At 37.3% G+C, this 144,179-nt stretch overlaps 2 protein-coding genes across 4 annotated transcripts; both read left to right on the top strand.

The window, feature by feature from the left end:
* Window positions 1-29,577: 29,577 nt before the first annotated feature.
* On the top strand, window positions 29,578-31,114 carry LOC149267139 (uncharacterized). 2 transcript variants are annotated; one of them, XM_089431574.1, is made up of 3 exons: window positions 29,578-30,094; window positions 30,183-30,256; window positions 30,910-31,114. In XM_089431574.1, the coding sequence occupies exons 1-3, from the start codon at window positions 29,960-29,962 to the stop codon at window positions 31,004-31,006; spliced, it is 306 nt and encodes a 101-aa protein (XP_089287700.1). In that variant the 5' UTR covers window positions 29,578-29,959; the 3' UTR covers window positions 31,007-31,114. The 2 variants fall into 2 exon arrangements, with proteins under 2 accessions (XP_089287700.1, XP_089287703.1); XM_089431577.1 differs by having other exon boundaries at window positions 29,579-30,094; window positions 30,978-31,114.
* Window positions 31,115-33,457: 2,343 nt separating this feature from the next.
* LOC149267140 (hematological/neurological-like protein) lies at window positions 33,458-114,334 on the top strand. 2 transcript variants are annotated; one of them, XM_089431565.1, is made up of 5 exons: window positions 33,458-33,812; window positions 33,901-33,974; window positions 112,965-113,097; window positions 113,281-113,592; window positions 113,735-114,334. In XM_089431565.1, exons 1-5 carry the CDS (start codon window positions 33,678-33,680, stop codon window positions 114,005-114,007), a joined length of 927 nt encoding a protein of 308 aa, XP_089287691.1. In that variant the 5' UTR covers window positions 33,458-33,677; the 3' UTR covers window positions 114,008-114,334. The 2 variants fall into 2 exon arrangements, with proteins under 2 accessions (XP_089287691.1, XP_089287685.1); XM_089431559.1 differs by lacking the exons at window positions 33,458-33,812; window positions 33,901-33,974 and adding exons at window positions 37,719-38,169; window positions 38,258-38,331.
* Window positions 114,335-144,179: the final 29,845 nt, after the last annotated feature.

Below are 144,179 nucleotides of genomic sequence, written 5' to 3' on the forward strand. Positions count from 1 at the left end.
TTTATTTCATAATTCTTGTATAGCCATGTCCATTTTGAAATAGGGCTTCTAAAAGTTTAAATTAATTATGCCTATAAGCATGCTTATTGTGCAATAGGGCGTTTTGAATTTTAATTTAATTATCAATAATTATTAGGTGAATGGTAGAGATTTAACCTTCACTAAAATATTTTTAGTATTATATACAAATCAAAGGCTAAAATTTATTTTCAAAATAGTTGTCTATTTATTAAATTCATTAATTAAAAAAAATTGTCACATGAACAAGTATCATAAGAGATGACTTATGGTTTTTTGGGCATCCGGTATTGATGAGACGTGGTATTGTAAAAACACCTATTTATAGATTAAGAATTTCCATGGTTAATAATCTTGTTACATTTTTTTATTTTTATTTATTTTTTATTATTTTATTATTTTATTTTACTTTTTATTTTATTTTTTATTTTTTTATTTATATATGTTTAACTTATATATTAATTATTTTTATCATTAATAATTATTATTATTATTTTAAATAAAGTTGTAATTTAGTTGATTTTTATGATTCTTTTAATTTTAGCAAATATGTATGATGAAGTAAGTGTTTTGATGCTTATTAGTCCCTACCAAGGTAGTGCTTTAACAATATATATATATATATATATATATATATATATATATATGAACATTATTAAATTAATTAATTTGTAATCATCCCATTGGTTCATATTTTGAAGGTCTCATTTCCACCTTCACCACATGCACATTTGAGCATAATGAAATAATTGTTCTTTCATCCGGATTCTATGCCACTTTTGAGGTTTGCGCAACTTCCATTTTGAGTATTTTGTTCCTTTACTTCACCGTTTTTTGGTTAGGTTATTTTGTTAGATGTGACAAACAGTTAGGTTTCAATGGCCTCTGGTGCCCAATGTTTATGTGATTGTAATTGCATTTTGCTTTGTTATTGTTCTTGTGCAAGAAGGCGATGTTTGGTTTGGAATACACTCACATTAATAGGGATGACATGGAATTGCGGCATGCTACAACCACTTGGTACTTATGCCACTCCACATACTTCATTTGTGTTCATTAAGTTTTATTGAATTCTAATAACTCTCGTCGCAATGCAGGTGGAAATTTGTGCAGCCGCATACAATGGCTTTCTTGCTTATGACAATTTTCGAAAACAATTGCCTTATTATACAATTCCATTTTTTAAATTGTAGTTTATAGCATAAATCTTAGGGAAGTTCATTCTCATATTTGTTGGGACCTCTACAATAATTGTAAACGAAAATACTGGAGGCAAAGTAACCCTCATAGGTCTAGAAACATCGTCTGGATTGGGTATTATGATCGTCATATTGTCAATTGGCCACATATCTGGAGGACATGTTAATCCATCCCTTATTATTGCCTTTGCTACCTTCCACCATTTTCCATGGGGCCAAATTTGTACCTTTGGTGCCTGCATATTAAAATTAACCCTTGATTCATTTTATCAATAGAATGGAATTATAATTTATTGAAAATTACTTTACATAAAAAGATGAAGACACTTACTAGATTTAGGTGGCCATTTTTATTTTTAATGAGATGACATATTTTGGAATTTAATAGGATAAACAATTCACTTCACTTCTAAATATCAAATTTTAAAGTATTCCCAAAATATTTAATCAACTTAAATTCAGCGATGTAAATGGAAGAAAACATTCCATTGTAGACATAAATCTACATTTTAACTGAATTTATCATATACTATTAGAGCTCTCCAATAAGATGATATAATATTGTTTGCATTTTGTCATACACAAATAAACTTTGCAAATATTTTCATACAAAAGTAAGATAGTGTTCCTTCGAATACACCTTACAAAAATTGTTGCGGACAATTTATTTTTCATGATAAGGTCGAGTAGAATTGGGGATAAATATTCAACCCATGAAATTTATCATTATTTCTTCTCCTTTTATGTAGATTCCTTTCTACATAGCGGCATAGGTATTGGGGTCTATCAGCGCAACATTTTCCCTAAAGGGAATATTTCATCCATTTATGGGCGGTGGAGTGAGAGTTTCATCTCGCTCCTATGACCAAGCTTTTTCACTATAGTTCATCATCACATTCAATCTCACATTGGTTGTCATAGTAGTTGACAAAAACACTCTTGCAGTTAAATTTTTAAATATAATGCAAATTTACTTGACATCATAGATACTAGTGCTTGTTATTTAATACCATATGACTTTATTTATAGTGATTTGTCACTGAATTTCACTCTATATGTTAGGTTGGTATAGGCTCAACCTACCTATTTTAAGTTTGGGTTTTCTAAATGTGGAATTATGTCATATAATTCCATATAACTTGATTTATAATGATTTATTATCTGAATTCATTGTATATTCATTGTATATGTTAGGTGGGTATGTGCATAGTTTAATCACTTTAAAGATTGTAATTTTTTTTTTCTTGTTTAATTTTAGTTTTAAATACCACTAAGTGTCATGCAACCATATCCCACTTTAGACACCTTCTCCCATATCAAACATTAATTCAATGATCATATTAATTTGAAATCATTCATTCTCAGTCAAATTGAAATGTAGACGACGATCTCACAAAAACATACCTCCAATCCTTGGCTACCCAACTTGATTCACATTTTGATTGTAAAATATTTTGAAAAAAAATGAGATGAATAGAAATTTTTTATTTTTTTTTCAAATTTCCAATATTTCAGATTTTACAACTCAAATAATTAAGAAGTAGATTTATATTCAAAAGTCAACACTTATGATCTTATTACTTTTAAAATTTTCTATTTGGATGCAGAGCATCTAACCTCCAAGTCAAATACCTTTGACTAAGACCTAGGGTATTTCATTTTCAACGGGAGTTTGTTCCCTAATTGACAGTTATTTGTAATTTTCTATGTTTTTAAGAAGATTGTAATATTGATGTAATTACTATGGAATGCGACTTCTTCTAAGAAAAAGTCATTGGTAGTTAAAATAAGTTAGAGAGATCTTGGGATAAGATAGATATCTTGAGAGGATTTTGTGGTTCTCAAGGATTCTAAGGAGCTTATTATGGATCTCAATTAATTATAGTTTAAGATCATTTTGTATATTTTTGTAATCAAAAAGGCATTAAGAGTGAAATCATAGAGAGGATATAGTCAAGATGATTTGGAGGCCGATTATCGCCACAAGGCTCATAAGGGCCAATAAAATGTAAATTTGGCTAGAGGAGGAGGCCTTTTGTAAATTATGTGCATACATATTCATTAATAGAGGAGCTCTTTGTTTGAGCATTTGGATCTGTATATCAAATATGTGTTACACAGTATTCTGTCACACTTCCTTTTCCACATCCCGAAGTATCAAAATGTTGACAACTGTGAACTGTAATCATCATCATACACATACAAAAACATCCCTGAAGAATAGAAGAAAAATTGCCCTCAGTCAATTCTGGAGAAGTTTCCCTAAAACCCTAGTTTTCAGGACGAGTGCTCTTTGCTCCACTGTTAGCCTGTGTTGATGGCAAGTTGCAGTTCTTTGACCTAGCACTGCTAGAATGGGTTTTGATATGAAATCCCACGTTGAACCTCTTCTAGCAGGTTTTCCCAAAACAGAGGAGAAGCTTCGCATGCTAGAAACTTCGAGAACAATTAGTTGGATGTTGTTGGGTAGAAATATGGTCAAGCTCTCCCATTTGGAGCTCTTGATCCTACCTTTAAGGGCCTTCCCCTTGATATGTGGACCTTCCTCCCTCTTTTTTGGATCCATAACTCCCTCTCCCTTCCTATAAATCAAATCCCCTACATCCCCAAATGGTTGGTCATTGATTGCATGCATTCCTATGCTGAGATTATGCCCAAATGTTGCTCATTTAACTTGGAGAAGGAGTGCTTGAAGAGTCTTGGCTTGGACCTGGAATTCCACCCAAAAGGAGGTTCCCAACATCAAGGCAATGGTTGTATGCTTCCCTTTTTTATTCATTATTATATACATTTGATGTTCACATTCCATAAATGTCTAAATGTTATGCATTTAGATTGATACTCCTTGATATATCAAGTAGTTTATGTTTGATATATACTACGTATTCTCTTGTATCTCTTGTTGTCTTTTGATCTCTCTTACAGGTATTCGGACGCAAGGAATAGTGAGTAGCAAGCCTGGAAGCTGAGGGATCGAGGTCATCATTAAAGGATTGAGCGCTTAGCATTAGAGTGAGGTAGGTTTCTCTCTCTCTGTATTTTTCAACATAATATAGGAAAGTTTGCATTAGTTTGTTTAGCTTGTTGCTAGACCCACTCATTGGGCTAGAGAGATTGCTTATGTCCGTAGAAGGGATTTATCTTCACAACAAAACAATGACTCCGCTAGGGAAGCTATAGCCTATTCAATCTCTTTTTTTTTATATGGTCTTTTGTTTAGTTTGACTGACCATTGAATTATCAGTTATTGTGAGCCTATATAGGTCTTCACATTGAATGATCACTGCTTTAGAGTGTCATGTTTGGGTTGTTTGTTGAAATTCTTTTTATTTTTCCCAACTTTCTCACCCAACACGTTTTTCCCTAAATAGTCGTGCTACCAGCACGCTTTTCCTTAAAACAATCGCGTTGAAACCACTTCAGCACGGGTTTGGCTTTGACAGCTACCCTCCTAGGCCCTTGTGTATTCTCTCTCCAAAAAACCCAAATCGAAGGTGCATGCAAAATTTGTGAAGAAGGTGGAGACTAATCCCTCAGTGGCCCTTCCCACAAGATTTTGAAGAACTTCCTTGGCATATTCAGAATGAGATTTAGTGGGGAAGTTCATAGGAATGTGGTCGTGCCAAAGATCCATGAAGATATGGTTGGAAAAAACTTGGAAGCCATTAATGAAAGGTAATATTGGAATATATGCATGTGGAAATGGGTTCTTTGCCTTCTTATTTGAATTTAAAGAAGATACAAATGAAAATTTTCAAAATTGACCTTATTTTTTGGAACTAGGGGTATGTATTTGAACAAATGGTCCCTAGACTTTCATCCAGATGAAGATATCCCAAATGAAATTCCTGTATGGGTCAAGCTCCCTCGGCTCCCACTTTCATGGTGGAGTGACAATTGTCTACAAGCAATGAAAAATGGGTTAGGGAAATATTTGGATATGGATGAACTCAGAATATTTCAGTTTGCATGTGTAAAAAATTGCGTTGAAGTAGATCTAGGAAAAGGGTTGCCCCCATAAATGAATCTGAAACAGGGAGAATGGTCCCATTTTCAGACTCTTGATTATGAGCAATTACCTTTCAAATGCATGTTGTGCCATGAATATGGCCATTTTGTAAGTGATTGCAAGTAGGTTCAAACCAATAAAGGGGTGGATATGACATCAGGTCAAGAACTTGCATCGTTAATAGAGTTTTTTCAACCCATAAAATTTTTTACCATCGAAAGTTTTCAACTTTTTTTAATCCATCAAAAGTTTTCAACTTTTTTTTTTCATGATGGGGCCCCCAAGCCTTGATCCTCGAGCCTTGAACTTCGATCTTGGATGGTAAAAGCAATCGTAGAGGTAATCTATAATAATGATACCTCAATGTTATAAGGAAAAATCGTCGGTAATTTTGGATGACAAATTACCCAAAAAAGTACACACACATTTTTGTTACACTTTAGATAAAATTGGAAGAAAAAAAGTACCCCCACCCCCCCCCCCCCCCCACCCCCCCAAAAAAAAAAAGGGGATGGGATGGGATGGGAAAAAAGGATGGTTGTTCGTATGCTGAACTCCATCAAGTAGGGATAGTAGAGTTGGTTGAATAGTCATAACAATGAGGAGATCATAATCTTAGCCAATATGTTGTTCAGGGGTCCTGTAAGATTCCTATGGAAAATCTATGAAGCATGACAAGAGATGTCTTAGCCAGAATGTCGTTCAGGGGTCCTGTAAGACTCCCTCTTTTACTTTATGAAAACCTCACCTCTTCCTGAGGTCACCTCACATTAGGGTGGTGAATTGGCCGTGGGTTCAACAAAAGCCCAGACTCCTAGGAAATCCCAATAGCCGGGGCCTCTCCACGGTGAGTAATGACTCATTGGTGTGATGGATGTCATGAGAGGGGATGGTTGCTCCCCAGAAATAGGGTGTACCAATAGCCGGGCATCTCTACATTGAGTGAGACAAGACTTCACTTAGTTGTTAGAGATGGATGGGTTTCAACCCAGGGTTTGGTATATCAAATCGATGGTAAGGCAACGGGACTTCCATCCAGGGTAAGGCAAGGGGATGAGGCCAACCACTTGAACTGAGCTCGCCTTCAGTAACTCGATAGGGTTGGTATCTAGAGCTAGCTTGGTAGCTATTACGGGTTGGTAGCCATGAACCAACAAGTACTGAACTCACCTTCGTATCCTCTTTGCTACGGGCAGTAGCTAGATACAGGATGGTTGCTCAAGACCCCAACTGGAGGGTTGCAATTGATCATCTACAACATGGTACTTTTTTCCCTGGAACCATCTTTTTCCTGCTGCCATTTTTTCTCTTTGCATCATTAATAAAGATTCATGAATAAAGAATCAAGGAGTTGCCCCATTACTTTGGGCCATTTTCGATCATGTTTGTGTGCTAAATTCTTGAGCCTCAAGGCTCAAGGCTTGGGGGCCCCATCAAGGCTCAAGGAGGGGCCCCATCAAGGCTTCAACCCGTCATGCAAATTCTTTATCCATTGAAGATAAGAGCCTGTGTTATAAAACCTTTGCTCCATAGTCATGATTTGTGTATATTTATATAGGCCATGCGCTTGTTAGAAGAGATTCAACTACATTGGTTCTTTGAAGATGGATTGGGTTGGAAACCCAAACCCATATAAGGTTTGATATGAGTTTAATCACCCATGAACGAGTCGACAATTGTGTTTTTTAAAAGGGTTTGAATCATACCCTTATGACTTCTCCCTCTTGGTTTTAAACGAGTATTTAGAAGGGATTTATCTCCCTTAAGTTGGGTTTGAAGGAATCACCTTTTTGACCCGAAGTTGGGCATTCTAAAACCGACATATTGACACAATAAGTATTAACCAAGTATCATATTTCTAATCTGTATCATGGTAACACATTTTCTAGATTGTAAACTCAGTGCACCTTGATAGGCGAGCGTGAGGTTAATGTGGAATAAATGGAATTCATTTCACTTAGCTTTTTAATGTGCATTTTGTGTTGAATTTGGTCTCAACTATTTCTAAAGTTAAAGTTATCAAAATTTATCTCTAGGATTAGAATATTTTTACAATATTCTAAATTTTAAGAATTTTTTCTTGTTAAAGGTAACAAAACACACAGAACTTTAATAAAATGGGGCTATCCCGAAATGACCCTAATAGATGTTACTCGTGGGCAACATACATTCAACAAAAGCAACAGGAAACTATTGAGTAATTTCTTAATTGGAAAATATTTATTTTGCACCATTATTAGTAATTATAAAAAGTAGGACTATAGTCATGAATTTGTTCTTTATTATTATTCATTTGCATTTCCATCATTTTTCAATGGGAGGGACTACACTGCCCTACAGTACTTATTATGGATTGATGTCTATCGACATTTACCAACCATTTAATTATTATGGCTTCCCTAATTATCAATAATTATTAGGTGGATTGTATGGATTTAAACTTCACTCAATATTCTAGAATTTCTTAATAGTACTCATAAATCAAAGGTTGAAATTTATTTCCAATTAATTAAATTGTTTAATTATAAAAGAATGTCATATGAACAAGTGCCATATGAAACGAGTTATAGTTATTTGGACATGATATTAATAAGACATGGTATTTACCCATGATATTGTAATAAAGCCTATATAAAGTAGGGGCGAACCTCCAAGGTCAAGAATATCATTACATGTTTTTTTAAATGTATATATGGTTAGCTTATATATTATTTTTTTTTATAATCAATATGAATATGAAAATATTTTATACTTTAATTATTTTTTTTTATGATTTTTTCAAATTTTAGCAACATAAGATGTATCATGAAATAAGTGTTTTGATGCTTATTGTGGATTGACGTTTATTGGCTTTTACCAACCATTTTATTTTTATAGCTAGGCAAATAATAATTATGCCTATTTTGGAATAGGGCTTTCACAATTTTAATTTAGGATGATAGGGATTTAACCTCCACAAAATATTCTAGAATATTCTTAGTAGTATGCACAAATCAAAGGTTAAATTTATCTACAAAGTAGTTTTGCTCTTTTAATTAAAATTGAATAATTTTAAAAATATCATATGGGCAAGTGTTACATAAAATGAATTATGGTTTTTGGGGCATGTGGTATTGATAAGCCATAGTATTGGCTCAAGCCATTGTAACAAATCCTATTTACATATTAAAAATCTCCATGGTAAAGTGGAGATGAATCTTAATAGCTAATAATCTTGTTATATATATATATATAATTTGAGTGTATATTTGTTTAACTTATATATTAATTTTTTTAATAATTAATAATAATAATTTATAATAAAGTTATAATTTAGTTAAGTTTTATAATTTTTTAAATTTTAACAATGTAAAATGTATCTTAAAATAAGTATTTTGATGTTTATATTTATTTATTTCTATATGAGGTATAATAATACATATATTGTCAATATTGCCAACATCGGTCATGTCACTTGTGGGAATTGAATTTAGGTGGGGAGGATTCCATTCCTTTCTCCCAATGATGAGGATAACCCCAATTGATAACCACACTAAGTATCATGAGTCCTTTCCAAATCTGAATTTGTTTGTGAGAAATAAGAAGAGAATGAGGCAGAGCTCTGCAACGTATGGCCTTTGGCGGCTAGGGTTTCCTGATCTGACGTGTTTTTTTTTTTGTCAGATCTAGGGCTATTATGCTCGTTTCGAAGGTTGGATCTTTGTTTGATATGGTTACTCTAGAAGAGATCATTCCCTCATCAACGGTTGAAGTTGCGGCCTTCCAGGCCCTTGTATATTCTCTCTCCAAAAAACCCAAATTGAAGGTGCATGCAAAATTTGTGAAGAAGGTGGAGACTAATCCCTCAGTGGCCCTTCCCGCAAGATTTTGAAGAACTTCCTTGGCATATTCAGAACGAGATTTAGTGGGGAAGTTCATAGGAATGTGGTTGTGCCAAAGATCCACGAAGATATGGTTGGAAAAAACTTGGAAGCCATTAATGAAAGGTAATATTGGAATATATGCATGTGGAAATGGGTTCTTTGCCTTCTTATTCGAATTTAAAGAAGATAAAGATGAAAATTTTCAAAATTGACCTAATTTTTTGGAACTAGGGGTATGTATTTGAACAAATGGTCCCTGGACTTCCATCTAGATGAAGATATCCCAAATGAAATTCCTGTATGGGTCATGCTCCCTCGGCTCCCACTTTCATGCTGGAGTGACAACCAAGAAACAAGAAGCTCCAAGAAACGAGAAGCTGCAAAAAAAAAGAAGTAACCAAGAAACAAGAAGCTCCAAAAAAGGACCGGGGAGACACTTTAAGAAAGAAGTTAGAGAGGAAGAAGAAGAATTAGATAAAAAAATTGGAAGTCAACCTAAAATCTATGAGGATTTCAAATTAGCGCAAGGTAATCCTTTCATGTTATAAATCATATAGTGATGAAATGTAAATGCATTTTGATCTTGGGAGTGTTATGAAAAATTATGCTTGGAATGGGACTGGAATTTTTGTATAATGGGCTAAATGATTGAGAGATTAGATTAAGTCTCTGTGCTCAATATCAATCCAGCAAGGAATATTGGAAATTTTGAAATAATGTAATGGTTCTCAACTAGATCCCAACTTCCTTTTTTAATAAAATCTCATAACTGTTTCTTAAAGAAAAATATTATTGGTTCTTCCACATGCAAAACTCTAGCAATTTATTTTCCTATTGACCACTATTAGTTGAGGGTTGACTAATGCAACTTAAAATGTTTAACTTTGAAAAATAAATATTTAGTTTTCAATATTATTTAAAAAACTATTTTTCAAACATTTGCTTGGACCGTAACTTGAAGGTCTCATTGTAACATATGCACAATATAATGGCGTCTCATTGTAACATATGCACAATATAATGGCACGTAGATGGGTACCTCACATACTTTATGCCATAATTTATGGATATAGTTGCAACATTCATGCATGAATTGTAGATATTATTTACCATCACTTACTTTCCACCATAATTTAAGCAAGTCCTCACATAGTTTATGCTATAATTTATGGATATAGTTGCAACATTCATGCATGAATTGTAGATATTATTTACCATCATTTACTTTCCACCATAATTTAAGCAAATCTTTGCATATAATAGATAATAATAGAATGTAATAAATATACTTACTAGGAGTTTTTTTTAACAGATATGAGTAGGCTTTTCATTTAATTTGAACTGAGGACATAGCAAGAAAACCTAAAACTTTTACCAGCAATGTAGAGATGTTGTCACTTCAAAATGCATATTTGATGGAGATTCAAACACTAATTCTACTTTCCTACCTTGTTCATACATAAGACAAAATTTTCAACAACTGTAAATTCTACAAGATTGTCCACAAGCCACGTAGTCATGGATTGATTTTCCAGTCGGTTGGCATTTTATCTGAGGGTCCATTTGGTGCACTGTTGGTTGTGTTGCGATCCACATCCACATTTATTTGAGCATGTAGATAAGCATAATGGCGTCGAAACTAGTCCATTTCATCTTCTAAGTGGCTTATTATTGCTTTCTGCCGCTGAAATTCTTCATGGAGGAATAGAATATGATCAGACTGTTGCCTCACTTGATTTCCAAGCTCTTTAATTTCCTCATTACCTCCAATTAGGAAGTGAGGGCATAATGGGCATTGAAGCGAGACCTCAGAGCTAAAGGTGGGTGTGTTCTGGTTCACTATAGCGATCAAACAATCGAAGGGTTGACCACACCACACAACGCTTAGTGATAAGTGGAGTAGTGCTCAGAGGGTGGTCATTTTTGTTTTTAATGAGATGGCATATTTTGGAATTTAATAGGATAAACAATTCACTTCACTTTTCTATATTAAATTTTAAAATATTCCCAAAATATATAATCAACTTAAATTCAGCGATGTAAATGGAAGAAAACATTTTAACTAAATTGAATTTATCATAAACTATTACAACTCTCCAATCATCATCTCCATTGTAGACATAAATCTACATTTTAATTGAATTTATCATATACTATTATAAGCTCTCCAATAAGATGATATAATATTGTTTGCATTTTGTCGTACATAATTAAACTTTGCATATTTTGATACAAAAGTAAGATAGTGTTCCTTCGAATACACCTTATAAAAATTGTTGCTGACAATTTATTTTTCATGATAAGGTCGAGTAGAATTGAGGATAAATATTCAACCCATGAAATTTATAATTATTTCTTCTCCTAATGATAAATTGCAACATTAGGAGTGGGGGTCTATCAGTGCAACATTTTCCCTAAAGGGAATATTTCATCCATTTATGGGCGGTGGAGTGACAGTTTCATCTGGCTCTATGACCAAGCTTTTTCACTATAGTTCATCATCACATTCAATCTCACATTGGTTGTCATAGCAGTTGACACAAACACTCTTGCAGTTAAATTTTTAAATATAATGCCAATTTACTTGACATCATAGATACTAGTGTTTGTTATTTAATACCATACGACTTTATTTATAGCGATTTGTCACTGAATTTCACTCTATATGTTAGGTTGGTATAGGCTCAACCTACCTATTTTAAGTTTGGATTTTCTAAATGTGGAATTATGTCATATAATTCCATATAACTTGATTTATAATGATTTATTATTTGAATTCATTGTATATGTGAGGTGGGTATGTGCATAGTTTAATCACTTTAAAGATTGTAATTTTTTTTTTTTTTCTGGTTTAATTTTAGTTTTAAATACCACTAAGTGTCATGCAACCATATCCCACTTTAGACATCTTCTCCCATATCAAACATTAATTCAATGGTCATATTAATTTGAAATCATTCATTCTCAATCAAATTGAAATGTAGACGACGATCTCACAAAAACATACCTCCAATCCTTGGCTACCCAAATTGATTCACATTTTGATTGTAAAATATTTTGAAAACAAATGAGATGAATAGAAAGGTTTTTTTTTTCAAATTTCCAATATTTCAGATTTTACAACTCAAATAATTAAGAAGTAGATTTATATTCAAAAGTCAACACTTATGATCTTATTACTTTTAAAATTTTCTATTTGGATGCAGAGCATCTAACCTCCAAGTCAAATTCCTTTGACTAAGACCTAGGGGAATTTCATTTTCAATGGGAGTTTGTTCCCTAATTGACAGTTATTTGTAATTTTCTATGTTTTTAAGAAGAATGTAATATTGATGTAATTACTATGGAATGAGACTTCTTCTAAGAAAAAGTCATTGGTAGTTAAAATAAGTTAGAGAGATCTTGGGATAAGATAGGTATCTTGAGAGGATTTTTTGGTTCTCGGGGATTCTAAGGAGCTTATTATGGATCTCAATTAATTATAGTTTGAGATCATTTTGTATATTTTTGTAATCAAAAAGGCGTTAAGAGTGAAATCATAGAGAGGAGATAGTCAAGATGATTTGGAGGCCAATTATCGCCACAAGGCTAATAAGGGCCAATAAAATGTAAATTTGGCTAGAGGAGGATGCCTTTTGTAAATTATGTGCATACATATTCATTAATAGAGGAGCTCTTTGTTTGAGCATTTGGATATGTATATCAAATATGTGTTACACAGTATTCTATCACACTTCCTTTTCCACATCCCGAAGCATCAAAATGTTGACAACTGTGAACTGTACTCATCATCATACACATACAAAAACATCCCTGAAGAATAGAAGAAAAATTGCCCCGAGTCAATTCTGGAGAAGTTTCCCTAAAACCCTAGTTTTCAGGACGAGTGCTCTTTGCTCCACTGTTAGCCCGTGTTGATGGCAGGTTGCAGTTCTTTGACCTAGCACTACTAGCGTGGGTTTTGATATGAAATCCCACGTTGAACCTCTTCTAGCAGGTTTTCCGAAAACAGAGGAGAAGCTTCGCATGCTAGAAACTTCGAGAACAATTAGTTGGATGTTGTTGGGTAGAAATATGGTCAAGCTCTCCCATTTGGAGCTCTTGATCCTACCTTTAAGGGCCTTCCCCTTGATATGTGGACCTTCCTCCCTCTTTTTTGGATCCCTAACTCCCTTTCCCTTCCTATAAATCAAATCCCCTACATCCCCAAATGGTTGGTCATTGATTGCATGCCTATGCTGAGATTATACCCAAATGTTGCTCATCTAACTTGGAGAAGGAATGCTTGAAGAGTCTTGGCTTGGACCTAGAATTCCACCCAAAAGGAGGTTCCCAACATCAAGGCAACGGTTGTATGCTTCCCTTTTTTATTCATTATTATATACATCTGATGTTCACATTCTATAAATGTCTAAATGTTATGCATTTAGATTGATACTCCTTGATATATCAAGTAGTTTATGTTTGATATATACTACGTATTCTCTTGTATCTCTTGTTGTCTTTTGATCTCTCTTACAGGTATTCGAACGCAAGTAATAGCGAGTAGCAAGCCTGGAAGCTGAGGGATCGAGGTCATCATTAAAGGATTGAGCGCTTAGCATCAGAGTGAGGTAGGTTTCTCTCTCTCAGTATTTTTCAACATAATCTAGGAAAGTTTGCATTAGTTTGTTTAGCTTGTTGCTAGACCCACTCATTGGGCTAGAGATATTGCTTATGTCTGTAGAAGGGATTTATCTTCACAACAAAACAACGACTCCGCTAGGGAAGCTATAGCCTATTCAATCTCTTTTTTTTTTTTTATATGGTCTTTTGCTTAGTTTTACCGACCATTGAATTATCAGTTATTGTGAGCCTATATAGGTCTGCACATTGAATGATCACTGCTTTAGAGTGTCAGGTTTGGGCTGTTTGTTGAAATTCTTTTTATTTTTCCCAACTTTCTCGCCCAACACGTTTTTCCCTAAACAGTCGTGCTACCAGCAAGCTTTTCCTTAAAACAATCACGTTGAAACCACTTCAGCACGGGTTTTGGCTTTGACAGCTACCTTTCCAGGCCCTTGTATATTCTCTCTCCAAAAAACCCAAATCGAAGATGCATGCAAAATTTGTGAAGAAGGTGGAGACTAATCCCTCAGAGGCCCTTCCCACAAGATTTTGAAGAACTTCCTTGGCATATTCAGAATGAGATTTAGTGGGGGAGTTCATAGGAATGTGGTCGTGCCAAAGATCCATGAAGATATGGTTGGCAAAAACTTGGAAGCCATTAATGAAAGGTAATATTGGAATATATGCATGTGGAAATGGGTTCTTTGCCTTCTTATTTGAATTTAGAGAAGATAAAGATGAAAATTTTCAAAATTGACCTTATTTTTTGGAACTAGGGGTATGTATTTGAACAAATGGTCCCTGGACTTTCATCCAGATGAAGATATCCCAAATGAAATTCCTGTATGGGTAAGGCTCCCTCAGCTCCCACTTTCATGCTAGAGTGACAATTGTCTACAAGCAATGAAAAATGGGTTAGGGAAATATTTGGATATGGATGAACTCAAAAGGTTTCAGTTTGCATGTGTAAAAAATTGCGTTGAAGTAGATCTAGAAAAAGGGTTGCCCCCATAAATGAATCTGAAACAGGGAGAATGGTCCCATTTTCAGACTCTTGATTATGAGCAATTACCTTTCAAATGCATGTTGTGCCATGAATATGGCCATTTTGTAAGTGATTGCAAGTAGGTTCAAACCAATAAAGGGGTGGATATGACATGAGGTCAAGAACTTGCATCGTTAATAAAGTTTTTTCAACCCATAAAATTTTTTACCATCAAAAGTTTTCAACTTTTTTTAATCCATCAAAAGTTTTCAACTTTTTTTCATGATGGGGCCCCCAAGCCTTGATCTTCGATCCTGGATGGTAAAAGCAATCGTAAAGGTAATCTATAATAATGATACCTCAATGTTATAAGGAAAAATCGTCGGTAATTTTGGATGACAAATTACCCAAAAAAGTACACACACATTTTTGTTACACTTTAGATAAAATTGAAAAAAAAAAGTACCCTCCCCCCCCCCAAAAAAAAAGGGGATGGGATGGGATGGGAAAAAAGGATGGCTGTTCGTATGCTGAACTCCATCAAGTAGGGATAGTAGAGTTGGCTAAATAGTCATAACAATGAGGATAATCTTAGCCAGTATGTTGTTCAGGTGTCCTGTAAGACCTATGGAAAATCTATGATGCATGACAAGAGATGTCTTAGCCAGAATGTCGTTTAGGGGTCCTGTAAGACTCCCTCTTATACTTTACGAAAACCTCACCTCCTCGTGAGGTCACCTCACATTAGGGTGGTGAATTGGTCGTGGGCTCAACAAAAGCCCAGACTCCTAGGAAATCCCAATAGTCGGGGCCTCTACACGGTGAGTAATGACTCATTGGTGTGATGGATGTCGTGAGAGGGGATGGTCGCTCCCCAGAAATGTGTACCAATAGCCGGGCATCTCTACATTGAGTGAGACAAGACTTCACTTAGTTGTTAGAGATGGATGGGTTTCAACCCAAGGTTTGGTATTTCAAATCGATGGTAAGGCAACGGGACTTCCATCCAGGGTAAGGCAAGGGGATGAGGCCAACCACTTGAACTGAGCTCGCCTTCAGTAAATCGATAGGGTTGGTATCTAGAGCTAGCTTGGTACTGGTACGGGTTGGTAGCCATGAACCAACAAGTACTGAACTCACCTCCGTATCCTCTTTGCTATGGGCAATAGCTAGATATGGGACGGTTACTCAAGACCCCAACTGGAGGGTTGCAACTGATCATCTACAACATGGTACTTTTTTCCCTGGAACCATCTTTTTCCTGCTACCATTTTTTCTCTTTGCATCATTAATAAAGATTCATGAATAAAGAATCAAGGAGTTGCCCCATTACTTTGGGCCATTTTCGATCCTGTTTATGTGCTAAATTCTTGAGCCTCAAGGCTCAAGGCTTGGGGGCCCCATCAAGGCTTCAACCCACCAGGAAAATTCTTTATTCATTGAAGATAAGAGCCTGTGTTATAAAACCTTTGCTCCATAGTCATGATTTGTGTATATTTATATAGGCCATGCGCTTGTTAGAAGAGATTCAACTGCATTGGTTCTTTGAAGATGGATTGGGTTGGAAACCCAAACCCATATAAGGTTTGATATGAGTTTAATCACCCATGAACGAGTCGACAATTGTGTTTTTTAAAAGGGTTTGAATCATACCCTTATGACTCCTTCCACTTGGTTTTAAACGAGTATTTAGAAGGGATTTATCTCCCTTAAGTTGGGTTTGAAGGAATCACCTTTTTGACCCGAAGTTGGGCATTCTAAAACCGACATATTGACACAATAAGTATTAACCAAGTATCATATTTCTAATCTGTATCATGGTAACATATTTTCTAGATTGCAAACTTAGTGCACCTTGATAGGCGAGGGTGAGGTTAATGTGGAATAGCTGGAATTCATTTCACTTAGCTTTTTAATGTGCATTTTGTGTTGAATTTAGTCTCAACTATTTCTAAAGTTAAAGTTATCAAAATTTATCTCCAGGATTAGAATATTTTTACAATATTCTAAAATTTAAGAATTTTTTCTTGTTAAAGTTAACAAAACACACAGAACTTTAATAAAATGGGACTATCCCGAAATGACCCTAATAGACGTTATTCGTGGGCAACATACATTCAACAAAAGCAACAGGAAACTATTGAGTAATTTCTTAATTGGAAAATATTTATTTTGCACCATTATTAGTAATTATAAAAAGTAGGACTATACTCATGAATTTGTTCTTTATTATTATTCATTTGCATTTCCATCATTTTTCAATGGCAGGGACTACACTGCCCTATAGTACTTATTATGGATTGATGTCTACCGACATTTACCAACCATTTAATTTATATGGCTTCCCTAGTTATCAATAATTATTAGGTGGATCGTATGGATTTAACCTTCACTCAATATTCTAGAATTTCTTAATAGTACTCATAAATCAAAGGTTGAAATTTATTTCCCTTTTAATTAAATTGTTTAATTATAAAAGAATATCATATGAACAAGTGCCATATGAAACGAGTTATAGTTATTTGGACATGATATTAATAAGACATGGTATTTACCCATGATATTGTAATAATGCCTATATAAAGTAGGGGCGAACCTCCAAGGTCAAGAATATCATTACATGTTTTTTTAAATCTATATATGGTTAGCTTATATATTAATTTTTTTATAATGAATATGAATATGAAAATATTTTATACTTTAATTGTTTTTTTATTTATGATTTTTTCAAATTTTAGCAACATGAGATGTATCGTGAAATAAGTGTTTTGATGCTTATTGTGGATTGACGTTTATTGGTTTTTACCAACCATTTTATTTTTATAGCTAGGCAAATAATAATTATGCCTATGTTGGAATAGGGCTTTCACAATTTTAATTTAGGATAATAGGGATTTAACCTCCACAAAATATTCTAGAATATTCTTAGTAGTATGCACAAATCAAAGGTTAAATTTATCTACAAAGTAGTTTTGCTCTTTTAATTAAAATTGAATAATTTTAAAAATATCATATAGACAAGTGTTACATAAAATGAATTATGGTTTTTGGGACATGTGGTATTGATAAGCCATAGTATTGGCTCAAGCCATTGTAACAAATCCTATTTAGATATTAAAAATCTCCATGGTAAAGTGGAGATGAATCTTCATAGCTAATAATCTTGTTATATATATATATATAAAATTTGAGTGTATATTTGTTTAACTTATATATTAATTTTTTAATAAATAATTTATAATAATGTTATAATTTAGTTAAGTTTTATAATTTTTTTAAATTTTAACAATGTAAAATGTATCTTAAAATAAGTATTTTGATGTTTATATTCATTTATTTCTATATGAGGTATAATAATACATATATTGTCAATATTGTCAACATCGGTCACGTCACTTGTGTGAATTGAATTTAGGTGGGGAGGATTCCATTCCTTTCTCCCAATGATGAGGATAACCCCAGTTGATAACCACAGTAAGTATCATGAGTCCTTTCCAAATCTAAATTTGGTTGTGAGAAATAAGAAGAGAATGAAGCAGAGCTTTGCAACGTATGGCCTTTGACGGCTAGGGTTTCCTGATCTGACGTGGTTTTTTTTTTTTTTTGTCAGATCTAGGACTATTATGCTCGTTTCGAAGGTTGGATCTTTGTTTGATATGGTTACTCTAGAAGAGATCGTTCCCTCATCGACAGTTGAAGTTGCGGCCTTCCAGGCCCTTGTATATTCTCCATCCAAAAAACCCAATTCAAAGGTGCATGCAAAATTTGTGGAGAAGGTGGAGACTATTTCCTCAGTGGTCCTTCCCACAAGATTTCGAAGAACTTCCTTGGCATATTCAGAACGAGATTTAGTGGGGAAGTTCATAGGAATGTGGTCGACCCAAAGATCCATGTAGATATGGTTGGCGAAAACTTGGAAGCCATTAATGAAAGGTAATATTGGAATATATGCATGTGGAAATGGGTTCTTTGCCTTTTTATTTGAATTTAAAGATGATAAAGATGAAATTTCTCAAAATTGACCTTATTTTTTGGAACCAGGGGTATGTATTTGAACAAATGGTCCCTGGACTTTCATCCAGATGAAGATATCCCAAATGAAATTCCTGTATGGGTCAAGCTCCCTAACCTCCCACTTTCATGCTGGAGTGACAACCAAGAAACAAGAAACAAGAAGCTCCAAGAAACAAGAAGCTCCAAGAAAACAAGAAGTAACCAAGAAACAAGAAGCTCCAAAAAAGGATCGGGGAGACACTTTAAGAAGGAAGTTAGAGAGGAAGAAGAAGAATTAAATAAAAAATTTGGAAGTTAACCTAAAATCTATGAGGATTTCAAATTAGCGCAAGGTAATCCTTTCATGTTATAAATCATATAGTGATGAAATGTAAATGCATTTGGATCTTGGGAGTGTTATGAAAAATTATGCTTGGAATGGGACTGGAATTTCTGTACAATGGGCTAAATGCTTGAGAGATTAGATTAAGTCTCTGTGCTCAATATCAATCCAGCAAGGAATATTGGAAATTTTGAAGTAATGTAATGGTTCTCAACTAGATCCCAACTTCAATTTTTAATAAAATCTCATAACTGTTTCTTAAAAAAATATATTATTAGTTCTTCCGCATGCAAAACTCTAGCAATTGATTTTCCTATTGACCACTATTAGTTGAGAGTTGAGTAATGCAACTTAAAATGTTTAACTTTGAAAAATAAATATTTAGTTTTCAATATTATTTAAAAAAACCATTTTTCAAACATTTGCTTGGACCATAACTTGAAGGTCTCATTGTAACATATGCACAATATAATGGCACGTGGATGAGTACCTCACATAGTTTATGCTATAATTTATGGATATAGTTGCAACATTCATGCATGAATTGTAGATATTATTTACCATCACTTACTCTCCACCATAATTTAAGCAAGTCTTTGCATATAATAAATAATAATAAAATGTAATAAATATACTTACTAAGAGTTTTTTTTTTTACAGATATGAGTAGGCTTTTTATTTAATTTGCGCTTAGCAAGAAAACCTAGAATTTTTACCAACAATGTAGAGATGTTGTCACCTTCAAAATGCATATTTGATGGAGATTCAATCACTAATTCTATTTTCCTACCTTGTTCATACATAAGACAAAATTTTCAACAACGGGAAATTCTACAAGATTGTCCACAAGCCACGTCACATTTGCATTGCGTAGTCATGGATTGATTTTCCAGTCGGTTGGCATTTTATCTGAGGGTCCATTTGGTGCACTGTTGGTTGTGTTGCGATCCACATCCACATTTATTTGAGCATGTAGATAAGCATAATGGCGTCGAAACTAGTCCATTTCATCTTCTAAATGGCTTATTGTTGCTTTCTGCCGCTGAAATTCTCCATGGAGGAATAGAATATGATCAGACTGTTGCCTCACTTGATTTCCAAGCTCTTTAATGGGCATTGAAGCGAGACCTCAGAGCTAAAGGTGGGTGTGTTCTGGTTCACTATGGCGATCAAACAATCGAAGGGTTGACCACACCACACAATGCTTAGTGATAAGTGTAGTGCTCAGAGGGTGAGCTAAGGTGATGGGTGACTATCATGTTGATGGAGAGTAATTCTTTATTTCCTAGGAGAGTAATTATTTTTTTGAAGAGAGCCCTCAAAGCCAAAGGAGGGCAGGGCATGTTTTGGTTCGCCATGGTGATCAAACAATCGAAGAGTCGACACCACTACACAGTTCTTAGTGATAAGTGGATTAGTGCTCATAGGGTGAGCTTAGGTGATGGTTGACTATCACGCAGATGGAGAGTAATTATGTCTTTCTTGGGATGGCTACGAGCACGACTAGGAAGGTCCATGGATGCACAACAAACCCTGTGGGTTGAAAGGAAGACTAGAGCACCAACCAAAAGGAGAACTCTTCAACAGGCCTTTCACTGTGCCAAGGAGAGAAGGATGTATACATAATTTGGAGTGGTGCCCACAGGTGTTGGCGACTTCCACTGCTACTGGTAAGAGCGAGCCAACCACCAGTTCGAGATTTGGTTTGTACAACGCCATAGAGGTGCAGAGAAATTCGATCTCGGAAACAAAGCTACCTGTCCTGGAGGGACCGAGGACAACCGCCCTAGGAAAGCAACCCATCCTTGAAACTTGAGGATATCAACTCCCAAACTCCCTTGAGGCTATGTTTGATGCTCTCTGGATCAGCTAATTTATCTCTGTTGGTCTCCTCCTCGAGAGTTCGGTTGGACGTAGGCCAATTCCAACCATCTTTTTCGGCCATGAATGTCTGCCAGATCAATAAGCTTCCCACGCTTATGGATTTTTGTCATTCCTATTTTTCTTTGTCTGAACATCAAGAAAATGAAAGCCATATCAGGGGAGTATAACCTCAGTTGGCGTGAGCGCATGATATATCCTGTCTTCCATCTCCTGGCGCATGTTGACAAAACGACGTTGATCTCTGAGCATTCTATTGGTTTTGAAAGGGATGCAGAGAGCCATATGGAGAATATGAGAAAATTATGGTGTCTACCTAGTTGTACCTTATTCATTTTGTTCATCAATCTTTTAGGGAGGGAGACGCTAATGTTTTTAACAACTTGCATCATGAGATAGTTCTTCACTCTGATATGCCATCCAATTCTGATTGCCCTACCTCTAGATGACATGCCTTGTTTGCTTGAATGTCCACCTTCTTGTCTAGTCCTTTGAGAATGTAAATAATCTTTAGAAGGGAAGGTCTCTAACATGGCTCTTATTCTATGAAGGAGAAGAGAGGATTCTGATTGCCCTACCTCAAGATGACATGCCTTTTGCTTGAATGTCCACCTTCTTGTCTAGTCCTTTGAGAATGTAAATAATCTTTACAAGGGAAGGTCTCTAACATGACTCTTATTCTATGAAGGAGAAGAGAGGATTGATTATGAATGGTTATAAGTGAATCTCTAGTAATTACAGTTGAGAAGACATTCATGTTTTTGGTTATTTGGAGTTCTCCATACAACTCATACATTTCTACCAAGTTGTTTGATTTATGCCCAAGCCCCCAAGCATACTTGATTTCCAGAATCTCTCCCCCTCCTACCACCAGTGATAAATATATTTACTAGGAGCTACTATACACCATTATTTATGTTTTATTCAACAATTATGTAGGAGCAAAACTATAAATGTGTAGATTTACTAATAGTTACTACCCATCAAAATTTATGCAGGTCTTTGTACCCGAGCAAGCAATTAATTTATCCACTTCATATCTCAATTTATTAGTTCATACCAAAGAAAAACTATAAAATTTGATTTGCCTATTAACCACTATTAATTTAATATTGACCAATATAAATTATAATTTTTCTTAAAACACAATTTTAAACTCAAATAACTTAGAGTTAACTACTCCTCACCATAATCATACAAATTAGTTACCACCCATTCCTTACCACATATATTGTTTTTTCCCAAACTAGTAATATGACTATGGATCATATTTTCTTCAATTAGTCGTTGAGTGGTGTGGCGTAAGAAGAATCTAGAAAGAGATTAACCTTCACTATACGTGCAACACTCACTCTGAACTATAATAAAGCGCTTGCATTCTTTGTGAAGGATTTATAATTTTTTATTTTTATTTTTTGGATATGTTTTTTTTTTTGTGGTTCGTGGGATAAAATTATTTTATAATCATTAATTTAAATAGTTATATAGATAGATGTAATAATATATTCGTTAATTAGGAAATTTAGGTTTATTTTGGTTGGGGTTATGATTAAATTGAGTCGCTAAAATTTTATTAGGGAATTAGACTATTTAAAAAATTGAAAATGTGTTTCTTAGACTTAGACAAAAGGTTATAAAAGCCAGTTTTATTACAGTGAAAACCAAGATCATATATACTTCTTAATCTAGTGGACTTACAAAAATTATAATAAAAAGGAATAAAAGCACTCCATGACAATCATAAAAACTTGGATTAAACCTGTGGAGGAACAAAGCTAGCAGGTACTTTGATGATGATGTAAATAGGGTTGTTTCGAGTGCTAGCACCAAACTTCAAAGCCAAAACTTTGCCCTGCTTTTTCATGAGCCATTTGCAAAGGGCAAGAAGACCCTGACCTTGTCATTCAACCCTGTCCAAGCACATGCATATGTCCGTTCGCTTTGCCTCCTATTGAATGACATAATGCGCCACCAACAATTATGTATGCCAATAAATCTCTAGAGTTATGAAATATTTTGGGTTGCAAGTGTAATTGATGCCACAATCAAGAAGAAACTTAGTAATTACAACCTTCGTCTCCTTGACAAAGATCATGTCACACTCAACTTTAACCTTAATCTTTAATAGCTTCACCTTTTTTATAGGTTGCAAGGGAGACAACTTGATGGAAGGTTGAGAAACATCCTTGCCTATAGATTCAACCTGAGTTCAACAAATAAAAGGGCAACCTCAATGAGCAAGACAACGGGCCGTGAAAACCAACGAAAATTCATTTGCCACATAACTCAACATGTAGAGTGACAAGGATGCCAGAGCAAAGGCATGGTGGAATAGACATGTCAACAGGCAATTAGGTCTAAATAAAATCCATCGCCCCAACCCAACGCCAAAGGGGTTGGATAGGCCACATGCTTCTACCTCACCTTCGTATTAGTAACAAAGGTACGCAGTTAATAATCGAATGAACTAGTGGCTAAACCAACATGTGGGGCATTATTGCCATAATGGAGTGAGCAAAAGGTTGCATGCAAATGTTTCAATAGAGGGTAGCATGTGTTCTCACAATCTCCAGAGTTATCATTGTCCCTCACATGATGACATGTTGTGCTTAAAGACACTCAATATCGCGATTTAATTTTTAGATATTGAGTAAATATAAAGCTCTTGTTTTGAAATTGTTGCTGTAAAATCTAGGTGAATGTAGATTGAGAGGGTCAAAAGGTTGAATGTAGAGTCAGAGTTATTGCAAAGTTAAAGCTAAAAACACCAAATGTACAGTAAGGGGTTCAAACATCACATATACTGTAGGAATTGTTGCAATGTTGAATGTAGAGCGAGGGAGTCAAAATGTCAAATGTCGAGTGAGAGTTGTTGTAGAGTTGAATGTAGAATGAGGAAATATGAAGCAGGAGAGTCGAAATACGTAATGGAGAGTCAGAGCATTAACAATTAACGATTGAGAAATACTTGCGCAATGAAAAAAGAGAGCTAATTGTGTTTCAAATGGAGGCCTTGATGCCATTAAGATTATACATGGGCAAGATATGATACAATTTTTATGAGATCAATCCACTTAAGTGAAGCAATCTAATTTTGTAGCAAAAAACTATCTAGTTACTATAGTATGACGATACAAAGAGGTAGAGTTTCCATTGATTCTAAATTCATTTTTCATTATTCATGATCTAGATAAATTATAATTTGGCAAAATCACTAGAAACATTATTTCACCATGCACATATCTTAAATCATAGTAGAATTTTCTATTAGATTATTATCAATTCTACAACTAGAAAAATAATTAATTTTGTTACTTGATCTTTTTGGACATACACCATGTATAAAATATTGAAACATCCAATGTGTGGAGACTCCACTCATTATCAAGGACAAATAATAAAAAAGAGTGCTAGGGTGAATATTTATAGAGTCTAAATCAAGATTGATCGTGAGATACAACGTTGGGAAAACAAATTAAAATTTTCAAGAGGCCATTGTAAATAAAATTTATTTAATGCTAAAACCAAAATTAAAAGGAAAGGTTAAGGAAAACAAACCTAGAAGGAAGGAGGGGTAAATGAGCAAAATAACAATAACGATAGTAATAGTAATAATAACAATAATAGAACAACACTAGTGTAGTGACCCACAAATGCCGATAGACATGAATCCATGATAAACATCAAAACACTTACATCATGAAACATCTCACACTACCTGAATTAAAAGAATTCATAAAAATTAACTAAGTTATTACTTTATTTTAAAGTATTATTATTAATTATAAAAAGAATTAATTGCCAAAGGCTTCTTATTTCAACTTAAGGTGGACGAATCTGTTGACTTTTTTTTTTTTTTTTTTTTAATTGAGGGTCTAAATTAATTCTAAGGGAATATGCTCAACATATGCTTAGTCTTAATGCTTATCAACTATTGTAGTGTATTAACGAGTTTTTTTTTACGTTGCATTGACTTTTAATAAATTTAAAAAATTAGATTCGTGCTCGACCCACTAATTTCCTAGGGATTTGAGATTATTCCAATTCTAATAAGTTCCTCATTATTATTGATAACATTCATTTATATATAAGCAAATTTTATTTAGCAAAATGGTCCATTACTTTTAATAAATTTAAAAAATTAGATTTGTGTCAAGTGGCTTCCCACCCACCAATTTCCTAGGGATTTGAGATTATTCCAATTCTAATAAGTTCCTCCATGATAAGTTCCTCATTATTATTCATAACATTCGTTTATAATTCTTTTTTTGCTCTTAATTTAAAGTTGACCCATAACCTTTTTATACATGGTTAATTAGTTAAATGTGTGCATTAGTAAGACATTCTTTGTGTTGCAATAGTTTTTTTCATTATATTTATGAAGCCTTCCACTATATCAACCACATTAATATTTTTAATGTGGTTGTACTAGTATATAAGTTAAACATATATTCATTTAAAAAAACATGTGACAAGATTCTTAACCATGGAAATTTTTAACTTGTAAATAGCTCTTGTTATAATCATATGGGACAATACCATGGCTTATTAATACCATATGCCTAATATGACATCTGTTTATATAACATTTTCTATAATTAATTAATTTGAAGCTATGAATATTTTGGCAGATTCCATAGAGATTAAATCTCTACCTTCCACCTAATAGTTACTTATAATTAAATTAAAATTGTGAAAGAACTATTCTAAAATAGACACGCCTATTGACAACATTATTGGATTAAATCACATGTTACTCTCCCTTGATCGTATGCAACATGAACTCACTTCCATGGAGAGAAGGTTGGCCTACATTGAAAGATAATTGGACATTCTTCCATACCTAGGTTGCTCTTTTGACAACACTAAAAAAAATCCTACAAACAGAAGATTTTCTATTAAATTCTCTCAAGTTTTATGTCTTACTTAATCCTACAAACATAAGATTTTCTATTAAATTCTCCCAAGTTCTATGTCTTACTTAATCCTACAAACAGAAGATTTTCTATTAAATTCTCTCAAGTTTTATGTCTTACTTTTCTATGCCTTTGTTTTCTGAAGACCCATGAGGTCTAGCTACTACTTCTAGTTTCTTAGATTAGCCAACATGAGTTAATTTTAGACCAAGCCAATTTTGAAAAGTTTATATTTCTGTAGTCCATTAGAGTGTACCACCCCCATCCTAAATTGTAACCCTTGTTTGCAAGTAATACAAAATTATAAGTTTACCAACAAAAACATTACCAGTAGTCCATTAGAGTGTACCACCCCCATCCTAAATTGTAACCCTTGTTTGCAAGTAATACAAAATTATAAGTTTACCAACAAAAACATTACCAGATTAAATTAGTAAATTAAAGAAATCAAAATTAAATATTAAATGAAGAGATTAATAGGAAAAAGAAAGGGTTGACAGTCAACGAGATGAATAATGGGTTTTCAAGATGGACTAAATTTGTAACTGTATTCTCTATTGAAACTAGAATTTTAGTTTAGTTAAAGCAAATGAGATTTTTAGATTTGTGAAAATGATGAAAGAGTTTACAAAATTCTAAATCCCTTGGCTAATCATACCTAAACCAAAATGATAAATATTTTAAAATTAGTGTCCACGAATATATAATTGAGGATAAATTTTTTTAAGCAACTATTCTTTAACACTTTCACAAATTTATTCGTTTGTTTTGACCAAACTAAAATTCTAACTTCAATTCCTTTTAACTCCTCCAATAAAAATTGGAAATAGAAAAACATTTTAATAATTTTAATTGACAATATGGTTATAAACTCTATCCATCTTAAAAACCCACATTCATCATATTGACCATGAATCCACTCTCTTTTTTATTTTTATTTTTTAATTTTATAATGTTATTATGGTTTTATTTTATTATTTTATTTTATTTTCTATGTGGTTAATGACCCTGAGATGCTATGTCCATGGAATATTTGTACTAGACAGATCCACCGAAAGGGATCACCTCCTGACTCTATGTCCATGGAATATTTGTACTAGAGAGATCCACCGAAAGGGATCACTTCCTCACTCTGTGTCCATGGAATATTTGTACCAGGGAGATCCACCCAAAGGGATCCCTTCATGCTCAATCACAAAGTCTTAACCCCAAGAGTGTGGAGAGTATTGAATTCGTGACCTTTCAATTTCAAACAACCCCAAGAGTGTGGAGAGAATTGAATTCATGGTCTTTTAATAGCAACCGTGCTTTAATGATGGGAACTAGACCAATTGAACTAACCCTCAATGCTTTTATTTTATTATTTTACTTAGTATGTTGAGAAGTGCTTTACTAGGACTATGTGCCTATATGTTATTATGAGGGTTTAGATTTGTGAAAATGATGAAGGAGTTTACAAAATTCTCAATCCCTTGGCTAATCATACCTAAACCAAAATGATAAATATTTTAAAATTAGTGTCCATGAATATATAATTGAGGATAAATTTTTTAAGGTAACTATTCTGGAACACTTTCACAAATTTATTCATTTGTTTTGACCAAATTAAAATTCTAACTTCAATTTTTTTTAACTCCTCCAATAAAAATTGGAAATAGAAAAACATTTTAAAATATTTTTAAATTTTATAATGTTATTATGGTTTTATTTTATTATTTTATTTTATTTTTCTATGTGGTTAATGACCCTGAGATGCTATGTCCATGGAATATTTGTACTAGAGAGATCCACCAAAAGGGATCACTTCTTGACTCTATGTCCATGGAATATTTGTACTAGAGAGATCCACCGAAAGGGATCACTTCGTGACTCTATGTCCATGGAATATTTGTACCAAGGAGATCCACCCAAAGGGATCCCTTCGTGCTCAACCACAGAGCCTTAACCCCAAAAGCTTGGAGAGAATTGAATTCATGACCTTTCAATTTCAAACAACCCCAAGAGTGTGGAGAGAATTGAATTCATGGTCTTTCAATAGCAACCGTGCTTTAATGATGGGAACTAGACCAATTGAACTAACCCTCAGTGCTTTTATTTTATTATTTTACTTATTATGTTGAGAAGTGCTTCACTAGGACTGTGTGCCTATATGTTATTACAAGGGTTATATATATATATATAAAATGAGGGTTATAATAAAATTAAACCTAAGAATATTTCTATATATAAAAGATGTGAAATTTATATTGATATAAATAATAATATTATTATTAATAACTAGCATAGATTGATTTATTCATTGTCCAGAGAAATCAAATTTTTTGAGGTGTAAACTTTTTTTCAAGTTTTGCACTAAAAAAGTGGTTTACATCTTGAGACATTTGACCCCTCTCCTTGATTTTTTGGACTTTGTCTTGTTTAGATTTTTGAACAATTTTTTTTTTTTTTTTTTGTTTTTTCAAAATATCAAATCAACAATTTTTATTTTTTAAACTTTAGTTTTTGGAGTTGTCTTTGGTGCTACTTTTTGGACTTCCGGCCAAAAAATTTGAGGTGAAATCTTGATTTGTGTTATTTAAATTAGTTTTAGGGCACTTTCGATTGTACAGGGGTTACCCATCAAGCTTGTGATTTCAATAAATTCCTTTTAGAGGAATTAGATTGGAAAAACCACAAGAAAAACTTCCGAAGGTCTCACTCAAGACAACTCTTTAGTTTTTAACCTTTTCTTTTAATTAAATAACTTTTATTTGTAACAACTCTAGATCTATTTATTGTCACGGGAAATCAAATTTTTTGAGGTGCAAACTTTTTGTCAAATTTTACACTAAAAAAGAGGTTTACATCTTGAAACATTCAACCCTTCTTGACACTTAGAGATCCCAAATTAAAAATAAATGTATACTATTTTTCTTTAACTTTAAATTAACAGTTTGTATTTTTTAAACTTTCCTTTTAGTAAATAACTTTTATTTCTAATAACTATTTTAACCTTCTTAAATATTGTATTTTCTCAAATTTATCTTTTGACTTTTTTGCTTTTCAATTAAATAACTTTTATTTCAAACCATTTTTTTCGCTGTTAACAACTTGCCATTATTATTTTAATCTTGTTAAGAACTTAAAATTTTAATTTTTTAATTTATAAATATCCATTTTAACATTTATTATTATTATTTTCAATTTAATGTGTTTTTAATATTTCAAATTTCATCTCAATTTTATATTTTTATTTTTAAATTCCATTATAAATCTTCATATTCAGATGACTTCTACTTTTTGATATCAACTTTACTACAATTATGAAAAACAAACTTCTATCACCATACCTTCCCACTTTACTACAAGTATGAAAAACAAACTTCTGTCACCATACCTTCCTATGGTCATATGAAAATTAAGATTCGAAAATCATTTATTTTATTTTTAGTAATAATTTTTAAATTCTAGACAAAAATATTCGAAAAAATTTTGGTAACCTAAAGTCTTTGTTTTTTGTTGGTTTTTTTTTTCTAATACCATCCAATTATGAAAAACAAACTTTTATCATCATACCTTCCTATGGTCATATAAGAATTGACATTTGAAAATTATTTCTTTTATTTTTAGTAATAATGTTTGAATTCTACACAAACATATTCCATATAAGAATTGACATTTGAAAATTATTTATTTTATTTTTAGTAATAATGTTTGAATTCTACACAAACATATTCCAAAATTTTTTGGTAAGATAAAGATTTGTTGTTTGTTTGTTTTTTTTTTTTGGTCCAAAAACCATGGATGGTATTTGAGGCTTTCACTATCCAATCCAGGGCAGGCCAGCCCACACCCTTACTGGAACCAGGGTGCTCTGTGACACGCGGATTTGGAGGCGGGGATAAACGCCATTGATCAGTGGGGTTATTTTATTTATGAATCCATAAGACAAAGTTAGCTGGTCCACCAACTCTTTATGAAAATTTGAATCACCTGGGTGATCTACAGATGACGTGGGCACCAACCAGGCAGTCCATTTCAGCCGTTGGAACCGGGGAAAAGTGGTAGGTAATTCTGCAGGTATAAGGAAAAGGAGAGGGACAGCGTCGGCATTTGTTTGGGAGTAAGGAAGAAGAAGAAGCAGGAGAGAGTGCGAGCAGCGAAAATGCAGGAAGAAGTAAACAACCCAGCAAAACCAAGGCTCGGAGGCCGTTCGACTCGCGATCTCCTCACCTGGTCGTCGGAAAGCTCTCCGCAAACTCCAGCTCAAACTCCTCAGAGCAATGGAACTCCGCGTCTGGTATTCTCAGTTTCATCTCAACGAAACCCCCTTTACATACGATTACAGTTTAAAGTTTACTTAATGTGCCCAGCTGCTGTACACACAGCCTGCAGGTGGAATCAGCTCGATTTCCTTAACTGACGAACTCACTCCTGAACAGGCGGATTCCTTATTAAAGAGGTACGCCACGGTTTTGCATTTCCCCCCTTCCCTGTCCTCTGAACCGCGGTGATTTTCAAGTTATTTGATGGGTATGTTACAGAGAAATCTGTTTTGAAATGATCATTTTCTTTTGTTGAGTTTAGGTTTTTAATTTCATGGCGGGGGCGGGGCATCTGTTTTTAAATTAGATTCCCATTATTATTTTTGACCCATTGTCTTATGGGGTTTCGCTTACTTATTTTGGTTCAAAAACAAAATTCCTGTAGGTTAGACAGACAGGGTATCACATTGTTTTGTTTTTAATATTTAATTTCATTTTATATCTTAATCTATAAATGGCCAAGGTGGGAAAAGGGATATACATTCTGTCAATAGTTTGTTTTTGTTGAAAACGATAAGGCGGGAAAAGGGATATACATTCTGTCAATAGTTTGTTTTTGTTGAAAACGATAAGGTGGGAAAAGGGATATACATTCTGTCAATAGTTTGTTTTTGTTGAAAACGAGTGGGAAAAGGGATATACATTCTGTCAATAGTTGTTTTTGTTGAAAACAATAATTCTGTAGCATCCACAGAGCATTTTAGTTTGAGAAAAGATGTAAATGGCTTTGTTAGTAAAGTGGCTTCAGGATTTCTATTCCTCCAGTTCGCATAGGACTTGCTGCATCCAGGTACTGTCAAGGTCGCCAGGATTACTTAACTCTGCCTGATCTCATCTGTTCAGTTACGCTGCATCCAGGTACTGCCAAGGTCGCCAGGATTACTTAACTCTGCCTGATCTCATATGTTGAGATACGCTACATCCAGGTACTGCCAAGGTCGCCAGGATTACTTAACTCTGCCTGATCTCATCTGTTGAGATACGCTGCATCCAGGTATTGCCAAAGCTGCAAGAACCAAGTACTCTGTTGGCTGCACCAATGGCAGGACTAGTTAACTCTCTTACCAAGGTTGCCAGGATAAGATACCTCTGTCTGACCTCGTTGGTTGAGACACGCTGTGTTTTTGTCTAATGTTCTGCATTGTGATTTTCATCACATTGACGGAGATTTACAGCTGGTATCTCTGAGCATTGGACTAGTTAGAGTACTATGTTATAGTAATCCAAGTTAAGTTTGGTTTTTTTTTAGTATTTTGGTCCATTTGTGAAGGGTTGCTATGATTTATAGACATCAAGTCTTAATGTCAATTTAGGATGGGATATACTAAAGTTTTGAGTGGGAGGGAAAGAAATCAAGTTATCAAGTTTTTAAAAATTTTAAATTTAGTAAATGGAAAGTTAGTGTATCATCTAAGTAATAGATAAAGACAATAATTGGTTTGGTTATTCATTATTCAGTGATATGGTAAAATCAGATAATACATCAGACATTTGTAACCATAGATGCTGCTCTTGAATATTAGTCATCATTGCAATTAAAAGAAATCCTGGATCACTTTGAAGGTTATAAAGATATGTTCTAACTTTCAAAAATCCAATTGCACCGAGCACATTACTCATCCTCCTTAGATTCCCTGAATATCAACGAAAGCTTGCTGCGTTTTGGCTGCAGGGGATCCGTTGCACTTCTGTGCAAACCAAGGGTTTTCTCACCTTCACGACCACCTCCAGGTTTCAGCATTCTTTTTTCTAAAATGATTTATGTTGTTTGAAGTCTAATTCATCTCTAACAACCGAAGAGATCACCCGGATGATCTTTCAACCCCACAAAACCTTTAACTCGTTGCACTTTCCTCGCTGAGCACGCGTTTGCATTAAAATCGGGTAGAAGATCAGAGTTTTAACATTCTTTTTTGTGTATGGAGAGGTTCAAAGAAGGTATTTAAGATTGTCAACAACATCCATCGACCATTTCGCTGGGTCAGAGGCTTCAAAGCCTGGTCCAACCCATGCGCTTCAAAACCTGGTCAAATTTATGGGGTTTTTTTAAGGTACTAAATGATTTTCAAGAATGGAGGTTTGCAGTTCAAATGTCAAGTTTTGCACTTAAAAATATGTTTACATTTTATGACATTCAACCCTGTGGACACAAAGATCCAAGTCTATACTAATTTTTTTTTTTTTTAATCTTTTCTTTTTTAGATTTTTAAAAAAGAGGTAATGATTCTCCAGAATGGAGGTTTGCAGGTTTGCAGTTCAAATAAATGTTAAATTTTGCACTAAAAAAGAGGTTTACATCTTAAGACATTCAACCAGTATAGATGCTTAAAAGATCCCAAATTAAATATAAATCTATACTAATATTATTTTTTTATTTTTATTTTTTTTCCTTAGATTTCTAAACATTTTTTGTTTTGTTTTTAAAAATATCAAATCAACCCTATGTATTTTTTAAACTTTAGTTTTTAACCTTTTCTTTTAATTAAATACTTTTATTTCTAACAACTATTTTAACCTTTTTAAAGATTATATTTTCTCAAATTTATCTTTTGACCCTTTTTTTTCAATTAAATAATTTTTATTTCAAACTATTTTTTAACTATTTTAATCTTGTTCACGACTTGCATTTTTATTTTTTAATTTATAAATATCTATTTTAACAATTATTATTATTTTTAATTTTATATATTTTTTATATTTCAAATTTCATATATCTGTATTTCAATTAAATAAAAAATATTCTCAGAATTTATGTTTCTGTGATTCATGATATAATGCTCAAATTTTCTGGAAAAATCATATAAAGAACAAAAAATCAGTTTGAAACAATGAAAAACAAAATTAACTCATCCAATAATATATAAATCTCAGAAATACAATAATAAATTTCCAACTGTCAAAAAAATAATTATATATATATATTTATTTTTTTTAATAAAAAGGAACTTTAAAGATAAAAAATATTATAACTTTTTGGGAAAAGAATCCCCTTGTAAATCTTCATCTACACATAACTTCTACTTTTAGATATCAACTTCATTGCGATTATGAAAAAACAAACTTCTATCATCATGGCGCACCTTCCGGATTGGCCACATGAGAATTGACATTTGAAAATCATTTATTCTAATAATAATGTTTAAATTCTAGACAAACATATTCGAAAGAATTTTGGTAACGTAATCTTTTTCCCAAAAACCATTGAAGGTATTTGAGGCTTTCACAATCCAGGGCAGGCCAGCCCACACCCTTCGTGGAACCAGTGTGCTCTGTGACACGCGGATTTGGAGGCCGGGATAAACGACATTTATCAGTGGGGTTTTTTTTATTTATGAACCCATAAGACAAAGTTAGTTGGTCCACCAACTCTTTGTGAAAATTTGAATCATCTGGGTGATCTACAGATAACGTGGGCACCAACCCGGCAGTCTATGTCAGCCGTTGGAACCGGGGAAAAGTGGTAGGTAATTCTGCAGGTATAACGAAGAGGAGAGGGAAAGCGTCGGCATTTGCTTGGGAGTAAGGAAGAAGTAGAGGAAGAGTGTGTGAGCAGCGAAAATGCAGGAAGAAGTAAACAGCCCGGCAAAAACAAGGCCCGGAGGCCGTTCGACTCGCGATCTCCTCACCTGGTCGTCAGAAAGCTCTCCGCACACTCCAACTCAAGCTCATCAGAGCAATGGAACTCCGCGTCTGGTATTCTCAGTTTCTTCTCAACAAAACCCCCCTTATATACTATTACAGTTTAAAGTTTACTTAATGTGCCCAGCTGCTGTACACACAGCCTGCAGGTGGAATCAGCTCGATTTCCTTAACTGACGAACTCACTCCTGAACAGGCGGATTCCTTATTAAAGAGGTACGCCACGCTTTTGCATTTTCCCCCTTCCCTGGCCTCTGAACCGCGGTGATTTTCAAGTTATTTGATGGGTATGTTACAGAGAAATCTGTTTCAGAAAGATCATTTCTGTTAGAGTTTAAGTTTTTAATTTCATGGCGGGGGTGGGGCATCCGTTTTTGAATCAGATTCCCATTATATTTTTTGAGCTATTGTCTTATGGGGTTTTGTTTAGGTATTTTGGTTAAAAACAATATTCCTGTAGCTTAGATAGGGTATCACATTGTTTTGTTTTTAATATTTCATTTCATTTTATATCTTAATCTATAGATGGCCAAGATGGGAAAAGGAATATACATTTTCTCAATAGTTGTTTTTTTGTTGAAAACAATAATTATGTAGGCATCCACGGAGCATTTTAGTTTGAGAAAAGATGTAAATGGCTTTGTTAGGAAAGTGGCTTCAGGATATCTATTCCTCCAATTCGCATAGGACTTGCTGCATCCTGGTACTGTCAAGGTCGCCAGGATTACTTAACTCTGCCTGATCCCATCTGTTCAGTTACGCTGCATCCATTTACTGCCAAGGTCGCCATGATTAGTTAACTCTGCCTGATCTCATCTGTTGAGGTACGTTGCATCCAGGTACTACCAAAGCTGCAAGAACCAAGTACTCTGTTGGCTGCACGAATGGCAGGACTAGTTAACTCTCCTGCAAAGGTTGCCAGGATAAGTTACCTCGGTCTGACCCGTTGGTTGAGACATGCTGTGTTTTTGTATAATGTTCTACATTGTGATTTTCATCACATTGGCGGAGAGTTGCAGCTGGTATTCTTGAGCATTGGACTTGTTAAGTCCTATGTTACAGTGATCAAGTCAAGTATCAAGTCAAGATCCGTCTTTTTATTATTTTGGTCAATTTGTAAAGCGTTGCTATGATTTCATAGAGATGGAGTCTTAGTCTTAATTTAAGATAAGATATAAATTAAGATATATTAAAGTTTTGCTATGATCTCATAGACATCAAGTCTTAGTGTTAATTTAAGATAATATAAGATGAGATAATTATATTTATGTCTAACTAGTGACCACAAAGTAGGTCAAAGGGACTGTTGAGTACAATGATGTCCATAAAATGCAGGAGAACCAATCGGCCTCCTATAAAAATACAATGCATGAATATAAATGGTACAATGCAGGAACATAAAAGATACAATGTATGAAATGCCCTGACGAAGAGGATCATACCCATCTCTCCTAACATCCGAGACTGTTTGAAGAGCATTGAAAAAATTTCCACAAAGTTCTCTGGCGTGATGAAGGGTCAATGGGAGGTACAAATTGTCCACTAATTCATTGCCTGTGGGAGTTTGTGCACTGCTGAGGTCCGGAGGACCTAGCCCGTCTCCCAGGGACGGATCTGAAACGGTTTAGCTGCTGAGGTCTCGTGTGGCGGGGTGAGGTCCCACAGATCCTCACTGGTCTAGAGTCTGGATATGAAATGGTATCAATCGTTCTCTTTGTGCCCTTGTTTGAAGGTAGTACCTTGAAAAATGTCGTGATCCTCTGTGTGGGGTCTGGTCTAATGGGAGGCTAAAGAATATGCGCTCGGAACCTAAGAGCCTCCTGCATATATAGGGCCAAACATCTCTGATCGGGATACTTGAAAAAGTCTATGAGGGTCTGAGAGTCTTTGAACAAGCAATGGAACCTTCCTCTGATCTTGTAGTAGATAGGGCATCCAAAAATGAAGTGCACCTCGGTCTCTACTTCCTATAAATGACATACCTGACAGATTCTGTCTGGCCTATCAATCTGGTGGTCCGTCTCTACCCGAAGTCTATGAGAACTTACTCTGAACTGGCCTAGAGGAATGCAAAGAGCGTGCATCTAGTGGTGACACGTATATTGGGGTCGAATAATGAGCCTGTGTCTCAACTCCAAGAAGTGCTTAGCGTAGAAGGCCAGCTTTGGGCGCAACCCTCCTAGAGAATTGACCCAGGTGACCTGGACAAGCTACCTGTAGATGTCCTCCCTAATGATCTTGTTCAACTCTTATTTAGTAGTTAGAAGGTGACCAATTCGACTCAAGTAAAGATAAGACATACTAAAGTTTTGAGTGGTGAAAGAAATCAAGTTATCAAGTTCTTAAAAGGTCTAGATTTAGTAAGTCTAGGGTTAATGTGTCATTCAAGTCATGGATAAAGGCAATAATTGGTTTGGTCATTCATTATTGGGACAAGTTAGTGATGTCTTTTCACTCAGTGGCATGGTCAAATCAGATAGTACATCAGATTTTTGTCACCGTAAGTCATTGCGACGCTTCTCTTTTGTGCTATGTTTGAACATTAGTCACCATTGCAATTAAAGGAAGTCCTAGACGCGTGGAGGGTTATAAAGATATGTTCTAACTTTCAAAAATCCATTGATCACATTACTCATCCTCCTTAGATTCCCTGAATATCAACGAGAGCTTGCTGTGTTTTCGCTGCAGGGGATTTGTTGCACTTCTGCAAACCAAGGGTTTTTTCACAACCACAACCACATCCAGGTTTCAACTTTCCATTTTCTGAAATGATTTATGTTGTATGAAGTCTAATTTATCTTTAACAACCAAGGAGATCACCCAGATGATCTTTCAACCCACATAACCTTTTCCTCGCCGTGCCTGTGTTTTGGTAAATTTGCTGCACTATTGTCAAAGGCATTAAAATTTGGTAGAAGATCACAGTTTTGGCATTCCTTTTTGTGTATGGAGGTTCAAAGAAGGTATTTAAGATTGTCAACAACATCCATCAACCATTTTGTTGGATCAGAGAATTCAAAACCTGGTTAAACCCATGTGCTTTTTCTCTAGGTAATGATTCTCAAGAATGGAGGTTTGCACTTCAAACAAATGTCAAGTTTTGCATTAAAAAAGAGGTTAGGTTTACATCTTAAGACATTCAACCCCTCTAGACACTTAAAATATACCAAGTTAAATATAAATCTATACCAATGTACTTTTTTTTCTTTAACCTTCTCTTGTTCAGATTTCTAAACATTTTTTATTTTGTTTTTATATTTTTAAACTTTTAACCCTTTTTTTAATTAAATAACTTTTATTTTCAACAACTATTTTAACTTTTTTGTAAACTTCGTAGGATTATATCTTCATCATGTCCGACTTCTCACTCCAACCGGGGATAGCACAAGATTTGGTTTGGTAAGACTTCCACAACCATTACCAATTTTAATTTTCTTAAAAATTAAATCTTCTCAAATTTATCTTTTGACTTTTTTTTTCTCAATTAAATAATTTTTATTTCAAACCATTTTTTAAATATTTTAATCCAGTTAACAACTTGCAATTTTAATTTTTTAGTTTATAAAAACCCATTTTAACATTTATTATCATTATGTTTTTAATATTTCAAATTTCATATACCATTTATCTCAATAAATAAAAAATATTATAACTTTTTGGGAACAGAATTCCATTATAAATCTTCATCTTCACATGACTTCTACTTTAAGATATCAACTTTATTACGATTATAAAAAAACGAACTTCTAGCATCATGGCGCGCCTTCCGAAAATCACGACTGGCCACATGATAATTGAGATTTGAAAATCATTTATTCTGTTATAATGTTTAAATTCTAAACAAACATAATCGAAAGAATTTTGGTAACGTAAAGTTTTATTTTTTTTCCCCAAAAAACCATTGATGGCATTTGAGGCTTTCACTATCCAATCCAGGGCAGGGCAGGGCAGGGCAGGCCAGCCCACACCCTTACTGGAACCAGGGTGCTTTGTGACACGCGGATTTGGAGGCGGGGATAAATGACATTTATCAGTGGGGTTATTTTATTTATGAACCCATAAGACAAAGTTGGTCCACCAACTCTTTATGAAAATTTGAATCACCTGGGTGATCTACAGATGACGTGGGCACCAACCAGGCAGTCGATGTCAGCCGTTGGAACCAGGGAAAAGTGGTAGGTAATTCTGCAGGTATAACGAAAAGGAGAGGGAAAGCGTCGGCATTTGCTTGGGAGTAAGGAAGAAGAAGAAGCAGGAGAGAGTGCGAGCAGCGAAAATGCAGGAAGAAGTAAACGGCCCGGCAAAACCAAGGCTCGGAGGCCGTTCGACTCGCGATCTCCTGACCTGGTCATCGGAAAGCTCTCCGCACACTCCAGCTCAAACTCATCAGAGCAATGGAACTCCGCGTCTGGTATTCTCAGTTTCATCTCAACGAAACCCCCTTTACATACGATTACAGTTTAAAGTTTACTTAATGTGCCCAGCTGCTGTACACACAGCCTGCAGGTGGAATCAGCTCGATTTCCTTAACTGACGAACTCACTCCTGAACAGGCGGATTCCTTATTAAAGAGGTACGCCACTGTTTTGCATTTCCCCCCTTCCCTGGCCTCTGAACCGCGGTGCTTTTCAAGTTATTTGATGGGTATGTTACAGAGAAATCTGTTTTAAAATGATCATTTTTTTTTTTAAGTTTAAGTTTTTAATTTCATGGCGGGGACCAGGCATCCGTTTTTTAATTAGATTCCCATTATTATTTTTTGTTTAGTTATTTTGGTTCAAAAACAAGACTCCTGTAGCTTAGACAGGGTATCACATTGTTTTGTTTTTAATATTTAATTTCATTTTATATCTTAATCTATAAATGGCCAAGGTGGGAAAAGGGATATACATTCTGTCAATAGTTGTTTTTGTTGAAACGATCATTCTGTAGCATCCACGGAGCATTTTAGTTTGAGAAAATATGTAAATGGCTTTGTTAGGAAAGTGGCTTCAGGATATCTATTCCTCCAATTCGCATAGGACTTGCTGCATCCAGGTACGGTCAAGGTCGCCAGGATTACTTAACTCTGCCTGATCTCATCTGTTCAGTTACGTTGCATCCAGGTACTGCCAAGTCTACCAGGATTACTTAACTCTGCCTGATCTCATCTGTTGAGATACGCTGCGGCCATGTACTGCCAACGTCGCCATGATTAGTTAACTCTGCCTGATCTCATCTGTTGAGGTACTTACATCCAGGTACTGCCAAAGCTGCAAGAGCCAAGTACTCTGTTGAATGCACCAATGCCAGGACTAGTTAACTCTCTTGCCAAGGTTGCCAGAGTAAGTTACCTCTGTCTGACCTTGTTGGTTCACGCTGTGTTTTTGTATAAGGTTCTACATTGTGATTTTCATCACATTGATGGAGATTTACAGCTGGTATCCTTGAGCATTGGACTGACTTGGAGGGATGCATCTTCATGGAGCCCCTTCTCTTCATGTCATTGGATGGGATAAATCTTTATTAGGAGGTTGGACCATGATTTTATTAGAGCATTAACCTTTATGCATGCATGTTGAATTTGATTTAACCATTTAACGGTTAATTGAATCCATTTTATCTAGATTGAGGTTAATATCTTGATCGACCTACTTTACTTTACTTGGCAACTGTTCACACTTGGAGGGGGTTTATTTGGTGGAGACTTAGGGTTTTGATGGAGTGCTCCTTTCTTGGGCACAATAGTCAAGATTAGCATGCATTACTTTATCCTTATCGGGAAGGTTGGTGCACGTCTCTAGCACAAACTTCATATGGAGGTTATTTTTTTGAGTTTGGGTGTTAAAGGTAGCGACATGACATAGTTTTTGAGGACACACTTCTCCTAGGTTCTCCCTCATCATTGTTGCATGGCTATTACGAATACATTTGGAATCTTTTGAATTCTATTGGAGAGCGCCCTCACTTGTTTGACTTGGCACATATATTATTTTATTGGAGGTGTTAATAGAGGAGTTTCATTGAGGAGCATGTGGAATAGTATGGTGACCACATGCATCACTTTGCATGTTCTTGCTTGGTCTTCTTTCTATTATTGGAACATTATTGTGGAGGGTGCACATGTGGAGATATTCCACTTGCTATTTTGGGGTTTGACTAAACCTTTTCTCGTGGAGTGCTCCATATACACTTTTTGCATTCATCCATGGAGTTGGTTGCCTTGGGATTCACACATTTCAATTGGTTGCATGCATCTTGTGGACCACTTGCTATTTTTGGATGGAACATTCTTATTGGAAGATTATTATATTATTTTATGACTCATGTATCTTGGAGGGTGCACTTAGTGAGCTATTTTAGGTGGACCTTGGAGCAGATCCTCATATGTTGAAGTATTTTATTATGTTTTGCATGCTTGCATCTTGGAGAGCGCATTCTATGTGGACCTATAGCATGTTGACTTGGTTATCATGTATAATTTTAGCTATATGCCCTCTTTGGGAGACTTTTAATGTAGTTTCCCTTCTATTTTTGGACGAGAGTGATTATGTTGGAGAGGTTAGTGTCTACATATCATGATGTGGTCAAACATGCATTGAGGACAGATCACATTGCTCCATTTTTATGTTACTTCTTTGATTCGTTGTGAATTAGTTGGCAAATAATATTTGTTTATTATAAGAGAAAAGAGACTCCCTTTAGAAAGAGGAGCTTTCTCTCCATTGTAATGGTTGTTGAGATTTGGTAATTGAGGAACTCTCCCCTTGGACTACATTTGTACATCATATGCTCAGAGCTTAATGGAAGATTGGAGGTATAACATATTGTTTATTTGAGGCTTTATGTTCACATTTTTCAATATGTTGTTTATTGTTGTAGAAAACCCTTGTAATTTTTGTTGTGAAGGCTTCGTAATGAACCATGTGGCATTTATATACTGTAATGTGAGCATATAATTCCTCTTATTTATTTTGTTGCCATGTTAAGCTTACATCTAGTAACCTAGTTGTTGCTAGCATAATATGACATCACCTTCATAACAATATTTTAGAATGGTACCCATAACTTCCCAAGGATAATTTTCTACGATAGATTTTTAGCAAGTTAAAGTTGATTTGTGGCATGCATGACAAGCTTTATTGCCTTACATTTTCATGCATTCACACTCCTTGAACCATACTACCTTGACTCCATTTTGTCCAAGGTTTGAGTAGGCACTTGGTCTCAGGCTTTTCTACCTTCATCTTTTGTTCACACACCATTTACTAATCCATCCATACTACTGTTGATGTTTGTAGCTCAAGTAGGTACTTTTGTGCATGCCTAAGTGTCTAGGTGTGGATGAGTCACCCAAGATCTTCTTAGACACTTGCTCTAGTGTGAACAGGTTGCTTTTGTAACTTAGCTTAAGTTTTGACTTAGGAAAGTGCATAATTATTATGTTGGCTAATTGAGCTAAAGTAAACTTAGGAAAAGTGAAATATTTACTTTAATGATTATGTTTTAATCTCAACCCTTGATCTTAAGTGAGGTGAGATCTAATCTTGATCGTCAATCACTTTGGAGATTAGGGTTAGGGATTTAGTTCAATGTAAAGTTATAAAAGCAAGGCTAAGGAGAGGGAGAAGACACACCATACAACAACACAAGATTGAGAGAGGCATCTTAGTGAGGAGTGTGATACTCTAGTGTGCCGGGTTTGAGGAAGTGTAGAAGGGGAGCTTGGAGATCCAGATCAGCCAAGGGGGTTGAGTGGCTTGATCTGTTGGATTAGATCCAAGATACATCGTAATCTGTAATTTCTTTGTTGGGCCATTATCCCGAAATGGGAGCCCAAGTAAGTTCTAAAGTTAATGAAGAGCCGTTGATTGGATAGAATCTGTTTGTGTCATTGTGATTGAGATTGGCTAATGTTATTTTTGCTTTCACTAAAATTGTGTTAAGAATCTAGCTGTGCTTTCATTTTGTAGATCTTTAATTTGCTAGGTCAATGAATTGCCAGGTGCTAGGTTCGTAGGAAAATTAACGACAACAACTGTTTCCCTTTTTTAGGTTTACTCTTCAATATACCACTTTGTGTCTCCACTCCATAGCCTTAGTAATGCTTAGCGAAGCCCCGCTTGACTTGGAGAAGAGCCAACCAAAAGTGATAAGAGTTATTTTGGTGACAATGGGCAGCCTTCTTGTGTTGAACAATACTAGTTCCTTGATGCTTGGGACTTTACATAATATGTGGGTGGTAAATTTTGTTGTAACATTCTACATACATGTATTGTGAAGGTCACTAGGGTTAGTTAACTCTGTTGGTTGCATTAACGCCAAATCTAGTTAACTTTGCTGGTTGCATTAACATGATGACATGTTTCTTGGGGATTAGAACCTATGTTTGGTCCTTGAAAGTGCATTCATTCAACTACTTGATTGCAACTCACTTGGCATTTCCGGTAAAATCCTTTTGACTAGGGGTTCATATTTCTTTACAATATCAACGTTACAACCAAAACACTCGAGGCTATAAAGGCATAACTTAGGGGCATCTATACCAATAAAATTGCCTAGGACTTGCACTAGGTCTCATCTTTTTTTTTTCTAGAGAAAAAAGCGTAATTTTGATTATATGAATAACAAAATTACATGTTGTATTGGCTAGAAGCAGCATCATTAAGTCAGAGACCAATGATAAGCAGAGACATGCAGAAAATAACAAAACAAGATAATGTACATGGTGGGGGAAGCTAAGCTTTCCGCCCCTTCTTTTTCTCTACCCTGCGCCATTCCCCTTGGGATGGCGTCGAGGAGACAAGAGCAAGATGGTTTCCTGCCTCCAATTTGGTGTTGTCCTTGTCAGAGTCTGAGTTATCTGATGTATGGAAGTGCTTATTCCCACTGATGTCCCCTTCGTCAGGGATCAAGTCGGCCTGCACCCTGTGATTCTTGGCATCTGATTGGTCTTGTGGAGATCCCCCTTGTGTGTCAGGTTCCATAGGATCCTGACTTTCCTCTTGTGGGGATGGTTCATCCAGAGCTTCTTCCTCCTCTTCAGGTTCAGGTGGGGGGTATTGCCAGCCTTTGGGTTTTTTCCCTATGTTCTTTTTCCTTCTGGTATCCTTTTTGGCTTCTGGGCACACATTGTGCAGGTGCCCTGTTTGTCTACAATTTCGGCATCTGAAAGCTGTGTTCTCGTAATCCAAGCTCTGTGTCCAAATTCGCTGGTTGTGAATTAATCGGATGCTGTCCGGAAGTCCTTTGCTGAGGTCTACCTCTACACATATGCGTGCGAAGGTGAAAATCCTTTCCTCTATTCTTTGGGAATCCTTTTTAATGAATTGTCCAAGGCTGTTGCCAATACCAGCCAGAACTCTGTCCTCCCAGAAATGAAGGGGGAGGTTGTGCAATCGAACCCAGACTGGCATTCTGGAGACGACCATGGTGTTTGTGTCGAAATCGGGGAACCAGGGGGTGGTAAACAGACTGGTTGAACCCCAGAACCATGGTCCTTCCTGTAAAATTTTGTCTCTAGCTTCAGGGGATGGGAATTTTACAACAAAAAATCCTTTGGAGCAGAGGTGGATGTCACAATCTAATGACTAGTTTGTTAAAATCTAATGGAAGAGCTCTACTGGTTTAGGCCAGAAATAGTTAAATTGACAAATAATTGCTAGAGATTGCACTAGGTCTCATCTATAAAGAGAACAACAACATTAGCACAAGGAACACCATCATTAACACTCCACATTATCATAGAAAATGCAAAGGGATTGTTGTTAACAACATCTAATTTATCAAATAAAGTTCACATGGACCGCCATTAATGGCATTCCACTTTGTCACTGAATGTGCATATAGACAACCATTAACAATGTTCCACTTTGTTAGAGAAAGTGCATAGGGACTACCATTAACAACACTCCACACTATAACATAAAAAGTCATTTTGCATTCACACAAGATCTCCTAGTTGTGCTATCTTCAAGAGGTTCAGACCACTAGATTGACCATTTTGATAGGATTTGCTAGTTGTGCTATCTTAAAGAGGTTGAGATAGATGTGCACTTGCTATTTCATTGCCCCATTTACTATGAGATTCAAGGGTGATTAAATTGTCTATTTAGAGAGCCATAGACTTTCTCCAGTTTCTTTAGATACCTTGATCAGAGATGCATAACCTTATACATGAAGGGGTCTCTTAGACTTTTTTCTCATTCCATCTAGCCACATCCTAGAACTCCCATTTAGAGAATCACTTACTTTTTGTGTTGCTCCCATTTGTTAGGAGCGCACTAAGAGATAGGTTGACGATGGCTTAGATTTTCACTTCAGATCAGTGGCAACTTGGAGGACCATCTTTACTTCCCAGGTATCTTAGTGGCATTTCCAATTCATATTCCATACCAATAGTACGAGAATATTATCTAGAATCTAACAACAAGCTACTTCTTATAGGAAGCAACACAATACACTATCTAATTCTTCCAACTCTTCCTCCACACAACTCTCTATCTTGATCTTTCTCCATTTGACCTTAGATGTCAGTGTAGTTAGATCCAATGGTTCATGATATGTTCATCTTATTATTTGTATTTAATATTGGATCCATTTATTTTGTACATCTTTCTCCTAGTTGGATCCTTGTTTTTTAGTGCTAGGTCTCTTGGGGTTTAGATTAGATCCATACTTTATTTTTTGCATCTTGCCATTTTATATCTCATTTTAGTGCTCCCACTTTGTATTGACATCAACAGTCCCTTTGACCTACTTTAGTGGTCATTTGTTGGAAGTTATCTTATCGTATTTTATCTAAGAAGTTGCCAAAGTTGCTTCGGACTTGCACCTAACTCCAATCACTTGAAATGACTTGTTTGCAGAGGTGAGATGAGGGTCAAAACAAATTTCTTAGGGATTTGAATTTTGGTGGAGGGAATATTGCTACCTCGCTAAACTATTAAACCAAGACCTTATTGGCTATTCCCTAGTTGTTGACACATATAATGGTTAGTCCGCTTTCTTCCCTATGAGAAGAACATAAACAATTTGACTCTTGTGCCTTTGGAACTCTTTTCCTCCCTTATTAGAGCAAAGAAATGATGTCAAAGACTTGATGGGTTTATTCTATGTTACCTTAGATGGAACACAGTAAGAAGTTTATTAACCATGATGGGTTGTATGCACTTTCTTAATATCTTGCTATGAGTAACATGGGTTTGGTCATATAACCCTGCCAATGTCATACAACCAATGCTTGGTGAGGAGATTTGAAAGCCAAAGTAGATATCCAAAAGTTTGAAAACATGTCTAGATTCTATAATCCAAAATGGGAATAATGGTTAAGAACATGTGTTTCTTCCTTGGATGTCAGAGGTATGCAAGTTGAGGGGAGTAAGGTATGTACCCTTTTGTAGACTAAGTAGTGAAATTGCTGTGTGGAGGGGGACACTTGTACCACAAACAAAGGGGTCTCAGACATCAATTTGGCACCTAGCTATGTCGTGACCTTGATGTTAGGATATTCTGACACATAGGAAATAGTTAAGTATAACTTGTTCTAGTGTAGAGTTAGGTAAAGTGTGTTTCTTTACTATGTACTTTTGTAACTTACAATCCGACAGTCACGATATGTTCTAGACATGAAGTGATCTGACGGTTCATTCTCTCCTCGATATTACTGACACTTGATTCGTGGCTTGACTCCCGATTGGTCCATGATCTCTATTTAAAGAGCATGGAGGGTCATTTGTAAGGTGACTGTTCATGAGAGAAGCTTATGTAAATTTTCTTTCTTTTATTAATAAATTGTCTGAAGTGGCCGCGTTGGCTCACGCTGTGGATTGTTTCCCTCTTTGAGGGTTTTAACCACGTCAAGAATACTGGTGTATTGATTTGTGATCTGTTTGTGAGCGGTGTGCTTTGGTGTTCTATCTAAGGAACTTACCCTGTAAATTCCCACACTTGAAATTATATTTTTCTTCTTATTATTTATTGATGGCATTGCTTTATCTAGGAGAAGGGGAGAAGGCATTGGGTTATCACTTTGCTCACAAATTTTGGTTTTTTTCTACCTAGGTTGCATGATTGTGAGAGTCAAGAGAGAAGTTAGTTATAAGGTGTGTGTGCATTACATTTGTAATTCACTCATAGACATGAAGACAAAGTAATGTTGACAAGGATAGTCAACATAATGTTCATTTGTACTACGTGTTGATGGTGATGATATAAGTAATTTTTTTGGGGTTTCTTATACCCATGAGATGACACACTTTGTGACATTTCTTTTAGTTTAGAAATTAATCTAGCTCCATCCAGCTCTTGTCCAGTTCATGTTAGGTCCCATCCATCTCCATCCAACTTCCATCCAACACTTGTCTAGTTCCTATTGGGTCTCATCCATTTCCATCCAACTCATGTCAATGCTAGCCAATGACCCAACATCTGTGGTTTCCATTGTCCCTAACTAACACCTTCCTATTTGTCATTTAAGTTTCTGTTGGCCTTTTTTTCGACATTCATCATGTAGACCTATTATGAAATTTGTGCATACATCAGTGTGTTATGATACCTTGAAAGTTGGCCCTAACACCTCATTGACTTGTAGGCTCAACAAGATGATTGATTCAACTACTTGTTTTTGGAGTGTTCTATACCCACATGCCCATGTTTTAAATTGCCTTAGCTTCCACTTGCTCCTCTCCCTTCTTATCGTTGCCAACATTGACCTTGTTACCCACCAAAATGGGTAATCCCATAGGAGAACTTTTCTCTTGCATTTGACAGCCAATCAGATAGACAACCAACCAATTGCCCTTGATAACCACTATTTAATAATGATATACCATGTGCCTCCATCATTTACATAAGCCACATGCCTCTCCCCGTCCGGCATTACCATTTGGATGATGGTGGGTTGCTATTTAAAGGGTACTTTGATCATTTTGCAATCGGGTGCTTATACTTGTATGTTTTGGGCATCTAGTATGGATAAAGGGGTGATTTGGAAGATTGTCCGATCTTAACTGTAAATCTGTTCTCTCACCTTGACAAGGGGGTTAATATTTAGCCCCAGTCCAGTGGGACCTCCCTTGAGGCATTAGGGTTATAGGAGGGGCACTACTTGGAAAATCCAAATTGATATAGCGTGTTCATTTTACCCTACACCATACTTGACACTTTCCATCACACATTACAAGCCCCGTGTACCACCTGCTTTCTTCGAGGTCTAACTTGTCATTGATTCTTTGGGATTTGGCACCCTCATGTCCACACTCCTTGAGTAGGGCCAAAAAACATTGCCCTAGAGGTTGATGCAGCTAAAAGAATGGAAAAGCATATCATGGCCACAATAAAACAAAAAGAAGAAAATCAAAATGCAAAACATGGTTGGGACATAAGTTAGCATGTGGGCAAAATCCTAGCATGAGTTCTACCCTTCTCATTAGCCATCACCTCGTTCTTCAGCACATGATGTTCCTTCACATTAAAAGGAACCCTTACATGTCTCAACTCTGATGAGTGATGAATTAACTCATCTTAAGGGGTAATATAAAATGTTACATCATAAAGAGTAAGCTCTGACCCTTGAGCTACGTGCTGTAATACAAAGCATTATCAAGAAGTAAAAGGCGCACTAGAGGGGTGGAAAGAGTAGGCCGAGTAGGGTAACTGACGACTTTATGATTGCTCCCTCCTTTCCATTACACTCAGGTTGTGGACTCCCCATCAGTTGGTCCATTTAACCATGGCACTTGGCCATGAAGTGTTTATCCCCTTCATTGTCATCCATTTATGCTAAGACCTATTGATTCAGGGGTTGACCTTGGAATTGTCACTTCCCCTTAAGGGTTGGAAGCACCTAATAGGGTTGACCATTAGCCACCTCTATCAAGGTAGGGAACACCTTTACGAGACTTGGTCTAGTTAGATATCAGAAGGTGATCCTTTTTTGAAGTATTAATATGCCCTTAACATTCAAGTTTGGTCCACTTAGATGCATATATGATCTTAGTCTTTGATGGATGGTTGCTTTCACTTGAGTTCATGTTGTTTTTGTCAGGTTGTCCACAATAATCCAGGCCTTGAAGGCACCCACTCCATAGGTACACAGGCCCCTTCAGAGAGATAGATGGCTTAGTAGATGCAATGTTGAGAGAGTTGAGCCTCCTGATAGCTTGAGAAAATGTTGCATGTCCCAAAGCACCATCAGGACCCAGGATGTTGGTCTACTTTGACCTAGCATAAAGGGTTCTTCATGATGACACCATTGGACCCAACATGCCCCCAAAATGGCCTTGACACAACCTAATGGGCAAGACTTGATTTAGAGCCTAGATGAGGATGGTCTCCCATTGAGAGACTTGGGAGGGTTTGTTGCACTTGGAGAAGCCCTAATGTTGGAGAGAGGAGGCCTTGTTTTGATAATTGGAGACCCATGGAGATGACATGATGGCACCCCAGTTGGACTTGGGACCCCATAAGAGGATTTGAGGGATACTCCTCAAATTTTGGATGAACCTGGCACTATGACACCCTTTCACAACTCATCACACCATGATATGGCATTTCTAGCTCTAAAAGGGCATGACTTCAACATTTCTAGAGGCTATGGCTCACATTTTGGGCAATTATGGTTTATTTTGTCACTTAGCTAGTAGGTTGGCTTGCAACCTAAGGTCATATTATGTCAATCTTGTTTTAGGGGCTTCATTAGTTAGAAATTTGTTGAGGTAGACCTCATAAATAGAGGTCACCTCATTGTCATTTTATCATCACTTGTGGATTAATTCGAACTCTTTGAAGGATTTCAGCCTAGCTGAAATAAACTCGTATCTTTATGGAGCTGTGATCTTTTGTGAGGTATTTGCTTTTGGAGATATTCTCTTGATTTGGAGACAAAATTTTGGGATAATAAAGGTTTGGTTCATGCATTTCTTGTAAGTATTTTATATTGTTGAATATCTTTAATGGCTATTGCATGGAATGGTTCTTGTTAGGGTTTCTATGTGCTAGTTTTTATTGAATATTTTTCTATGAAATCTTGGCAAAGTATTGTATGCATTACCCTTAAGAGTGTGTGACAATCCCTTGAGTGAACCATCATGTTAAGCTTTCCTCATTGATTTTATCCCCTCATAAAATGGTAGCTACAGTTTTGAAAACTAGGGTATTTCATTATTCCTTACTTCTTTCTAGGGTTTGATTCTTCCATGAGTAAATCTCCCTCTAGACTCCATCACCCAAGATCAAGCATTGGCCTTTCCACATAGGTGATCACACCATAGAAACTCTCTTAAACCTAAATTTTTTCCCTCGTCTTAAATTTTCAGCCCTTTAAGGCAAACTGCTAGGTAGGGGCTAAGGACGAATTCAACTAGGGCAAGTGCTTTGGGTTTCTACATGTGGTTTGTAACTCATTGCCTCAAAATCTGTTTTTCTCATGGTTAATTCTTACACTTAGGGTTGATGTCATATGCCCTAGGCAATTTTGCCCTACGGTAAACCCTAATCTAGCCCTAGGCTTCAACTTAGGGCTCTTTGAAGGCTTGTTGTCTCAAATATTGATCATATTTATCTTGTCAAGCCTTTTCTTGGCCTTGTGTACCTTGGTAAGTGTACTATCATTGCTTATTCACTAAAGCCTAGGTCACTTGTGCCCTAGATAGGTCTTTGGAGGGCACGCTCTTCCTTGTCCTTACTAGTTTGAGCCTTGTTCTTAAGCTGGGTGTCTTTCCTTAGCCTATCCTTGTTAACTCTGAGCAATAGACTTGAATATCTAGTGGGTGACCTACATAGGGAAGGCTCCCTTGTGGCTATCGTGACAGTGGGCCTCCACCTCACATTTTTATGCTTCGATCTAGCTTTCACCTTGTGAGGCATCTCACAAGACCTGCTAGATTTTGAGGCAACAAACTCTATTTCTACTCCCTTATTTGCAAACTCTTTGTATTACGGACCATACCTATGACTTCCCTTTTCCTCTTTCTCATTGTCTCAACCCCTTGTCCTCTTAAACTTCCTCTCTTCACGACACCCCTTCTTCCCCTAATCCCCTTCCTACCTGCACTTGTATTACAATATTGGACCCCCCCCACCCCCCTTACAATGGAGACTCTCGTCAACCCTTTTATGGTCGCTCTAAATAAAGCACTTGTGCCCTTCTTACTCTAGCAGAGAGGCACAAACTAGGTTGAGGACTAGTGGCAGTGTAATCTCACTCAAGAAAGAAAAATCGTGGCAATGTAATCTCACTCATGGACCAAGGACTCCATAATCCTCTCCATAGATTTGATTCTAATGGTAGCTCAACTCCATTTTTTCACAAAGTTAATAGACAAATACAAACAAAGGTACCATCCCTTTCCAACAGAGTGGCACATGTGGAGATTGAGAGCTTAATTCTCAAAGAATTGTTGGTAAAAAATGAGGTAAATGAATCTCTTCATCCCCCAAGAGATGCTATATGTGCTGAAATTTTGGACTTTAAAGAACAAACAAAAGGAGATCCAATCTAAGCAAGTAACCTTCAAATAGGAAACTAAATCTCATATAACTCATGGGCACACGTTTTAAACTAAATCTCATATTAACTCATGAGCACAAGTTGCTTGAGGAAAGGGCGAACCTACCATGTCCATTAAGGTGGAGAAAGTAGGACATGCTAAGCTCATCAAGAAGCATACTAGATGGTCAAAAGTCGAAATTAAAGATGAGGGGGCTTGTTCTATGTTCCTCCATCTTGGACCCCTTATAGTTTGAAGCCACATTCCTCCAAGATACGTTAGACCCCTTGGACATTGGCCATGGGAGGGATTGGTATGGGTTTAGTCCACTCTTTTCCTCCAATTTAGAGCGTCAAGAGATCAACTCCAGGTACTTTTTAGCCAAGTGGAAACTCTTCTCCCTCCTTCATAGGATCTACTTAAATGAGAACCTCACTAGATCACAGGTTGTAGAGCTCAAACCCTAAAGAGAGCAGGGTTTTGCAGCACATCAGACAAGGAAATGGGTAGTCATCATGGATTTATTGCCCCCTTTGGAAGTGCATGATTCATTTCACATTTTCATGGGCCTCTTCTCTCACCAACACAATAGAAAATTCTTGGAGTTTAGTAGTAGTTACAACTTGATGAAGGTTTTTTGGGATTACATTTATGGATTTCCGATTATCTGAGTAGGAAGAAAGCCATAGAGCGAAAACACGCTACCTTATTTGAGCTTTAGGACATGATGTATGGCAAATTAAGCGGCCAAATACAACCAAAAGTAGCAACGCATCACCATGGGAGGTCCAAGGTAAAAACAACATATGTTGGAGGAGGCTTGGAGAATGATAGGTAGTAAAGAATAGAATCAATCGAGCAATGCCCTATCTTGGAGCATTATTTTGGTTAAAGAAGATCACTTGATGATAGACATTCCACTTCAAGGGTGCATTATGGTGGCTTGATCATGATTCTACTCGTTGCGAGAGCGAAATTTAGTATGAAAAGGCTTTAAAAGCAGTGTAAAGTGACTTTATGGGGCAAGGGCACTTAGTTTGAGGCATTCTCTACATATTTGGAGTAAAGTCCTTTGCATGAGGAAGCACCATGTGGCATTGTTGACATGGTATAGTCCCTAAACAAAAATTTAAAGCATACTTTAGGAAAGTAGAATGATAACATGTGGCAAGTAGGCCTAGCTAGAGAGGTCCCAAGTTAATATTTGACCTATAAGTTTGACAAACAACAAATAAAACATCACTATCACTCAAAAAAGAGCGCTAGGGTTTGGAGAGGTTTTTAATGGGGGGTTCTAGGGCATGAGAGGTCCTAAATCATCGTAAAGAAGGCCTATGGAGGTGCATCCAAGGTTGGAAAACCTTTCCAATAGTTAGAAAAAATATTTTCACCTTCTAAAAAGTTAAGTGGATGATGCCATAATTTATTATCTATAGTTATGGTTGTAGTAGTGGGAGATCCCCTCCTAGATTAGTTGAAGATTCATTAGGTAGAAGAAGTCAAGGGGCATTTAATGTGAGTACAAATATGCTGGAAAAATCTTTGTAGAAAGGCATTTTTAATCCAATAAGAGTATGTTAGGGTTGAGGTTAAACCCTCCCTTCATCTTCTTGTAATTATTAGGTTTATATGAAGCCTATTTGCTGATGTATTGTCTTGGCAAGGGTTGTTCTCTTGATTTTGGGAGCTTCGCTAGCTATGGTATCAAGGTTAAGTGTGGTATGTCTATGCCTTTTTGATCTTGGGTGAAATTACACTTGAAGCCAAATCTATTGTTGGTTGATCATTTTATAAGAAAGGCTTTCTACTTATGTGTACTTCTTTTATGGTTGTCCTTTAATGATTCACAGTTAAACATTATTGCTTGGTTGATTTTGTACTTTTTGTGAGGAGAATCTTTGGAAGAGCCCTTTTGTACTTTTTTGCATCTTGAAGTAAGTCCACGTGCATAGTTTGATCATGTTTATAACAACCTAACTATGCCTTCTTCCATACTTTTCAAACCCTCTCGATTGTTGATCTTGACTCCATTACCCATTGGATAGGCATTACTCTTGGAAATCCACCATCCCATTTATTTTTAAAGTATACATAATGCGTTCTTTTCTAGGGAGTCCCCCTTGTGATAGAGTAGAGTTGGCCAAATGTGAGTGGAAGTGTTGTTCTGATGAAAATGGGCAATCCTCCTAAGTGCCTCTAGGGTTTCACTTAGTTTTGGGCTAAGTTGCACTGAAACGGATGCGGCAAATTTTCAAAAAATCTGCATATGATACGACAAGGAAACAACACACACACACATATATAACAAAATAAGAATTTCAAATTACGATTCATCTTTTAGAATCTAGATTCTGTATCTAAAAATACATAATCAATATCATCACCTGATCATCATCAATTCAACATATGCCATAGACAAATCATCATGATCAATTCAACATAAACACTGTCATCATCATTAATGGTTATTATAACATTCATGATTCAACATATCATTAAGTTTATGTTTCAAATTTCAATCATCAACATGACAACATCGTCACCAAAATTAATTATGCACACTACATAGTACATAGTACAAAGTACAATATGAACTATGATTCGCAGCCTACTATCATTATTCATGTGGCATATTATGGTATTCAATGTTATTGTTCAAAAGTTTAAAACACCATCATAAATTGCATTTACATATCATCAAATATGTCTTCATCCACATCATTAAGAACCACATTCTCTCCAGAAGTGGGAGCATTGCTGCCATGTCCACTTGAAGATCCACCTATTGGTGCCTCCTCATCAAACAAAGTCATATGAGACTTGGCATTCAACGTCATATCTAAGTCAAACAATTCTGGTTCCACATCCCATAGTTTGGTGGGCCCAAATTTGTATTTGTCATTCTTGTGTGACAGGAGGCGAAGGTTTAAATGAACATACACTAGTTCCTCAACCTTTTTGGAGCCCAATCTGTTTTGCTTCATCGAATGGGTGAAACCATATGTACTCTAGTTCCTTTTTGTTGAAGAGGAACTAGCAATCTGTGACAAGATCCTGATGGCCACTTTTTGGATATGTGGAAGTTCCCCACCATAGTAGTTCCACTAATCAATTGGACTTAATCTGGTATTGTCCCGCATACAATCAATCTCAACACCCCAACCCTCTGATCCCACAAAATGAGCAAACTATGAACGAATTCGAATCCAATTTTAGGATCTACAAAAGGCTTTTTAAAAGCTATTTTATATCCTTGTGAGACTTTTGGGTCTTTGTTTGGTGCAGTTCTTTCTAGATCACTTAACAACTCTACAAAATAATATTTTGGATTCACTGCATAGGCCAAAAGGTGCAATGGGGTGGTCATCTTGTTCCACCTCTTGGTCAATAGATCTTTTACTTCTCTATAAAAGAATTCATCTAGGTCCTTCTCCTTGGCATTTATAACCACCCTTATCTTTTTTATCATGGAATCAATGCCCTCATACACCTCTCCCAAATTAGGCATATCTATGTCAAACAGGTAGAACAAATCCACAATTGGCCTAGTAAATGCCAAGAGGTACTCCACCCTATCCCACCATTCATCATCAACAACCAACCTTTTCATTGCTTGTGCTCTTTCAAATTGGGATTGCCTCCATTGGTTCCAAAGAGAACTACATACCATTGATTGTAATGCTTCTTTCACCTGCATAAGCTTTGTTAGGACTATGACGCGAGAAACAAAACGAGTCTCGACGACCTGCAACTACTAATGTTTCAACAAATTAAAAAATTAAAATCATAATTGATTGAATAACTATTATGATTCACGAATCATGACATTTGAGAATCCAATTTACATATTTGAATTTAGAGTCACGAAAATTAGAATTTATGAAATAAACTTTAAAGTTTAGGTACCTTAAGGAGCTCCAACTCCGCAAATTCCCTGTGGATGCCTTGGGACATGTGATGGGTTGTGATGAAGGCTTGAATTTCTTTTGTCTCTTAAAAAATAATTCGAATTCATTCAATTTGCTTTCCCATTTTGCTCAACATGAGGTTCAATGAATGTACAACACAAGGGGTCCAGAAGATGTGTTGATATTTGCCTTCAATAATTAGGCCTGTTGCTATACACACCATTGCATTGTCAATTACTACTTGAACAACATTTTCTGGCCCCACCAATTCGATTGCTTCAATCAAGATGTCAACAATGAATTGAGAATCTTTTACCTGCTCCTCACAATCCACTGCGTTCAAAAACATTGCCCCCTTTGGGATATGAGCAATCACATTGATCAAAGAACCTTTGGTCTTTCCATCCATCAGAAATGATGGACACCCCTGAAATGCGCCATGAATTATGAATGGGGCTTAATTTAGCCTCCAAACCTAACTTCTCAACACTCAAAATTGTAGTGGGGACCTTCTCATATCCAGGGCTCTTGTACCCTTTTGGGGCTTCATTCATTGCTTTGTTCATCTTTGTCCAGTAAGGAGATCACACAAGGTTAAAGGGAAGGCCATTTGCATAAATGCATTGACCTATAGTTGCATCTACCTTCTCTCGAGCATCATTATTAAAACTCTTTTCAAGCAGTCCCAAATTAGACTGCTTTGAAACAAGGTTGTCAATCCCATAAGAGGGAAGTGGAGGCTTTGATGAAGATGTTCCCAACCTTGTTTGTTGTTTGAATTAAGAGGCAAGATTTGCCTCATTTATTTTAGCATTTGCCTCGCCTTGTCCTTTATGATATTGTGCAAGTTTTTCCTTGCTTAAACCTTTAACATCTGTCCTATCCACTTTAGGTGGGCCAGTGCATATTTGAATCCCATTTCCTTTTAACCCAAGTAAATGTGTTTTAACCTAGGTGTTTAATTCTTTAAACTCCTTTTTACACTCATTGCAAACCCTAATGATCCCCTCCTTGGATCTTCCCGACTACAGTTACATATTTCCAAAGTGTTGACTTTGGATCAAGTTTAGGGTTAGATTCAATTTCATGTTGCTTTATCTCATGAATGGTTGAACTTGAAGTTGCCATGATGATGATGTAAATGAATTATGAAACTATAAAATAAAATCAAAAAAATTCTTCAAAATAGAAGACGACAAATAATACTAAATAGTCTCCATTCCAAATATTAGTCTATTGTGCACAAAAAGTTGATGGCACAAAGTGTGGAATCATATGAACCACCACCATTTAGTATTTGTATGAAGTAGTTTATTCCAACCCATAATCCATAGTCCTATAGTGCAGTTTAAAGAATTAATTATTGAACCCTCCCTTAGAAGATAAGGAATAAATGAATGTCAGTAATTCCCACTAGTGGGAGGTCGTTGTCAATTAAGCCCTAATAGAAGGTATGAAATGATTCCATGAATGTAATTGTTGACAACTATAATTTTTGATATAAACTTAAATGTGGCCACCTACACAAATTTTGAAATCAAAATTCTGATCTAGAGTTAATTTCCATGGATTTAGGTCAATGAAAGGAAAAAATTAAAAAAAGTTGAAACCACAAAAGTTTGCAATGTTCATATCCATTCACTGTCACAATTTTTTTTTTGTGTTAAATGGTGATTGGTAAACCGTAAGAGTCTAAGTCTTAAGACCATAAGAGACTGGACAGTGGAAATTATATGGTAATTTTGGTTACTAGTAACTTACCTTAGTTTATTCCCCCCCAACATTTTGGTTTATTTTCCTATGCTTAAGTCTTATTTCCCTCTGACAATGTGGTTATTTGAATTTCCCTCTGGCTCCAACTCGGTGCTATGCTTGGGTGTATCTCCCTCCGACTTGGTGGCTCCAAGTTCCAACTTCCGGACCCTGGTTAGTTTATTTACACTTCAGTGCTTGGTCGGCGGTCACAGGTGATTCCAAATTGAACTTCAATCTCCAATCTCTAAGTCCTCTGTCGGCGACTTGACGATGCTCATGGTCTCTCTCTGTGGATCCAACAGAATGACAACACAAATCAAATGCGTATAGGATTATGGGAGTAGGCCCTAGGGTTAGTCAAATGACAGAAGGCGATGGGAGTGGGTCAATTGTCGGGCCCTCCAACTCAAATGACAAAAAGCATGCTTTGTTTCCGATAGGTGACCTTTTTCGGGGTGGATCCATTTATGGAAATCTGGAAATGAATCCAAAAAAAATTGAAACTTAAAAAACCGTTTCCAGAACCGGATCCGCCGTTTTTGAATTGGTAGGACAACTCAAACGTTTTTCAGTTGTTTTCAGTCGAATCGTACGAGAATCGTATTCGTTTTCGTTTCAGAAACAAGGAACAACGTTTTTGGCATAATCCCTAGCCGTTTCCGATAACTTAGGTTTTGGGACTTCAAATATCTGTGAGTGCAATTCTTGGAGGTAACAATTTGGTGGTGCTGCTGGGGCAAAGTATCCAAGATTTAGTGGATTGACTACAATGATTTGACGAGGGCATTTCTTTGCAGATATTATTCCCATTTGATGATTCCATGAAGGAACAAAGCCTTGTTTCAAGAAGATTTTATTGAAGAGACTTGTTGTTTTAAAGGTAAGGACTTGCTATTTGTGGAGGTTAGGACATCCAACAGAGTTGAAGGAATGTGAAGACTTAGTTGGCAATTTCACAGATATTGAAATCAGGCATGATGGGTGATATATTTTCCAAATTTCATATTGATTTTACATATTGAAGAAGTAAAGAAACATGCCATCCTTGGATTCCAGAAGGGATGACCCATTTCTTGAATATCTCAGGATATATGAATGAGTTCCTTGATTCAAATTGGGATGAACTCATTGCAAGGTTCCATGGACATATTGATTTAACTATTCTACATGTCACATCTTTTGTGAAATTTGTTTTTGATTTTGATGTTGGCCATGAGGATTCCATGATGAAGATGTTTGCATGTACCTCAGAAGATGAGGCCTTGGATTGATTTGAAATTTTGAGTCAAGGGGAAATATTGTCATTTGTAGGGCTGATTGCAGCATTTGACAAGTATTGGAATTTTAGTTATGAAGATGATGAAAAGGTTTAGGATCTAATAATGCTTAAATTTATAGATAAAGTGAGATCCAATAACTGTTGCTTACATATGAGAGTAACCCCTTGGATTCTTTATTGGCTAAAATCAAGGATAACTATGATGCGTATATGCCCTTAGATGAGTATATCAAAGAAAAATAATGTGGGCTAGGCTAGGAAAAACTTGGAAATGAGTTTCATGAGGATTGCTTGGACGAATAACTTTCTCTTTCATGACATAAGCCACTTGTGCATAAAATTTCAGATGCAAAGGAGAAGCATGATGGAGTTATTGGAGACCTTGTGGCAACAGTTCATGAAGAAGTTGACATTGAAGAATCTGTTGAAGGCTTATGAATCTAACCTTGTGATGATGATGTACACAGGACATTCCAACAACCATCATCATTGATTTTGAGGAGGACAAGGGCTTGGGAAGCTATGCTCATTTTTAAAATTCTGTTTTGATGATGAATCTTTTGATGATTTGAAGAGTACAAAGGTTGTAGAGAATTCCTTGGAGGACGAAGAAATTGCAAGCATTTCCACTTGCTGATATGATAAACAACATGGCAGTTAAGAGAATGATGATGTGGGCACTCTCTTTGTGATTGGGGGACTTTAGATGGGATGTGTATTGCTTGTTTATTCACAAGGATCCCAGCTGTGACATGGAGAGTGAGAGCTTGATGGAGAAAAGTATGAGTTTGCATTTTCTATTTTCAATCACCATCGGAGGCCACTTCATGGAGCTTGAAGAGGACATTTTACATTCTATTTTTTGCTATTTTGGACAATCAAAGAGTGTTGACGTATGTGCTGCATATTCAATCAACTTCTGGGTGCCCTTACCAATTGAGGAGATTTCTTGTAGCATGAAGAGCATTTTCATAAGATTTCATAGGTAGAAATTTTCATCCATTAATGTCGTTAGATTTTGCCTTTTATATGCATAAAAAATTAACAAAGAGAAGTATTTTTAGGGCTGCAATATGTTTGGGGCAACAACAAGCTCATGCGAAAATTTGGAATCCCTGAATCACTACTGCAACAACTGATTATATTTTTCCTACTGAATCAAGTTATTTATAGTATTATACGGTAAACATTGAAATAAATACAACTACAGCCTTCACAACTTAAATAATATGTGGAAACAAGAACTGAGCAAGAAAGAAATAGCACACACAAGTGACATCGTTGTTTTTGGACAAATGTGCCCGAAAAAACCCAATGCAAGAAAACTGGTGCAACAACTGAGGGTTTGTATTATTATGCATTAATTTTTGAGTACAATTCTTCAGATTCCCAAACTGGCAATCCTATGCAGAGACCTAGTTGGACAAAAAGATAATGAGATGATCTCACCCTGTCACGGGGAAACCCGACATTGGTCTACGCTGGAGATGAGCCTCTGCGCAGTATTGCGTCACACCCACGCAGTTACTGCGTCACTGCTGTTGGGATTGCACTGCACCTCCTCTCGATCCTCTGCTCGCTGGAAACTTCAGTCCTTTGGCCTCCCAGTCTCACACCTCGACTCCAGGACTAGATCTCGACTGTTGCCCAACAGAAATACAGACTCCCTCTGAAACTCTGCGATGCCACAACGTAGCTCTACGCTGCCTCTGCATGGCCCTACGCTGCCTCTGCGTGGCCCTACGCTGCCTCTTCGGACTACTGTCTGCCCTCTTTGCCTTACACTCTTCGGATCAGGAAAACTTTCTTCGGAAAATTATCCCTGCCCCTCACTACAAAAAATCTCCTCGATCACCTTCTCTGACAACTGCTGCGCTGCTCTCTTGAGAAATCAATCTCTAATCTTTCACTCGATGTGTTTTCCAAATGCCCATCAAACCTCTTTTTATAATCCTCTCGTTGATCAATCAACAACCCAGATTAAATTCTAATCAATGGCTCAAATCATTTTGGCTTGATGCTCGTCTTCTTCTAGAAGTTTGACCCTTAGTTTAATTAATACCCTTAAATTATTTTAATTTCCTAAGTTTAGACTTAGGCATCCATTAAAAATAATTAATTATTTTAATAAAACTGTCTCTGGTTGGAATTTCCGAAACCGATTTTTGGGTATTATGGAATACATGTGTCCTAGCCTCTCTGCACATTTTGAGGCTTAGAGCACATCCGATGCTACCAGAAATCAACACTCCCTCTTAGCGAGGAATGTGCTCTAGTAATGCAACCTGTTGAAGCATTATCCTGACTTTGTAACATTTCCCTCTGCGCTGCTGCTGTCTGACATCACTGCCCACCAACTACTGCGCAAATGCTGCATCCATGCTGTTGCTAACTCTGCATGCTGCTGCCAACTATATATGCACTGCAACTCTGCTCCAACTGCTGCTGCTGCCTTCTAAAACAACTGCAACAACTACAACAGAAAAACATCCAAAATATTGAATAGGTGTTCAATATGATGCATTTGTTGCTGGAGTTCTGACTGCTGCTAGTCTCTGCGCTGACCCTCTAAAACCTTTGCGTTACTGCTAACTCTGCACTGTGCCAACTGCACTGCTGCCAACTCTGCTCTGCGTCGCTCAGTCTTTGGCGCTCCTAGCCACTACAACTGTCACTCTGACACTCCTTTGCATCAACTGACACTGGTCTGTCTTGCCACTTCTGATATGGGCTCCCATAGCAAGGTATTGATCGAAGAGGGAACTTTTCAAGGATCCTGCCCATCTGCAGTTCTTTCGAACTACAGTACTAGATCACCCGACCTCTCCCTTGGAGGTATTTGGGCAATCATGGCAAACTACTCCTCCTTGATCTTAGCGGTTGCAGCTTGCGGATCATATTTCTTGTCCTTGTCCTTCTTCTTGAGAGGACACTGTGTAGCGTAGTGACCAAATTCACCACACCGAAAACAGTTGATCTTTGAGACGTCCTTCTTTCGCCTCTGCTGCTCCTGTTGCACCTTGGATGCAAGGGCTGCATTCCCTTCCTCCTCCTTGGGCTTCATCTCACTACTGCTGCTGCTATCAAGTTTGCACTTGACTAAGTCTCGCGTCATCTCTTCCTGTTGAAGAGCAGCGCACATCCCTTCACAACCCTACAATCTCTCTCTGCCTAGGATACTCTGGACAAACACTTGCCATTCTTCTGAGACTGAATTCAAGGCCAGCCTCACCATCTCGGTGGGCTAAGGCACTGATCCTACAACTGCCAACGAGTCTTGGACCTCTTGAAGATTCGATAGTAACGGATCAATGTGTTCCCCCTTCTACATCCTCGTGGATCTCATTTTCTCCTCCAAGTACATCTTTCGCTGCTCGAAAGATCCCTAATACAATGTAGCCAAGGCATCCCACATCTGATTGGCAACCCCTTTGCCAATAATGTGACATACAACATGACCCCTCACTCCATCGAGGATCAACTGCTTGGCCTTCACCATTTCAGACTTGTACTTCTTGAGTGGATTCGCATCTGCAGATTCAGCTACCACACTATCGACATAGTCTTTGAGATTATGCTCATCTAGAAGGCAGGAGATCCTAGCCTTCTAGATCACATAGTTGGGTGCTCCATCCAACCAATCTTGATCTCTTAGCCCATTAGTTGGCATCTCTGTCAACAAAATGTCGAACTACCTATTCTCTCCTCTGTGCTGCTGCTAGGTTGGCCTACACACTCCCTGCTGGAGTTAGTAGATCTGCTCCTCTCTACTGCTGCTCAACAACTGAGAAATTGAATATCCTGGCTAGGGATTCTCTGAGGAAGAAATTCCCTCAAAAGGTGTCTCCTTCTACTGACATTTTTCTGCCCCAGCAACTACTGCAGAAAACTGTGTCTCACCCGAAGTCTTCTCGACTCTGAAGGTTCTACTGCGCTGCTCCCTCTGCCACTGACAAGTCTCGATCTGGAAATCTTACCTCTCTGTCAACTCACTCAGAGAAAGATCTTCCTTGAGAATCTTGCCCTCTTGGCCTGGACTGCACAATCCCTTTGGGTATTCGATCTGCTGCCTACGCAACACTTTGATCTCCCTCCTTCTCTTCAATGTTGGGCTCTTCCGGTCTGCTCTCTTGCTTCACCTGCGCTTTGATACCATGTGAAAATTCGGAATCCCCAAACCACTATTGCAACCACTGATTATATTTTTCCTACTGAATCAAGTTATTTACAATATTATATGGTAAACATCGAAATAAATACAACTGCGGCCTTCATAACTTAAATAATATGCATAAACAAGCACTGAGCAAGAACGAAATAACACACACAAGTAACACCGTTTTTTTTGGACAAATGTCCTCGGAAAAACCAAATGTGGGAAAGTCGGTGCAGCAGCTGTGGGTTTGTATTATTATGCAATAATTTCTGAGTAAAATTCTCCGGATAACCAAATTGGCAATCCTATACAAAGATCTAAGTGGACAAAAAGATAGTGAGATGATCTCACTTGTCACTGGGAAACTCGACACTGATCTGCGTTGGAGATGAGCCTCTATGCAGTACTGCGTCACACCCATGCAGTTACTGCGTCATTGCTGCTGGGATTGTGCTGCACCTCCTCTTGATCCTTTGCTCGCTGGAAACCTCAGTCCTTTGGCCTCCCGGTCTCACATCCCGGCTCCGACACTAGATCCAACTGTTCCCCAACAGAAATACGAACTCCCTTTGAAGCTCTGTGCTGCCACAATGTAGCTCTACGCTGCCTTTGCGTGGCCCAACACTGCCTCTCTGGACTACTCTCTGCCCTCTCTGCCTTGCACTCTCCGGATCAAGAAAACTTCCTCCAGAAAATTATCCCTGCCCCTCACTGCAAGAAATCTCCTCGATCACCTTCTCCGGCAATTGCTGCGCTGCTCTCTTGAGAAAATCGATCTTTGATCTCTCACCCTATGTGTTTTCCAAATGCCCATCAAACCTCTTCTTATAATCCTTTCGTTGATCAATCAACGATCCAGATTAAATTCTAATCAATGTCTCAGATCATTTTGGCTTGATCCTCGTCTTCTTCTAGAAGTTTCACCCTCAATTTAATTAGTACCCTTTAATTATTTTAATTTCCTAAGTTTAGACTTAGGCATCCATTAAAAATAATTAATTATTTTAATAAAACTGTCTCTGGGTGAAATTTCCCAAAACGATTTCTGGGTATTTTGGAATACATGTGTCCTAGCCTCCTTGCAAATTTTGAGGCTTAGAGCACATCCGATGCTGCCAGAAATCAACAACTCAATCTTAAGTGTATTACATAATTTTCAACCTTCATTAAAAGGGCATCAAGCACCAAAACGTAGGCTGATTTATTTTTCATACTTGAGTTTATAGCACATACATCATATGGAGGTTTGATAGATGGCAACAAAGCTTTTGTAGGGTTTATTGGAGTTGCCATTTGAACCCTTGTTACTTGATGGTATGACAAGTGATTTTTATAGTAGACCAGCTTGTAGAGAGGCATTGATTGGTGTATGGAGGTAATTTGTGGCTACATGATGGGCTGCCATAGTCCTACGTCATATGTTATGATTATATTAGCCTATTGGACATTGGATAATGTGAACGTGTAGTGGCAAATGCTAACCTTGGTGTGATCTTGGTGTCTGCATCCATTCTTAATAGTTCACTTCAATTTTCAGCAATATAGTGTTAGAGATTCCAACCTATTCTAGTAGGATGCTTGACATAGCCTTGTTTTGGTTTGTTCCCGAACACAAAGTGAGATATCATATAATTGATGACATGATATGGTGGTTGCATTGGGTTTTTCATTTTAGTAGTGCATCTTCCTATGGTAGAGTAGGGTAGGAACAATAAACTTAATCTTTATGAGTAATAGGTATCATTTATATGTTCCCCTTGGCTTTTTGGGATCAAATCTTTATTTGTAGCAATCCTTGATAATAAGTGGTTAAATGGACATTTTCAAATTTTTGTAATGAATTGAGATTGAAAACCCTTTTATTGTGTGTTGATGATGTGAAGTTGTGGTTCATTCTCATCATGGGTAGGCAACACCGTGATTCACCTTGTATGTATATTAGAGATTATGGAGTTCTCTCACACCCCACAAGGAAATGTGGTCCTCATATCAAGCTAGTTGTTGCTCCCTTGAAAATGCGTGGTCCATTTTACATTTTCATGGGCGTTTCTTCTCTCACCAACACAATAGAAGATCCCTGGGGTCCAATAGTAGTTATAACTTCATGGAGGACTTTTCAAGGATTACATTGATGAATGATATGAGCAAGAAGAATTCCCTAGAGCAAAATTGGCCAACCTAATTTGTGTTCTAGGGCGTGATGTATGGCAAGTCAAGGGGTCGAATATAGTCTAAAGTAGGGATGCTTCACCATGGGAGTTCAAGGGCAAAAATGCCATAGCTTGGAGGAGGCTTGGGCATGATAAGTGGCAAGGAAGAGAGCCATTTGAGGAATTCCCTAACTTGGAGCACTATTTTGATCAAAGAATATCATCCAGTTGTGAACATTCCACTTCAAGGGAGCATTATGGTAGCTTGATCATGAATTTGTACCTTGCAAGAGGGATGTTGATCCAGGTGGATATTGGTGGCCAATCGCCTATTCCACTTGGACCCCTAACATTGTTTCTTTCAGTTTCCTTAATTGTAGCACAATTTACTATTTTGGCATTTTTTTGGGTCCTAAATGTCCAAAGCTGCTTTGAGGCCCTAAATGACATTTTTTTTTTGAAAACAGGCAAACCCATAGCTGGAGGAATGGGTTCAGAGTTGAAAATTGTTGTCCTCAGATAGATCTTTCTAACGATGTATTGTATGCATCAAACATAGATCGTATGCCAATGTTACGACCCTGGGAAGTTGATATACCAACTAACCCCAATGGGGCCCACAAATTTTTGGTGCTTCATCTCCTAGGGTTGGGTTTTTGGATGTTTAGGGTTTTCCATTGTTTCTCAAAAATAAAATGGCCCCCGAGCCGCATTTCAACACAACTTAGAAGGCATGTAGCCGTCACATCTCTTCTCAGAGATAAGCTACCGTCACCCAAGCTAGTTTATTTCTGTTCTGCATGTAAACAATTTGAGTATTTGTTATTGATGAATTGAAGTTCAGTTTTCACTATAGCTCTGTGTTTCTATTTAAGTCGGTATAGTTGAAGAATGTAACTAGTGCTAGTTTTGTTAATTGTATTTGTCAAAAGAAAGAAAAAAAATAATTTTTTATTGTAAAAGTAATTGACTTATTAAAGCATGGGTTTCATGCTTGTGTCAATGGTCTGTAGGTCAAAGCACCCATTTCGTGCTCTAGGATTCTTTTATAAAGTCAAAGAAGATGTTTTATTGTAAAAAATTAAGTCTTATTCCTCCTCCATCAAGTCGACCTTGTCACCTTTCAAGTCAGCTGCTTCAACTGTTAAGTCGACCTTATGAACAAACATGTCCACTTTGCAACGACCATATATATATAGAGTATTCGACCTTGTGAAGAAACACTGAACTATCATCCATTTTGATCTGCAATTTCAACAGAAAAGAGGAGTTCATAAGAGATATAGAAGGAAGTTTGATACACATTGTAGGATTGAAGCGTACCCAGATGAATTACAAAACTGAAGCCTGTCAAAAGGTTTGCACGACCGAAGTTCTTTGCTATATGATTGCAAGAGCCAAAGGTACAAGAAGACAAATAGGGTTGAGTATCTTGAAGAGCTATTTGATGTTGACTTATGAAGAAATGAACCAACAGAGGATTTATCTCTTAAAACGCTGACTTGATGGATGGAGGGTGTTCTTGGTCTAGGTCAAAAGGGTCATGGTCATCTCAACTTGATTTGAATCTAGTAGTGGAAGAGTTTCATTGGGTTTTCCCCTTCATAGGTGTTTTTCCCTGGTTGTGCGCATATCTCTGTTGTCTTTGTGATCTTGTTTGGCATCTCCCTTGATGATGAAAACAACGCAATAACAATAATGATGAACAAATTAATAATCACAAGAATTTATCAAATTATAAGAGAAATCAAACTAAAGAACCTAGTCTAAATGCTACCCTAGATTTCCCAACATGGTATCAGAGCTAAGGACAATAGACTAAGGCAACTAAAAGGCCACAATTGAGAGAAGGAAGAGGGCTACAACAGGGTTTGGTCAGACCATTTTTTTCTAGAAACCATGCTAAAAGGATATATATATTTCTGGGCTATAAAATCTCTGATGCAAGGAAGAAAACTTGGGCTCACTCTCTGTAATTAGGCCGCAGACATAAGGTAAAAGGAGTGAAAAGTTTAAGAGGCTGAAAAACACTTTCCTGAAAGCTTATGTTTAAGTTCAAACAAAGCCGAGTTCCTTGCAAAGGAGATCGAGGTCCTGTAATTGAAGTCTGAAGTTTTGAGGTCCGAAAAATTTAAGGGTTCTGTGCATAATCACATTTATGAGATATCTCTTGTGGACTAATATTAGTCCTAATTTCCAACGAAGAGCCTTCTTGAGGAAGGGACCAAGGTCAAATTGTTTGGAGACATTGTAGACCTATTCAAAATACCTGAAGCTATAATCACCTATATAGTTGAAGAAACCGAAAAAATCTTGTGAAGGAAAAACGATGGCCTGTGCATATATACTTAAGTAGGTCAAGTGTTACAATAGCATTGTAATTGACCTAGAAGGATCACATAATAAGACTTTTTGAGAAGTCCAAATCAGTAGAACATAATCTCAGTTTGTGGAACAAGATCAAGGGCTACATCTCTTATGAAACAAGTGTCTAGTCCTATTTAAGTAAGTAAAAGAAGATTCTATCGTTGAACAGAGCATATCTCAAAAGGAAGCAATCTACATCAGTCGACATGTAGCAAAGCTCATTCTTACTACAATTAAGAGAAAACATCAAAATTGAAGTCCTCATCTAACTCAAGTAAGTATTGATGTTTCTCTTTTGTTGTTAAAGTCATCTAACAAAATGTATTTAGATTGCAAGAAAAAGGCTACAAATGGATTGTCGATCTTCAAAACAAAGGTATGTATAACATGATTATTTGTTAAAAGTATAAAAGATTTTAGGGTTGAGGATTTCCAAGTTTTCTTTGTAATGAAGTATACCCTAGTTAGAACATATGGAAACTCTTACTGTTAATTCATGATATCTAGGGCTTATAGGTATTTGACAATTCTTTATGAAAATATAATTGTATGATATTTAGATTTTGACATAATACCTCTAGAGCTAGTTAGGATTTGTACTCAAAATCCCTTGGAATTCATTCAAGGTAATATATTCTTGGATTTGGATCTGAAAAACCCTAGGTTACAATCTTACTCTTGTACTTGTGTATTCTTGGTAGTACTTGTCAAACAAATGTTGCAGGTACATATAAAAGAATTAATCTTATAAAGGAGTTCCTCAAAAGGAAGCCTCCATCTTCTCACAAAAGGGAGCAGATTCAGAGGGAGTCCTTCAAGGTTTGTAAAGAAAAATCTCAAGATATATATAAATATTTGTAGTAGGTCTTCTCCATATTTCAAGGTACGGTCATTTTGAAATTTGTTTTATATTACTAACTCTCTTATGCCTAGGGTCTTGAATCATAAAGATTCTTGTTAGGGTGATTAATCATTAGATTGAATCTACCCTTGTTATACTATCTCTTGATATTTGTTCATTTTTGTGAAACCCTAACCTTTAGGGTTCACTATAAAACCCTATCCTTTTGATGCTTAGGGTATGTTAATAATGAAACCCTAGTCTACTTAGGGTTTGTTGATAAAATTTAGATCTCATGATAAAATCCTAATGTTTAGGGTTTTTGGTATTGTCATAACCCTAGTCTTTTAGGGTTAGTTATTGATGTTTAGAATATATAATGAAACCCTAGATTCTTAGGGTTTGGTAAATTAGGGTTTATGAACAAAACCCTTGTAATAGTTAAATATAAGGTCCTAGGAATGAAACCCTAGGTGGATGAGCTTCCACATAATTGAAACCCTAGTTTGGTCAAAATTGTTGGAGTTTGATGTTTGTATCTAGGGTTTATGATAAAATCTTAGTAAGAGATTGATATAAGGAAATAATAATAAAACCCTAGATACGAAATGATAGAATGATAACTTGATGAAATCTAAGGTTTGTAACAAAACCCTAATAGAGTTTGACATGAAATTCTAGAGCAAAATATTGAAGATGTAAAGTGTTATGATTGGATTGCTAAAGTCTCGATGATGGAATCTAGGATTTGCGACAAAACCCTAGCAAGTTGTTGAAGTCCAAAATATAAAAGATATAACCCTTGTTGACTATGAACCTAACTAGGTTTAGGTAAAGCTTGATTATTTTGATGCTTCCATTGTAATGACATGATTTTGATATAGTTGAATTCATGCTTCTGTATATTTGTACTTTGTTGTACTTGCTATTAAAGATTTGCGGGTACACAATCTTCTAGATATTGAAGATGTTCATCTACCTTACAATTGACGAGAGAGCTGTGAGAATGATGATGATATTAAAGATGCATAAATAACCTTGTTGCTATAAAAAGATTGATGTTCATGAAGGAATGAAGCTTGGAAAGGTTGAAGTTTCTCCGATGATATGATGATGCAAAAGAAAGAACTTGTATAGTTGAAAGAATGAATTTGTTGATCTCCCTAAGTTGAGAGGGAGCTTGGATAGAAAGAAAGGGCATATCTCCTCAGTTAAGAGGGAGGGCATATTATGACTGCTATAGTAAATACCTTGAAGAAAGAATGAAATCAAAGAATAAATGATTGAAACACTACTGATAGATGTTCGTGGTTGATAAAGTTGTGAACAAGACTTTGATGCTTTGGAAGATATGCTGACTAAGTTTGGTGCTGCTGAAGAAGTTAAAGAAGAAAGCTTCCAACGAGATGTGTTTGGATAATATGATTAAAGAAACATTAGAATGTTTAAGAACCCCAAGGGTTGTATTTCTACAGGATCTCTCCATAAAGAGGTTGAATGTTTTTGAAGCATGCTTGGACTAGTGGATATATTTGATTTAGTTGATAAGGAGAGATGAAGCATCTTGGGGTGACAAGATGCTTGGGAGGACATCTAGCCGACCTATGATGATGTCTAGATCTCGAAGTAGGGAGGGTATCATTGGTCTTGTGGAGCTCCGACATTGGATACGATACCTAGATCCCTTGGTTGGTGTTAGAGCTGAAGCTTGATGGTACCTATAGTGGCAGAAGTTTGGAACACACCTTAGTCCCTCCCGGTTAGATACCTTGGTTAAGTATCTAATCTGTAGCACTGTATGTGCTGTGACTCTTCGTAGAACATATTATTTTGAGATCATCCTTGTACCTATGTATATCTGTAATTATGAATACCTCCCTAGTTAAGAGGGGGTGTTGAAGAATGTAACTAGTGTCAGTGGTCATAATTGTATTTGTCAAAAGAAAGAAAAAAAGAGAATTTTTTATTGTAAAAGTGATTGACTTATTAAAGCATGAGTTTCATGCTTGGGTCAATGGTCTATAGGTCAATGCACCCATTGTGTGCTCTAGGATTCTTGTATTAAGTCAAGGGAAAAATCATTATGTCAAAGAACCTTCTTGGGGCTCATTGTATCAAAGAAAGAAAATGTTTTATTGATAAAAATTAAGTCTTATTCCTCCTTCAAGTTGGCCTTGTCACCTTGCAAGTCAGCCTCTTCAACAGTCAAGTTGGCCTTATGAACATACATGTCCACTTTGCAACGAACATATATATAGAGATTATTCGACCTTGTGAAGAAGCACCGAACTATCATCCATTTTGATTTGCAATTTCAACAGAAAAGAGGAGTTTGTAAGAGATATAGAAGGAAGTTTGATATGCATTGTAGGATTGAAGCTTACCTAGATGAATTACAGGACTGAAGCTTGTCAAAAGGATTGCATGACCGAAATTCTTTGCTATATGATTGTAGGAACCGAAGGTACAAGAAGACAAAGAGGGCCGAGTATCTTGAAGAGCTATTTGATGTTGACTTATGAAGAAATGAACCAACAAATGCTTTACCTCTTGAAAGGCTCACTTGATGGATGGAGGCTGTTCTTGGTCTAGGTCAAAAGGGTCATGGTCATCTCAACTTGATTTGAATCTACTAGTGGAAGAGTTTGGTTGGGTTTTCCCCTTCATAGGGGTTTTGCCCTGGTTGTGTGCCTATCTCTGGTGTCTTTGTGATCTTCTTGTTTGGTATCTCTTGATGATAAAAAGAAAATAATAACAATAATGAAGAACAAATTAATAATCAGAAGAATTTATCAAAGTATAAGAGAAATTAAACTAAAGAACCGAGTCTAAATGTTGCCCTAGATTTCTCAACATGTATTTCATTTTGTTCTTGCATAAATATGGATTAGTGGTATTAGAGTGGTCTGTTCTTTCTTTGTTTTTTTGTGCATGTCCCCAACGAGGTCGGGGTATAAGGAGTTTGGACTTGAACCCTTGCAAGACCGGCCTCGTCGACGTCGACGACCTCCCATGGCCGAAGAAAAGAAAGACGAGGGAGCAAGAGATCCTTTCAAAAATATTGCTCAAAGAAGCTCTCGAGCGACAAAGGAACGAGATGATGGATAACTTTTCCCACATCCTTCAGCGAGTGTCAGTGGGCGAAGCATCTTCATCCTATAGCGACCTTGGAGGCGCGACTCCCTTTGAGGTACAAACTAACTTTGACATTCCTATATTTGAAGGCCAGATAGATGTAGATGCCGCAGATAAATGGTTAAATATGTTGGAAGGATATTTTCCAGTTCATGAATTTTCCAATAGGGAAAATATTACTTTTGCACTCCTCTAATCCGCCCCCGACGGCAAGGACTAGTGGGAAACCTACTATGAGTAGAGGACAAGAAGGAACCCTCACTGTTTTTGGGTGAACCTGTCGTCAAGGAATAATATTACCTCGTCGGGAGCTATGAAGATAAGTACATAAAAAATGGACCACTCTGTAGCAGGGAAGGGACCAAGACGTGCCATAGTTCACGAATATTTTTCATACCCTTTGCACGAAGTTGGGTATCAAGGATTCTGAGCGCCATCTGGTGCTGATGTACCGCGATTGTCTACACAAATACATCCAGGACGAGATGAAGTTCTTGGACATCTCGCTTGACGCATATCGATATGCTGCCAAGATCAAGCAAAAATTTAAACAGAAGAAGCGAGACTTTGGATCTGCAAATCCGAAGCAAGGAAAAGGCACCCCAAACCATAGAACAAAGGACAAATCCAAGGCGGGGTGACCCAGGACAACCCATCGAAGTCGCAAGCAAATAATAGCACCACGAAGACGAAGGACACAAGAAAGTTATGTGAGTTCCACAAGAGCCCCACTCACAACACAAGTGAGTGTTGTGCTTAATAGTCATTGGTGGTCAACTTGAAGGCTTTAGATTCAGATGCATGCTCCAGCTCTGAGTCAGAACCCGATAAGGGGAATGACAAAAGGAAGCAGATTATTGATGCATAGCCCAACGCTGTCGTTGCCACCACCAAGTTCTAGATGATTGAGCCCGAAGATGCAAAGGAAGGGGGCTTCTCTTCCACTCACAGATGTGGGTGAAGGGGTCTCTGTTGCAGTTCATTGTCGATGGTGAGAGCCAAAATAACCTCATCTCAACAGAGGTCGTTAAGCAATTGGGCCTACCGATCACACCACACCTGTGGCCATACACCATCGGGTTGCTCCACCAAGGACAAGATCTCCACACCAGTGAATAGTGTTGCCTTCCCTACAACATCAAGCCCTTCACGGATGAGGTACTTTGTGATGTTGCACCTCTTGAAATTTGTGATGTATTATTAGGCCAACCATATCTGTGGAAATGTCAAGCTGTGTATGAGTCCAAACCTTGCATTGTTATTATTACTTTAGGCAATAAGTTATACATGATACCAAAGGTAGCCCCGCCTACCACTATCTCTATGATCTCTGGTAAGCAATGCAGTAAATCATCTCCCAAACTAGGAAATTTGTTTTCTTTCTAATTCACTATCAAAGTAAGGGGAAAATCGTGGCCACATCCATGGCCCCAGGAAGGGTTCTTCCATACAGCAAAAGCAGGTGGATAAGGTCGTGGAAGAATATTGGGACATCTTCACCTCACCCACAAGGGTACCTTTGCGTTGTCAGGTGAAGCATTCGATCGACTTGACTCTCGAAGCATTTCTGCTCAATGGGTCGATATACTGTTGCCCCATTCTGGAAAATGAAGAAATCAAGCTGCAGATCCACGAGTTGCTGCAAAAAAAGGGCACATCCGACCAAGTTCCTCACCTTCTGGGAGCCTGATTGTACTTGTATAAAAGAAGGATAGGACTTGGAGTCTCTGCATTGATTATCAGACACTAAACAAAATCATTGTCAGGAACAAGTATCTAATACCATGGGTTGATGACCTTCTTGACGAGTTCAAAGGGGCCAAGTACTTCAACAAGATCGATTTCAAGTTTGACTATCACTAGTTTCCAATAGAACCCACAGATGTATGGAAGACTGCCTTCAAATCCAAGTAGAGCCTTTTTGAGTGGTTGGTCATGCCTTTTGGGTTGACAAATGCCCCTAACACTTTTATGAGGTTGATGGATAACATGTTGTGGCCCTTCACCAACTCGTTTGTGTTTGTATATCTGGACGACATCCTCATCTTCAGCAAGAGTTGGGAAGAGCACTTGCAACACATTTGGCATTGTCCCTCAAACCTTGCGGCAACACAAACTATGTGCCAACTTGGGGAAATGCACCTTTGGCATGAGCCGGGTCCAATATTTGGGTTGTATTATTAATGAGCAAGGCGTGCATGTGGATCTGACTAAGACCCAAGTAATTCAGGATTGGCCAACCCTACCCACTCTAACAGAGCTTTGCAACTTTTAAGGCCTTGCCAATTTTTATCGGAGGTTCATGTTGGGATTCTCTCATATCACTTGGCCTTTGAGACAGGTTACCAAGGGCGGAGCGAAAGCAAAGTTTATTGGTCTGAGTCGCAACAAAAGGCATTCATTGAGCTGAAGCATTGCCTTTACTCTGCACTAATACTCACATTTCCAGACCTGCAACAACCATTTGAAATTGAGACAAACGCCTCCGACTATGCTATTGGTGCAGTTCTCATTGAGGAAGGACATCCAGTGGCTTACAACAGTGAGACAATTTCCGATACAATTTGGAAATACCCCACCTATGATAAAGAAATGCATTCTATCGTGTAGGGTTGCTGACAATGGAACATTACATTTTGGGAAGGATACACTCATCCACACAGATCACTGACCTCTTCAATTTATACAGACACAAGGGAAGTTGTAGAACGATCGCCATCAAAAGTTATCTACATATCTGCAACAATCCCATTTGAACATTAAATACAAGAAAGACAACAACAATCATGTTTCAGATTGCCTCTATCGGCCCCGAGTTGCAGTGCTAACTATCGTTCTCAACTTTTGTGGCCACAAGACCTCTGGATGGCTGCAACTGTACAAAAATGATCCAAAGTTCGCCACCACATACCAGATGCTCTTGGATGGCAAACAAGTTCCAAACGTCCACCTCCAGGACACATTATTATGCTACTTGGGCCACCTTTGTGTTCCTTCAAGCGAGCGTGTGAAGCTAATTTGGGAGGCGCACTATAGTCGGGTCGCAGGACACTTTGGTGTGGAGAAAACTGTGGCCATACTACAAAAGCATTTTTATTGGACAAAACTTTGACAAAATGTTGGAAAATATATCAAATCCTGCACTACCTGTGCCATTGGCCAACCATCAAGAAGCAAGGCCTACACACTCCTCTGCCTACTCCCAGCTAGCCTTGGGAATCCATCTCCATGGACTATCTGTTTAGCCTCCCTTCTACCAAGCATGGTAATGATTGTGTATTTGTGGTTGTGGACAAATTTTCTAAGATGGCTGTATTTGTGACTTGCAAGATGAGTATCACAACTGAGGATACGACCAAACTCTTCTTTGAACAAGTGTGGGTACATTTTGGGATTCCGTAGGCCATTATATTAGATTAGGATAATAGGTTCTTGAGCACATTTTGGTCGAACCTCTGGTCATTATTGGACACCAAGCTTACCAAGTTGATTGCATTCCATCCCAGACTGATGGCCAAACAAAGTCCGTCGACAAGATGATAGTGCACATACTACAGATTCACAACTCCAAGCATCCACGAACCTAGGATGGGAGCCTTCCCTATGTGCAACACAGTTATAACAGATCTCTCCATAACTCAACTAGCTGCAGTCCGTTTCAAGCGGGTTTGGGATTTCAACCATTGGGTTTGATTGATGTTCTCATGCCTCATGCGACTACACAAGTAGATTCCGCAAATGTACAATCCAAGGCTGATAAACAACCAGGTTTATTGAACACATCCAACACATCCGCGAGTAGGTTCATGACATCTTGGATAAATCCAATGCATGTACAAGCAACGACATGATCATCATTGGGTGCCACATAAGTTTCAGGTGGGCGACAAAGTTTGGTTGCATTTACAGAAAGAAACCTTGCCAGAGCCCATCACAAGCTCTGACAACTCCGATATGGGGCTTACACCATCACCAAGGTTGTGGGAGACAATGGTTTCGAGCTCAACATTCCCCCATTTCTTGGCTTGCACCCAGTGTTCAATGTGGACCGCCTTCGGCCATACTTTCTACCATTGCTGGAGACATAAGACATTGCCGAAAAACGAACACCAACAAAGCTCAACCCAGACTACATCGAACAAGTCACAATTGAATAGATCATGGACGCACAGATCAAGGACACTCGCTAACAAAGGATCCAATTGCACCAGGTTGTCAAAACTAGCCAACGCCTGCACCAAGGGAAGTGGCTCACCAGGTCCAAGTGGAACAGAAGTTTCCCCATCTCATGGAGGCACTCAACGCAATGGGGACCATTGCTTCCTAAATGGGGAGGGCTGATCTAGGTGGATATTGGTGGCCACCCATCTATTCCACTTGGATCTCAAACACTGTTTCTTTCAGTTTCCTTAATTGTAGCACAATTTACTATTTTTGGTAGTTTTTTGAGGCCTAAACTTCCGGAGCCATTTGGAGGGGCTTAACAACGTTTTGTTTGGAAAACATGCAAACTTGTAGTTGGAGGCAGGTTTGTAGCTAAAGTTGTTGTCTTCGGAATGATCTTTCTAATGAGGTATCATACACGTCAAACAAAGATAGTATGCCAATGTTATGACCCCGGGAAGTTGATGTATCAACTAACCCCGATGGGGCTCACAAACTGTTGACGCTTCATCTCCTAGGGTTAGGTTTTTGGATGTTTAGGGTTTTCCATTGTTTCTCAATAATAAAAAGGTCTCCGAGCCTCATTGTAACACAATTCAAGAAGCATGTAGCCATCACATTTCTTCTCAGAGATGAGCTACCATTGCTCAAGCTAGTTTATTTCCATTCTACATGTATACACTTTGAGTATTTGGCATTAATGAATTGAAGTTCACTTTTTGCTGTAGCTTTGTGTTTCTGTTTAAGTCTGTATTTCATTTTGTTCCTGCATTAATCTGGATCAGATGTTTGGTGCAAAAGGGGCTTCATAAACAATTGTAAAGTGACTTTATGGGGCAAGGACACTTGATTTGAGACATGTTCTAGATATTTGGAGGAAAGTCCTTTGCACAAGGTAGTGCAATGTTGCATAGTTGACATGGTATAAGCCCCTAAACAAATAATTAAAGGGGCGTAGGCAAAAATAGAGAGTTATTGAGTAAATATTTGACCTATAAGCTAGACAAAGACCAAATCAAACATAATTAGCACTCAAAAAAGAGGATCACTAGGGCTTGGAAAGCATTCTAATGGTAGTGCTAGGGCTTGAGAGGCCACAAATCACCATAATTAAGGCCCACAAAGGTGTGCCCTAGGTTGGAAGTCCTTTTCTATGATTTAGAAATTTCCAGCTCCTCAAATACTAAGTGGACGAAGCCCTAATTTTGATGTACAAAGGTATAAATAGAGGAAGATACATTTGGTAGAGGCATGATTGGAATTGAGGGAGATACCTTCCAAGCTTATTTGAAGATCTATTGGGAGGAGGAAGTCAAGGGGCTTTTAATGTGAGGTTCTTCATCTTTTTTATATTTTATTGGGTTGGTTTGATGGTTGGAGATTTCTAGTATAGATTTGTTGGAATAATCTTTATATAAAGGTAGTTTTGCTCCAATAATAAGATGTTGGGGTTGTGGTGAAACTCTCCCTTGATCATTGGGTTTATATCAAGGATATTTGTTGTTGTAATGTCTTGGTTAGTGCTGTTTACTCTATTTTAAGGGTTGCCACAACTAGGGTTTCAAGGTTAAGTGTGGCACATCTAAGCTTTCTTGATCTTGGGTGAATTGTACTCGAATACCAATGTATGGTTGGCTAATAATTCTATAAAGATGGATTCTTACTTGTGTCTACTTCTATGTTTACATTTGTGGTTTCCCTTTAATGACTCATGGCTACACATTATTGCTTGGCTAATTTTGTACTTATTTTGAGGAGCATCTTTTGAAGAGCCCTTTAATTTTTTGCATATTGAAGTAAGCCCATATGGTTAGTTTAAGCATGTTCATAGCAATGTAACCACACCTTCTTCCATATGTTTTGAGCCCTCTTGATTGTTGACCTTGACCATATCACCCACTGTATAAGTATTTTTCTTATCAATCTACCATCCCATTTATTTATGAAGTAAAACTTACATATTATTTTTTTAAGGAATCCCCTTTTGTGTTGGAGGAGATTCGAACAAAAGTGTGAGGAAGAGTTGTGGTGACAATGGCTAATGTTTGTAAGTGCTTTTCGGGTTTCACTTGGTTTTGAGACTGTGAATATCTTTGAGTGTAGGTTTTGGAAGTAACAAGACATAAGGATTGTCATCTAGGATTCCTCTACTCTGGGTGGACCTCTCATGTGTATTCCAAATATTGGGCCTGTTTGAGAGGCAATAACAATCGATGGTTTTTAACTTTTTATAGGTTGCGAGATGGAAATGGGACTTTTTGGTCATCCCCAGACATCATATTTGGCTCTCTTGGTTCATTGCATACCCTTTTTGTCATTGAATCACACAAAGCTTGTTAGAGAGATTTTGGGTGTACTTGGTTACTGTTGGTTTTCTGCTTGCAAATAAGATAAGATAATATGGGATTGCAGGATACGAGGATGTCAATTGCAAGGGGGAGCATTAAAGTAACTATTATAAAAATATAGTGCATAAAGAAAGAAGTGGGAATCTAATCTAAAGCATGTGGAAACAAAATCTAGGCTCCACAACTAGTGGTCATTTTGAGCCAAAGGTGTCCAATATAGGCGGATTTAGGAAGTGGAACATGGAAATAACTAGTGGTCATTTTGAGTAACTCTTATAAAAATATAGTGCATAAAGCAAGAGTGGGAATCTAATCTAAAGCATGTGGAAACAAAATCTAGGCTCCACAACTAGTGGTCATTTTGAGCCAAAGGTGTCCAATATAGGCGGATATAGGAAGTGGAACATGGAAATAAGCAATGAGCAATGTGTCTCATAGTTTGTTGGATTTGTATTTGTCTCTTCTAACATCCAAGGCTGAATGGAGGAAGCTCAAGATGGAGGGTTGCATAGAACAAGCACCAGAAGAGGTGGATGATGTGTTGTATGGTTGAGGTGCATCGCTAGAGTTGGGGTGATCTTTGTTGACTGTTGATGTGAGGTTTGGATTGGCGAAGCCGCTAAAGCCATTGTGGAATGTGGGCCGTCCTTCGAGGTTGCACTGATTTATGGTCAGGGCACGGGCCACTACAATTTGTCTCTTGGTGCCCCAAGTAGAAGAGAGCATTGCAAAGAAGGAAACAATATGCTAAGTGGAGGTTGGCCTAGGAGGAAATTGGATAGAGTGATAACGAAGATAAATGGTATCCTCCATGTAAAGCGCCAAATATCTTTGTTTGGGAATCTACATAAACTAGCAAGAGTTTGGGACTCTCTAAAGAAGGAATGGAACCTTCCTTTGATCTTGTAGTAAATGGTGCTACGAAAGATAAAGTGCTCCTCAGTGTCAATGATCCAGGTGGATATTGGTGGCCACCCGCTAATTCCACTTGGATCCCCTCTAGTGCTTCTTACAGTTTTTTCAGTTTCCTTAATTATAGCATAGTTTACTATTTTTAGCAGTTTTTCGGGTCCTAAACTTCCGAAGTCGTTTTGAGGCCCTAAACGACGTTTTTTGGAAAATCTACTGCCAGCGATTTTTTGATAAAAATCGTCTTTTCCGTCGTAGTCCTCGGAGAGATCTTTCCAACGGGCTATCATGCACGTCAAACGGAGATAGTACGACCAATTCGAGACCCCGGGAAGTTGATGTACCAACTTACCCAAAAACGGGGCCCACAATTTGGCGTTTCATCTTCTAGGGTTAGGTTTTGGAATGTGAAGGGTTTTCCATTGTTTCTCAACAATAAATAGGCCTCCGAGCCTCATTGTAAGACAGTTCAGAGGCATGTAGCCACCACATCTCTTCTCAGAGATAAGCTACCATCGCCCTAGCTGGTTTATTTCCATTTCTGTTTGTAAGCATATTTCAGTATTTTACAGTAATGAATTGAGGTATTATTTCCGCTGCATATCTGTCTTTATGGTTATCTCTGTATTTTATTGCGTTCCTGTTTAAATTCGGATCAGTGGTATCAGAGCGGTCTACTTTTCTTCTCTGTTTTTCTTTGCATGTCCCCAACGAGGTCGGGATATAAGGAGTTAGGGCTTGAACTGGTCGAACCTTTGCAAGACCAGCCTCGCAAATCCCGACGGCCTCCCATGGCGGATGAAAAGAAAGACGAGGGGGCAGGAGATCCTATCAAAATCTTGCTCGAAGAAGCCCTCGAGCGACAAAGGAATGCGATGATGGACAACTTTGCCCAAATCCTTCAGCGGCTACCCAGGGCCGACGCATCGGCTTCCAACAGCAACTCTGGAAACGCCACACCATTTAAGGTACAAGTCAATTTTGAAATCCCCATATTCGAGGGTCAGATAGACGCAGATGCCGTCGATAAATGGTTAAATGTGTTAGAGGGTTATTTTTCTGTTCATGATTTTTCCAGTCGGGAAAAGATTATTTTCGCTCTTCTCAAAGCAGCCCCCCACGTCAAGGATTGGTGGGAAACCTACTGCGAGCAGAAGGATGAAAGTACAGGCTCACTATTTTCAGTCGCACCAACTTGGGATTCATTCCGAGATGCCATCAGGGAGCAGTACTGCCTTGTCGGAAGCTATGAGGATCAATACATAAAGTGGACCACACTACGGCAGGGAAGGGACCAAGACGTACCAGAGTTTACCAATATTTTCCATACCCTTCGCACAAAGTTGGGTATCAAGGATACAGAGCAGCATTTGGTACTCAAATACCGTGGCTGCCTGCACAAGTACATCCAAGAAGAAATAGAATTCCTGAACATCTCCTCGCTTGGCACAGCATACCGATATGCCGTCAAGGTCGAGCAAAAGTTTAAACAGAAGAAGTGAGACTTTGGGTCTGCGAATCCGAAACAAGGGAAAGGTGCCCCCAAACCGCAGAACAAAGGACAAAGCCAAGGCGGGGCGACCCAAGACAACCCGCCAAAGCTGCAAGCAAAGAACAGCATCGCGAAGCCGAAAAAGGACACGGGAAAGTGGTGTGAGTTCCATAAGAGCTCCACTCACAACACAAGCGAGTGTCGGGCCAAGCAGTCACTGATGGCCGAGCTAAAGGTTTCAGAATCAGATGCATGTTCTGACTTTGAGTCAGAACCCGATAAGGGGAATGACAAAGGGAAGCAGATTATCGATGCGGAGCCCAACGCCACCGTTGCCACCACGAAGATCCAGAAGGAGGAACCTGAAGATCCAGAGGAGGAGGAGCGTCTCTTCCACTCCCAGATGTGGGTAAAGGGCTCCCCGCTACAGTTCATTGTCGACAGCGGGAGCCAAAAGAACCTCATTTCGGCAGAGGTCGTGAAACGGTTGGGCTTACCGACCACAGCACATCCACAACCATACACCATTGGGTGGCTGCACCAAGGATGGGATTTTCGCGTGAGCCAACAGTGTCGCCTTCCATACAACATCAAGCCCTTCACGGATGAGGTATTGTGTGACATTGCTCCCCTTGAAGTTTGTGATGTGTTATTAGGACAACCATACTTGTGGAAGCGACATGCTGTGTATGAGTCAAGGCCCCGTGCTGTTATTGTTACTTTGGGAAATAAGTTGTACAGGATACCAGAGGTAGCACCGCCTACCGCCATCTCTTTGGTTACTGCAAAACAATGCAGTAAGCTCATTTCCAAAACTGGGAAGTTTGTTTTCCTGATGATACGCCCTCAAGAAAAGAAGAAAACGGTGGCCACAACCCCCAGACAGGGCCCCTCCGCACGACAACTACAGATGGACAAGGTCGTGGAGGAGTATGAGGACATCTTCACCTCCCCCGCAGGGATTCCTCTGCACTGTCAGGTCAAGCACTCCATTGATCTGACCCCAGGTTCGCCGCTGCCCAATGGACCAATCTATCGTCGCTCTGTTCTGGAAAACGATGAAATCAAGAGGCAGATTCAGGAGCTACTGCAAAAAGGTCACATCCGTCCGAGTTCATCGCCCTGTGGGAGCCCGATCGTGCTGGTACAAAAGAAGGATGGGACTTGGAGACTCTGTATTGACTATCGGGCGCTGAACAAGATCACTGTCCGTAACAGGTACCCAATCCCACGGATTGATGACCTCCTGGACCAACTAAAGGGGGCAAAATATTTCAGCAAGATCGATTTGAAGTCAGGATATCACCAGGTACCAATCGAACCCTCCGATGTGTAGAAGACTGCCTTCAAAGCCAAGGAGGGCCTTTTCGAATGGTTGGTTATGCCTTTCGGATTGACGAATGCTCTTGCAACCTTCATGAGGCTAATGGACGACATCTTGCGGCCATTCACCAACTCATTTGTAGTGGTATACTTGGATGACATCTTGATCTTTAGCAAGACTTGGGAAGAGCACCTCCACCACATCCGACAGGTTCTCCAAACACTGCGACAACACAAGTTATGTGCCAATTTGGAGAAATGCACTTTTGGCATGACCCAGGTTCAGTATCTGGGATACATTATTGATGAACGGGGGGTGCATGTGGATCCAACAAAGATCCAAGTCATTCGGGATTGGCCATCTCCAACCACTCTGACAGAGCTTCGCAGCTTTCTAGGCCTTGCCAACTTCTACTGCAGGTTCGTGTTGGGATTTTCTCATATCACTTGGCCCTTGAGTCAGGTCACCAAGGGAGGAGCGAAAGCAAATTTTTTTTGGTCTGAATCTCAACAGAAGGCATTCACAGAGTTGAAAGATCGACTCTGCAGAGCACCAGTTCTTGCATTACCAGACTTGCAACAACCATTTGAGGTCGAGACAGATGCCTTTGACTATGCTATTGGGGTACTCAACACGGGCATCCAATGGCATATCACAGTGAGACACTTTCAGACACAGTCCGGAAGTATCCCACTTATGACAAAGATATGTATTCCATTGTGCAGGCCTGTCGACAATGGAAGCATTACATTTTGGGGAAGGAAACGGTCATCTACACGGACCACCGACCCCTGCAGTTCATACAGACCCAAGGGAAATTGCAGAATGATCGCCATCAGAAGTGGTCCACATACCTGCAACAGTTCCATTTGAATATCAAGTATAAGAAGGGCAGCACCAATAATGTTGCAGATTGCCTCAGTCGACCACCGATCATGGCGTTAACCACCGTGCTCAACTCTTGTGGGCACGAGACTTCTGATTGGCCACTGCTCTACAAAAGCGACTCGGAATTCGGCCACACATACCAGACACTCTTGGAGGGTCAGCATGTTCCAGATTTTCACCTCCAGGATGACCAGTTATGCCACCTGGGTCACCTTTGTGTTCCTTCAAGCGAGCGTGCCATGATGATCTGGGAAGCACACTACAGTCAGGCCGTTGGGCATTTTGGGGTCGAAAAAACCGTGGCAGTACTGCAGAAATATTTCTATTGGCCGAATCTTCGACAGGATGTCGGGAAGTACATCAGATCATGCACTGCTTGCGCCATTGCCAAACCGACCATCAAGAAGCAAGGCCTCTATACCGCGCTGCCTACCCCTAGTCAACCTTGGGAATCCATCTCCATGGATTACATGTTAGGCCTCCCTTCCACGAGGCATGTAAATGACTGTGTTTTTGTGGTCGTCGACAGGTTCTCGAAGATGGCCATTATGGCGGCCTGCAAGAAGAATATCACAGCAGAAGCCACTGCTAAAATCTTCTTTGAACGAGTATGGGTACACTTTGGGATCCCACAGTCTATCATTTCAGATCGGGATAGCAGGATTCTCAGTACATTTTGGTCTAGCCTCTGGTCGATGCTGGACACCAAACTCACTAAGTCCACAGCCTTCCATCCTCAAACTGATGGCCAGACTGAGGTCGTCAACAGGATGATCGTACACATTCTGCGCATGTACAACTCAAAGCATCCACGCACATGGGACGAGAACCTCCCCTATGTTCAGCACAGCTACAACCGGGCTCTCCACAGCTCGACTGGCCATAGCCCTTTCCAGGTGGGATTGGGATTCCAGCCACTATGTCCCATCGATGTGGCCATGCCATTTGCAGCTACTCACGCAGATTCTTCTCATGTCCAGTCCGAAACAGATAAGGCAAACAGCTTCATTGAGCACATCCAACATATTCGCCAGCAAGTCCATGACATTCTGGAGAAATCAAATGCCAAGTACAAGCAGCGACATGATCAACATCGGGTGCCACACAAGTTTCAAGTGGGTGACAAAGTTTGGTTGCATTTGCAAAAGGATTGCCTTACCGGAGCCTATCGGAAACTCAGACCACTCCGATATGGCCCTTACACCATTACCAAGTTTGTGGGAGACAATGCATTTGAGCTCAGCATTCCCCCATTCCTTGGCCTGCGCCCGGTGTTCAATGTCGACCGCCTCCGGCCATACTTTCCACCATTACTAGACACGTCCGACATTGCAGAACAACTCACACCCACAGAGTTAAATCCAGCTTGCATGGAACAAGTTGCAACTGATCAGATCATGGACACACAGATCAAGCACACTCGCCAGCAGAATATCCAACTGTATCGAGTTGTCAAAGCAGGACAACTCCTTCACCAGGGCAAGTGGCTCACCAGGGACCAAGTGCAGCAGAAGTTCCCTCATCTCATGGAGGAACTCAACGCAATGGAGACCATTGCTTCCTAAGGGGGGAGGAATTATCCAGGTGGATATTGGTGGCCACCCGCTAATTCCACTTGGATCCCCTCTAGTGCTTCTTACAGTTTTTTCAGTTTCCTTAATTATAGCACAATTTACTATTTTTAGCAGTTTTTCGGGTCCTAAACTTCCGGAGCCGTTTTGAAGCCCTAAACGACGTTTTTTGGGAAATCTACTGCCAGTGATTTTTCTGATAAAAATCGTCTTTTCCGTCGTAGTCCTCGGAGAGATCTTTCCAATGGGCTATCATGCACGTCAAACGGAGATAGTACGACCAATTCGCGACCCAGGGAAGTTGATGTACCAACTTACCCAAAAACGGGGCCCACAATTTGGCGTTTCATCTTCTAGGGTTAGGTTTTGGAATGTGAAGGGTTTTCCATTGTTTCTCAACAATCAATAGGCCTTCGAGCCTCATTGTAAGACAGTTCAGAGGCATGTAGCCACCACATCTCTTCTCAGAGATAAGCTACCATCGCCCTAGCTGGTTTATTTCCATTTCTGTTTGTAAGCATATTTCAGTATTTTACAGTAATGAATTGAGGTATTATTTCCGCTGCATATCTGTCTTTATGGTTATCTCTGTATTTTATTGCGTTCCTGTTTAAATTCGGATCAGTCAACCTCTTGAAGGTGGACAAGCTGGCATATCCAATCCAATATGTCAATAAGGTGGTCAATCTCTGCCCAAAGCCTATCATAGCCTACTTTGAAATGGCCTAGAGGAATGTAAAGAGATTATAACCAATGGTGAAAGGTATACTGTGGTTTAATAATGAGTTTGTCGCTTAGCTCCAAAAAGTGATTAACATAGAAGGCCATCTTTAGGTGTACCCCACCTCGAGAGTCAACCCAAATGGTTTAGATAAAATGCCTATATATGTCATCATTGATGAACTGGTTCAACTCTTGTTTGGGAGGATGAAGGTGGCAAGGAGCATTTAGGGAGTATTTGAACGAAGGTACCTAGTCCATCTGAGTGCCTATTTACTCCATGAGAAGTGGGACCCATGTAAACCAACACCTAGCCTATCTTGATGGACTAGAAAAGGCAATGGTCTTTGAAGAATGATAAGCCATGTATAGGTACTTGTCTTTCCCCTTCATAAAATTGGTAAAGCTTTGGGCCTCATGCAGGAAAGAGACCAAACTAAAAACTATCTCTATAGTTGGAAAGGCCATGCGCCAAACTCTGCCAAGATGATATGCTAAAAAATACCAAGATGATGCGACCAAGGAGAAAGGTTTGAACTCACTCAACTGAAGCCCAACCATACTCTAGAAAACAAGGCCCCCAAATCTTTGAGCCATAGAGCACAATAGGTCGGATAAGAGAGTCCATGAAAGACAACTTGGACAAGATGTCTTACAAGTGGTGATGAAAACACTGTCTCTTAAGAATGGCTAGGGGCTTGTAGCCTTTGTTAACCTAAGGTTGGAAGGCCCGCCGCAAATTGAAATGAGGTACCTAGAACTGCGCTTCCAATTATGTGTTTGTGTTGGCGATCTTAATGTCCTCCTCTTTGAAGAAGATATGTAAGTTTGAGAGGGTCTTCTATGTCCCATTGAAGAAGATATGTAAGTTTGAGAGGGTCTTCTAGCGCCTCTTCCCTATAGGGTTTGTAAACACAATTGGATGCATAGGTCCTCTTTTGTGAGTTGCTATAATTGATGATCACCTTGGGTACAACCAAGGTTATGATCTTCAATGGGTTGAAAAAGGTCTCTTCTTGGATTACAATTTCTTGTCAGAGGGGAGGAGATTGAGATCACTAGTACCTACACATACTTGTTGGTTCAATTTTCATTGCCTTGTTTTAGTTTCAGACATACTCTTTAGACTTAGGTCCACAAAGGATATGGATGCTTAGCTCTCCTTCAGAGGCAGTGCTTTCATCATCACTTCTAGGACATCTTGTCGAAGTTGATTATCATAGATATGATTATTTGGCCTATAATTCTCTATGATTTAAAGGTTTAGGGGCTTTGTTTGTTAGAGTCAAATTGGACCACTGTTGAGAAGGTGCAAACCCTTCTCTTTTGGTAGTTTATTTGATGCAAATGGATGGTCTCCATGCCTATTGTCCTTGTTGAGTTTGGCATTTGACCCCTTCACCTTGAGTTTGTTTTCAGCGTGGTCACACTCCATCGTGTTCATGGTTAGGTAGACTCAATGGTGGAATGAGATTGGTACCTATACTTGGCTTATAGCTCAACAAATACCATTGCTTTAGCTAGTTTTAGTTTCAGATTTTTTTGGCACTTGTGGGTATCTTGATCTAGGAGGATCCAAAAAGGCCCAAAATTCAAAGTCCTGGAAACTCAGCAAAACCAACATCAAGTTGTAAAGTTCACCAAGATGAGTCCAATGGCATGAACGACACCTCAATCCAAGTCTATATGTCAAAGTTATGGCTAGTCAAAGTTTTGGTCAAATTAAACAAGTCAAAGTCAATCTAGGGTGTCACATGGCATTTCCACAAGTTGACACGTGGCAGCCCAGTAAGCAGGCCCAGGTGGGACCCATGATAGTTGACATGGTAGGACAGTGATGATGTGGAAAATCAACACATGGCACCAAGCTGAGGCATGGTAGGACCTACAATGACACATGTCAAGGTGACTAGGCATACAGTGGCACTAACATGTCACGACCACTGTGTAGATGATGTGGCATTGGCCTTTTGGTGGCAACCACGTGGATCAATCAGGGAGCGCCACATGACATGACCAACTGGCCTTGAAGGGTGCACTAATCATAAATGTCGAGAAATCAGGATGCTTGAGATTAGGGTAGATTTCTTTTAACTTGATAATTACTTGTGAATGTTTGTTGGCTTCTTATTAAATTTATATTCTCTTCATCAAGCAATTACCAAAATGTACAAAACATGAAGATCACAAGAGATAAAGAACACAAGAAATTAGGCTCCAAGCTAGGGCAAAACCCCATAAGGGGGGAAACCCAAGAAATCCTCTTCTTATAGAATCAAATCAAAGTGAGATATCCAAGACCCAAGACCCAAGACCAAGATTGCCACAAAGACTTAAGTCAAGCCTCCTCCAAGTCATCTCCAAGAAGTCATAGTCAAGAAAAGTCAACACTGGTCATGTCTCTGAATTATGGTCAATCCCCAAAATTTCGGCCTTGTAACAACCTTAGAAAAACTACAGAAAGAACTCATGTGTGAACAAAGTTAGGGAAAAAATCAATTCATCTTCTCTCTCCTTTGACCTGCCCTCTCCTTTTACTTTGCTGGTTTTTCTTCTTGTCTTGGCACAAAAATCAATGCAGATGATGAGTGAATGAGGTCGAACTCCTTGTATTTATACACATTCAGTAGGTCGAATCATTGCCTCTTTTAGGTCGACTTGGTCTTGTGGATGACAGATTGACCTTTTTGACTCAATAAAAAATCTTTTTCTTTTTCTTTGCCAAAGTCCAAATGGGACTTTGACTGAATTACATTTCTTTGACTCAATGAATTTTCTTTTTGATTCAATAAACCCTATAAGCATAAAGAATATGCTTTGACTAGGGATAAAATAATAATAATGAATGTAATAGATGAATATAATAAATACATTAATAGTACATTAGAATTCTATTATGAAGAGGGACACTAGTTACATTTTCAACAATAAACAAGTGGTTCAACAGGTTGTTGGGTTTCGTTTTAACCAATATATATATGTTTATATGATTAAAACAAACACATATGTATTAACACCCAAAAGAGGGGTCCACACGGTTTGAACTCGAGACCCCTCCAACCACTAAAGTACTAATCATAATGAGGCAACCATGTGAGCCAATGACCCTTTTTGTAATGCCCACCCACTAGTTAATATATAAGGTGCCCATTCACATGTTAGATAAGAGAACCCATGAGTGGAGGTTGGCTGTGAACCAACACTTGGCACGCAAGGCAAGTGGGCCCCGTGTTGGCATGAATTTCGAGGAAGATTTTGGAGAATATTCTAAGAATATTTTGATTTGTTGTGGCACAAAATTTGAGGAGGTGATAGTCCAAAACTTGGTTGAAGCGTTATATCAAAAATTAATAATGATAATAAGAAAACTTAATGTCAGCTCAATTAAAAAAAAGTTATAAAAATTAATAATCGATTCATTCAATTCAATTTGTTATATTATAATTTTGTTTTTATTAGTAAAATTACAAACAAATTTTTCGAGAAAAAATTCATAATATGCATATCACATTAAAATAAATTTAAATGATAATGATTCATATTCGTAACCATGATATTCCAGGACATATAATTAATAAACATATAAAACCTTAATAAATTTAATTAATAAACATATAATTAGAAATAAGAATATTTCTATATATAGAGATGTGAAATATATATAAAATATAAATAGTAGCAATAAATTAAGAACCATTTTATCGTATAAATTAAGATAATGATTCATATTTGTAACCATTGTGTTTCAAAACTTTTTATTTGAATTTAATTAATAAACATATAAAAACTTAATACTCTCTCTCTCTCTCTATATATATATATAACGAATGCTATGCATATCACAAAAAATAAGTTAAAAACTTATAAAACATGTCAAAAAAAAATGCCAAGCACATATATGGCTATATGTATTATCAGGTTTTTAATAAGAATATTTCTATATATAGAGATGTGAAATTTATATAAATATAAAAAATGTTATTAAGAATTAGCATAGATCCATTGTAATTTTGGATCTACTAAGCGTCAAGAGGAATCAAATATTGAGGTGCAAACCTTTCCTCGAGTTTTTCACTCTAAAAGAGGTTTGCATCTTGAGAGATTTGACCCCTTTTGGCACTTGGTAGATATGGGATTAGGATGAATCTATGTTGGTCTCTAGTCATCTACTTTTCAAAGATTACAACATTACACTATATCACAGAATTAGGTGTGTTTGTATATAGTCTTGGGGTAAGGGGCTACCTTACACTTGCTTTGAGTGGTGGATCTTAACTAACCCTCTCCCTCACTAATCTTGTAAAATTCTAGTCACCAAAACCTATTGTTGAACCAACTTTAGGTATTTAGAACATATCACATAGTTGCATATAAACTCTTGGCTTGCCCTCTTGAAATTGCCCAAGTGGTTCCATAGCTCAGATAGGTGAGGTATTAGTCTCCCTTTCACTAAACACCCCTAGTCTCTTTTATTTCATCCATTTCCGTTTACATTGTTGCTAGGTTCTCTTTATTTTTGCTCTTACTTTATGATGTGAACTTAGTTGACCCTTAGGAATACCCTCCTTGACTAAAGTCCTTTTGTCTAAAGTGAGAGGAGAGTTGGTGAGGTGACAAAACTAACCTCTTGAGTTCCTCAAAGCTAACATCCATTTTTGGGAGTTTGAGCTAAAGGTGCTATTTTGTGTAGTAACAGGGTGCACTTTAATAAGGTGTTGTACCATGTAAATAAAAACGTTCTCCCTAGCGAAACTCCACCATGATAACAACAAAAGTTAAAGCCCAACCCAAGGTGCACCACCACAGCGGGATTACTACATCATAAATCATCATCCATAGGAAAGGGTCAGATCACCATCAAGTCATATGTAGTACCTATGAGCCCTCGACTCTAACTCAAACTTAGGAAATAACACATCAATGAGGGTACTAACATCATTAAACACATCCCCCTAGTTGATATCTAACAAATGTTACATCATTAAGTTATATCACCTACGGAGAATCCCACAAAGACAACATGCATCATCCCACCATTGTATTGACCTTCTTGAATGACGGATAGAACATGATTATTAGCATGCATATGTAGCTATCATATGCATGCTAATAATCATGTTCTATTTGTAATTCGACATGTCATTATGTACACCTCTCCTTTAGAAAACTTCGTTTCGAAGTTAGGTTTTTATAACAAATCAATAATTTAGTGATTAGTATAATCGTGTAAGGGTTGTGTCCCGTAATTAAATTCTCGTTTAATGTGAGGACACTTTAAAATTTGTGTTTTGAACATTTATAAGTTTGCAACTTTAATAGTCATGCCCTGCGTCATCCAAGCTCCCAAGCTATTTTAGAATCATCCTATCCTTTCTAATCTCTTTTGCTCCCATCCTATCCGTCCTCTACTGGAATATGCCATGGCGTCAGCTATACTGTTCTAACCATTCATAAACGTCAAGGGTGACAAAATAGACTGTATCGACCTAATTTTCTAGTAGGCATTTGACAATCATCATCACACGTCTAAGGGAGTGTGACTCACACAGTCCTCTCATGACTCCAGGTTTTGGAGGATAAACGGTGGGCAACACTTCCATCCCTCCTAGTAGAACTAGGGTCAACGCCCTTTCATGGAATTTTATTGAGCCTCAATTGTTTCTGGAGTTTTTTCATCACACGGTCGGTTTGGTAATGATATTATCTTCAATGTAAATGCTTGTCTACACATTATAACATATGCATCGATATATCCAAAGCCAATTGTATTTAGATAACAATTTCCTTGCATTCCTAATATGTTGTCATCTATATTATTGATCTTTGAGTTTACATAACATATTTGGCTATGTCTAGCCAATATATCTGTAAGTTCACTTTCATGTTAAGTAGTCGAGTGTAGTCATTCCTTTATTTCCATTCCATCATTCATGTTGATATGTAAAATAAAAATAATAGACATCACACCATAACATAATTCATAATAGTATCTATGTACCAATAGACTTCATATTGGTATCCATGTACCAACACTGTTAAGCAAATAACATACTTCATAGTTATAGAATGGTTTAAAATGATAGCCCCAAGTATGCAACCAAAATAAAGTAAAGATATAGAAAATAAGGTTTTAAGTGTTTCAAAATTAAAACGAGTTGGGGTATTTTGGCATATGATTTTTGTGTCTTCCTAGGTAGCCGATCTAGGATTATACTTGTTCCATTGGACCTTAACTTGGTTTACTAGGCGGTTCTTGAGCTATTGAACCCTACGTTCTGGTATACGTGTTGGTTTCACCGAAATGGTTCCCTCGTCCGATACCTGCAGGTAGGTGTCACTGATTAAGAGGTCAATGAGGGTGGTATCATTATCTCATTGTCCTAAATTGAAGGGTAATCTGTTTTATGTAATCTATATACTTAGCATACTACGTAGACCTTTATAGTTTATCAAGGGATGCAGTTTTAGCTCAATATTTCTAATATTTAACAAATGTTGTTCAATGATCTATTTCTTTTTTTATAATGCTACCATGTTATAATCTATCCACATGATTCCCTACATGGCTCCCTCCTTAAATGTTTAGTTATTTTGTAGATTAATGCTCTCGAGAATATATATATATATATATAAAATCTATTTTTTTAGAATGCTACCATGTTATAATCTATCCACATGGCTCCTTAAAATGTTTATTTATCTTGTAGATTAATGCTTTGTAGAGTATATATATATAGTGATCAAATACAACAGAAATTATCTTGTAGATTAATGCCTTCTAGAGTATATATATCTATCTATATATATAGTGATAGAAAAATTATATATATATATAGATCAAATACAACAGTGATAGAAAAATTATATATATATATATATATATATATATATATATATATATATATATATATTAAAATCAACCATATTTTGGTTTTGGATTAAGTATTTAAAAAAATTCCTCATCACCTTTAACACGTTAGGATCAATTAGAATAACATCACGATATGGTTTATACAGCTAAAGTCTTGAGACATATTGATTTTAAATGTAATTATACATAAAACTACTTAGAGTTGTTATTGATCGATTGGAGGCAATGCTCATAAGCTTGTAATGTGATGGTGTCTCAAAAACGGGGAGAAACGAAGAACGGTCAGGTTTATAAACATAAAGTCAATGTGAACATTGAGATTTGTGTCTTAAATAGACTCGTTCAGTAATGAACCTCAAATTTATAATTACCTTAATTTTTTATTCCTGCAGAGATTATTGTAATTAGTTTGCAAAAATGTATTATTTATTTATTCATTTTTAAAATTATTCGCAAACTTCACATTTATAATTACCTCAATCTTTTATACCCGCAGACAATATTGTAATCAGTTTGCAAAAATGTATTTATTTATTTACGTTTAAATTTATATGTTTATTTAGAAATTAAAAATTTACCATCCTTTCTCTTTATAATAGCATATTTAAAAGCTTAAAATTTTGAGATCAAAATAAAATTCCAAATATATTTTAATATTTGATCATTTTCAGTCTACATGGGATAGCTTAAGTGGTGATGGTCATGGAAATGAAGTCTCATCGAACTGGAGATCTAGGGTTCGAATCTTGTGCTATTGTGCTACCCTCTCCCTGTAGCGGGTGAATAATGGACATGTAAACATGCTTACAAAAAAAATACTTGATAGCTTTTAAAATAACTTAAAAAAACATTGGATTCAAAATAAAATTCCAAATATTTCTTAAATCTTTAAACAAATCTTGAAACTTTACTAAATATTACTTGACTTTGACTAGGATCAATTCTATTTAATTGTTAGAATGAATCTATTATACACCTTTAACCTGTTACTACTTGGCTTTTATCTATTTTAATCTTAGAGTGTGGATTTTTTTTTTGTTATTTCTATTTCCATCTGTTTACAAAAATTATCTATAATTTCATGTATTTCATGTACAAGAGACGCTATTGAAATTGGAAGACAAACTTAAACTCTTTTTTTATACAAATATATGTCATTTCACTGCATGGGTTAGAATTACAATATTCTTTGATCTAAAAATTCAGTTTTATTTTTTCTAGTATAGATAGGTCATACACATGTAGGTCATACACATGTATATTTTGGAATTGAAAGAGGGCTTCAAATTAAAGAACATGGCCTAACTCCAAACCTCTTACTAAAAAAATGTCATTTCACTAATAAGAAATAATAATAATAACTCACTCGATGCTTACCCATCTTTAAATAAGAGAAATGTCAAATGATAATTCCCATCTTTAAATAAGAGAAATGTCAAATGATAATTTATTTTATATAAAAAAATATACAAACCTATTAACATCCCTAAACTATTTAACTTATATAGCCCTGCTAATATTATAAAATTGATAATTTTATAAAAGTAATAATACAAATTAATTAATTAATTATTATTATTAATTTTTATTTATATATTAATAAAAAGTTACTACAGTCCTAATCAAGAGCTCCACCCACGAGAGAAGTATGTTAAGGTCTCTTCGCTTATTTGGGCGTTTTCTTTTTAAAATTAATTATATTAAATAATATAGAACATAATAAATTTATATTAAATTAATAAATTTATATTAAATTAATAAATTTATTAATTTTTCCGAAATTGAGTTAAGTTTACGTTAGTTTCAATATTCTAGTCTACCGAAACCCATAAATGTGGGTAACATGTATTTGGATATGTTGTCTAAAGTTACTCGTTTTAGTATATTTGACTACATAGATAGGATGTATTCAAGTGGTCTAGTTGATAGTGGGAAGATGTCATTAATGAAATAAATTTATAAATATTAAATTTTCAATTATTTTCCCAAGTTATCTAATGACAAGATGGATTCACTAACTTGGACGTTATTAATAGTTAATGAGGGAACATGTACCTAATTAGTAAATAGTTAGAATGCATAACTCGAGGTCTATTTTGTCGATACTACTTGTAGTCGTATGGTGGGAATGTGTGCATATGCATCAAGTGGACAGGTCTACTTATCGCGTGGACTGCACTAGTATAACTATTAATTGGTTACAAGAGTGTCTAAATATACATAAATGAATTAATAATAAATTAAATACCTAACTATTGTGAATTTTATGAATGTATTAAGTCTGGAATTTTATGATAAAATTTAATGAATTTATTAAACCCATTAATTAATAAGCTCATTCAATAATAAACTTAATTTAACAAATCACTATACTTACTTTGGTATAACACCCTATGTATAATTGAATTAAACTCAAATGTTAATGTAATAACTTATTAATTATTCAATAATAAACTTAATTTAACAAATCACTATACTTACTTTGGTATAACACCCTATGTATAATTGAATTAAACTCAAATGTTAATGTAATAACTTATTAATTATTCAATGAAACTTATTGACGTTAATAAATAATATCACATATATGTGGTTTATGATATATAAGATGTGAACAAATAATTGACATTAATGTGTATCATTATATATATATACATAATATTTGTGAGACATTGGCTATTAATGTCCATCATAAAAGTAATTTAATAAATTCATTATAATAAAGTTACAAGTCATTTAATATATAAAACATTGTAAAACAATGAAGACTGTGACCGTGACCGTCAAAAAAATCATAAAGGAAACTACAAGTGGCAGGTAGCTGAGAGGAGTGGAGAGGATTTTTATTCAAGGGCAGTGGAGATTTTGAGAGAGGAAGAAACCTCTCTAATATAAAGGGTGGGAGGTACGGTAAGAAGGGGAGTTTCTTTTTCATGGGAAGTAATTTTGGTCTTTCAAGGATAGAGGAGAAATATGGAGAACATCATGGACAAAGATGAATACAAAGAGGAAGATTGAAGATTGAGCCTTAATTATCCTTGGATCTTTGGGCACGGGGTCAGAAGGCTTCACTTTCAAACTTTTGGGTCTGGGATCTGTAGAGACTGATCCCAGATAGGCAGGGAGGAATTTGGTTGGTTTGGTATCGGAAAGGTGGGACTCGGATTCAGCCTGGAACAACATCGTCTAGGGATCAACACCAACTCGTAAAAACCAGATATGATGGAAAAACCAGGTATGTACATATGTTCAAATTGGAATGTTTAGTTATAAATTTGAAAAGGTATACTCTGCTAGAAATGAATTTATAATTATATTTTGTTAGAAATGAATTTATAATGACAAACATATACTGCTAAAAATGTAATTACAATCTCAAGCTTTACAACCATAGCAACATCATAGAGAAGAGAACATAACAAAATGCTAACCCATCCAATCATCAAGTATGTCCTCTGTCACACATCTAACACATGAGGACCATGCCAAACTCCCCAACCTAGTGACAACAACATCATACATCAACACACCATGTCACTAGGAAACGTCAACAACATCATGAAACAACTACCTCCTAACACCATCATGGTTTAACCCCTTGCTGGGTTAGGCCCATCATACATGAATGTTATATATATATATATATATATAATACTAATAATAAATAATGATTAATTGGGGATAGTATAGAAGATACATGTCTCTAAGGTCATGACCATTAATGAAAAGGCACCTGCCTAGGTATATAAGGAGATCCTCATTTGTAACAATTCCATCTTCTCATACCTTCTATACTTTTCTATATAAATATACCACTTGTTCTATAATGGATGTTTACATATTTTAGATCTTCTAAGTATTTTGCTGCGCACATGAACTTTGTTCATAACATTTGGTATCAAAGTTGTTCGATCCTTTGGCCTCTCAATCGCTGCAGAGAGAAAGTCTGATTCGGCCTTTGACCATTAACTTTTCATCAAGTTCGTTTCCGTTCGATTGAGGCTTTTAGCCAAACAAAGTTTTGGAGATTCTCCATTTTTCGTTAGGCCCTTGGCCATGAAAGAAAAAATATAAAAAAGAGAGAGAATATATAATATTAAAAAAAAGGACAAAAAAAGGGAAAAAAGAGAGAAAATTCAAGTTAAAAAAGTATAGATATTTAAAAAAAGGAATTGTATATTAATTTTTTTTTTAATTATGTATATATATATATATATATAATTATTAAAAAAAGAAAAAATATTATATATCTATATATATATAATTAAAAAGAACAACACCAAAACCTTTGGCTTTCGTACGCAGCTGTAGCCACTGTGCGGCCAACATTCTGCCACTACCTTTGACAAACCCCCATTGGTTCTTCCGGCTCAACAAAAAATAAAAAAAAAATTGAACCATTGGCTTATTATTTCTGTGGCAGCTAGTCAACCATCTTTCTTTGCTACCGCAACTAATCTTCTCTCCCACCGCACAACCAACCTTTTCACACACTCTCGTAGTGACCACCATCACCATCAAAACTGCTCACAATCCTTAACGCGAATTCCGCTTTTTCTGTCTTTCGTGGAATTTCAATCAACCACATGTTAGGATATATCTGCAACTGTTGCACAAGAGGTTCAATAAATACTAACATTAAATTACGATGGAGTCAAGCCAACAAAAGGTCGCATCCTTCCAAAGAATAGAGGTCGTTTGGGTTTAATACAGACTAAGGGTTGAAAATTCAAGTAAAAAAAAAAGTAACTGCTATTAAATTCATTTCGGTCAAGGGTAGTCAATCGTTGTGGAAGTGTTTCCACTAAAGAAGAAGAATAAATTATTTTAATGTCCACGAGGCTAAAGATAGCCTATGGGACAGATTGCTTCTACATCTGCTTGATGTATTCGGTCCTTTTTCTGTGAAGCTTTAAAATAAATGCTCCCAACTTCTCGACAAACCCCTCGCTAAATAGATTATCCCAAGAGCTAGCTACCAGCATATCTGCATAACTTTCCCTGTTGTCTTTGAAGGCCTCACATTTTAAAATGAAATGTTTTTCTGTTTCCACTTTTCTTGAAGAACAAAAATTTCAGACTCTTTCCTCCCACACTTCATTTGGCCTTTTCCAACGCCCTGTTTCACAACGGAGTTGATGAGAATTAGTCCTTAGTTGAGCAATAAGAATTTTGGCTCTCCAAGAGATATTGGCCTCTATGTATGCTTTTGGTTGATGACTATGAGTATTAAACACTTCAATATAGTAATTTTTCTTTTTTCCTAGCTCCTTATTCCAAGTACGCTTGTGGAACTTTTCCATAACAAAATTTTTTTATCTCTTCGCTGTTTATGGGACACGCATTCAAGCAAATACCCCATTTACTAATCCATTTGTTATTTTGCTGCATCCAAGTTTTTTTGCTCTTGCACAATCTATCATTAAAGACAACCGTAAGATAAATTCCTAAAACTACAATTTCTATTCAAAAAGCCATCACCATTACTCTCAGTCGTACCACCATCACAACCGTTGTACCAAATGAAGTCCACTTGTCTTCAATTTTCGCCATTCAATTAAGGAAAAAATATCTTGCCATGCATATTCTATTCTTGGGTACACTATAAATTTAATTACAACCCTTACTTCTATTCCTGGTCAAATTTAAGAACAATAGCAATTGTTTATAAGTGTGGAAGCAAGAGAATCAAAAGAAATCAATTATATTTTAATAGAGTGTTAAAGTTCTAATTAAATATTAAGGCATTTAAAAAAAGGGAAAGGAGTGTGACCAAGTGAATAAGTTGAATATTTTAATATTAAAATGATATTTAAGGTTTGTTTTGAAAGAGAGACAATTATAAAAATATTATTATAAGATTAAAAATGGTTACTTTTAAACACTAAGCCCATTTTGAAATAGAGATTCCCTAAAACCTATAGTAAAAGTGTTAGTGCGCTATTTAAAATCAAAGGATCACTTGCAAGAAATGATATTATAATCTCTATTAATCTTACTCGAGAAAAATTATGTTAGTACTGAATGTGTTAACCAATTAGTGATTCCTGAATTGAATATAACCGAAATGATGGATTCGATGAATAAAAAGCAATGACACAAGCAATCTACAATGAAGTATTGGAGACTATATTTTTGTCTCGCAATTCACTTTTAAAACTTTATTTTGTGACAATAGTGATATAATTTTTGGTTCACCTTGGATGGAATCACTAGGGTCTTTCATCTTAAATACGAAAAAGACATTTTTGCTATTTTCCTAAAAAAAAATTAACGCTACAAGATGATACCTTGAAGTCAGATTCAATAATCCTAGAAGACATATGAGATATCTCAAATGTAATTTTTCAAAAAAGTAAAAATGCGATAAAAAATATCCAAAAGGAAGTTGACAAAATCACCGCTGACAAAAATGAAGAAGTTTCTCGGCTTAAGGATCATAGTGAAAAATTATTTGCGCAAATTAAAAAGCTTAAGAAGGACAAGAAGTGGTTAGAAAACAAACAACAATTTAGTGAGAAGGAAGCGTCGAAATCTTCAAATGTAAAAATCCAAGTTGAAGAAAAGGGAACGAATATTAATCCAATGAATATAACAACTCATGAAGATAACAAGCCAGTTGAAGTAAAAACACATTTCGATGTTGCAATCCAGACGATGAAAGATCCACATGAAGATTTTGTAACCAATTCAAGAACATCAATATTTGAAGTAAATCAGGGAATTGCCACACACATGATAAGGGAAAATCAAACCACAAGAACTCCTTATCGACATCCGAATCACAAGAGTAGACAACTCAATAAATTTTCATATCTATATCACTCGGAACAAAAACAACGAACTCAGGTTCGGAAGACTACTAATGTCAGTGCAAATTAGTGTTGTGATAAAAATTCACACGAAGTATCGAATAACTGCAAGATTCAACAAAAGATTAATTTAGGATGATCAAATTCCTTCTCAGTGCGACAATTTTGTTTATCACTAAGAGTGTCCTATCATCTTGTATCGTTGAAGATGACAAATTGAAGAAGTTCGAAAGATGCGAATAGATTACAAGACAAAGAATAGATGACACACCTTGTCAGCAATAAGCTTTGGGGACAAAGCTTTCTGAAGAGGAAGGCAATATATATATAAACAATCATAAATAATGATTAATTAGTATAGAAGAGGCATGTCTCTAAGGACATGACCATTCATGAAAAGGCACTTGCCTAGGTATAAAAGCGGGTCGTCATTTGTAACAATTCCATCATCTCATACCTTCTATACATTTCTATACAAATATGCTACTTGTCCTATAATGGATATTTACATATTGCAGATCTGAGTATTCTGCTGCATATATGAACTTTGTTCATAACAATGAACAAGATGCAATAATTCAAATATAAACAGGTAGACCACAACCACATCATAATGTGATATTGTTTTCCAGGATACCAACAGATACAACCAAGCTGTGATCATCAAGGCAAACACATGTGAGAAGACCATCAAGCAGTGAGCACAATCATCCAACCAAGGAGAAATAAAACTCCCCCAACCAAAGATGTCCATCAAATGATATAATGCCATGAAGAGAAAGGGCTCCATAAAGATGAACTACCCCCCACTCCCTCAGAAGTTGGATCAGCATCTCCAAGGAAAATCTCTATCAATGTGATGAGAATCACAAATTGGAAGCTCATACAAATTTACAATATGAGATGTAACAGGACCTATCTGAATTTCTATATGGCAAAAAAGCTCAGTAAAAGATGGGCTAAGAGGTTCCAAGTCATCTAGATTCTGGAAAGCACATGCAATATGAGATGTAACAGGACATATCTGAATTTCTATATGGCAAAAAAGTTCAGTAAAAGATGGGTTAAGAGTCAAGACTCGAGAGGTTCCAAGTGATCTAGATTCTGGAGAGCACATGCTCCATTCAAAACACAAATTCTTGAATGGCTGACTCCTGTTAATATTCTAGCAATTAAAGATAGGCTCAAGTGTATGGGCTACACGAATGGCAGATGTGTGATTTGACTGAAGACTTAAACAGCCATGACACCTATTTATAGGACAGCAAGGTAGCCTGAACTTTTTGGGATTGACCTGTTACTGAATGCCATCCTCTGTTTATTGCCTCTCTCCAGTGGAAGGGGGTCATCTTCAGGGATGAATGGATGATTGCATAGGCTGGAAGAACTATACACGATACTATAATACATCTACTTCTTATGGAGAAGGCCTTGTCCATTCAAGTTTATTGGTGAAAATACATCACTTCACCGAGGGTAAATTTCTATGCTTAAATCTGAATTGGCAGTACAATTTGCAGCCATAATAATTTTAGGAATAGACATTGATTCCTTTAATGCTGAAGCCCAGGCAGCCATGCTTGCCTTCCATGCCTACACAGGAAGTGGGGACAAGAATGCCTCTACTCTGGCCAGAAATGAATGATTGTATGACACATTTTCTTTTGTGCATTAATGAACATTAATGAAATATGTGCTGCATTTCTTTCTAAAAATATCATGCCAGCGGAGCAATCTGATGGATTGTTATGGCTTCTCTCAAAATCTGAAAGTCTCGTAGAATATTCTGTAAATTTTGAAATGTTATCTGAATTGTACCAAATAATCTCAACTTTGGCTTTTCAAATGGGGATGTATGCTGGCATTCAAATGGGCTTCTTATGGGCAGCAAAAATTGAAATAATCAGAGGAGACAATAGCAGTGTGGGCTTGAAGAAAACAGGTGGTATAGAGTCTAAAGATCAAAGAACAATAATAATTCAGAGAGATTTTACCTCTCTGCTAGTTCTGCTGTACAATAAAGAGGCCAAGAAGTAGTCAGGCTATTGATTTTTCCTTGGCACTTCAGAATCAGGTCTATGTCTAAAACACGATCACAAACACACTAAAATGCCACAACACTAGCACTTTGCAAAGCAGTGAATCAATATAGTACACGAGAATTTTTAAACCAATTTTTTTTGCTATATTACAATCTTTAATACAACAAACATAGGGTTCCTGTACCAGAGAACATGGCCCTTAGAATTAGCCCTGATACAAGAACAACTAGGGCTTGAGATCAACACTGTATGATCGCCAATCTTGTTAATTTTCCATGAAATTTTGCAGCTACTAAGTGAATAACTGAAAACAAGGCAACTAATACTGAAACCGATTTTACTTTCACTAATATACATAATTTCTTAATCAATAAGCAGCAGAATATGAACGCAGAGATAAAAACACTATCACACAAATTTACACACTCGATTTCTTGGGAAACCCAATTGGGAAAACCCTCTTCTTTGCTGTAGTATTTTATTGATAGAGCTTGAGCAATTGAATCTCTTACAAGGCAATCTGTCACATTGAGAACAAAATTGTTCTCTCGCTGAACTAGCTTGGACTCACCCTGCAAAACACGTGATCCCTGCTCCTAAACCTTTGCGCACTAGCAGCCCTATTTCCTAGCACACTAGGGCCTATTTCTGTGTGCACAAAATCTCCCATTTTGTAGTGAACCAGGGTCCTATTTCTGTGTGCACTTTTTGCTCCTATTTCCTAGCACAAGGCTCCTCCAAACATGTGCACACTTGCTCCTCAAGATTGCACACACCACAGGCAAAGAGATCTCACATAAAACTTGTGCACTCAACAATGAATAAACTTTGTGCCTTCGTCCTGACTCCTTTTATAGATTCGATCCATGCTAAATTAGGCAAGTTACAAATTTAGAACTTGATTTGTGATTGACTAGTTAACTGATTCGAATTGGTTCTCTCCAATCATCACTAGAGTTTGATGTTTCCAACTCGTCCTTTCTAAACTTGAACTGCCACTTGATCCTGTAGTCAAACTGAAGAAGGGACCATGTAACTGATTGTCCAACACTATACATGAACTCGTGAAGTTATTCCCACAAACTGGAAATAAGCTCACCATCTCCATGAACTCGCTCCATGGTCAAGAAAGACAACTCGTGGTCTTTCTGGCTAAGGCACAAGCCCGATAAGACCTTCCACTCGCTAAAATTTTCAACAAATCCACCCTTGGACAAGATACAATTGACTTACTTGTTAAAGGAGCGCTTAACTCAGCCCTTTCGGTCTACGCACCTTGAACAACTGGCAGGTCCTTTGCCACCTCTTCTGCTGCTCCAGAATTGCTTGCTCAAACTGCCACTATCAATACCTCAGCTGCTCCAAACCTCCAAAGATGACTGATCTTAGGCTCACAGATCTGCCCTCTAGCAAGCCTCTTGCTCCTCTAAGATGCCCACTCTTAGGGACTTCAACGTCTGCCCTATAACAATGACTCAGCTCCACCTAAGTCAGTGTACTTAGGGTCTTCAATACACAGCTCCTAACAGTCTCCTAGCTGCTCCAAGGATCTCTGTTCATGAGCTAGACAATCTGCCTTCTTGCAATGACTTGACACACTAATGTCACTGCACACTTCTCTTATGATCTCTCTCCACTTGTTTGGGTTTGGTGGCTAGAGAGGTCAAGAGGGAGAAGCCCTAGACGCAGTGAAGGAAGGGTTCTAGACGCAGCAAGACAAGGTGCCCTAGACGCAGTTGAAGGGAGAGACACCTAGCCGCAATTGGAGGAGATCTAGCCATGCCCTAGCCGCAGTCACAAAGAAGGCATAGCCATAGTCTGGAAGGTGCCTTAGTGCCCTAACCGCAAGCCTTATTCCGCAACAAAAGGAGGCCTAATTAGCAGCCCTAATGCGCTGTCAAGAGAGGCCCATACACAATCTAGAGAGGCTCCTATACGCTGTCTAGAAAAGGCCTTATACACATTTCGGAATGAAGCCCTAGCCGTAGTTTGTGAAGCCCTTATTCCGCAGTAAAGAAGACACTTATACGCAGTTGATGGAGAGTCTTAGCAGCTGTTAACAAAGCCTAGATTTGGCCGCAGTCAAGGAGGCATCATACGCAGGCCTATTCCGCAGCAAGGGACGTTAGGGTCACTATCCACAGCTAGCAAGGGAACCCTAGTCGCAGCAAAGGAGGGACCTTAGCTGCAGCCAAAAGAATCCCCAACACAACAAGAAGAAGCGTAATAGCATCATGGTCAAATTGTTGTAGGTGACAACGTAATAGAGGAAGTTGTTCTGGGTATGATTTAAGGACTGTTTGCTAGGTTGATAAGCCACAATCATAGAAGGAATGCATTGAGGAGATCTGCTCCATAGATCAACATATGTACATAGTTATATGCTTGAAAGTACTGCTGCGGTGATGATGTTTATGTAACTGTTTTGAGGACATTTACTACAGTGTTGCTATGTGCTAGGCCACAGGCCATAGCATCATAGCAAGGGTTTCTTAGAGCTGCTCTCTTAGGACTGTTTGGAGATTATGAAGGAAGTTTAGGACAACTTCAGGTGCCCTTATCAGATCAGCAATTCATCACAGTCAAGGGAGTTTAGGGCTGCATATTGTGCCCTAACCAGAATTGCTGGAGCAGCTAGCAATTGGAGGAATGTTGCATCAGGATATGCTACAACACTCTTAATGATTGAAGACTGTCATAATAATGTACTTTCTACTGCTGTCATAAAATATTAATTTTTTTTTATATTTGTACTATCTCTCTCTCTGCTGAACTATTGAAGAATATAAGAAGAATTGATCAAGGGTTTCCCCACATTGGGGTTTGTCCCTGGCTGGTGCCACATCTTGTGTCCTCTTGTCTTGGCTTGTCTTCTACTGTTTATGTTTATGTTCTATCTGCACTTTACTATCATGCTGATGTGATTTCTAATATGAATATTGACATTGGGCTAATATGAAAAATTGAAGTAAATTGCTCTAAGCATAGAACATACCAAAATTTAACAGATCCCATCTTCCCTTCACTATATTAGCCCTACACTCTGCCCATAAACTCACACTTTTGTACAATCTTTGAGGCTAGTTTCAACCCACTTTAGGACAAACATATACTCAGAACTTCTGCACAAGGCACTCAAACTTTGCAGCCCAAATCACAAGGGATATATATATATATCCTTCTTAGGGTCTCGACCCTCACTCCCATGCACAGAAAATTAGAGCCAAACTTTTAAGATTCCTGAACAGACATTAAGGGTAATGTACCATTGAGGGAAGCCCTAAGTAGGGCACGAATCAGTCACAAAAAGTAACCTCAGAATATGGCAGAACATACCTCCAACTAGGGCCGAAATTCATAGGAATAAGCCTCCACAATTCTGAGCAAACTCGACCACCATTTCAGACTGGAACCAGATCTCTCATGCTCCAATTTCGTCCCTATTTTGGATTTGCTACTCTGTGAGCTAAGTTACCAGGATTCGGATCCGGATTCGGATACGGATCCGCCAGTTTTTTGAAAAGCCAAGATCCGGATACGGCAAGTACAAACAATATAAAATATTTTATAATTTTTAAAAGTAAAATTTATATAAAAATAAAAGAAAAACATATATTAATTTTTAAATATAGTACCTATAAAAATATATATTAGATATATTAAATAAATAATATCAGAATTAATATATTATTTATAAATATTAATTGAATTTGTATAAAATAAAAAAAATTATAATTTCTGTTTAAAATTTTAAATATAAAACTTCTATATAATATTTTTTAAATAATTATTAATTTCAGGTGAAATTTTTTTATTAATTTAATATATTAAAATTAATGTATCATAATATTGAAACATTAATTACTAGTTATTATATTCAAATTAAATAAACTTATTTTTTGAAACTTTTAAAATAAACATATAATTTAATAGTTGTTATATTTAAATTAAATGAAGTTACTTTATAGAACTTACTTCATGAAACTTTTGAAATAAACATATAATTTAATTAGAATATCCAAACAGCCGCATCTTATAATCTTGAAATAAAGTTTATAATATGGTCAACCGCAGGTTTATAATTTTGAAATTAATGAATGCCCTTCTTAACTATTCCCACGGCTGATTTTTCCAATATAGTGTTTTTCATCTGCTGACATTTTCTTTTTGGAATTCTGCGCTGAGATATAATTTGAAAATATGTGCGGACGTCAAACCATATTACACACAGATTAATGAACTCCCGCACGGCTAATTTTTCCAATATCGAGTTATTCATCCGCTGACATTTTCTTTCTAGATTGAGATATAATTTGGAAATATGTGCTAATGTCAAACCATATTATACACAGACAAATGTTGGGCGGGTCGGATCTTCATGGATCCGGATCCGAATCTGTCTCTGATTCGGGGATCCGCGGATCCAGCCACTAGGCCTGACGGATCCGGTAACATAGTCTGTGAGGCATTTGTCCTTCTCTTGGGTAGATATCGCTTGAGAAAATATGCTCATATGGATGCCAAACGAGTTCTCTTCTATCCTTATAATGTTTCTTGGTGGTGTCCTTTCTCACCAAGGGTTATGACATATAACCAAGCCGACCATATCCATCTTGCTCAAACACCAATTTCTTAAGGAATAGAAATCATTTCGCTTGATTTTCGCCACATCATTGAAGCCTTAGGTGCCCCTTAGCCCTTTAAGAGTGTCCCACATGCTCTCAATGATCAAACTATCAATTTCTCCACTTGGTCTTGCGCTCGCAACTTTGGGTACAAAACCCATTGCTTGGGTACACTGCCCACAAACCACTTTTGTGGGTCAATTCCTCGCAAACCCAGTGCCCCAGTGGGTTGTTGGAGTACCTCCCAAGCTACACAAATCAACACTCCCTCTTAGCAAGGGAGGCACTTCCACCACTTGGAAGTATCTAGTCATCGTCGACGACATTAGCTCAATCTCTAGCGTTCACAATTGTAGCATACATTGTAGAATGAACTATACTCATCTCGGTAGTGTCTTTGCCTCAATCTCATTAGAACCTAAAGATCCAAACTTCCATAGGGCATACTCCCTCTGAAGCTAGACTCCCTCTAAGGCTGCACAACCTCCACTAGCTCACATTGCTACTAAACTTGTGTCCATCCAATGTCATTTCGAGCTGCGGTCAAACAATGGGCCTCATATAGACCCCCACAACTCAACCTAGCAAGCGATCTCATCCTCCTGGGTCAGGTACCTCACGTGCACATGAATCCAATCTCAGTTGTGCAACTTCACAATCCATTGAAGATATTAGCCTACCATCATCTCGTTCTGCACATGGAGCTAACTCTTTCATGTCAAAGCACTCCTTGAGCAGTCCCAACAATCTTGACAAGTCATCGAAACTCGATGATTTGCAACCTGCCACACAGCAAAGTGTTGTTCACCAAGTGGATCACTAAAATGCCACAACACAAGCACTTTGCACAACGGAGAATGTACGACAATGAATCAATATAGTACATGAGATTTTTTTCAACCCAAAACTTGCTATATTACAATCTTCAATACAACAAACATAGGGCTCATGTACCAGGGATCAGGGCCCTTACAATTACCCCTAGTACGAAAACAACTAGGGCTTGAGATCAACAATGTATGATCACCAATCTACCCTTGAACAAGATACACTTGACTTACTTTTTGAAGGAACGCTCAACTCAACCCTTTCAGTCCATGTACCTTGAACACCTGACAGGTGCTTTGCCACTCCTTCTGCTGCTCACAAGTAGTTCTGCTACTCCATAATTGCTTGCATCTTCAGACTCTCAAACTACCAATATCAATCCCTTAATTGTTCCAAACTTCCAAAGGCGAATGATGTTAGGTTCAAAGATCTGCCCTCTAGCAACCCTCTCGCTCCTCCAAAGATGCCTGCTCTTAGGGACTTGAATGTCTGCCCTCTAACAATGACTCAACTCCACTTAAGTTAGTGTACTTAGGGTCTTCAATACACAATTCGTAACAATCTCCTAGCTGCTCCAAGGATCTCTGTTCATGAGCTAGATAATCTTCCTTCTTGCAATGACTTGCCACACTAATGTCATTGCACATAAGATCTTCCACTGACAACCCTCTCACTGTGAATTTGTCACATCAATTCACTGAACATAAGGCACACAAAACAACCCTCAAATAGTCCCTTTGAACACTTCAAGTTGACTAATCTAAGGTACACTTAGCAGTCCACACACTTGTAAATTTGACTTTGTGAAAATTTCACCACTGAAATTCTATTGCAACAAATGGTATTATTTCTTCTAATTGTTAATTATATTAGTAGTTTATTGCTATGACAACAACGAAATAAACACATTGCAATCTTTACAAAAAATACTGCAGAAAATAATAGTGCTGGAAACTGAGAAATATGCTAGCACACATAAAAATTGACACAATTATTTTCGAACAAGTGTCCCCAGAAAAACCCAACTTGGCAAAACCGGTGCAACAGTTGAGGGTTTTTATTATTATGTAGCATTTTGGATAATGGATAGTGGCAATCTTGCAAATAAAATACTGGCAAAAATTATCTGAGGGAAATTACCCACTTCGAGCAATCCTAGCACTGTCTAACCTTTGAAAAGCTAGCTGTCCAACTGGGCCTACACATGCTTTTCACTCTGGCGCTGCCTGCCACACGTGCTGCTTGAATTGACTGCCAATCTAGCCGTTCTGCTTGAATTGATTGCCAATCTAGCCGTTCTGCTTGAATTGATTGCCAATCTAGCCGTTCTGCCTGTTGTTGACTGGGAAAACACTCCTCTTTCCCTCTGGAAACTCTTCCCGGCTTCTGGAACTGAAAACATCTTCTCCTCCAACAAAATTCAATTGCCCTTTTGAGGGTTCTGCGCTGCCTTTGCACAGCCTCCTGGAGAAAATCTCAGCCTCTGCAAAGTACTCACCGGATTTGGAAAATCTTCCTCCGACTTCACTATCCCTGCCCTTCTCTGTCTCTGCTGCTTTCTCTGGCTCGAACTCTTTCAGCAACTGCTGCTGCTCTCTGGAAAAATCGAACTCTCCAAGGAAATCGATCTCAAGTGTGTGTGCTCCATCTACCTATCGATTTCTTCTTATAGTCTTTTGTTGGACCTCCAACGACCAAGATTAAAACTTAATCAAGGGCTAAGATTATTTCCCATTCAATCCCTGTGAGTTTCTAGATGATTCACACCTTTCTCAATTAACACTGATTAATTAACCAGATTTCCTAAGTTTAGACTTAGGAAATATTAAAAGGTATGTTAATAATCTAATTGAGCTACCTCCAGGTGGAATTTCCAAAAACAATTTATGGGTTATGGAGAACTCCTGTGTTTTAGCCTCTCCACAAAGTTTCGAGACTAGAACACCTCTAGTGCTATAAAAACTAACACTCCCTCTTTGCGAGGAAGGTGTTCTAGTGTTGCACTATTGCTATGACACCTTGTCTCTTTATCACCCTCTGTACGCTGCTGATGTCTGGCCACTGTGACTGCCTGCCACTAACCACCAACTACTGCGCAACTCTGATGTTGCATCTGTGCTGTTGCTGACACTGCTATGTTGCTACCAACTCTGCATCTACACTGCAACTCCCTATCAACTATTGCTGCTGCAACTGGAACAACTGGAATTGAGAAGCATCCTAAATACTCAATCAAATGTATCTCATGCTGCATCTGTCTCATGAGCATTTGAATGCTACTAGCCACTGCATCGTTCACTAAAGAATCTGCGCTACTGCTCACTCTGCTACAGAGCCTCTTGCTCTGCTGCCAACATTGCACTGTGCTCCTCAGCACCTGTCTGCCACTAGTTTGCAATTGTCACTTGGGTAATGTGACTGCATCACTGACACTGATCCATCATGCTACTGAATACTATGGGCCCCCGTAGCGAGGTAATGATCCATGAGGATACTTGAATGGACTCTGCCCAAGTTTGCAACTCTAGGACTATAACTCCATATCACCCCACCACTCTCCTCGAGGTATAACTGCAACCATGGCAAAATCTTCCTCCAACCTGGAGGACAACTTGTCTATCTCTACAGACGCTGCCGCGTGGTCCTTCTCCTGCTTGTCCTTCTTCTTGAGAGGAAACCAGGTACTATCGTGGCCAAGCTCACCACACCTGAAGCACTTGACCTTAGATAGGTCCTTCTTCTTCTTCTTCTCCCCTTGTCCCTATCTGGGACCCTTTGATGCTAGGACCACATTCTCCTCTTCACCCTTCACGCCCTTGCTGCTGCTTTGTTTCAAGCTGATCACGAACCTCTTGAATCCTTGTGAGGAATGAGTTTATGTCTTCACCCTTCATCATCTTGATGCTTCTCAACTTCTCCTGTAGGAGCATCTTCCTTTGCTCGAAAGTGTTCTCATGCAGCGGGACAAGAGCATCCCACATTTCCTTGGCTGTTTCTTTTTCTGCCACATGTGAGACTACATGGTCTCGAACTGCATCTAGGATCAATCTCTTTGCCTTCACCATCTCCTTACTGTACTCCTTGAGCTGATCAACATTACCACATTGTCCACATAGGCTTTCAGGTCATGTTCATCCAACATGAAGGTCATCCTTGCCTTCCAGATGACAAAGTTGGAGGCTCCCTCCAACCTATCATGATCTCTAAGCCCAATTATGGCCATCTCTGAATCTGGTCGAAAATCTCTGCCTTTTCCTCTGCTCAACTGCTGGATCTGCTATTCGCACTCACTTCTAGAGTGAGGAAATCTGATCACAACTTTTGCCAATCTGCAATTGGAAAAATGGATTTCTAAAACTCAAAATCCCTTGAGAGAATTTTCCCTCTATATGTGCTCTTTCTCTTATGCTCGATGCTGATTCTGCTGCTGCAAAACCCTTCTGCGTCCAAGCAAGGAATCTGCTTAGCGAAAATCTGATCTGCTTCATCGAAACTACTTTCTGACTTCTCTACTGCCTTCTGGAATTGCTCCTAGGCTCTGTGAATTTTTCCTGCCACCTGCACTGGAAAAATCGAACCCTCTGCCCAATAGTTTGATCTGCTAAGCCAAATTCTACTCAAACCTGGAAATCGTATTGCTAGACTCCCTCTTAATCTAGACGATTTCTTCCTTTCACTTCTTAGCTTCCCACTTGATCCAAATCACTCTGATACCATGCGAAAATTTCACCATTGAAATTCTATTGCAACAACTGGCATTATTCCTTTTAACTATAATTATATTAGCAGTTTATTGCTACAACAACTAAATAAACACTGCAATCTTCACAAAATTACTGTGGAAAATAATAATGTTGGAAGCACAGAAATATGCTAGCACATACACATAAAAATTGACAACTATATTTGGACAAATGTCACCGAAGAAACCCAACTTGGGAAAATTGATGCAACAATTGAGGGTTTTTATTATTATGCAACAGTGAAATAATATGAGTACAATCTGGTTGTTGGATACTGGCAATCCTACAGAGAAAATACTGGCAAAAATTATTTGAGGGAAATTACCCTTCACTCTGAGCAATCCTGGCATTGTCTAACCTTTGAAAAGCTAGCCGTCCAATTGGGCCTATGGAGGCTTTGCGTCACTCTGGCGCTGCCTGAATCAACTGCCAATCTAGCTGTCTTGCCTGCTGTTGACTGGGAAAACGCTTCTCTTGCCCTCTGGAAATTCTTCCTGGATTCTAGAACTGAAAACGTCTTCTCCTCCACAAAATTGAACTGTCCTTTTGAGGCTTCTATGCTCTGCATAGCCTCCTAGAGAATATCTTGGCCTCTCTGCAAAGTACTCACCGGATCTGGAAAATCTTCCTCCGTCTTCACTACCCCTGCCCCTCTCTGTCTCTGCTTCTTTCTTTGGCTCGAACTCTTCCGGCAACTGCTGCTGCTCTATGGAAAATTTGAACTCTCCAAGGAAATCGATCTGAAGTGTATGTTCTCCATCTACCCATCGACTTCTTTTTATAGTCTTATGTTGGACCTCCAACGGCTAAGATTAAAACTTAGTCAAGGGCTAAGATTATTTCCCAGTCAATCCGTGTGAGTTTCTAGATGATTCACTTCTTTCTCAATTAATATTGATTAGTTAATCAGATTTTCTAAGTTTAGATGTAGGAATATGAAAAAATAGGTTAATAATCTAATTGAGCCTTATCTAGGTGGAATTTCCAAAAACAATTTCTGGGTTATGGAGAACTCTTGTGTTTTAGCCTCTCCACAAAGTTTCGAGACTAGAACACCTCTGATGCTACAAAAACTAACAGGCTCACCAAATTACAGAGAACTGAGGGCAATATGACATACTGTACAAACTCCTTTTGGACAGGCCTATACTCTTCTCCAACTCACCACTTTCCTCCCATGAATCTGCTCCATGCTGATCCCTTCTTCCCTTCACTGTATTAGCAAACTCACACTTCTATACAATCTTTGAGGCTAGTTTCAGCCCACTTCAGGACAGGCATATACCCAGAACTTCTGCGCAAGGCACTCCGAATTTGAGACCCAAATCACAAGGTATATATCTCCTTCTTAGGGTCTTGGCCCTCACTTCCATGTAAAGAAAATTAGAGCAAAACTTTTCAGATTCCTGAACAGACTTTTATGGGTAACATACCATAGAGGGAAGCCCTAACTAGAGCACAAATCAATCACAGAAAGTAACCTTAGAATATGGCAGAACATACCTCCAACTAGGGCCGAAATTCATAGGAATATGCCTCCACAATTCTGAGCAAACTTGGCCACCATTTCAGACAGGAACCAGACCTCTCATGCTCCAATTTCGTCCCTCTTTTGGATCTGTGATTCTCTGAGGCATTCGTCCTTCTCTTGGGCAGATATCACTTGAGGAAAGATGCTCATATGGATGCCAACTGAGTTCTCTCCTATCCCTTCTTATAGTGTTTCTTGGTGGTGTCATTTCTCACCAAGGGTTATGACATATAACCAAGCCGACCTTATCCATCTTGCTCAAACACCAATTTTTTAAGGAATATAAATCATTTCGCTTGATTTTCGTCACATCATTGAAACCTTAGGTGCCCCTTAGCCCTTCAAGAGTGCCCCACATATTCTCAATGATCAAAATATCAATATCTCCACTTGGTCTTGCACCCATAGTTTTGGGTACAAAACCCACTACTTGGGTATACTGCCCACAAACCACTTTTGTGGGTCAACTCCTCGCAAACCCAGTACCCCAGGGGTTGTGGGAGTACCTCCCAAACTACACAAATCAATAAGGCTGTATTCTATTGCTTGCCTGATATGACTCAGGTGCAAGGTTAAATAGCATTCAGATCGGTTGATTACAGAACATATAACCGTATTCTTAAAATACTTTGTATCAGTGTGGAAAAATTCTGGAAAGAATCCCGATTTAATCCTAAAAATGCGCTTTTTTGAACTAAACAATTTAATCCCCCGACTTTTTGGCGACTTTTTCACAAAGGAAAAAATCCCGATTTTTTCCTTATACTCCCAATTTAATCGGGAATCGACCCAAAAAGTCTGCCTCCCTTCCCAGGCCGCGGATAAAGAAGCCGCAAAGGTGAAAAAACTGTAAATTGAAGCTTCCATCCATGCATTTTCAAATTATTGCATTGTATTGTTTGTCATACTTCTTGCGAGCATAACAGTCTCATTTGTAATCTGTTAGTTTTGAGGTTAAGATATGTTTTTTTTTCCAAGGAAAAACAAATCTTTATACTTCATATTTCTAGTTAGAAAGCAAAGTATACATTGGCTAAGCCTCCAGGCTTTCAGTGATCCAGACTCTAACAACCACTACCCCTTCAAAAGATTACAAAAGTACCAAAAGGACAGGCATACAACAGTCTTCCGTAGAAAGAGCCCCACACCATCAAAAACATTGTTACAGTTGTTGAATGCTTCCAAAAGAAACAACAAAGAGGAGGTCATGAAGATCAAATAGCAACAACCTGTCCAAAAAAAACAAAATCAGTGCCTCATAAAAGAACCCATTTTTCAGACAGGAACAAAGTACCTGTGAAATCTTGTGACAACAAAGATCCTTCCTACAATGAGAGCACGTTTTGAAAGGGAATCTTCTTTAGTGGTGAACTCCCTGTAAATGTGGGCAAAGGTTATGTATCAGAAGTGGATTTTACCTCCAAGAGTTTTTGAATAACAGATGCCAAGGCTAGGTTAGTAATCTGACATCTACTGTTTTCTCAAAAAATAAGCAGCTTGGAGTCACCAAGCATTAATTTTCACATCTACTGTGATACTCACTGTTAATTTTCATTGGACCTACCACCTGACACCTTATTACCCAAGCAGATTACAATCTACTGAATAAATGCATGACTTATTTCTTAATACAATTAGCGGAAACAAAAATTAAAAGGGGAAGAGGATCTCAGTGACTGATTACTTAATGATTTTTAGATGACTCATGATATACATTTATTATATTTTTTGTTGATATTTTGACTCTTGAGAGTTGAGACTCAGGACCCAAAATTCAGGAGTTGATTCACTATTTTGATATGTGATGTAGCATTAGACTTCATATACATATTATATATTAGCTTTCTTTACATGTTTATGTGGAAATGCATTTATTTGATGTTGTGGATACTCTAGATGTTAAAAAAAAAAAATGAATAATTTTGTGTTTTTTTAATTTTGCCGACTTTTTGCCGACTTTTTCAAAAAACTCCCGACTTTGACGAGTTTTTCAACTTTTGGACCCTTGCCGAATTAATCCCGACTTCGACTTTTTCCACATTGCTTTGTATTATAATTTAGTATAATCTATAGTTCTAATATTTACTGTCCTTGGGCCCTTGGGAGGTTGGTTTTATAGGCTCCAGTTGCTTTCACTCTTGCTTAATTTGCTAAGCTAAGTGCACCTTATTTTGGTCAAAGCTCATGTGCCAATTTTTCAACATTGAGGGAAGTTAACCCTTGTAGTTAGCCCTAGTGTGTTGAGCAACAGTACATACTCTTTATCTTGAGAAAGGAAATTCATCAATGCAGTAGTGACTGGATGAGAAGAATAGGTTCATTCTTTTAACACATTTGGGAAACTGAATAGCAAGGACGTTCAACCCAAAAGAGTAAGCAACAATGAAGTTGTCTTTGGAGTTGAATATTTTGTTGCAAGTTAAGATGTTCTGGTGATTACATAATTCTTTTTGACATTGCCACCAAGTGTCGGGGGCTAGTACTTGACAGGATGCCTCATGGCACCCATAATCAAAATTGAAGATAAGGTTCTTATGACAATGCTTCATTGTATCTTCCAGTTGGAGTCAAAACACATTCAGGCATTTGTATTTGCTATTATCATGTGCAAATAGCAGATTTTTGATATGGTCTCTCTTTTTGGAGGAATTGTGATCATCTTTCAAGCATTTCACTATGTAATGTGCATAAGACATCTAATCTCCCTTTGGGTTATGTATTGTGCTACAGGCCTAATTTAGGGTGGCAAATTTACATCTATTTGTAATGATGGACATCTCTCTTCTGCATTCAGTTATTTTGTTTTGTGTCAACGACTTTTAAGTTTTTTGAATTATATTGTGGTGGAGCTGCAAAAGAATGAGGTTTCTTGGCATTGAGGAGTTTTTACCAATGTTGTGAACATCGGCATTGGAATAAAATCGGCAAGGTCTGGAAAACCAAAAAATTGTAAAAATCGGGAAAATATCGGTAAAAATCAGCAAACATTGGCAAAATTAAGATACCATCAAAATATCGGTAAAAATTGGCAAACATTGGCTAAGCCAAAAAATCATGATTTCGAAATAAAATCGGGATGTTCGCAACACTGGTTTTTACTCTGTCAATAGCTTTTGGTGACTACTCTTTGTATTTTCTTTATGCTGACATGATTATGCAGAAAGTAAGTCACAATTAAGTAAAATGAGATATGGCTTACTTTAGCTTAGAGTATCATGTGTGCTAGTGTTTCATTAGAGTAGACTACATAGAGCATGATGCTAGTTGCACATTTTCAGGAGGCCATGTTCTGATTCAAAGTGGAGAGAGATGACTGGGAGTGGAATTTTCAATGTTGGGAATTCAAATGATGAATCTGATTCTGCACTTGGCAACTTTACTCCAGATCAACCTGGTTTACGACCCTATCAGGTATTTTGATAGCATTTATGTTTTGATTTCTCTAAATCTTTTATTTTCCCTGTTTTTGTAGGTTCTGCCTGAGTAAAACTTTGCCAGATACCTGTATTTCATCTTGTTTAATGATCTCACATTTTCCATGGTGTTTAATGATATAACATGTTTAGACTTCTGTTTTTTATGTATTATGTACAGCAAGCTGCAGGAATAATAAGTCAAATATCATTTGCTGCCGAAGAAAGTGTCTCCCCCAAGAAGCCTATTTCTATAGCAGAGGTAGCAAAGCAAAAGGAACTTAGTGGAAATCTAAAGATGGCTGATGATACGAATGTGAGGAGGCAAATCTCCGAGGCTAAATCAAAGGAGCTTAGTGGTCATGATATATTTTCCCCCCCACCAGAGTTGCCGCCTAAATCTTTAAATCGCAGTCTGGAACGTAAGGAAGAGCCCAAGGAAAGTGGAAAGCCAGCACAGCGAAACATCCGCACATCTGTAAAGGTCTCAAATGTAAGCCGTGATATTGAAATCTTTTCCCTTGATGGGTACTGTTTTCCTAGGTGTAGCCATTACATTTGACTTTTAAATGCTTCCGGTCATGACAAATTATATCTGATCATTGTCATCCCTTATCCTTGGCTTGTAAGTGCAGCCTGCAGGAGGTCATAGTAATATTATATTTGGTCAAGAGACTCCAGTAAAGACATCAAAAAGAGTACATGATCAGAAGGTGGCGGAATTGACGGGTAACAACATTTTCAAAGGAGATCATCTCACAAACTCTGCTGAGAAGCCATTGAGTATTGCTAAGTTGAAAGAGATGAGTGGAAGTGATATATTTGCAGATGGAAAGGTGGAAAATAGAGACTGTTTAGGTGGTATCCGAAAACCCCCAGGAGGTGAAAGCAGCATTTCACTAGTCTAATGCAAGCTATTGTGAGATATACTGCAGCGTTAATAACTTGTTTTATATAGTAAGCTCTCATGATGATGAGCTGAGCCAGTGGTTTCGCTTTGCACATCTTAGCAATGCCAGGTTAATAGATTGGATTAGGCTATTTACATTTTCTTTAATTCAAGGTTAGGAAGACTTTTTTATGCTAGTGATGGTAATGAATTTGAGCTGGATGTTTCATGTTAGAGCCTTACAGGAAGCATTATATCAATGGCTACAATAGAATATAGAAGAGATATCCAGAGACCACTAAAGTGCAGTGGAAAAGTTAATACAATGGATCAGACTTCTAGATAATCTTGAGAACATATGTGGCCTAACCCAGTACTATAATTTACTCAGTATAGCTTTCATGGCAGTCGTTGAACTGGATGACATAGACCATTTTCCAGTACTATAATTTACTCAGTGTAGCTTCCATGGCAGTTGTTGAACTGGATGACATGACTAATATCTCTCACTCACTCACACACACACAAATTTCTATCTACTCTCTCAACCCCCCCCCCCCCACACACACACGCATTCGGATAACTGCTCACTTCTGCACTCAGGCTGAAGCACATTTGGTTCTCCAAAATAATGAAGAAAGCAATGTGGGTTTGATATATATAATTAGAGAACCAATGCAGAAATCTTGATTGATGGAAATGATCATTGCCTCCACAAGAAAACTACAAGCAATGACACTAAGGTCAATGTACTGAAGCCGTTTGGTCTCGTGTGTCACAGAGCATGTATATTTATGGCACTGGGATTTTTTTTTTTTTGGGTATGGTTCCACATTTTCTTTTTAAAAGCAAGATAAAAGATATGGATCATAAACACAAATTCGGAGAGACCTCAAAAAACTGCTAACAAAATTACATGCAAATATTGTTCATCAGAATATAATCTTTTTTGGACTGAAGATTAATTGTCTAAAGGTTTAGTTTCAAAATGCAGGTTTTCTTTCTGCAGTCTTTTTCATTATTAGTACATATTTCTTTTGCTTTTCAACTTAAAAAAGATCTCAGTAGTCCTCTCATACATAGGCAACTAAAAATACATAAAGAAACTTTGCATATCTCTTGATGTTTAAGTTAGTGTAGCATCGGAACTCGCCCCATCTTTGGGCATGTGTTCCCTGCATTTTCCTGTCCGCAGGGATTTGGGGTCTGCCACATTTGGGAGGTGACATCTTTGAGGTCGTGGGGATGTACCTCATATGCCATGAACGATGTCCCCTGTGGATGTTTGGAAGACGTTCCATTTATATCAGGGATGTCTGGGTATCCTTTGCATAACAGGCATATCCATAATGGTGTTGATGTCCGGTTATCCTGTGTCCCAGCCGATTACGAAGTGCCTCTGGCTCTAAAATAAAATATACTCGCTGGTTAAATATTCAGTCAATGACAGATATTGTCTGAGTTGTTGGGATCACGATTGCCGTTACACCAAAATCCGCAGGTGTTAGTAAACGGACACATCGCCAGAGTTAATGGATCCTTCAGAGGCGGTTAGTCCATGTCACGAAACACACGGGGAGCATTGGATTATCCAATGCCCAACAATCTCCCCCCAACGCGAGCCGGGTGTGATTCGAACTCGAGACCTTTGGCTCTGATAACACTTGTTGGGATCACGATTGCCGTTACACCAAAACCTGCAGGTGTTAGTAAACGGACACATCGCCAGAGTTAACAGATCCTTGAGAAGCGGTTAGTCCATGTCACGAAACACACGGGGAGCGTTGGATTATCCAATGCCCAACACGAGTGTGGGGGCAGAAAACAATGTACTATTTTAGTGGAGTTATATTAGAGTTTAATGTTTTAGAATCTCCCTCATTATTTATATATATATATCTATATATATATATATATATATATATATATATATATTTTGTCAACCACATATCTCCGCCCTTCAGAAGTTAGGGTGCTTTCCAGCTATCCCCGTACCCAAAGTCAATGGAACTCAGGATTTAGGAAATCTCTATTTGTGTTGCGTCCAAGCAGGTTATTCAGCGTTATAGGGATTGTTAAAATCCCAGATGCACTGGAGTGTTTTGCATATGTAGAATTTGTGTTATTTCATATTTTCTATTTAAAGATGAAAAGTGGTGGCAATTATGAAGAAATAGCGAGGCGGTATATGCAATTTTATTGTTATTTAATTAAAGACTATGTTGTGTAGTATTAATTGCATGGTAAATGGTTGTGCACTTATAAAGAAAACTATATGGCTGACTTAAACCTCTCAGTAGAGTTCTATTCCAATGTGTATTTTCCACTCAGAAATAATATCTAGTGGTGATTATGAAGAAACATCAGGATAGTTAGTGCAGTTTTAATGTTAGTCGACTATTTACATAATAAATGGTTGTGCACCTATACAGAAAATGATGAGCTGGCTCAATCCTCTCAGTAAAGTTGTATTTGTTAAAGGACAACACATTGTGCTTATCTCAATTTTCTATATAGTGAAAGATAGTTCATCTATCTCCACTCTCACTGTATAGAGAGGATAAATATTGTTGAACAAGTCAAAAAGTTGTGCAAGATTTAAGTGAGAGCATGTGGATATCATCATCAAGTGTTGTATGACAAGTGGTGATCATGCATAGTAACACTAATAGTGTGTACTATCGGACTCCATGTGTGATGTCGGTGTTATGAGACCATGCTTGTAGGGTGATGCTGCTTGTGAGTGTATAATGTATGAGCATGTGAACGATTTTGCATAGTTAAGGGGTCTAGTTCTCCATGTGTGACGTTGGTGTTATGAGACAATGCTTGTAGGGTGATGCTGCTTGTGAGCGTATAATATGTGAGCATCGGAAAGATTTTGCATAGTTAAGGGGTCTAGTTCTCCATGTGTGATGTTGGTGTTATGAGACAATGCTTGTAGGGTGATGCTGCTTGTGAGTGTATAGTGTATGAGCATGGGAAAGATTTTGCATAGTTAAGGGGTCCAGTTTGATGATATTTCCCATAAATGCACACACACGTAGATGATGACAAGATGTCAAACCTAATGCCTTGTAACCTCTTTCCATAAGGTAAAACTATTAAAAAATTAGAATTGCTACACCAAATTAGTTTTTGTTTATTTATTTGAAAATGTCATATATTTAATAAGAGTATTTACAAGAAAGCTGAAAATAAAAGTTAAAGGATAAATGCAATGAAACCTTGTATCTTCTTCCTTATCTCTGCTAGAGCTGCAATAAAATCATAATATGCTATTGCGTTTAACACTTTGGAATCCTTAATTATGAGGTATCCTTTTGTCATTAAGACTGACAAAAAGATTGGATCCAATTGACCATATCAAGAAAAGCCTAATTGCACCTTCGTTTCCAAATGGTTATTAAAGTTGTATGTGAAGATAGCCTGAAATGCTAGTGAAAGGGGAAAACCAAGGATTTCCATTCACAACATGGTGCCATTGAAGTTGGCCTTTGAACAAAACTAAATGTTGATCCTAAATATATTTCCAACAAGCTGTAGCAAACTTGCACTCCTGTAGAATGTGCTTCAAGATTCGAGTGACGACAATTGAGGCGAAGATTGTCAATCAACCTGCTTTTTGCAAGGTGAGCATTGGAAGGTAGCCCTTGATAAACAACCAACCATTCAAAAACTTGAAGTTTATAGTTGAGTTAGAGCACCCAAAAAATTGTGCAATTGATGAATCTCCCTAAGCCTGGGGCTTGAAGATGTTTTTCCAACACAAAATGGTAGATAATGAGTGCTTCTAATGCAAAAGAGTATATTTTTTTTGGTATAATATCGCTGAATCAATATTTCAAATCTTCAATGCGAATATTTCGAAAAATGACCCCATTACTACGTGGATTAACAATCTTGCGAAGTTTTGGTAAGATGCTAGAAAGACACCACACAAGACAAGTGCTCACTGTCACCTCAACACGAGTTCTCACTCTTTATGCCAACTACTAGAATGCCATGGGAGACTTCCCTACACAAATGAAACAATCCATAACAAGAACGATAGACTAGTGCTTATAAATCTCTATTTGGGTGATGGAGTCTAGGAGTTAGTTTAAATGATTACCAATTTGAAAATGATATTCTACAATAGAAAATAGTAGATAAACAATCAAAACAGTTAATAATGCAATGAATAAATCTTGAAAATGCACTGAATTGACTGTAAAATACTCCTTGTCAATTAAGAATTGATTACCCTTGATTACGCCTTTAGTATATGACTGTAAAAAATTCTTTTGCTTGTTGTGAGACCTGTAAGTTTGAACTTCTACAGAAAAACACAACACCAACAAACTAGGGCCCAATTTTGGGCCAACCACCAGCTTAAAAAAATGCGTGTGGCTATGGGTTGAAGGTGTTAATACTTTGAAATACCTTCATAATGAGTCTACAAGCACCTTAAAACATTGGGTATTTCTTGAGATATTCAAATCTGAAAATTAAATCAAGTTTTGGGGTTAAATCCCCACTAGGGTGATAATCCAGATTCTATTTCTCGCTGATTTTTAATCCCAGCAAGTTTGGGACAGGTTTTATGCTTCAAGTAGTATTAATTAACTTTTGAAAGCAAGAAAATCAAAGAGGATTGGGAAGATCTACCTTTGGAGGCCAAAGTGCTCATGAAAAGGGTTTGTTTACCCTGTAACACGTAACTGTAATTCACTATTGCAAACCTGCAAACCCTTGGGCAACAACTTTTTTTGATAAACAGAAGCCTTGTCTGCACACAACAAATCATGATACATTTCTTAGGTCAATTGGATAACTCTATATTAAAATCCAAGTGCCAAAATGAAAAATTAAGTATAAGCTAGTGAAATTATTTTTGTTTTTATTGATTTTTCTAATTTTTTGTTTTTGAATATACGTAAAACAATGGAATTGAAAAGATTGTTGAATTTTGAGAAATTTGTGATGAAGTGAAAATATGGTTTACCTTTTACCACACCAATTTTTTTTTTTTGGATTATAATTATAATCCTCTCTATTTCAATGCTTGAGTTTATTTGGACAAGCAGTGAATTTGGAGTGCTTGCATTAGTTGTCTCCTCTCTTCTTTAAGATTCTTTTGGTGCCAAAATCCAACTAGGAGTGGCTCCTTCAATGGAATGCCTCTCACCAATGAATCAAATATGAGACAGAAGATTTAATCATTTAATGAGGTACCCTCAATAAAGGTTTGTTCAAAAATCAGATTCCAAAATCCCTAGCTCAATTAGAAAAGTTGAGGTTTAGTGTCCTAGACTTTTTTCTCCAAGTGACTAAGTAGCCCCTCAATGGATCAATCCATTAACTTTGTGTAATTTCAATATAAACCTGAAAATTATTTCTTGAAGCCCAATATCTCTGCAAGAGCCAAGAAGAAAAAATAATAGAATTTATCCACAAATTGAAGCCAAAGTGTTTGCAACAAAGAAACTCTTATTATGGCTTTATGATCTCACATTTTCACAATATGATTTGCTAAGGTGGGAGAACTCTAAATTTATAGATGAGGCTCTCAATAATAATTCGTAGACTCACAAATTTAGGTGACTTGCCGTTCACAAAATCCTTGAAATTTACATTCATTAAACCCTTATAAAAGGAGGTAGACATCTCATTCAAAGGGACCATAGCCTACAAAATGAGGGTTGTTTAGGCCTTTAGAGTCCAATGTTCGACCATATTTTTGCTTGAATAGTCTTCCAAAATTTCTCAAGCCTTGCCTTTCATGAACACTCCTCCAGAAACCTCAAACATTCTAAAAATTGATTGTCCACAGTGACTAGTGCGTGCGGATGTCTCCCTTCACTCGGAGATGAAAACTGCACTTGAATTACTTGCATTTGATGATTCCTTGTGTTGAGGTGATTTGTTGATGAAGAAAACCTCTTTTGGTTCATCCTTTGCTTGATTTGACTTGGAGTACTCCTTATCTTCCTCTTTGACCTTCCAACGTCTCCTTTGACTAAGTTGGCTTTGTATTTTTTGCATTTGAAATAGATGCTTTCTCCCTTTTCTTTGCCAAATTGTCCTTATCTTTGCTTGGATACTTGTCCTTCCTTGACTTCTTGATTTTCCTTGGTCCAAAAACTCCTTTGAATGAGTTAGAGGGCTCTCCTAGCCCCACATGTGTTGCAAACCTCTATAGAAAAACAAACTTAAGTATATATCTCCAACATCCTTTATCACCTGAAAAATTTGGAATTTGGGTTTTGTAGCAAAGAAATTGTAGGTGCCCATTAGGGGAATTTTGAGGTCTAAAGTGGGCCTCCTAAGGAAAATGATAAAATAATTGTAAAAATAATGAAATAAGATATATGAATTTTTAAAGGAACAGAAAGAAAACTACTTTTTAATTGCATTTTCAACTTATCTTCTTATAGGTTTACTCAAATTGCAAGCATGCAAACTTCTTTTATGTAGAATTAGATTTCACATCAATGAGTACTCACTCTTGAAATTTGAGTAAACCTATAAGAAGATAACTTGAAAATTTGATTAAAAAAAGGTAGACGTTTTCTTTTCTTTCCAAAAATATTTACCCTTGGGTTTGACATCATTATCTTGAATCATATTGTTTTTTTTTTTTAAAGTTGATTTTGTTAGTTCATTGTTCATTTTAAGACTCATTTTTGGCCTCAAAATTCCCCTATTGAATAGACTATTCACTTGCTCTATTTGAACAAGAATAACCCTTCAAAATGACCCTGGAAGTCCCACATGCCCCTTAAAAGTAGGATGACCCTCTTTGATGAGCATATCTTCCCCTTGGATCATCATTTCTGAAAAATTATAGGGGGCATGGAAAGTAGAAATTTTGTTGTTTCATTAGAGCACTTTGATCGATGACCCCCTGACAACCTATTTATGGGATCCACACACTACATCCATAACTATAAATTGTTGGAAAATGTGAGAATGCCATAATGAAGAACCGTGGCATGATGAAGACACTGAGGTTAAGGAATGCCATACTGACTCAATAAGACAACCAACTGGGGAAAATGTAGGTGCACTGGAATCAAAGGGATAATATAAGGGAAAAATACAACATGCAATGACCTTTATAGGGCTAGACACCAAGTGGTCTTGTAAACCATGAGTCCTACTAGATCCACCTCTTCGATGCCCACATACCACCCCAAGACATAAGGATGCACATCAAAGCAAGGAGTTATTTCCCACCAAGGGGTTATCAACATTACTTGAAAACCAAGCACCATGGAAGTGAAGCTAAGAAGATCGTCCATGGGTATGCACACACTGGGGATCTAGGACACACTGGGGATCTAGGATCATAGGGATTTTACAAGGCATTGGACTTACATTCCATGGGCTTACAATGGTGTTGATCGGAATGAATTGCTTGTGTACCCATCCTGAAAGAGGGGTAACAATTGGCTCCAATGAGGGACACATGCTCCACCTAGGAGGATGTGATAACCCCATAATCATTCACTCATCGCATGAAACACGTCTCACAAAATTTTGCATTAAATTTTGAGAGGGATAGGGCACAAATTCCTACCCCTACCTGAGATGAGAGGAAACAAAAATGAAAACAATGGTTTGAAGACAAAACTGCATAATTAACTAAGGAAATGACATCACTAAATGAAATGAAACCACATAAGAAAAATTGGAAACTAAGCTACTATAATACATAACGATTCCTCTGGTAGCATCATATATCACTTATTAAGATCATCTTCAAAATTTTCCTATTCACAAGCAAAGGAAGCTACTCACAGTCAAGATGGCTAAGGAAGAACGAGTTGTTGCCTGCTACTTTAATTTGATACAGAACAAGCCATAGACTCTTGAATTTGGCATGGTTACCTGGTTTTTCACCCTTCTTGTTCCAAAGTAAGATCGAGCCATCCTTATGAAAATTTCTTTAGTGGTCCTTGTCAAACTTTTTCTTATTTTTTCCCTAGCTTTTGAATGGATGATCATAGGCCTTTCTTCTAGTCCTGTCTAGTTCTACCAATTGATTAACTCTATTCTGCATTGCCTCTTCTTTAGTGGAGAATTGTTGTATTAACTTGCATACGGGATGTATGAGATGAATAGACAAGTTGTCATGCATCTCATATGCTAACTCAAATGGGCTCTTTCCAATGGAGTATTTCTTTGTGATCTAGTCTACCCATAAAGCATATTTCAACTTTCTAACCCATTGCCTCTTGTTGTCATTGATGGTTTTCTTGATGATACTCATGAGATTCTTATTAATTGATTTTGCCAATGCATTACCCCGAGGATAGTAGTTTGAGGAATGAGAAATGATAATGCCATACTCAACGTAGAAAGTAGCCATCTTTGTGGAGCTAAATGCTTTGGCATTGTTCATAGTGATCTTTGTAGGGATCCCAAATTAAGTGACGATTTTGTCTTCTAAGAAGCTGATGACCGCATCATCGATTGCCTTCTTGGTGGGAAATGCTTCCACCCATCTTGTGAAGTAATTGTTGCAATAATAATCCATTTGTGGTTGTTACTTGAATTATCCTTGAACTCACCAATGCAATCTAGGTTCCATTGCTGAAATGGTTCTTTTATTATAAATCGCTGAATTGGCCCTCTAACTTTTTTTTTCCTATTAAGAACTGGGATGGATAGCATTCTCCAACAAACCTACACACATCCGTGGAAATAGTTGGTCAATAATAGCCACCTCTGAGAATCTTGTGCCTAGTTGTTCTTGCAGCATGATGTCCACTGCACAAACCTTGATGAAATTCTTTAAACAAGTTCTCTACTTCATTTGGGCTAACACATCTCAAAACTAAACCTTCAAGATTCCTCCTTCCGAAACCTTGCTTTATGAAGCAATACTTTGAGGTTTTCAACCTCAACGCTTGTTTCTTGTGCTTTGGAAGGTGTTTAGGATGTTAGGTGATTGAGGTAGTACATAATGCCCGTGTACCATTCATGTTGCTCTAGCTATGAATTAACTACATTAATTATGTTAATTCCAAGAGCTTTATCATTGCTATGCCATAAGCTTTGCCAATCCTTGTCCCTTGACAATTTCGGTGGTCGTGATCTCCAAATTTCTTGAATTTTGGCAACCAACTTGCCTCTTGATCCCAAACAATCTTGGTATGACAAGATATCTTTGTTCGCTGGATGAGGAACAAATGTAATGAATTTGCACTATCCGATGAAAGTTCTAAAGTGATTCAGTGACTTAACCAAAGCATTGGACTATTTCTCCACGATGTCATAATTCAAATCCACATCCCTCATCACTTTATTTAAGAACGCTATTGGATGTTCATTTCCCTATTCATTATTTTGAAGCAAAAAACCTCCAATGTATCAGTACAAACAATAGAAAAAATAAGAAAATCATTTACAAAATTTGGGATCAAAAAATTGGGGAATGTATTATTACATCCTTTACACTTTGATATGTCTTGTGGTTTTCATCATCCCATTTAAACACTACATATTTCTTGAGAAAATTCTTAAGAGGCTTTGTAATTTCTGCACCATTAGGAATGAACCTTCTAATGAAATTCACCTTGCCAAAGAAAGATTGGAATTCTTTCAATTTTCTTGGTTGAGGAATCTGCTGAATTGTCTGGATCCTTTCAGGGTCTCCTCTTACCACTTCCTTGTTAACAATGTGTCCAAGGAGCTTTGCTTATGTAACTCTCAAGTTGGTCTTCTTTGGATTGAGAGATATTCCATATTTCCTGCACCTGTAAAGTCTTGTCTTAAGTGATTATGATGCAGCAAAACTGCATCCTGAAATCAATACGCGGACCTGTGGGTTATGGCCCCACATAATTGGTTAATTTTTTTATTGTTCGACGGTCTCGTTCCTGCGGCCGAAATTTCTTTCACCGCACTTCACTGTGTCACACCTCGCATTACTGTCATGATGACGGAAACCAGATATATGTTAAACAGAACATACACATAGATTCAAACTTATGAATTCAACAGGGTTGCACACATAGGATTAAACACATAAAACAACACGTGTTTTTTTCCATTTCATTCAAATTGGAATTACATACAAAGGCGCTCAGGCCTTGACCGTCTCCTCACTTGATTTACATTGCATTCTGGCCTCCCATCACAACACGCAGGTTCACAATTTATAGGAATAACTACAAAATCATGGATCATTCTAGATCCATGATCTTCTCCTAAGATCGTTCAACGACTCCCTACAATTTATTAACAATTTCACATGATCCCTTGAGGATCTCAACAATCCAAATTACGAGGCATTTCAGATGAATGTCCATGAGGAACTAATCCTCTTACAAATGACATGGCTCTTCAAGACAGGCAAATACATATTCATGAGGATATCGTCCTTTTTAAGCCATTTCTCATTCCAGAAACTCGTTTTGCCTTCTAGTAGTAGTCAAAATTTCATTTTGACTTGGGGTAGTTGTGCTCCAGCACCAGACTCTCGAGGTACAAAACTTTTCTATGAACTCCTAGTCATATGCCTTCTTCATCCCTTAGCAATTCTACCCACATCCTCTATGGAATTGCCTTTATGATCTTTCCGTGAGCTGCAACAAAACCTCTGCAGTAACAAGTCCTCCTTGCTACCTGATACCTCACCAAGCTTCTCTCCTCTGAGCTCAGTCTTTCGACATCTCTCTAGTTCTCTCTTCTTTGGAACCATTTGAGCACTCCTGGCTCTAGGCTACTACAATCTTCTCACTTTCTTCTGCCGCTACCTGTACGACAATATAAAGACCATACGCTTACCAATCCTCAACATATTTGCACCTCTTTCAATTGCACACAGAATCTTATTCTGCTCTGATACCACTTTGATGCAGCAAAATTGCATCCTGAAATCAATACGCGGACCTGTGGGTTATGGCCCCACATAATTGGTTAATTTTTTTTATTGTTCGACGATCTCGTTCCTGCAGTTGAAATTTCTTTCACTGCACTTCACCGTGTCACACCTCGCATTACTGTCATGATGACGGAAACCAGATATATGTTAAACAGAACATACACATACATTCAAACTTATGAATTCAACAAGGTTGCACGCATAGGATTAAACACATAAAACAACACACGTTTTTTTCCATTTCATTCGAACTCGAATTACATACAAAGGCGCTCAGGCCTTGACCATCTCCTCGCCTGATTTACATTGCATTCTAGCCTCCCATCACAACACACAGGTTCACAATTTATAGGAATAACTACAGAATCATGGATCATTCTAGATCCATGATATTCTCCTAAGATCGTTCAACGGCTCCCTACAATTTATTAACAATTTCGCATGATCCCTTGAGGATCTCAACAATCCAAATTATGAGGCATTTCAGATGCATGTCCATGAGGAACTAATCCTCTTACAAATGACGTGGCTCTTCAAGACAGGCGAATACATATTCATGAGGATATCGTCCTTTTTAAGCCGTTTCTCATTCCAGAAACTCGTTTTGCCTTCTAGTAGTAGTCAAAATTTCATTTTGACTTGGGGTAGTTGTGCTCCTGCATCAGATTAACATGACCCTTTATATTCTTTGAGAAGACCATAAGATCATATTCCTGAAGGCATAATTTATGGCTCTCTAGAATGTGGTCCTGACATTCTCCAAACCAGGTGGAATTTTGATGAACTCAAATGTGCCCCAAGCTATAACAAATGTAGTCTTTGCTCCGTCCTCTTCTCTAGCCAAAATCTGATTGTAACATGAAAATACATCCAAGAATTAAATCATCTCGGATCCCATGATATTTTGAAGTAACATATGCATATTAGGTACACACTAGTTATCATTCATGGAAGCTTTGTTGAGGTTCCTGAAATCTACAAACATCCTTATTTTCCTCATCTTCTTTCTAACCATCATGAGGTTAGATAACCATGAGGTGCGTCTTGCTTGGGAAATGATGCCTACATTGAGTGAATTTTCTATCTCTTGCTATACTCTAGATGCCACCTTCAGACTGATCTATCTCAAATTTTGTCGAAATGGTTGGGAACCATCCATCAAGGGAATAATGTGTTGTGTGATATCACTTTGGTATGCCTTAAGGTCATCATATGACCAAGCCAACACATCCCTCTAGGCCCTGGCCAATGATTTGATTTTCTCTTTTTCTTTTGAAATAATTGCCTTTACGATCTTAATAATCTTTGGATCTACTTCAGTTCCAACATTGGTCTCTTCATATTCATTTGGCTTGATTGTTTTCGTTCTTCCTTTGAAAGCGTAATCCCTATTGAAACTTGCTTCCAAAGGAAGTAATCCTGGAGGGATTTTCTAGTTGGAAATATTCTATGGAATCTTGTTCCCTCCAATCAATCTCATTTTTCTCAAATTCTTCAATGTTGTCGAAGAACCATGCTATCTGCACATCATCTTCAAACACTTGTTAGTTCTCAATGTTGTCTAGAATTGAAGGTTTATAAATAGTTCCAATTCTACTACCTTTCTCAAATTCTAGGCATGATTGGAGTAATGAAGCTAAAACTACGAAATCATTTGCTTGCACATTCATAGACCTAGGTACAACCTCTAAGCCCAAGGCATCAATTTATTCTATTGCCAACAATACTATTTGTCTGTATCTTTTCAAAATCTTTCATTCTTGCAAGCATGCACCCGTTTCACTTGGAAAAAAATAAGTTTAAAATCACCTAATTTTAATAATTTAATGCTTAGATCCTTGGCCATGTGCAAACCAAACAAAAGTGCCTCATACTTGGAAACATTGTTAGTAGCTTCAAATTCCAATCTATTAGAAAAACAAAGAAACTCTTTACGAGGATAAGTTAACATTATACCTCGCCCATTACCTTGTTTGGAACTTGCACCATCAATGTCCATCTTCCTCAGTTTGTCAACATCTGTCCTTGGTGTTGACTTAGTTTCAATGATGGTGTACAATCCCATACTTTCTTCCAAACAAGTGAGGTTGCTTTCAGATTTTCTTGGATCTTCAATGTGGTTCATCCTGAAAGGTTCCTTGTATAATGTGATAGTCTCAAAAAATGGAGTTGGGATGGTAACATATGAAAAATCCATATTAGTGTGCCTCCCAACATCCGAAGCCCATTTTCTTGAGAACAATATTCCATAAGTTACAAAAATATCCACACCATTAAATCCGTACTAAGGAAAACATCTAGATGAGTTGCTAAGTGAAACTGTATATCCTTGATTAGACCAATTGTTGGAACTTCCCAAGAATCAAATGCACATGCATTGTGATATAACCTTGAAGTCCTTAATCCCATTTTGTTTTCTAATTCAAGTGCCATCACATTCATGGTGGCTCTAGAATTAATGATGCAATTATGGAAAATCTAATCTATCACCACCAATGAAATAAAGAAAGGCTTATGCAAAGGATTCATAACTGATCATCCAAATGATGATGAGAGGATGATAGGAAAATATTCTTCTATATCTTTTGTTGATATGTGAACCTTCGAAACTTCAAATCCTAACACCTTTCCAATCTGCTTCTTGAAGGTAGGAAACTTCATAACTTCCAATAAAGGCATTTGAATCCAATAGGGAAATTTTGAGATAAAAAACAGGCCTCAAAATAAAAAAATGTACTAACAAAATTAACTTTAATAAAACCAATAAGATTGTCCACAGGGTCTTGGATAGACGGGGATCAGGTGCATTCTTAAGGCATTGCTAGATGTTAAGTCACTGGTTCAATTCCTTGTCCTATTTTGGTGTTATTCTTGGACATGACGATGATTTAGCCTCACTGTTGCTAAACTTACAAAAAAAAAAGAGAACCTATAAGTTCAAAATGATGATGTCATCCCCAGGGGTAAATATTTTTGGAGGGAAAAGAAGAAAACTACTTTCCTTTGTTGTATTTTTGGCTTATCTCCTTATAGACTTACTCAAATATCAAGTGTAGGAATTCATTGGTTGTGGAATTCGAAGAAACATATTTGTTTCTTGTATTTTCAATTTCCTTTTAGTGTGGGTCTACTCAAGAGTATGCAAAGTGGGTATTTGTTGAATGTGGAATTCAATTCCACATCTAATAGGTGCCTACACTTGACATTTAGGTAAACATGTTTTTTTAAAAAAATTGTATTTTCATTTTTTTCAGTGTGGATCTAGTCAAAAGTATTCAGAGTGGGTACTTTTGGGATGCGGAATTCAATTTCGCATCCATTTGAGTAATCCAATAAGGAAATAAGCCAAAAATACAATTAAAAAAGTTTACTTCCTTTTTCTTTAAAAATTCGCAACTCTTATTTTATTATTTTCCTTATGAGGCCAATTTTAGACCTCAAAATTCTCCTAATGTTTACATTTGTTGCCCAACTTGAGATATCAAACTTTGGAATTTATGATGAAAAAGTTTCTGTAGGACTTTGCATTCTCTTAGGAACTTAACTATGACTTTTCTTTGCAGGAGGAGATGGTTCTTCTTGAATTGGACCAAATGTATCCTTGTTCCTTTTGATGTAAGTCACACCATTGAACTTTGCTTCCAACATGACATTGAAAGTTTCCTATGGTGATGACATCTCTCTATACAACTCTATAACTTTGTTAAGATGGTTAAGGATCAACATATTGCATGCCATTATTGAGCATCATATTGCATGTATTGTTGAAACCAGTAAAATCTAAGTCTCCCTCCTTGATATTTTATGCTAATGCACAAGTTTCTTTTACATGGAAACCTTGGAAAGTCCTATACAAATGAATGTAGGGCTGCTCAACTATATTAGATGTCTCAAGATTATTCTAAGCTCTCTAAGGCTTGAATAGAACCTCATACATACCCCTCTGGAAATTGTTTGTTTTCATTTTTTGGTCCCTTTCCAACTTCACAATCATATATTGCAACATTTCCTAATTATGATCCATATTTAATTGCAGATTCTTGAAGTATTTTTCAATAAAGGTCATAGGATCTAATGGAGGCACTGTCGAAGTAGATATATTTTGCTCTTGCTTGACGTCAAACCTTTCCATGGTCAACATATAAGGCATTCTAGATAACGTCAAATTATCATAAATGCTTTTAGCATTTGTTTTGGCCTCTACTAGATAATTTGGCCTTGACTGATTCAAGAAGAAGCTGAAATTCCCATGAAAGGCATTTGGATAATAAGTTAAGTAGCATGACTTGTAGGCTGATGAGTTTGTGGAATTTCCTGCACAACCTTGTCAAATTTGTCATTAAATTCAACAACAATTTCATTTTTTTCCCTCTTAATGTCAATCAATGCATTCAATGGAGATCTAACATCTTTTTAAGAACATCGCCCATTAATAAAAGTATCATGCAATCCTTCAATAGAGTTAATGATATTATTAGGAAAAATTTCAAACCATCTAGAAACATATTTAACCATTGTAACAACAAAATGTTTAAACAAAACATCAAAGATGTTCAATTCTCAATGATCTCATGCTATGCACAAATTCATCCCAAAACTCCCTCACCACCTTTATATGATCACCACTAAACGTGGGGACATCCTTGAACAAATTTGGGAGATCATGAGGTTGAATTGGAATGTTAGTGACATCAAAAGTTTTGTAAGAATCTATAATCCAAGGAACAACCATGAGTTCCAGATTAGATTCAACAAATAAATCTCTTAAATAAATTAATGACTCAAAGCAACCAAGTTGATTCTCTTCCCTAGCCTTTACACATTCTTTCTTCTTTGATAATATAATTTAGGCTCAAGGATATATAAAGTCTTACCTTAGGGATTTAATCTTGTATATTACCTCTTTGAAGCATATGATTTAGGTGGAGTCATTGGATGCGATCTTGCATGTTAGTGAAAAGAAGAGAAACTTAGAAAAGTACATCCAAAATGAAATGTTAGAAATGTGGGTTATTATTTTTCAACTAGGGTAGACAGCGTTTCTTCTCAATAACAATGTCAAACAATGTTACTACATATATTCATAGTCTTGCAAGGTTTGGAAAATTGTTAGAACAACACCACACATGAAAAATTCCCACTTTCACCTCAAAATGAGTCCCCACTTGTTAGACCGACTCCTAAAATGTCACAAGAAGCTTCCCTACACAACTTAATACTCCACGACAAGATTAGTAGATCAATGCCTATAAATCTATATTGGGATATGGGGTATAGTGTTGAATTTTGTAGCTATGGTCAGTCTTCATAATGTTTCATTTGTACTTGTAATGATGAAATATAAATTATATTTGTAAAAGAAAAATTATATGAAGCATGTTCTTCATGCTTGCAAGAAAAATAAAATATTTATTTGTTTTATATTCAAAAGAAAATTTTATAAGGCATGTTCTTCATGACCTTATCAAGAGTGGGAAAATGAAAATTTGAATTTGTATTCTAGACACCACAAGATGTCCAAATCGGACTCCAAACGATGAAGTCAGCCCTAACCAAAAGACACCTATTCGACCTCCTCCAACATGTATATATAGAAACCTCTTGTCTCTATAATCTAAGACATTCAAATATCTCATATTATCAAGCATATCTCTGATTTGGTTCAACGAAGAAGGGATGAAGAAGAGAAGGTTGAGTTGGAGAAAAAAAGAAGTCTAGCTTAAGATAGAGACTCCTTGCACATGTGAACAGTCTGCCAGCCTTGCATGTGTAATTGCAGGTCCAAACTTCTTGTCACAGGTTCGAGATCTGAGGTAGAAGAGAGGCCGAAATTCAACCTCATTACATATCTAGTGTGAGCTTGTGAAGATGCATCTTGAAGTGTTTTGGAAAGTTGGACTTGGCATATTGGGAATCTTGTGGTTTTCATATTGTTGGTTAGTTTGACTTTGATGTATCTCTTGTTGCATTGGTTCTCTAAGGAAAAGGTTGGTTTGGTTTCCCCCCTTTGTGGGTTTTCCCAGTGTAAACTTTTGTTGTCTCTTTGTACATTATGATATCTATTGTTCTATTGTTTATGGTGTTGAATTTCTAAAGTATAATTACTTAATGATCATATTTCTATGCTAACTAACATCTACATCATTGTAAGTAATTATCACAGTTCATAAATAAAAATTACTTGCATCTATTGTACTTGAAAAATCAACATGGTATGAGAGATTTGGTGAAGGAAAGATCACAAAGGTAACTCTTAAAGACGCCGTATCTTGAGATCACTTTGAGGACACCCTAGATGTACAATAAAGTTGCACCCATGGCTTCTATGAAATTGGAAAATAAGTTAAAAGGGGCTACTAAATTTAGAGCTTGGATGACAAGAATTGACCTAATTCTTGTAAGGGAAGATCTTTAGGAAATTATGCAAGGAAAAGTGATTGAACCTATAGATGAAGCAAGTTAGAAGTACAAGAAATATGAAAACACTTCCATGACCATCATCGTGGATTCCATTAAGGATATTATAATTCCACACATCTCAAAGTTTGATACTTCGAAGAAGATGTATGATGCACGAAATGTTTTGTATGCCATCAACAATATTGGCCAAATCATGAGTTTGAGAAATGAGCTTTGTGATATCATAATGACAAAGAATGACTCTGTGGCTTCATATTTTGTGAGGATCTCTCAATTGAGAGATCAACTACAAGATATTGTTAAAGTATGTTATGAAACCAACTCACAAAAAGATAGAAAAGAAAGATCAACGCCTTAGAAACAAGCCTCTTCGAGGGGGCAACCTCCGTTACATTACACAAATGAACAATTCTTAGATGATACAAATGACAAGAGCTCCTTTCTATATATAGGAGTTTAAGGGGTCATAATATAATCAGAGCCGACATAACAATAATAATGTAAGGGCACAATAATAACAATAGTGGGCTTCTATGGGGAACAATAATAACAATTCGGGGACTACATGAGCACAACAATATAATAAGGGGGTTGTACTAATAACAATAAAGGGTTACACTAGTAGTATAGGGACCTAACATGCCCCTCTCTTTCAAAAAGTGTTGTCCTCAACGCTTGAGTAGTTCTTGATGCTTCTGTATAATATTCTTGTCCTCCCTTGATGAGATACTCTGAAATTAATCGATTTCGTAGCTATCGGGTTCTTGTTTCTATGATTGCTCTAGGGTCCAATATGATTTTTCCTTCCTTGTCAAGTTTTGGCAATATTGTTTGAACTGGGACCTTCTGCAACTTTTGAATAAGTGTGCTATATGGACCCTTTTCCAAAACCCAGAACCATAAACTATAAACAATCAAACAATATATATATATATATATATATATATATATATATATATATATATATATATATATATATATATATATATATATATATATATGGCTTTCAAAATTGATTATACTGATTAAATATATTACAATATAAAACTAATCTCACATAAAAAATATATAAAATAAAATAAAATAAAATAAATATATAAATAAATAAATATTTATAAAATTAAACATTATTGACATTAAGAAAAGAAAATCAATAAGACCTAGTCACTATTGATTAAAACCTGACAGTTAACCAGTCTAAAATATATATATTAATATTTGTTTTCTTTAATTTTATAATTTAATTAACTTAATTCTATTTTTATTTAATATATTTAATTACTATTTTCAAGTTAAAATAGGATAACGCCACTTTGGTGCAGAATCGAATGAAACAATAGGCAGATCAACATCATAGTGAAAGAAGTTTTGATGTAGGCGATTCGGTATTTTTACGGCTACATCTCAAGCAAGCTATTTATGAGAAGGAAATGTTGGCAATACTACATGCACTTAAGAAATAGCAACCTTACCTAATGGGAAGACACTTCAAGGTAAAAATGGATCATGATAGTCTTAAATACTTTTTAGAACAAAGATTATCTTTAGAAGAACAGAAAAAATGGGTCACAAATATGTTGGGTTGTGACTTTGAAATCATCTACAAAAAAGGGAAGAAAAATGTTGCTGCAGATGCACTCTCAAGAAAGGATGAGGATGTGGAAGCATTGTTTTGTGCTATTTATATTATCCAACTATTGAATAAGTGGCCACACTTCTTCGTCCTTCTTCCATTCATCCCTTGCTTCATCTATCCAATCTGGTTGGATAATATAAATAGCACAAAGCAATGCTTCCACATCCTCATCCTTTCTTGAGAGTGCATCTGCAGCAACATTTTTCTTCCCTTTTTTGTAGATGATTTCAAAGTCACAACCCAACATATTTGTGACCCATTTTTTCTGTTCTTCTAAAGATAATCTTTGTTCTAAAAAGTATTTAAGACTATCATGATCCATTTTTACCTTGAAGTGTCTTCCCATTAGGTAAGGTTGCTATTTCTTAAGTGCATGTAGTATTGCCAACATTTCCTTCTCATAAATAGCTTGCTTGAGATGTAGCCGTAAAAATACCCAATCGCCTACATCAAAACTTCTTTCACTATGATGTTGATCTGCCTATTGTTTCATTCGATTCTGCACCAAAGTGGCGTTATCCTTTAAAAGTTGGAGAACTTGTTGTTGATGCTCGATGTGATCTTTCATTGCTTTAATATTTTTCTTCTTGATATGTCCTTCTATCTTGAGAGTTTGAGGAGTGGTAATTTCTTCCAATGCATTACAAGATATAGTCGGATTCATTTCTTGACGCTCGATGTGATCTTTCACTTCTTAAACATTTTTCTTCTTGATATGTCCTTCTATCTTGATAGTTTGAGGAGTGGTAATTCCGGCCAATGCATTACAAAATATGGTCAGATTCATTTCTTCTTTCTCGATGTGATCCTTCACTTCTTGAACCTTTTTCTTCTTGATATGTCCTTCTATCTTGAGAGTTTGAGGAGCGGTAATTCTTGCCAATGCTTTACAAGATATGGTTGGATTCATTTCTTCTTTCTCTGGGGTTGGTTTCTGGTGTATATCCTCTTCTTTTGATGTTTCTTGATCCTTTTCTTCCTCCTCTTCACAATCAATGTAAAATAATTTCTTTTCAGCACACTTATGACCTTTAATGTATTTGTTATCACAATTGTAACAAAGTCCTTTTGCTCTTTTTTCTTCCAATTTTTGTGGTGTCAACCTTGTAGGTTGTGGAAGGCTAGGAGAAATAACACTTCCATCTTTATAGTTGTGAGGGGTAGAATTCCTTGTTGCCATAATTTTGCTTTCCACTTTTCTTGCCAACCTGAATGCCTTCTCCAATGAATCAGGTTCCCAAAGATGAACCTCATGTTGAATGTTATCCTTTAAAGTACCTATGGAGACATCAATCCTTTGCTTCTCTGGAATATCATTTTCCCTTATATTAAATTTTTGAAAGTCCTCAATGTGCTTTGCCATTGAACACTTTTGTTTGAGATTTATCAATTGGCTAAAGGCCTTTCTCTTTGTATCCTCATAATGTGCTATCATTTCCTCCGTGAAAATTGACCACGTAACAAGTGGTTTACGAGAACAAAGCCCTTTATACCATAAAAATTGATTCAGTTCTAAATATGAAGATGTAATATGTACCTTTTGTAATAGTTGCACCTCATGTAGATCAAAATATTGCTTCATCTGTAGTATCCAATTTACCAGATCCTTTCCATCAAATTTCCTCATATCGCCTTTTCTTGATTTTAGGAGCTCGATCTTGAAACGACTGTAACTCTGTAATTTCAGATCTTCCAGTTCTAAAATCGTGACCTGCAGTAGCCCTCTGCGTCCTCTTTCCAATGCCACCAGTCTGATCGAAATTGGATTCTCCAAGAAAGTGTTATGCACAATCTCCCAAGATGACCTGATTATATACCTTTTCAGAAGAGCAAACTTGTATGAAGTTCCACGTGTCACTGTTTTAACCTTCGGATCGGAGAAATATATACAGAAAAAAAACGGTCTATTCTCTTTCCGCAACGTCTTACGAAATTTCAATCTGATCCTCAGAGAGACAGTTATGACGATTTTCCCCAGGTCACCTGTTTGGGATGTAATTCGGGAGCTTGTAGAAACTCTAAATGTCATGGAATTTATCTACACAAATATAGCGAAACAAGATCTGAAATTCAAGCCAGCGGTTCGCCACAATTTTGGCTCAAATGGGTTTTTATTTTAGAGTCTGAACCTTCGTAGAAAACAAATTATAGTGAACATTCCACGATGACTTGTTTGAGATGAAATTTTGGAGCTTGCAAAAACCCTAACTTCCTTAGATCATATCTCTAAAAATGTAGCAAGACAAGATCTGAAATTCAGACCCGAGGTTAAGAATGATGTCTTCTCAAATGGGTTTGTGTTTTAGCTTCTAAAACTTCGTAGAGAAAACGTTATAGCGAAAATGCCATGATGACCTGTTTGGAGCAGTGAAACCCTAGAATCCAAAGCTCTGATACCAAATGTTAGGAAACCAGCTCACAAAAAGATAGAAAAGAAAGATCAATGCCTTAGAAACAAGCCTCTTCGAGGGGGAAACCTCCTTTAAATTACATAAATGAACAATTCTTAGATGATACAGTTGACAAGACCTCCTTTATATATATAGGAGTCTAAGGGGTCATAATATAATCAGAGCCGACATAACAATAATAATGTAAGGGCACAATAATAACAATAGTGGGCTTCTATGGGGAACAATAATAACAATATGGGGACTACATGGGCACAACAATATAATAAGGGGTTTGTACTAATAACAATAAGGGGTTACGCTAGTAGTATAGGGACCTAACAAAATATTCTTTGACAAAGAACTTGTGACCTCAACATTCAACGGGCTACCACTACCATGGGATTCTTTTGCAGCAGGTATAGCAAGTTGAAAGGAAGATCCAGGTTTGGAAGAATTATGGGAATATTTTTCTCAAGAAGAATCAATACTTATGTCTAGAAGAAAAAATTTTAAGGAAGAAGAAGATTCTCAAGAATATGCAACTCATTCCAATAAATATGGAGGAAGAAAGAAGTATGCTTTTTAGAAGAAGAAGATGGATTTTTATAGAAGACCTAGTCCTCGAAGGAAGAAATATATGTCACAGATCCAATGTTTCCATTGCAATAAATTTGGTCACTTCAAATATTAATGTCCTAAAAGATTCAATGATAGGAAGAAAAGATGAAATCAACATGCTACCACAACAGACTTTGAAGAACATTCCAATAAAGCCAAAGTCGCAAGGAGATAAAGACCACTTCTACTATTATGCACTTGCAAGATCTCTTGAAGATGACAACAACATATGGATGATCGATAGTGGAGCTTCAATACATATGGTGAGATATTGTGATAATATTACAAGTTTGATGGAAAGGAAATTGAATAAAAAAGTGGAGCTTGGAGACAACCAAAACTATACAATCAAAGGAGTTGGGACAACATCCGTTGAGCTAGAAACATGTGAAAATGTTCCCTTGAGAAACATACTGTATGTTCCAGGTTTGAAAAATAATTTTGTTTCAATTTCATGTTTAGAAGATATAGGATATAGAGTAGCCTTCATTGATGGGAAAGTCCTTGTGTGGGACAAGGGCTCTAGTATAAGCTATGCTAGGGTTATTGGGATTCATGAAGGAACACTGTATAAAATCTTGGGGAAAACTTCCCAAGATTTAGTGCATAATGATATTAATCATTGTGAGCTATGGTATAAAAGATATGCACACCTTCATTATAAAGTGTTTCCAACTTTGAAGCAAATTGTTTCAGTTATACTAGATTTACAGATGGATCATAAATGTGTGTGCAAGGGATACGCTATTGGAAAGAGTGTTAAGAAAAAATTTCCAAGTAGTGAACATAGGTCCAAAGAGATTTTGGATCTAGTCCACTCTGATGTGTGTGGTCCTATGCCAATGAAATCCCTTGGAGGTGCTCTATACTATGTATTATTTATTGATGACTTCTCTTGCAAGAATTGGATCTATCTTATCAAGTCAAAAGATAAAGTTTTCAGAAAGTTCCAAGAATTCAAGGCTGAAGTGGAAAAATTCTCAAGGAAGAGAATAAAGATTGTGAGATCAAATAATGGAGGAGAGTACACCCCCAAGAAAATCATTTCCTTATGTAAGGAAGCTAGGATTAAGAGTGAGATGATAGTTTTATCCAGGTGGATATTTGTGGCCAACCGCCTATCCCACCTAGACCTTGAGTCGGCTTCGTCAGTTTCCTTGATTATAGCAGCATTTACTATTTTTAGTAGTTTTTCGGTTCGTGAACTTTCAAAGCTATTTTGACCCCCTAAACGATGTTTTTTTGAGGTCCACAACAAGCCCATTTCCATAAGTAGGGGCCAACCACAAATATTGTAATACTCAGAGAGATTTTTCCAATGAGGTATCGTGCGCACCAAACGTAGATCATATGACCAAGTTACGACCCCGAGAAGTTAACTGCCCAGCTAACCCCAACAAGGCCCATAAACTCTTGGTGTTTCATCTCCCGGGGTTAGGGTTTTAGTTCTTCAAGTTTTCCTTTGTTGTTCAATAATAAAAAGGCCCTTGAGCTTCATTGTAACACAATTCATAGGCATGTAGTTGCCACATCTCTTCTCAGAGATAAGCTACCATCACCCGAGCTAGTTTATTTTCCATTATGCCTATAAGCATATTTTATTTCTTTGATAGTAATGAAATGAAGATTTATTTCTGTAGCATTTTTGTGTTTATGTTTATATCTATATTTTGTTTCATTCTTTCATAAGTCTAGACCAGTGGTATCAGAGCAGTCTGCTCTTTCTCTGTTTTTCTTTGCATTTCCCCAATGAGGTCATGGTATAAGGAGTTAGGGATCGAACTGGTTGAACCTTTGCAAGAATAGCCTTGCAAACCTAGACAACCTCCCATGGCAGAAGAAAATATGGACAAGGGAGCATGAGATCCTTTCAAAATAAATCTTGAGGAAGTCGTCGAGCGACAAAGAAATGTGATAATGGATAACTTTTCCTAGATCCTTCGATGACTATCCACATGTGACACATCTTCATCCAACAACCACTCTGAAGGTGCCACTCCCTTTCAGGTACAAATCAACTTTGACATTCCCATATTTTGAGGCCAGATATATGCAGACGTTGTAGATAGATGGTTAAATATGTTGGAAGGATATTTTTTGGTTCATGACTTTTCTAATCGGGAACAAATTAATTTTTCACTCCTCAAAGTTGCCCCCCATGTCAAGGGCTATTGGGAAGCCTACTATGAACAGAAGGATGAGAGGGGACCCTCACTGTTTTTAGCTGCACCCACTTGGAATTCTTTCCGAGATGCTATCAAGGAACAATATTACTCTATATGAATATAATTACATAAAGTGGACCATGCTATGGCACGGAAGGGACCAAGACATGCCGTAGTTCACAAATATTTTTCATACCCTTCGCACGAAGTTGGGTATTAAGGATTCTGAGAGACATTTGTTACTCAATTACCATTGTTGTCTACACAAGTACATCTAGGACGAGATGGAGTTCCTGGACATCTCCTCGCTTAGCGTTGCTTATCGATACACTGCCAAGATCAAGCGTAAATTTAAACATAAGAAGCGAGACTTTGGATCTGCAAATCTAAAGCAAGGGAGAGGTGCCCCCAAATCGCAAAACAAAGGACAAATCCAAGGCGGGGCCACCCAGGACAACCCCCTGAAGCCGCAAGCAAGGAACAACACCACAAAGACAAAGAATGACACATGGAAATGGTGTGAGTTCCATAAGATCCCCACTCACAACACAAGTGTGTGTCGAAGTCATTGGTGGCCGAGCTGAAGGCTTCCAAATTAGATGCATGTTCTGACTCTGAGTCATAAACCTGACAAGGGGAATGACAAAGGGAAACATATTATTGATGTGGAGCCTAGTACCATGGTTTCCACCACCAAGATCCAAAAGATTGAGCCTAAAGATCCATAGGAGGAGGAGCAGCTCTTACACTCACATATGTTGGTGAAGGGTTCTCCGTTGCAGTTCATTGTTGACATTGTAAGTTAAAAGAAACTCATTTTAGCAAAGGTCGTGACGTGGTTTCTCCTATCGACCACACCACACCTACAACTGTACACTATCGGGTGGCTTCACCAAGGACAAGATCTCCGTGTCAGCCAGCCGGGCCGCCTTCCCTACAACATCAAGCCCTTCACATATGAGGTACTTTGTGATGTTTCTCCTCTTTAAGTTTGTGATGTATTATTAGGCCAACCATACTTGTGGAAGCATCATGCTTTGTATGAGTTTAGGCCATGCACTGTTATTATTTCTTTGGGAAAGTTATACAAGATACTAGAGGTAGCAATGCCTAACACATCTCTTTGGTCTCTACGAAGTAATGCAGTAAGATCATTTCCCAGACTAGGAAATTTGTCTTCCTCATGATTCACCCTCAGAGAAAGAAGAAGATTGTGGCCACATCCATAGCCTCTAGACATGGCTCCTCTGCATGACAACAACATATGGACAAGGTCATGGAGGAGTCTAGGGACATCTTCACCTCATCCTCAAGGGCACCCTTGCACTATTAGGTCAAGCACTCCATAGATCTGACCTTGGGTGTGCCGCTACCCAACGGATCGATCTACCGACACTCTGTTATGGAGAATTATGAAATTAAGAGGTAGTTACACAAGCTGTTGCAGAAAGGGCACAGTAGGCTAAGTTCATCACCCTATGGGAGCCCGATCATGTTGGTACAGAATAAAGACAACAATTGGAGACTCTGTATTGACTATCGAGTGCTAAATAAGGTCACTGTCCAGAACATGTATCTAATCCCATGGATTGATGGACTTCTGGACCAACTCAAGGGGGCCAAATATTTCAGCAATATTGATTTGAATTCCGGTTATTACCAGGTGCAAATCGAACCCTCTAATGTGTGGAAGACTGCATTTAAATCCAATGAATGCCTTTTCGAATGGCTAGTCATGCCTTTCGAGTTGAAAAATGCCCTTGCAACCTTCTTGAGGCTGATGGATGACATCTTGTGACCCTTCACTAACTCATTCGTGGTAGTGTACATGGATGACATCCTGATCATTAGCCGGATTTGGGAGGTGCTCATACACCATATCTGACATGTCCTTCAAACCCTGTGATAACACAAATTGTGTGGAAATTTGGAGAAATGCACGTTTGATATGAACCAAGTTCAATATATGGGGTACATCATTGATGAGTGGGCCGTGCATTGTACCCAACCAAGATACAAATTATTTTGGATTGACCAATTCCAACCACTCTAGCAGAGGTCCACAACTTTCTAGGTATTGCCAATTTCTATTGCAGGTTCGTGTTGGGATTCTCTCATATCACTTGGACTTTGATTCAAGTCATTAAAGGCAGAACAAGAGAAAATTTATTTTGGTCCGAGTCTCAACATAAGGCATTTGTCGAGTTAAATCATCGACTTTGTTCTGCATGAGTGCTTGCATTACTAGACCTGCAACAACCATTTGAAATTGAGATAGACACCTCTGAATATGCTATTGGTGCAGTTCTTACCTAGCAGGGGCCTCCAGTGGTATATCATAGTGAGACACTTTTAGATACAGTCTGAAAGTATCCCACTTATGACAAAGAGATGTATTCCATTATGCAGGCCTGCCGATAATGGAAGCATTACATTATGGGGAAGGAAACAATCATCGACACAGGCCACCTTCCCCTACAGTTCATACAAACAAAAAGAAAGTTGCAGAACGATTTCCATTAGAAATGGTTCACATATCTACAACAGTTCCATTTGAACATCAAGTACAAGAAGGGGAAAACCAATAATGTTGCAACCTGTCTCAACCGACCACCAGTTATGGTGCTGACCACTATGATCGACTCTTGTGGACACGAGACTTTGGGGTGGCCGCATCTTTACAAGAGGGATCCAAAATTTGGCAACACATACCAGATGCTTCTAGAAGGAAAGAAAAGTCTAGATTTTCACCTCCAGGGCGCATTGTTATACCACCTAGGACACCTCTGTATTCCTTGAAGTGAGCATGCCAGGATTATTTGGGAGGCACACTACAGTTAACTTGTTGGACATTTTGGAGTAAAGAAAACAATGACAATGTTGTAGAAGTATTTTTATTGGTCGAACCTTTGACAGAATGTTAGGAAGTACATCAGATCCTGCACTGCTTGTGCCATTGCCAAATCGACAATCAAGAAGCAAGGCCTATATACCCCTATGCCTACTCCTAGTCATCCTTGGGAATCCATCTCCATGGATTGTATCTTGGGACTTCCTTCTACTAAGCATGGAAACGACTGTGTTTTTTGGTTATCAAAAAATTATCTAAGATGTTTATTTTGGCGACCTGCAGGAAGAGTATCACCATAGAAGCCATCGCTAAGCCCTTATTTGAAAGAGTGTGGGTACACTTTTGGATCCCATAATCTATTATCTCATATCGGGACAAAATGTTTCTGAATACATTTTGGTCAAGCCTTTGGTCAATGCTGGATACCAAGCTCACTAAGTCCACAATCTTCCACCCCCAAACTGATGGCCAAACAGAGGTCATCAACATGATGATGGTGCACATTATGCGCATGTACAACTTGAAGCTGTGTACACACATGGGATGAAATCCTTCCCTATGTCCAACAAAACTACAAAAAATCTCTCCATAGCTCAATTGGCTGCAACCCCTTTCAGGTGGGGTTGGGATTCTAGCCACTATGTTGTGTTGATGGGGACATACCATTTGCAGCTACTCAGGAAGATTCGGCTCATGTCCAGTCTGAAGTCGACAGGGCTAACAACTTCATTGATCACATTCAACACATCCACCATCAAGTCCATGGCATATTGGATAGAGCCAATGCTAAGTACAAGCAACGTCATGATCAACATCAGGTGCCACACAAGTTCCAGGTGGGAGACAAAGTTCGGGTACATTTGCAGAAGGAGCACCTTGCTGGGCCCCACCAAAAGCTTCACCTACTCTGATATGGGCCATACACCATCGCTAAGGCTGTAGGGGACAATGCCTTTGAGCTCCACATTCCACTGTTTCTTGGCCTGCACCCAATATTCAATGTGGACGAAATGTGACCATAATTTCCCCCATTGTTGGACATATCCGATGTTGCTGAGTAACTGACACCAACAAAGCGCAACCCAAATTGCATCGAACATGACACAATGACATGATCATGGAAACATAGATCAAGAACATTCACCAGTAGAGGATCCAACTATATTGAGTTGTCAAAGCAGGCCAACTCCTTCACCAGGGCAAGTGGTTCACCAGGTACCAGGTTCAATAGAAATTTCCTCATCTCATGGAGGCTCTGCACGCAATGGGGACCATTGCTTCCTAAGGGGGGAGGACTGATCTAGGTGAGTAATGGTGGCCACCCACCTATTCCACTTAGATCTCCAGTCGGTTTCACCAGTTTCCTTAATTATGGCAACATTTACTATTTTTAGCAGTTTTTCAGGTCATGAACTTCCGTAGTTGTTTTGACCCCCTAAATGTCATTTTTGAGGTCTGCAATAGGTCCTTGCCTATTTCTTGCTACAAATATTGTATTACTTAGAGAGATATTTTCAATGAGGTATCGTACGTGCCAAACAAAGATCATATGACCAAGTTACGACCCCTGGAAGTTGGCTGGCCAACTAACCCCAACGTGGCCCACAAACTCTTAGCGTTCCACCTCCTGGGGTTAGGGTTTTTGTTGTTTAGGTTTTTCCTTTGTTGTTCAATAATAAAAACTCCCTTGAGCCTCATTGTGACACAGTTCAGAGGCATGTAGCCACCACATCTCTTCTGAGAGATAAGCCACCATCACCCTAACAAGTTTATTTCCATTATGCTTGTAAGCATCTTTAAGTTCTTTGATAGTAATGAAATGAATATTTATTTCTGTTACATCTCTTTTTTTATGTTTATATCTGTATTCTATTGCGTTCTTGCATAAGTCTGGATCATAGATCCCTATAATTCTCAATAGAATGGAGTTTCCAAGAGAAAGAGAAAATCTATTGAAGAACCTATGAAGGCAATGATAAATGATCAAGATGTACCAATGTTTTTTGTGGGGAAAAGTTGCTATGACAACCATCTACATCCTAAATAGAATTCCTCATTGAATTCCGGAAGACAAGACTCCTGAAGAAGCATTCACCAGTCAAAAGCCACAAGTTGATCATATAAGAATCTTTGATTGTGGAATGTTCATACATGTACCCAAGAATAAGAGAAATAAGTTAGAGTCAACTGGAAAGAAGGGGATTTTTTTGGGTACAATGAGTCATTAAAATCCTGCAGGATCTATAGTCCATGACAACGATAGGTTGAAATAAGCATGGACGTAACTTTTAATGAAGATGTCACTTATTGGAAATCCATAGATGAACACTTAGACACTAAATATGAAGGAAAAAAGCATGTGGATACCAAATAAGAGTTTATAGGTCCTCTTGCATCCTCAAGTCATCCTAAAGATCATGAAGAAATTCTTGAGGGACCTTGTGAACCGTTGGATCCCATGGTTGTTCTAGAAACTTGAAAAATACCAACTTAGCTGAAATCTGCTTTGCAGGATGCAAAAGAATATGTGGCTCCACGAGGCACCTTCATGGAATCAAAGAGACATAAGAGGTATTATTGAGGACTAAGTTGATTGAATTCTAACCTTCCAACTTCTAGGAAGAAACCACCCAACAGGTATGGTAGGATGCAATGATGGAAGAATACCAATATATTATGAAAAAATATGTTTGGGATATTATTCCAAGATTTGAAGGAAAGTCTGTGGTAACCTCAAAGTGGATATACAAGATCAAGCATGAAATGGATGGGAGCAATGAAAAATATAAGGCAAGATTCATGGCTAGAGGATCCTCCTAAAAAAAGGGAGAATATTATGATAAAAACTTTACATCGGTTGCTAGGTACACTAAAATTAGATCTCTTTTTTCTCTTACTTCATTTATGGGATGGAAGTTAGAACAAATGGATGTGAAGACCGATTTCCTCGATGGTGTGATTGAGGAAGAGGTGTACATAGAGAAACTTCAAGGTTTTGAGGTTCATGGTAGATAATCTCATGTGTATAGATTAAAGAAGGCCTTGTATGGACTTAAGCAAGCTATTATAACTTAGTATTATAGAATTGATGGATATCCAATGAGACTTGGCCTCTCTAAGAGTGTTGCAGATCCAACCCTTTATATCAAGGTTATGAAGGGTGAACCTATGATGCTACTACTATATGTTTTTTTTCCATGGCATATGAGATTCTGGGTTAGTGTCTTAAAAT

Source organism: Pinus tabuliformis, chromosome 6, assembly GCF_031772625.1.
Source record: "Pinus tabuliformis cultivar Carrire ecotype Pingquan chromosome 6, CPIR1, whole genome shotgun sequence".
In the NCBI taxonomy this organism is placed as follows: domain Eukaryota; kingdom Viridiplantae; phylum Streptophyta; class Pinopsida; order Pinales; family Pinaceae; genus Pinus; species Pinus tabuliformis.

What these genes read in the sequence shown, in the direction of transcription:
- LOC149267139 (XM_089431574.1), top strand. Translation starts at nt 29,960, where the DNA reads ATGCAGGAAGAAGTAAACAACCCAGCAAAACCAAGGCTCGGAGGCCGT. An exon ending in GCAATGGAACTCCGCGTCTG is followed by an intron (nt 30,095 to 30,182) that starts GTATTCTCAGTT and finishes CTGTACACACAG; the next exon opens with CCTGCAGGTGGAATCAGCTC. An exon ending in GCGGATTCCTTATTAAAGAG is followed by an intron (nt 30,257 to 30,909) that starts GTACGCCACGGT and finishes TGCTGCATCCAG; the next exon opens with GTACTGTCAAGGTCGCCAGG.
- LOC149267140 (XM_089431565.1), top strand. Translation starts at nt 33,678, where the DNA reads ATGCAGGAAGAAGTAAACAGCCCGGCAAAAACAAGGCCCGGAGGCCGT. An exon ending in GCGGATTCCTTATTAAAGAG is followed by an intron (nt 33,975 to 112,964) that starts GTACGCCACGCT and finishes GCACATTTTCAG; the next exon opens with GAGGCCATGTTCTGATTCAA. An exon ending in CATCTGTAAAGGTCTCAAAT is followed by an intron (nt 113,593 to 113,734) that starts GTAAGCCGTGAT and finishes TTGTAAGTGCAG; the next exon opens with CCTGCAGGAGGTCATAGTAA.